The sequence below is a fragment of the Lissotriton helveticus genome, chromosome 5_1 (assembly GCF_964261635.1).
Source record: "Lissotriton helveticus chromosome 5_1, aLisHel1.1, whole genome shotgun sequence".
NCBI lineage: Eukaryota > Metazoa > Chordata > Amphibia > Caudata > Salamandridae > Lissotriton > Lissotriton helveticus.
In genome coordinates, this window is record NC_136065.1 from 989,942,350 (window position 1) to 990,086,528 (window position 144,179).

Below are 144,179 nucleotides of genomic sequence, written 5' to 3' on the forward strand. Positions count from 1 at the left end.
TCTGCTGCCTCTTTCTGAATTTCTCTTGTCTCTTTCTGCACCGCTGATACTTCTTTCTGCACTTCGCTTACCTCTTTTTGCACTCCTCTTCCCTCTTTCTGCACCCCTGTTGCTTCTTTCTGTATTTCTCTTCCTTCTTTCTGCACCTCTCTTGCCTCTTTATACACACCCAGGTTACTTTTAAACTGATCTCAGGCTCAGTAGTGCACACATGCAAGTGCAGAAAAGGGCTGCTGGCCTCTAAACTGACATGCCCTATTATATGCTAGGGACCTAGAGGTAGTTTTAATACACTTGCCCTATCATGTACTAGGGCCTTACAGGGGAGCTTATGCCAATCACAGGGGTACCCTAAACCATGGTGCTGTCATGAGCCCAGGGTCAGTCAGACTCAGTTACCACCAGTACCAGTCAGCAAAAAGTTGGGGTGTACCCTGGGCACAGGATGACTTTGCAACCAGGCCTCTTTCTGCACCTCTGTTGGCAAGAAAGTAGCATTTAACAAACCTTTGAAATTAACGGAAAAAAACATAGGTTACCGGGATGTTATAGTTAGAAATAAGCATTTAAAAAACCTTTGAAATTCATTGAAAAAAACATAGGTTTCAGGGACATTATAGTTAGAATTTAGCATTTAAAAAAACATAGATAGTCACTGAAAAAAAACGGTTTCAGGGACGTTATAGTTGAAATTAGCATTTAAAAAAACGTAGAAGTTCACTGAAAAAAGCACAGGTTTCAGGGACATTATTGTTAGTTGGACATTTCACACGTACAAAACCAGAGATATTCAGCCATTATAGTTAGTTCAGCTAACTATAACTCGGGCACCTGCTGATGACGTCTCATATTACATCACTCATGACATGGTCAGTGACATCACTGATGACATCTCAAATGACATCACTGATGACATCATCCATGTGATAAATTGATGCATCTTCTCACACCCTAATATAACCTTTGATACACCCACTCCAAATTACAGACTGCCATTCTCAAAACAATAGACACTCCAACAGCAATACCTTCATACACACTCACTGATTCTTAGGTTTACACACACATCCACTCACTCACCTGTACAGTCACTCATACTTATAGTCACTCAGTGCAGAACCACCATATGCACTCATACACCTATTTAAAAACTCACACACCACCCCTCATCCATAGAGGTACTCACACACATAGTCAGTCATGCAAATAATTAATCACACCCCCATTTACTTACCTATACAGTTATACACACACCAGCTCAATCACTTATACAAATACTAGCACATTCTAACACTCCCATACAATCACTGATACAAGCACAGACTCATCCATACAGCCACTCTCAGAATCACACCTCTCACTTATAGCCAATTATATACTCCAACACACATATATGCTGCCTTTCACATATGTAGTTACTCACACATGTACCACTGAGATATACATGTACTCACTAACACACCCAAACACACTCACCCACCCACACAGTCCATCACAGATGCACTCTTCAAACCATGCACCCAGTGAATCACCCACTCACATATCTATGCACAGAGTCACACACACCCCACCCACATAAATACTCAGGTACCCATACAGATACTCAGACAACTAATCAATAACACATATAGACACTCATGTAGCTATTCACAAACCCATGTAGCCAGTTACACACCAAAAGACAGACGGATACAGACATTCACCCATGCATTCAATTTATCACATGGATGATGTCATCAGTGATGTCATTTGAGATGTCATCAGTGATGTCACTGACCATGTCATGAGTGATGTAATATGTGACGTCATCAGCAGTGCATTGCAGGAGCGCAAGTTATAGTTAGCAGAACTAATTATAATGGAGGAATTTCTATAGTTTTGTGCGAGAGAAACGTCCAGCTAACTATAACACCCCTGAAACCTATGTTTTTTCAGTGAATTTATATATATATACATATATTATATATATATATATATATATATATATATATACAAAGAGAGAGAGATACATATATATATATATATACACATATATATATTCAAATGTATGTATATATGTGTGTATATATAAATGTATGTATTCCTGTTCTCCGCAGAGATTTGCTCTTGCACTCCGGATAGGATATATACAACGATTTACTCCCAATGCGTGGTTAGATTTTCTTTAATTCATTACAGCTCAGCCAGCAACAACTCAATGCGTTTCGGTCTCTACTGAGACCTTGCTCACGAGACTGACATGGAACCACAAGTTTTTTTCGTGCAATATAAAAAAACTTTACAAGCATAGTGTGACATCACATCCTGTGTATGTGAGCTAGGCATTCTGGTACGTGTAGTTTTGTGCACCAATCAACTAAAGTTACCTTCTATTGTTGAAATTGTGTAGTAGTTTGTTTCATGTATTTGAATTCATAGCTGTATTTCGCTTATTCACAAAAGAAATTTCTTTATCAATACTAACCCTCCGGTGGGTTATTGAGTTTCCTCTACACACCTTATTTGTGTCATGTACCCCATTGTTTTCCTGATATATCCCCCTCCAGTGGGTTTTCTATCTGAGTTATATTTAATCCCAATAATATTTTCTGGTAATTATTTCTGGCGTATCACCCTCCAGTGGGCGTTCCATAGACATGATCACCAACACAATATATTACCTAATACAACTACATTACAATTGGAGTGTCTCCCTATGTTGTCCCCCCGGCAGGGGGGGGCGAGAGAAGATGGACCATGGACCGGACACTCCTCTTAGATCAAGAAATCATTACCGAATTAAGTTCTATAACGGAAAATTACTTTAAGGAAAATGGTGAAGGGGAAGTCTCTAAAATGATAGTTTGGTACGCTTATAAAGCTGTTCTTAAAGGTACTTTAGCAGGCATAGCGATAGGCAAAAATAAATTGAAGAAGCTTAGAATATCATGACTAGAAGCTGACATACTAGAGAGGCAATCCGGATTAGAAACTTCATCCTCTGAAGAAGACCAGAATAGCTTAAAAAACAAAATAATGAACCTGAAAGAGGAACTCGTCTCAGATTTAGGGGAAAAGATAAGGAAGAAATGGCAAGCTAGTACCCTGTCAAACTGAATTTGGCGAGAGCCGCGGTAAATTGTTAGCCTGGAAGCTTAAATCTGACTTAAATAGGAACAAGTTAACTGCTATTCATAAGGAAAACAGTGGACAAATAATAGAAGACATGGCAGGCATTGAAGAAGTTTTTTAATACTTTTTTCAGGCCTTTTACAAGAAAGATCTATCGCCCTCTTCCATAGCAATAGACACATATTTAGATAACTCATGTGTCATGAAGTTAGACGCAGAGTCATGTAAAACCTTAAATGCAGACATAACCTTAAAGGAGGTCCTGGAGGTCATTACAAATCTTAAAAGAAGTAAAGCAGCAGGGCCTGATGCCATACCTAGTGAGTTCTATGTCGTTTTGAAAGATTGTCTTGCACCAAGACTAACTGATCTTTTTAACGCCATCTTTGTGGAGGGTCTTCCAATTCCTAAATCTTGGAATGAGGCGACGATCAGCTTGATAATAAAACCTGGCAAAGATCCTTTTCATTGCGAGTCATATAGACCCATCTCGCTTCTCAATACAGATTATAAAATATTCACTCAGGTCTTAGCAAAAAGATTAGGCTCTTTATCTGACAAGCTTATCCATAAGGACCAAAAGGGATTTATTAAAGGGAGGCAGCTGCATGATCTCACACACCGACTGATCGAAGCCATTGACATAAAAAACATGAGAAGGTACCCCTAGCAATTTTTACTTTGACGCGGCAAAGGCATTTGACAGTGTTAATTGGGCATATCTACAAAAAGTCATTCTACATAAGAACCTAGTCCAGAACTTGTCACGGGTAATAGCCAACATCTACTTAGCACCAACCGGGGAAAATACTTATTAACGGAGCACCTCAAACAGTTTCCAAATTAAAAGAGGTAATAGGCAGGGGTGCCCCCTTTCCCCGCACCTTTTTAATTTATACATAGAGCCACTAGCTAATGCGATCCGGACATCGGAAGAGATAATTCCTTTCAGCTTTAATAGCTGGGATTTAAAGGTGGCATTATATGTGGACGACTTGATGATTTATTCAAGTAATTTAAAGGAGTCATTAAATAGTATAACCAACATACTGATAGCTTTTGGGGAAATTTCTGGTTATCAAATAAACCATCATAAAACTGAAGTAATGCACTGGAACATGCCAACTACGCGAATTGATTTCAAAAGAAAAATCAAATATCTTGGGATCCAAGTCTTGAAAGGTATTGACGACATAGCCCAGACAAACTTGGAAATAAAAGCTAAAGAGATAAGGAAATTATTGAAGTCCTGGAGTTGCTTACCTCTTACCTTCATGGGGAGGGCCAATGTAATAGAATTGGTCATCCTGACGTAATTTACGTTTGTTTTTAACACAATCCCTTTGGAGTTTGATTCACGATGTTTGAAAAAGTACAGGGCGATAATAAATTGTTTAACTTGGGTATCCAAAAGTGTCAGGATAGCATGGAAGAAACTGAGCCAGAAGAAGAACCAGGGTGGGATAGCTAGTCCAGACCTCATGTCCTACTACAAAGCTTTCCAGTTCAAGAATATAAGACCTATTTTCCGAGACTATGAATATTACCTTCCCTACTGGAAAGCAGTGACAAAATACAGAAAACTGTTTATACAAGTACGGCCATCAAAAGTTTTTCAAACAAATTAGATTAAAGATGCCAAGATCAGCTTTCAAATTATGGTCAGACACAAGGAAACAATGGCAGTATCCATATTATAGTCCCCAAGCACCGATCTGGAACTCCCCAGGAATACCCGAATGTCTGAAAGACTCATTAGCACTTCCATTGAAAAGGGCCGAAATCACCAAGTGGGGAGAGTTGCTGGAATTTGGTGAATTAAAATCATGGGACAAACTAGTGGAGATGACAAAGGACGAAATATCTAGGTTCAAATTTTATCAGCTGGCTAGCTGGGCTAAAGATCAAGTGCCATGGCCAGACTACGTTGGGTCCTAGATTACGAACTTCATAAGGAACCAGGGAAGAAAGAAGTTTCAAAGTGGTATTGGCACTTGGTGGAGAAGAAGGAAGCCGAAAATGTCAACCCAGATCTTAAATGGAAGAAATTCTTTCCAGCTCAAGACAAGCATGGCAAGTATCCTGCACTTTGTTATGGTATATTATAATTTCTACACCTCTTAGGAAAAATCATTTGTTTACTTTGCACAGATCTTATTGGACCCCTGAAAAGTTATCAAAAATGAATTCCCCGGTGATCAAGAAATGTCCATAATGGGACGAGAGGAAAGCAAATGACATCCACATGTTTCACTAATGTCACCTCTTAGACATATATTGGAGTGAAATTGGTAAGATAATTGATGAAAGTTTAAACGCGTCTATCAAGGTAAGCACCTTTATTGTTATTTTTGGCATATTAGATACCAATGAACCCAACAATATTTTAACAAACTTAGAGGGGAAGGTAAGTGTACAAAGTATTGGGGTCTGTGGCACACTTACAGATGGTAGGATAGGAAGGGATGTCCAATGATTTAAACCAACGCGATTATGAACCCCATGAGTTGGCGACTTATAAACTCATGTAAAGAGGGTAATTTGTTGGTATTCAAGGCATGGCTTCCACCTCTCAAGGGCTCATAGTGAGAGGTGACCCTGTTGCTTTCATAACAAGATCACATAAATGAGGACAAAAATAAATAAATAAATAAATAAGCACAGAAAGATATATATTAAATATTCAAGCATGCAGTTCCCTAGTGACAGAAGCACTGAAATTAAGTTATATACAGCTGGACAAGCCTGAAACAGGCTATCCCCTTACAGACTGGCTGCGATAATTACGATTTGGTAAAGAAGGGGACCACTACAATGAACAATAGGACTTGCTAGGTATAGGGAAAAATTACAATGGGGTAAAGGTGACGGCTGAATGCAAGTTAAATAGTCATATAAAGCATACCAGACTATACATTTCTGTATCTTATTCGTCAAGAATAAGATTAAAATACAATTAAATAGGCATATACACATGACAGAGACCGTTTATGTGTTTTTATATGACAAAATATGTTTTTATTTTTTTATATTTTTGTCATTCAGGATATTTCATTGATGAAAATTCTCCTTTTTTTCAAGATTGTTTTTAGGTATATCAGTTATATAATTTGTGTACATATGTTTATATCATTATTCTCAATTCTGTAAAAATCGAATGCATTATTTATTTATTTATTTATTTATTTTTACAATGTGTTAAGCGCGAACGAATACACGTAGGCGTCTCGGCGCTAAATAAATCCCTAATTTTCCCAAGAGGCTCATAATGAATGATTGTCATAGATTACTGATCAAAAAGCCAGGTCTTCAATCCTTTGTGAAACTGCAGAAGTGAAGGGGAAATCCTTATGTACTGCGGCAAGGTGTTCCATAATTTAGGTGACGCGACTAAAAAGCGACGATCACCCCACGAAACTGTTTTAGCTCGAGGGACCACTAGTTGGTTAAGAGTGGCCAATCGAAGCTGTCTAGCCGGTTTATAAGGTATCAACTGATCCTTAAAATAATATGGTCCTTGGTCATGCAGTGTCTTATATACTACGCAAAGTGATTTAAATTTGATCCGATTGCAGATCGTCAGCCAATGGTATTTCTTGATGGTATCTGATATAGGCGAAAACTTGGGTGTTCCCGAAAGCAGGCGTGCTGCTGCATTCTTTACTGTCTGAAGCTTATTCGTTACCCTGACCTGGGCATTTAAAATTAGTCCATTACAATAATCAAGGAACAATAACACTAAGGAGCTAACCAGTGTTTTAGCGGCAGTATCAGGCAGAAACGGGATGATTTTTCTGATCAACCTTAATTTGTGATGGGCTGTTGCCGCTACCTTATTCGCATGTGCCACAAAGTTGAGGTCCGCATCAAAAGTTACTCCCAGGTTCCTAACCTTGAGAGCTGGCCTGGGGGGGGGCTCCCATGGCTGATCGCCACCAGGTTGCTGACCAGTCTGGTCGAAGGGGTCCAAAGATAAGCACCTCCGTCTTTTCGGAGTTGAGCTTAAGGCAATTGGATGCCATCCACTCTCCGATTGCAAGCATTCCGCGTTGGAAACGCTCTGCCACCTCAAGCCCATCGTCTTTAATGGCCAAAACCAATTGTGTGTCATCAGCGTAAGAGGTTATGCTCACCCCATATGCTTTGATGACATTAGCAAGGTCCGACACATAGATATTAAATAGTGTCGGACTTAGGGATGAGCCTTGAGGAACCCCACACGTTAGTGACAACTTGGCAGATTGATATGGGCCCAGGGTGACAGCCTGTGATCTATCGGCCTGGAAGGATGCAATCAGGTTTCTCGTTGAATGGTGAATGCCTATCTTTTCGACACGGTCGACCAAGATCTTATGGTCGACCGTGTCGAAGGCCGCCGATAGGTCCAACAGTACAAGTACTGCTGTCCCTCCTTGGTCTCGAATTGCCCTGATGTCATCTGCAGCCTTGATTAAGGCGGTTTCGGTGCCATGATATCTTCGAAAACCAAATTATGATTCATCCAGTAGAAGATGTTTCTCTACGTACTCGACCAACTGTTGATTCATGGCCTTTTCGATCACCTTGGCTAAGAATGGCAGGCTTGCGATAGGCCTATAGTTCTGTAGTGTAGTTCCTATTATCCCAATAGGCTCTGCGCATTGGAATAATATCTTCAATAGTATAGACCTAGGGCAGAGGTTAACTAGGTCTTCTACTGACGATATTAGACTTAAAGTTTTTGGTTTTGCCAGCTAGCTCAGAGTTCACTAGAAACTTTCTCGAATAGGCAAGGAGGAGTTTAACCTCCCTGGATAAACAAGAAGGGATTTAGTTTCTGACAACCATAGAACATGACAACTTTGCTCTCCCCTAATCAAGAGTGTATCTCTAGAGTCGTGTGAAAACAAAAGACAACTTATTTTACTCAGTCAGTACGTGCATTCTTAGTTTCACCAGATTGTAGAGAAAAGGAAGAGACGGGCGTGTTCAATAAAAGATGGTATTTATTGATCAGTCTCTTTTCTCGTACAAGAGAAATGAATCGATATTATTGCGATACTTATGGTTAAGTAAAGTGCATACAATAAAAGCAGGAGTATAAAATAATACTGCAGAAGCATTGATATGGTTTCTAAGCCATATGATATTTAAAACTGATAAAATAGATACATACATATATACATTTGACTAATCGTACTCAACTGGTGCTTCTAACCACGCCTACCCCAGTGTACCTGACCTAAGCCTAATATGTGGGCGGGAGTAAATAAGTAGCAGTTTAAGTTAAGTTTGTTTTGCCAAGGGACTGACTCAAGAATTCTCTGCAAGGGGTTGTTCAGTTCTGTACCTGAGATCTAGAATGATTGAGGGCTGGTATCTCTCGTCTCTGGTCTTGATATTCCAGCTGCCTGCGAGGGCTACTTGGAAGCGCCGGAGCTGGATTTCTCGGCAGGAGAAAAGCAGCGTCTCGTTCTCAGCGCGTCAGGAAGGCGGGGCAGCGCGTGTGGGCTTCGCTCTCTGCTGGGCTCCTCAGCGCGTCTCGCTGCTCCGATCTCGTCACCACCGCGTGTGTTTGCTTAAAGCAATGTCGGTAATATTTATACCTGTAAGGTGCCGAGATTGACGTAAGGATGGACATGGATACGTCAATAAGGATGTCATACGAACGGGCTTGTTCGCACATTCTTTTGCTGAAGTTCTCGGTGAAATCAAAACAATGGCCGCAGGGATTTTCCCAGGTTGTCATAGGTTTGATTTGTTTTGAGAACTCCGTATGCCTTATCAGGGGCTGGAGGAATAGTGCTTGTCTAATTTAGATGGCATGCGTTATGACCTAATCAGATAACACGTTTCTGTGCCGTGGTGTGGCTTAATCAGATAACGGTTTTTGCACCGTGGGTTGGTTGCTAGTTAATTATTAACCAGAACAGGGTCAGGAATAGGGGGATCGATACAGAACCTATAGGAATACATCACACCCACTCCACGCAGACTATGTCCATATTTACAAGATCTAGGCATAGTAAATATACTAGTAGAGCATGTGTATACCGTACCACCCCAAAATACATCCATATGCATTTTGAAAACATGAAATATATGAAAAGATATATATATGCATTATATGCACTCAAGCAGTATAAAAATGCTAAATAAATCACGCATATTCATACATCATTATTAATAAAATATGAAAATTACACATGAAATGGCTCTTAAGACAGAAGAAAAAAAATGCGAGACCATTTCATCACAAAATAAAATATATTTGAACATGCCAGAGGGCAGCTAAAGTCTCTAAAGTTCCTAAAATAGAAATTTAGTTCCCTAAGAATAGTTTCTACTTTAAGCAGAAGATAAGTGTCCCGAAAAACTGCAAAATATTTTTGAGGCCGCTGAAAAAATTATGTTCCGCTGTCCGTAAACTGGAAAAAATTGTTCATGATACTTTATTATCAAAGTTGAAGGCCAAATTCAGGGTGTTGGGAATGCCGTGTGCTAGCCTGCTCAAAAGTTATTATTTCTGCTCTGGTGAGAACATCATATCATTTAGACTCTCGAAAAAACTGTCAACAGCTTCCTGCGAAAGTTCCATTAACTCGGAAAAAGATGTTACCATGCATTCATGAGCATGATTGCCTTCATTGATGTTTTGATCAGCATAGCTGACAGAAGGTTGTACCTGATCGATGCTGCTTTCATCTTGAACCTCACTACCCCTCAATCGTAGTGGTGAAGTCTCCACGAATGCCGTCATCAGGATTGGTAGCCGCAGGGGACAGCACAATGCATGAGCCGTGACCGGACCCAACAAAGTCTCTGCATCCATTGGCGCATCCGATTGTAGCGTCAGACAGGTGTCCAACACGCATTCTTCTCCGCATAGCAAGCACCTTAATACAGGTAAAACACAGCTTTGCCACATTGGTCTAAATGAAAGAAACCAAGTCATGTTTAGGTCTCTAAGCCGGGACATTCCTAGGATTTTAGATATCCGGTCCCGGTATCCAATGGCTAGGATTGTTTCTTCCCTTGTCGCAGGTGTTTTGTCTGTGACATGGTTTGCCATAGCGAAATAACAGAATCAAAAATAGGATTCCTGCCACTAGTCCCAAAAGGAGAGAAGTCCACCAAAGATGGAATGGACAAAGTCCGGAAAAATACCCAGAATGGCTTTAAATGGTGTTAAAGCCCCCGAAAACACTGTCTTAAATACATTTGAGACTCCACTGGTATCAGAAATATTTAAGATTTCGTTCAGGATTTCTGCGAAATGTATGGGGGAATTAGTTGATAACAATGAATGAATCTCTGCCGTTGTCCTTGCAACTTGGAGATCATACATTTCTTTTGATGACGTGAGCCTGGTCGGCGTCTGAAGGAGCACTGTTTTCATTCTGCTTAAAGTATCAACTCGAATGGAAGCAATTTTCAAATTCGGCCATAACTTTGCCTCCCTGTCTGGCATTGCGCTGGGGAACAATACTCGTTCACAGCACATAACCTTTGCAGTCGTAGTTATGTGATAAGCTATTCCGGGCACCAAGCTACAACATCTGCGGTCTACGATTATAATGTAACTCCCGTTCGATAGTCTCCTAAAGAATGGTTCTATTTGTGTCGCAGGTGTGCCTAGCTGGTGACATGAAAGGTTATTTGAGGACCCTTCACAGGCTCCGTGTAAACTAATACCATTACACAGAAGTGTACCGCTTAGTGACATGGCACAATTATCGCCACTAAGAAACACTTTCCGGCCTTTATTACTGACACAAGCATGTGAATAGGGCAAGTTCCATGTTGACTTAATGTACCCTTTACCCAATTTTTCGTACATGCCAGCCTGTATATATTTTTGGCAATATTGAAACCTGAAAGTAGATATTGGAATATTAATTATTCCATGTATTATCCATTCACTGACAGGTCGTTCTGACATTGTCAATGGTAATCTCTCGAGTTTCTCAATGCTCAGGATTGTATAATCAGCACCCTTCTGTGCCATACTGATTTGTTTATCAGTAAGGTTAAAGATATTGAACAGTGACGTTGTGTTGATTAAACGCCAAGGCACATAGCCTGAAGGCAGATTTTGTAACGTCCAGCCAAGTTGTACAATAGAACGCAATTGAGACTGACCGTGTTGTAACAACAGTAAGTCTTGCGATATTATGTCGATTGCTGAAGACACAATGCTGTCCAAAGAGTATATTCTGGAGGACAGAGTCATTAACCCATTGTCCACTACAGAAAGTGATTTTTCCAAATTAATACGGTCAATTTCCCGTATTCTCTCTGATGTTTCAATTTGAGTTATTTTCCAGGCTTCGTTATAAGCTGCATATACAGAGGCTGCTATGAAGCGTTTTTGACGCTGTTTGCGCGGTCCCATAATGAAGTCACGCAAGTCAGCACCATCAGTAAGTAAAGTCAGGTGTTGCTTAATTTCTGCCAGTGTGGATGTTTGTAGCCATTGAAGGCAGAGCTTGCCCACACTGTATGTGGTAATTATCCCTGGGTGTTGTCTTTGGGAATATCTAGGGTCTGGCCTGGTCAATGTGAACCCTTGGATTTTGTTCAGGAATCTGTCTTGACAGTTATTTGTATCTGTGGGCCAGATCAACCACTTTTCCAATCAGGATGTGTTCTGTTTTGGCTTAATATATGGTTTACGTCTATCTCAACATCTATAGAGCTATTACTGTTCATTGATGGCTTTGGAATAGACGGTTTGTTTAAGTCTTTGATTTTGGCTAGGCTAAGACAGGTAGTTTGTTGAACAGTGTCATTCAAAAATATAATTTGTTCTGGGATCATGCAGGCTCTAAACAATGATTCTATACCTTGTACTTGCCATTCCTTTGTACCCCAAACACTTTTTACTTCAACATTTTTGTCCCAGTATTCAAAACCAAATGTACTCATTTGCTCAAAAAATGAGTCTGAATATATCAATTTAGTGTTTGTAAGCATGGTCTTTGTACCTGTCTTATTTGATAATTTGAAATAAAATGTTTCTGCATTGCTTGTGTTGAACCCTGAAAAATATGAATATTTGTCATAAAAAGTTCTTGAGCTACCTTTTGGAGGGGTTGCACAGTGTTCCCATTGATTATAATTCAAAACATTTCTAGGTTGTGCAGATTTATGCAGATAATGATTACTATAGTGATTATAGCAGAACATTTTATCATAATTAGATGAACCCTGCAAATAATCATGTTTTGTAAATTTAGCAGACATCACTAGGTCAGACATCATATTATTAATGCTTTCAACGTCCCAATCATCAGCAACTGAGCTTGGTTTTACAAAGTCACTCAATGAGATCTTGATTTGATGTGGATATTTCAGGATTTCAACCGGACCATAGATTTCATAATCAGTCTTGTCCCATGCTACCCCACCGGGTATAGGATTGGCTGTGAAGTTGACTGAAGAAAGTTCTCTTTTCTCGACGTGTGAAGACGTGTGTGGTTTGAGGACCAGGTTGATTTTCTGGCTTGCTGTGTCCATTTTAGCATATTTTCCCTCAATGAAGTGTCCCAAACATAGTACCATGATGAGCCAAAGTATGAGGATAAGTGCACCTAAGGCCACCCAGAATTCTATCCACGGAGAAATCAGATAGGTTTCTTTCAGATGTTGAAAAAGTTCCTTAGCTTTATCTTTAAAGGTTTTTGTTGATGTTTGTTCCTTTGATTCACTCAGGTCTTCAGATGAATCACTGAAGTTGATGAAGTAACCGGATGACGTTCTGTCTATTGTTCCTATTGTTTCAGGATTGCTGTTTGCTTTATTAGTGTGTTTTGTTGCAGCAGCATAGTCATTTGTTACTTCATTGTAGATTGGTGTGTCTCTGCTAAATGTTTTTATTTGGGTTTTTAGAGGTTTAAGTTCCATAGCATTGTTGCATAGTCCTTGTTGTTGTTCTGTTGGCATTTCAAATGTGAGTAGCCTCTTAGATTGAACCTCTGTGTTTGTAGGAAACCTTGGTGTTCTGCTACTTATCGGGAGTCCACTTGGCCTACTGTTTGTTATCGGCCACATGACTGTGGTTTTATCAGGTCGATTGATACAACCCTGTTCTCCTTTTTACCAGCAAGGGGCGGTAGTACTACTGATCTTGTCCCGTTGATAGACAAGACAGGAACTGCTTTTCTGTAAGAAGGCCCAAATTCCTTCTTTACCGCGATCTTTTCTCTGACTAGATCCCCGACTTTTGGAATCCAGACAGGTCTTGCTGGGACAGGTGGTTTTTCTTCAGTGGTCGTTGGCTGTTGTTTCAACTTTATGTTGCTCAGGTCTTTCCTTGTTTCGTTTAAGTCCTGTAAAATAGCCAAACGATCTTTGATATCAAAGCTTTTTTCTTTAACCACTGAAGTCTGACTGTCAAGATCTAAGATCATCATTCTAGTTCCAAACAATAATTCGTACGGACTGAATCCCCTCAGAGAATTTCTTGGCAGGTTATTTAGACTACGTTGGACACTTATTAGATGTTTGACCCACCCAGCTCCCGAACCTAATACCTTCGCTGTTATAGATTGCTTTATGCCTTTGGTTTTTTCTTTACACCATCCCGTTCCCTCAGGTAGGAAGTGAGAAGAGTCCCGCTATGCTATGCTCATTTGGCCATGTTTTTTCATACGCTTTAGGGCAAGAAGAAAAAACATTCAGCCAGACGTAGCATGCCTCTAGCGTATATGCCATTATAGACTCGCAAATCTTTTTATAACAGTCCAGACGTCAGCCGAGTGCTGGAGTCTTACTTCATAAGTGGAAATTAGTCTTTTTATGTTAATATAACGCTTTTTTCGTGATAGGTATATAATTATTGTTGTTGTTTTTCTGGAGCGATGTGCCATGGTAATAGTCCTCCTCGCTCGCCACTGCGATCTCTATTGCAGTCTGGGCAGTTTTTTACAAAAATCTGATGATGCAGGCTCATGCCTGGCCACCAGTACACTGATTGTAATTCTTCCAGAGAATCTTTTTGTTTAAGGTGTCTGAGACCTTCACCCATATGTGCGTCTGCTATTAACAAGCCTCTCCTGTCCGTGTTTGGAATAACTCTATCCCCCACTCCAGGGATTCAAGCAAAAGGGACTGAGTTTGCATCGATTATGTATGTATAATTGAGTGGATAGTTGATCGGTAGTGCTGAGCAGTCGCTTTTTGATGACGTTTTCACCGCCAGCATAGTTTCACCGTCAATGTGTTTTACTGCACGCTTTTCCTTGACTACGGAAGCCGATTCAGTTGCTGCCGTTGTGGCTTTCTCAGCCAATGAATTCCCTGCAACGTGAACGCCATCACGTTGATGACTCAGTGTATGTATCACGTGAGTCTTTGGTAGTTCTTTTTGCAAATGAACTACTTGTTCCCAAAGCACTTTTTGCTTTATTGTTGCACCTGTGTCATCTTTGTAACCGTTTTGAATCCATTTCTGTAAATCGTTATTGTATGATTTGACGCAGTAATACGAATCGCACACAATAAGTGTCGGGAATTCGCGATCGGCATTATCTAGCGCCATTTTTAACGCTATTATTTCAGTTTGTTGTTCTGAATTATTTTCTACAGAGTGTGTTTTTGTAAGTAGAGGTCTTAATTTACCTCCGTGCCACACTTCTTTTACGATTTCGCATGTGGCCTTGTAAGCCAGCTCTCCCCAAACTGAGGGTTGAGCATGCCCGTCTGTATGTATTACACAGGCGTACTGTCGTAAAGGCAGAATGTCGATTGGCAGAGGGTATGTCATTTCATATTCTAGATATCTTAATTCCTTTAATTCTGGATCAAAGTAGTATTTTACTCTGTCCGTTGTAATTGAATTCACCCATTGTATCCATTCTGGATTCAACGCTGTTGTTGGTAAATTACATGGGGTTGTTAATGCCTCAAAGGCTGACTCCGCTGTTCTGACTGTGATACGTCTACCGTCAGCGTTGTCTTTTTCTTTTGCTATAGCCGTTTGAACTGCATGAACAATGTTGTCTTTAATACTGAACTTCTTTTCAGCTTCTGTGTACAAGTGTGATTTGTATGCAATTGGTACCTTTTCTCCCTCATTAGAGGTCAGGTATGTGAATCCGCATCTTCCTGGGATGACTCGAATCACAAGATTGCGTGTGTTGTCACGTGTTTCTAATTTTGTTTTAATTAACATGTCTGTTTGTAAAGATCTCAAAATTTCTGTGTGTTTTTGAGTCCAATTGATTCTTTTAAAATCTGGTTTTATTAGATCATAAAGGGGTTTAACCCTTTCTGCGTAATTTGCAATGTATGTTCTTCCGAAGTTTAGGAAGCCTAGAATTGATTGTAAATTTTTTAGTGTTCTAGGAGCTTGGAGTACAGCACATTTCTCTAGGAAATTGTCAGCCAGGCTTTTGCCTTCACTTGATAATTCATATCCTAAAAACAGGACTGTTAGATGGGCAATTCTTGATTTTTTAAAGTTGAATTTGTAACCCTCTGCTGCGAACCCAAGTATTATGGTGTTCACTCTCTTCAAGTGAGTATCCAAGTCATCATCTGTTAGGTAAATGTCGTCGACATATGATAATGCCTCGTCATCGTATGTTTGTAGTAATTCTGTTACTCTTTTTGAGAATAATCCTGGGCTGTTCTTGTGCCCCTGGGGTAAACGGCAGAAACTTTTTTTGCGAGCCATTTACCGAGAACGCAGTCAAATATCTGCTCTCTGGTGCTATATTTTGACAAAAGAATCCATTAGAGATGTCTAATGTTGTTTTGTATTTTTTGCGCACTATGTTATTCATAACGGTGTTGGATCTAGCCCTGATCTCTTGACTGGGTGAGAGTACTCTGCTTAATTCAGAGACTCTGTCCATCACCACCCCTTGTTGTAAATAATTTTGTCCACCCTAAGCGTGGAAGGGTATACTCAGATGTGAGTCCCTTGCTCATTGCACCATCAGGATTCAAGCAAGCCGGGCCGAAGACGGCTGTAATGCCAGAAACCGGTCCCCGGAAGCTTGTTTCCTTCCCAGTGTAAGAATTGGCTTTTGTAGTCTGGTCTGCCCTGTTCCCATGATGCACTGGGCCAGGGACAGACTAATTTGCATACAGCCAGGTTCTGAAACTGGGATGGTGCAATGAGCTAAAAAACGGTGTTGGATCTAGCCCTGATCTCTTGACTGGGTGAGAGTATTCTGCTTAATTCAGAGACTCTGTCCATCACCACCCCTTGTTGTAAATAATTTTGTCCACCCTAAGCGTGGAAGGGTACACTCAGATGTGAGTCCCTTGCTCATTGCACCATCAGGATTCAAGCAAGCCGGGCCGAAGACGGCTGTAATGCCAGAAACCGGTCCCCGGAAGCTTGTTTCCTTCCCAGTGTAAGAATTGGCTTTTGTAGTCTGGTCTGCCCTGTTCCAATGATGCACTGGGCCAGGGACAGACTAATTTGCATACAGCCAGGTTCTGAAACTGGGATGGTGCAATGAGCTAAAAAACGGTGTTGGATCTAGCCCTGATCTCTTGACTGGGTGAGAGTACTCTGCTTATTTCAGAGACTCTGTCCAACACCACCCCTTGTTGTAAATAATTCATTAGTGCAGCACTATGCGAATTTTGCACTGCAAAGGTTTTGCAACATGAGTTAAGGTGTCTGTAATCCAAAACTAGACGATATGAGTTGTCTGGTTTGGAGACAGGAAACAAAGGATTGTTCTTTTGTGAGGTGCAAGTTTCAATCACCCCCTGGTATTCAAGTTGATCTAGGATCTCTTTTACCTGTTTTTTAGCTTCTTGCTTAATTGGGTACTGCCTCTGTGCAGTAGGTTGTGATTTTAACTGGATTTTTTAACTGGATTTTGTGAGGAGGAGAGTCCTCATCCCATCCCACATGATTTTTATATAAAGCAGGAGCTTGAGCTACTGCCCACTTTCTAGCAAGTGTATATTTTTTATGAATTGGAATATGATTTGAGAAGGCAGGCATAATTATTTCTTCGCCATGAGGACACTCCCTGACAAACTCTGGTGGCCAGTCTTTCTCAGCTAGAAGGATGTCATAGCACTGGGAGAGATTATCCCAAAATAGTCCCCTTATTTTTCTAGTCTTATCCCCTTCTATACGTAATGTAATTTCATATATTTTATGAGGTTTGCTAACTCTGGTATCTGCAGTTTCCACCTGAATGTATTCATTCGTGTCCACTGTCTCCAGATGATTCATAAGGACTTTGCGAGCTATGCTCACTTCTGCTGCGCTGTCTAGCATTGTCTGAGCCCATTCTCCGTTTTTCAGCTGTGTTCTCAGTATTCTTGGCATCTTTGATTACTTTAATACTGGCTACCTTCTTTTTTGGAAATTGTAACTTTTTATTTGGATGAGCAGGTTCCTTGTCTTTGGACTTGACGTGCTCTTCCCTGTATTCTGATCGTCCTCTTCTTTCCGATTTCTGCGAGGAAGTCTGAAAAGATTGAGAGGGACGTGTATCATTATCTTGATATCTATCAGGTTTCTTCAGATTATCCCTATTTCTAAGGTTGTATTTTTTCCCAGAGGGCTCACTTTGGGGAGACCTGCGTCCTTGGTTCGGAGATCTTTCTCTCCGCCGAGGAGACCTTCCTCTGGACTGGAATCTTTTTTCTTTAGGATTGGATTGTTTGTTTCCATCCAAGCTCTTTTTTTGAGTGTTTAAATTATTTTTAATAAATGCCTTTTCAGGACTTTCAATTAGTTGAGGTTTTACCGGTATTCCACCCAGACTATCCCTTCCTAGTTCTTCATAGGATTTCTCTATGATTCTGGCAATTTCAGTTGGTTGGTCTGCTATGTCTGTCTCTTTTAACCTTTGGCGGATCGCCACGTTTGCTGCTTCTCCCTTTATGTTGGCTAATAATATAGCCGAGACCTGCTTGAAGTCTTTCAGTAATTTCATACCAAGAGTTAAAGCGGGTTCTGGACCATATTCATCTTGAATCTGTTTTAGCACATCTGGTATTACTGACATGGATGGTACACCATGTGTTTTTGTGTATATGGAAGCAAAGACTGTACCCCAAGTGTCACAGTCCTCCACGTGTGGTGCGATTCCCATTGGAAGACAGATAGTCAGAATCCTGTGTTTTTCTACCGGGGAGGTGTCTGGAAACACCGCCTCTATTTGAGTGATTTTTTGTGCTAGCCAGAAGGGTATTTGTTCCCGTTTTGCGGGTACTTTACCCAGACAGGACTGTATGTTCTGTGGTGTAATTTTATTTGTGTTACCCTGATGAGGGTTCAGCTGTGGAATTTTACTTGCTGGTTGGACTGTTGAAGTCCGCATTACATATTAGACTAATTGTCTATGTATTTTGATTAGTTGTTTTAGCTGTATTAAAAGCTCTGCTGCAGGCATTTCTTCAATGTCTGGATGTGGTGTATATCCGGCTAGGACCGGCCACGTTGCTCCTGGTCTACCTAGTGGACCGAGCCTGGTGATGTGAATATTATGTTTTAGGACGCCATTAAACAAGAGCAGGTGCTCTTGGAATTTGAGTCGTACTTCCACCTCCTCGAAAGGAGTGTAGGTATCCGGTGGTTCCTCTATTTTATAATAGTGGAACTCTTTTGTTACAGCGTTTGCTGCTGGAAAGTTTATCCATGAATAGAATACCTCTGTCTGTCGATATTCGTGTGCCTCAATTACGAATATGACTGTACCACCTCTCGATGTCAGTCCATTTTCTATAAGTTTTAAGGTTATAGATTTCCTTATGTTGACCGGGATGAGTATTGCATTTGGGTCATTTTCCAGCAGAGTATTGTCTGCTACTAGGAGTTCAGCTGCTATTCTAGCTGTCTCCCTTTCTTCATCACTGTCTATCATTTTACCGACAGGAAGGTTATTCAGTTTGTTTGCAGATCAGGTTTCTATGGAAACAAAGATTAGATGCACAATATTTTGGAACAGTGTATCCTTCAACGTTGACTAAACCAAGAACCATACATAGGAGTCTCCTCCTGCGAGGTTTGGCGGATATGACCTTTCACCCACTCCAGACGTCTTTGGAGTATTATGGGAAAAAAGGGGTTCTGTGTGAAAAAGCACGACTGAGTTACTCTAATGTCTTGCGTTAGTTTTATCGCCTATCCAAACGTTTGGGCGCCATGTAGTGTAGTTCCTATTATCCCAATAGGCTCTGCGCATTGGAATAATATCTTCAATAGTATAGACCTAGGGCAGAGGTTAACTAGGTCTTCTACTGACGATCTTAGACTTAAAGTTTTTGGTTTTGCCAGCTAGCTCAGAGTTCACTAGAAACTTTCTCGAATAGACAAGGAGGAGTTTAACCTCCCTGGATAAACAAGAAGGGATTTAGTTTCTGACAACCATAGAACATGACAACTTTGCTCTCCCCTAATCAAGAGTGTATCTCTAGAGTCGTGTGAAAACAAAAGACAACTTATTTTTCTCAGTCAGTACGTGCATTCTTAGTTTCACCAGATTGTAGAGAAAAGGAAGAGACGGGCGTGTTCAATAAAAGATGGTATTTATTGATCAGTCTCTTTTCTCGCACAAGAGAAATAAATCGATATTATTGCGATACTTATGGTTAAGTAAAGTGCATACAATAAAAGCAGGAGTATAAAATAATACTGCAGAAGCATTGATATGGTTTCTAAGCCATATGATATTTAAAACTGATAAAATAGATACATACATATATACATTTGACTAATCGTACTCAACTGGTGCTTCTAACCACGCCTACCCCAGTGTACCTGACCTAAGCCTAATACGTGGGCGGGAGTAGATAAGTAGCAGTTTAAGTTAAGTTTGTTTTGCCAAGGGACTGACTCAAGAATTCTCTGCAAGGGGTTGTTCAGTTCTGTACCTGAGATCTAGAATGATTGAGGGCTGGTATCTCTCGTCTCTGGTCTTGATATTCCAGCTGCCTGCGAGGGCTGCTTGGAAGCGCCGGAGCTGGATTTCTCGGCAGGAGAAAAGCAGCGTCTCGTTCTCAGCGCGTCAGGAAGACGGGGCAGCGCGTGTGGGCTTCGCTCTCTGCTGGGCTCCTCAGCGCATCTCGCTGCTCCGATCTCGTCACCACCGCGTGTGTTTGCTTAAAGCAATGTCGGTAATATTTATACCTGTAAGGTGCCGAGATTGACGTAAGGATGGACATGGATACGTCAATAAGGATGTCATACGAACGGGCTTGTTCGCACATTCTTTTGCTGAAGTTCTCGGTGAAATCAAAACAATGGCCGCAGGGATTTTCCCAGGTTGTCATAGGTTTGATTTGTTTTGAGAACTCCGTATGCCTTATCAGGGGCTGGAGGAATAGTGCTTGTCTAATTTAGATGGCATGCGTTATGACCTAATCAGATAACACGTTTCTGTGCCGTGGTGTGGCTTAATCAGATAACGGTTTTTGCACCGTGGGTTGGTTGCTAGATAATTATTAACCAGAACAGGGTCAGGAATAGGGGGATCGATACAGAACCTATAGGAATACATCACAGTTCTTTAATTCAGCCTTATCAAGACTTGATTTCTTCAACAAGGGTTTCACCAGCGTATTCTTTAAGGAATCTGGGAAAATTCCAGAGCCCAATATAGAGTTACAAACTAAGGTAATAACCGGGATGAGTGTGTCCATCACCGGTGGGAGGACTGAGAATGGGCAGGGATCTAATGTTGATCCGGTTTTGATAGAAGAGACGATAACTTTAGTTTGATCTACAGTAAGCGCCTTGAAGCTGGTTAAGGCCTTGTCCAAAGACAGATCAGAAGGAGCTGATATTGTAGGATGCGGAGAAAAAGCCTGATAAATATCGTTAACTTTAGAAAAAAAGAAATTGGCCAATGCATCACAAAGTAATTGTGAGGGTGGCGGGGTAAGATCAGGGGCATTACCTGACAATGTTCTAGTGATATCATATAATTGTCTGCTTGAATTTTTGGCTTTTTCTATTTGGTCCGAAAAGAACGTTTTTTTTGTTTCTGTAATCATAGCTTTATAAACAGTCAGTGACTCTTTATATTTGGCCTTACCCTCAGGAGCATAGTTTTTTCGCCACTGCCTTTCCCTGTTTCTATTCAGTTGTTTTTGCCTCCTTAGTTCCTCTGTATACCATGGGGCTGAAGGTGTGGTTCTGTTCCTAGATAGAGTTTTAGTTGGTACTAACATATTAGTGGCATGGCCTAGCCAGTCATGAAATTGTTGGGTAGCAGTATTAGGATCTGAGGACAGCGAAGGACAAGTACTGTCCAGTAGCTTTGTTAGTTCAGTCTGGTTTATATTTTTCCAAACTTTAATCGATTCTAGGATCAGAGTAGTAACCTTTTTCTTCGAGATTTCGCTTATTGTCAATCTGCTGAATATAGCATAGTGGTCAGTCAAGGGCATAGGTAAGATGTTTAATATCTGTAAGCCCTCCACATTTGAAAAAATACCATCTAAAATGTGTCCGGCTTGGTGGGTAGGGGAGGTAATCATTCGTCTAAGCCCCAGCGTGTCCAGGTCCGTGATAAGAGCCCGTGTGTCCTTATCATCTTCTTGATCCAAATGGAAGTTCATGTCACCCAAAACAGAAAAAGATTCCTCCGTAACTAACAATTCCATTATTGTGCTTAGATTGTCTAAAAACGCGGTCCTTGTGCCAGGAGGTCGGTATAAGAGTATTCCCTTAAAATTATAAAGGGCAGTAAACTTAATGCTAAACTGCAAGGCTTCGCATGCAGTAGCTGGAATGGATGAAGTTCTAATGGAAAACCGTTCTCAGGCTATGATTGCCAGTCCCCCTCCTCTTTTCCGTACCCTGTCCTGTCGATAAGCTTTATAACCCTGAGGTGCGGCAATTACTAAATCCGGGTCTGATGCGTCATCCATCCATGTCTCAGTAATAAACAGGACATCTAAGTTGTTATCGATTATAAGGTCCGCTATTTCATGTCTGTGTTTGCATACTGATCGCGCATTTATGAGAGCCATTAGAATGTTATATATGCAGATATCAAGAGCTATCATTTCGCATGTCACTTCACAGACATGGGTATCCTACTTCATTCGGGGGGCCCAACCCGTAGGCAGGCGGTGATACCATCAATTTTTCAGCTATTGGTGGGAAGCGAAGCTGTAGGGCTCCTATTAAGGAGAACTCAGAGGAGTTACTACAAGGAAATTGGATTTAAAACGCTTGAAGACGTATGGTATATATGGAAAAATGTTAAAAAAATCCTAGATATACCCACTATCCATCAGAGAACACCGCTCTGGAACTCAACACTCTTTCCAAACCTTAGCAGGGATGGTGCGTGGCGCCATTGGGAGAGTCGGGGCATTGTGGAGTTGGGACAAATAATGATTAGATATCACTGTAGAACACTTGAAGAACTTACGCAACACTATTCCCTACAAGGTTATCAAGAGTTTAAATACCTACAGATTGTTAATAGGATTAAATAAATTAGGCCACGTATCACTCTGCTTGGGATATTTGAATTAATTGAGTACCTAAAATCGGGGGGCCATAGAATTAAGGACATATATAAAATATTCAATGATGCATCGATGGATGATATGGGAAAAATGGAAACCGCCTGGTCCAAAAAATTGGGGGATCCCGAAGTAGACCTTGACAAGGCATTAGCTATGGATAAGAGGTTTCTGCGCTCTTCGAATCTCAGGGCCCAACACTATAAAACTCTATTCAATTTATACTATACTCCTGATAAATTATTCTCTTGGGGGAAAGCGGCAGATAGCAACTGCCCCAGATGTGGAAATGGTCCAGCTGACCTTATACATATGTTCCATGGGTGTGAAAAACTAAAGAGTATCAAAATTGAAATAGTGCGGTTTTTAGAGGGGTTACTCGACGTTAAAATTAATCTATCCCCTACACTGATAATAATGGGATGTGATGTAAAATTAAATATGCGTATTGAGGCTGAAGCTTTAGTTTTTCATTTCTGTGGCAGTCCTTAGGATCTTAATTAGTGCAGCATGGAAAGACACAGAAGCTCCTACATTTCAAATGTGGATGTGCAGAATGCTGGGTATACATAACATTGAGGAAGCACTATATGATTTAAAGGGAGCTAAGGTAAGGGATATGGGTAAGCTACTTTGGGCCCCAGTAGCAATTTAGAGGACAGCAAAACTGCAAACGAATGATTGACTGGCATTGTAGCTATCTAACCTGTCTATGGCTCATTGTTTACTGTTTACCATTCATTGTTTATTATTCTTTCTGTCCTTTTACTTGATCGTATAATTCTTCGTATTTATTTTTGTATTTTTGTATTTATGTATGCATTTATGAATATGTATTTACTGGTATGAACTCTCAATAAAATAAATAAAAAAAATAAAAAAAAGAATGTTATATATGCCTATGAAAGGACAAGTATATACAAGCATATATATGACAAAGATTAATCAAAATGACACTATACATGAAATTAAAATACACGAAAAAGTGATAGGTTATAGAGCAGTTCAAAGGCTGGTGGTAGATGAAAACGCGTCTGCCTAAAAAAGGTTGTTGTACTTGGTAGGGTCTAGAGATGTATCTACTGTTTCTCGAATCAAATTGGTTAGGGGCATTTTCATCATCTGAATATGATGTATCAGAAAAGTTTGTTATTTTCCTATTATATTTTCTATGATCAGGTTGTTTCTGTCTGGCCCCTTCTTAGTATGTATAGTAATTTTCCGATAAATATGGGTTCGTATTTTCTATGTTGGAGTACTGAATATCTTTCTTCAATGTGTCCATTTTTTATGGCGAAACTCTGTATAAGAGTTCATCTCGAGGTCCATCTCTTCTAGTGCTAGAAGTAAGCAGGAAAAAGAAAGCATATTTGTTTTCCTGAGGCCCCAGGCCACAATAATCACAGTGGGTCCCAGGGGATGGGGTCCCTGTGGAATTAAATAGCTCAGGAAGGGGGCACACCCCCCCCATCAAAATAAGTAGTTCAAAAAATATATATTTTGAGCCAACCCCCTGATCAGGTGGCAGCTAATCAGATGTTATCCATTCTGCCACCTGCTGTAGTAATGCAGCAATAGATATTTATATATTGGATCCATAATTACTCAAAAATTACTGTACAGATTTAGACCAAATCATAAAAACACACTTTCTGGATATCGATCTAGCTTCCTGTCAATTATGGAGTAATTCTGTTGAGCCGTTTTTTGTTGTAGCCTTGCATAAAGTTCCAAAGGAATTTCTTTTGGCAAAACATATTTTGGAATTTCGCCACTGTGCCCCAATTCAAATGCAGGTGGGCCCCAATTCTAATGCAGGTCCTGAATGCGGCTGCACAGGAGGGATAGTTACTCTCATGGACCCCTGCCGTGATTGTTCCCATTTTTAAGAATGGGGACAAAGCAAACCCCCAATGTTATCGGCCAATTTCTTTATCGGATGCACCGCTCAAGGTTTTGGGGATGGTGATTTTAAATAGTTTGTGCTACTGGGCAGAAGAAAATAACATTTTGAGCGACATCCAATATGGCTTTAGAGAGAGAAGTTCGACTTAAGACCAGTGTTTGAACCGCTATCTAATTATTAAAAAATGCAGAGTAGCCCAATCTGAACCGGATCAGTAACCGATGCCCGAACCGAAGTGGTCAGTTCCGTAACATTGGAACAACACTATCCAGGTGTGGGAACACAACTACAGTTGACGTGGATCTGCAGCTGAACAGGAAGAGGAGAGAGACCAGGAATTACCTGATTCCCTGGCTAGCCGGCATCTGATTAATAAATCTGCCAGTAAAAAAGAGATATTCCATGGACTGAATTGGACACTCATACATAAAGCAAGACTCGACCTGTCATACAGAATAGTAAAACAAACTGTTTTCCCACTTGGAGGTGAAATTGTGGACCCAACCGACTGAGCTATTTCATATTATATTGTATTTTATTCTTTCTTCCAAAATATTTGGGATGCACATGTGATTACTCACACTGTTAGCACTCCAAGGAGGGAGGTAATAATCCCTTATCTCTTTGTCCTGAGGAAGGTTAGATTTATCTAGCCATTTCCACCGAAACACGTCAACGCTTAGCATCTCTGAATCCGACCATGAGGAATCACTGGAATTCATTGAATAGTGCATTCACCAGGACATTAACTCGATGAAAACAGTTGGATCAGGTTATGCAACAGTACTCTTGAAACTGTGCAATAGGGTCTCCCGGTTGAGACCCATGGTCCCCCGCCCCCACTTCAATTCTACATTTGGATGTAAAAGGTTTTTAATATTGTAAACACTGTTTTTTATTCTGATGCATGGTTTTCTAACATTGTACACATTGTTTTTTATACTGTATATTCCATGATGCATATGAAGTTTAGATTATCAAATGTTTTTTAATGATGCAAACAATGGTGGTTTTATGATGTGATTTTCTTCTTGTGTAATTAAAGCGTCTGATGTTAAATTTCTAATTTGGTGGCACATCAGTTTATGGTGGGAGGTCTCATTCTATATGTACATTTGATGTGTGGTGAATTGTTATTCTGAGTGAGTTTGTGAACGAGTGTGTCTTTAACTTTTAATCTAAAGGGAAAACTTTTTGCCTCTCCAGTTTGAATTTCTGCATCTAGCATTTCTTGATGTCCGCATTTGATCGGGTGAACCGAGGGAAACTCTGGGCTTTGCACAGTGAGATGGGGAATGATCTTAGTATTGTGGCCCTTTTAGCTGATCTCAACTCAAAGACCTCAGGGTTGTTGTGTTTTTCTCAAGGTGCAGCGTGTACTCACTCAATCTTGATTAGCTGTGGGGTACGCCAGAGGTGCATACTTGCCCATTTTTTTTCAGCTTGTATGTGAATGGGCAAGAGTATACACTTTTATCAGTTTTGGCTGACAGCCCCAAGGTGGGTGACAGATTTCTCCCTGCTTTATTATACACAGATGACGCGATCCTTATGGCTCGGCCCGCACTCTGGTTGGAATTGCTGCTGGCCAGGTATGTGTCTTTCAGGGGGCACCTTGACTTGTCGGTCAAGTTTTCAAAGTCATACGTAATGATAGTGGGCTCCAAATCGACAAGAAGCAAGACTTTTAAGGTATTACATTTACCCTGAGCAAAGTCAAGGCATTCCCTTATTTCGGTGTTTTATTTGACGCCAATAATTGTTGGCAGTGCAGTATCTAGAGTGCATGGAACTAACTTGGTAACTGCGAGTTAGCTCAGGACATTGCTACTTAGAGACTTAAAGCAGCAACCTCTGCTGTGTGATTTAGAACTGTTTAGACTACACGTCATGGATTAACTTGTGGAGTTGCAGAATTGGTGGATGTCATGTAATAGTACAATTTAATCACAAATTGGCCAGCATATCCGTTATATGACTGGTCGTAGTTGTAGAACGGGAAAATGGCACGACCTCTGGGTCAGCAACATGAGGTTCTGGGCCAGAGTTCGCTTGCTTCTGAAGCTAGACTCATAAAGGGGTGATGTATACCTTGTTTCATCCCCTCGATAAACTTGCGCAGAACCTCGCGATACAGCCTCAAGCGGATCACTAAATATCTTCCACACTTTACTAAATGCACTATTTGCATCATGTAACCAGGCAAAGGTGCAAACGATTTCTCATTTTTGTTTCACAATATCCCACATGCTAGGTATATAAAACTCCGAAGCAATCAAATGTACAATAGCCAGAGTTGAAACGTCATCAACATGGCTTCAGTTTTCGAACTACGTTATGGACTTCAAGGCACACCGGAAGCGGCGTCTGCGTCAGCGACCTTCGGAATGCGCAATGCTAATAACGGTAGGCGCTGCCTCTCTGGGGGATCCTGAAATAAACACGTTAAGGCACAAGACGTACTGAATTAGCTCTCCCATTGTTATTCCCTGCGCTGCTCGGTGTTTAGAAGAGCACATCAGAGATCTAATGTAATGGATGTCAGAGATATCTTATTTATAGTGTCAATAATAATGACCTCAAGTGCTCCGCCGCCATTTAATTAATTAGATTCCCTGAGATACAGCACCATCGTTCTCTGATCTCTGAAGTGTCTGAGTGCTCGTTCTGGTGGTACTTCGCTAAATCAATACGCGTACTCTGTCCACAGAGTACTTTCCGGTGAGCTGAACCTGTGCATCTTTACATAGTCAGTGACATATCTCTCCGTGAACCACCACACTCAGATAATGTCAGTACATCGCGGCAATTATCTGGTTCTATTTATTTAAGAGCTTCATTTAGGTTGGCTCTTTGAGGGAGAATGGATCTGCAAAGAAGGAAGTGAAGCACATTAAACACAGAATTAATACCCTCTGCCCTTCTTCGGAAAATACTGTACAATGAAATCTTCAGACTAATTAGACAGGGCCATAGCCTAATAAACTGCTTCACATAAATCTGGATGTATAATTGCCTTTCTCTCTCACACGGAATTGCATAGTTAGTGGATGAAGCACATCAGTGGACACTGTCTTTGTGTGTGTACAACAGTTAAGAAGCTAATTCCTTGATGTCTTTGAACCCTGTTCTCTTAACTTCTCACAAGCAGGATTGTTAGAAGGCGCAGGTCACTCCTTTTCTCCGTTTGATGTTGTTCAGATGGCCTTTTCATTAATTTTCGAATAAATAATTGGGTTGTATTAGCACGTTTGAATCAGGTGGAATGCCTTTGAGTATACGAGGTTTCATTTTTGACTTAAAATCAGCGCAGGGCTGAAGCGCACATGTAATGTGCAAATGTGAAAATGCTGCGCCGTACATTTAAAAAACAGTTTTAGTTATTTAGGCCCAGTTTTACTAACGCTTTGTGCCAGATGTGTGTCATTTTTGTTACATAAACCAGGTGCAGTGTGTTCTGGTGCATTTACTATCAAATTCAAACCAGGGTTTTCATTGGAAAGTATCCCAAAGTAACGCACCATTACTTTGCTTCAGGGGGACACTCCATTGGCGGTAAATGGGTGTTTTCATGCAACCACCCTGGGTATTCACGCAAATCCGTATCTAACAACATTCAAAGACACCACATTTTCAGCACAACATCATGCCTTCTAAAGAAAAGTGCAACAAGGAGAGTTGTTCTCATTTTCCCTTACTTTGTCCAACTTTTCATCTGTGCTGCATCGTTCAGTACACAGAAAAAGTGGAAAAGGTAATAAAGGATAATCTTTGTACTGGAAGGATTCACTTTCAGTCCAAAACCTATGATTCAGAGAACGCATACACCCTGCACTTTGGAGCAATGAGTGTGCCTTGGCGCATGGCAGCTGAAAGTGCACCAGCGCTATGAAATGAAAAACAATTTGTATTGCGCGACTAAAACCCGAAGGCATCAAGGCGCCTACCAAAACAGATCAGAAAAAAAAAATAAGGCAAAGCACAACTACAAATATGTCCGCACAAACACAAAAAGACGAGTTTTCAGGGCATTTCTAAATAACTGAAGGGTGGGAAGAGACCTTAGTTCCAGTGGGAGGGCGTTCCACCACTGAGGTGCCAGGATGGAAAAGGCTTTACCACCCCATTTGGTTCTCCGAATGCGAGGGACTGATAAAAGGAGTCTGTTAGAGGAACGAAGGTTCCTAGAGGGACCATAAAGGGACAAAATGGATCCAATTCCAGTAGGGCTACTTTTTGCTAAGGCCCTGTAGGTCATACACATGGTCTTAAAAAGTATACGGTACTCTATGGGAAGCCAGTGAAGCAGTTTTCTGGCAGAGGTAGCCGAAGTGCGCCAGGGTAGATCCAGAACAAACCTGGCCGCTGCGTTCTGGACCACCTGCAAGCACTGCGGCAGACCTTTATTCAGTCCCGCATACAGCGCATTGCAGTAGTCCAGCCGAGAGCCGATGAGGGCAACAGCAAGTTGTTTCCTTGCCTGCTGTGAAAGATAATGCCTAATCTTCCTCAGTATGTGAATGATACCCCAACAGGTAGATACAGTTCTGTTAACCTGTTAACACATACTGAGGGTGGAATCGATCACGACCCCAAGATTTTTGGCAGAAGGGGCAGGAACAGGACAAGCTCCCAATGAGTCCGGCCACCAATCGGCTGACCATACCTCCTCCTTTCCTCCAAACACCATCACCTCCGTCTTCTCCCCATTCAGTTTCAATGAATTATAGATCATCCATTGACCGACTGCCTCCATACAAGATCTAAAATTGGAGGCAGTCGAAGTAACTGACTGGGAGAGAGAGACGAGGATCTGCGTGTCATCCGCATAGGAGACTACCTCCATCCCAAAAGATCTAATCAGTCTGGCAAGTGGGGTCACATATATGTTAAACAGGGTCGGGCTTAACGCCGACCCCTGAGGGACCCCACATTGCACAGACAGGGATGGAGATAGGAATTTACCCAGCTTCACTCTTTGCTCTCGTTGATCGAGGAAAGAGGTGAGTAGCCCCAAAGCCGCCCCCTGGAACCCGATCTCCCTCAGGCGAGATGTTAAAACTGAGGGAGAAAGGGTGTCGAAGGCAGCCGTAAGGTCTAAAAGGATCAGGAGGGAGGTCTGTCCCCCATCAACTCGCGTGCGGATATTATCCAGCACTATGGTGAGGGCCGACTCGGTGCTATGTTCCCTCCTGAAGCCATGCTGGGAGTGGTCCAGACAGCCCGAGCTTTCCACGAAGGCAGCGAGATGTTTATTCAAGTGTGTTTCTAACATCTTCGCAGGAGCCGGGAGCAGTGAGATGGGGCGGAAGTTCTTTAATACCCCAGGGTCAAGAGAGGATTTCTTGAGTAAAGGTTTTACTACAGCATTTTTCCATTGAGGAGGAAAAATACCCTCCCTCATGGCCCTGTTCATGATGTCAACAAGGGGGGGGCAGGAGGGATTCTCTACACTGCTTAAGGATCTTGAGCGGGCAAGCATCTAGAGGGGAGCCGGATTTGGTTTTGTTAAGGAGAATCTCTAAATCCTGTAAGGAGAGAGGAGGGAAGGATTCCAAACATCCCGGCGAGAATTTCTCCATAAGAACAGGATCCAAATCCACAGGGACTGGGGGCTCACTGGTAAGAGATCTCTGCAACTCCAAGGCGGAATAAATATCAGAGATTTTTGTCTGGAAAAAGGAGGCTATACCATTACAGAGCTCCTGTGAGGCAATGACAGGATCCGGGGTCTGGAGGGTTATAAGGGAATCCACTATCCTAAAAAGCTCTTTTGGAGAGGAGAGTGAGGTGGTGAGGGCCGTGAAATATTCTTGTTTAACCCTTATTACTTCCATCTTATATTTCCTTATCAAGATCTTGTGGGCTTCCTTGTCCCTCAGATCCCAGCTAGTGTGCCATAGACGCTCCCGTCTCCTAACTTCCTGTCTAAGGAGTCTTAGATGCTCTGAGAACCACGGGGCTGATGGCCTTTTCCTAGCTGAATAACGCAACCGAATGGGAGCCAGTTCTTCCAGTGCCTCGGTAATGGTCTTTTCGTACTGTAGGACCGCCAACTGGACGCTGTCCTCCTGGGATATGGACAGACTAGATGTCCAGGGGACGAAGGAAATTTTCGTGATATTCTTAAAATTCCTGCGTAATTCCATTTTACTCGAAATTTTTTCAGTCCTTTCAAAGGTCGGACAGGACACATCGAATGGAACGGCCAAGTGATCTGACCATGGGAGGAAAAAGGGGTCTTTTACCGTCAGCCTCTCATCATTAGAAAAGATCCCGTCTAGCGTATGACCCGCTCGATGGGTGGCCCCTCTCACCAATTGAGTAAGTCCACATGCTGACATAACATCCAGCAAGGAGAGAGTATCATTGGCCTCCAGCAACTCCAGATGATAATTGAAATCTCCCAGAACAGTTAGGTTTTCGCGACCAAAATAAGGTTCCAGGACATGGAGCAACTGTTGTCCAAAATCCGCTCTAGGGCCTGGTGGACGATAGACCAGGATCCCATTGAATGAGGTCTTGTGGACGCCTGTTAGAGAGAAATACAAGACTTGGAAAATGTCCTTGGGATCAGAGACTGGTATAGTGTGGCAGTGGAAGCTGTCCTTATAAAGAATCGCTAACCCTCCTCCTACACGGCCCATTCTATCCTGCCGGGCCAGGCAGTACCCTTCAGGGACTGGTTCAACAAGGTCTGGACCAGAGGAGTCCTTTGCTCACGTTTCCATAACAAAGACCCACGAAGGGTCCCAGCGCTAGGGGAGTGAAAAAGGCACCATATCTTAAAAAGTATGTGGCATTGTGCCTCTCTTCCTGTGAGGCAAAGAAGCAAAGCAACGTTTACTGCTGTGTTGCCTTGATTTAACTATTAGTAAATCGGGGAGTAGATATAGTGTTAATCTAACCCGTCAGTAAGAGTTTAGCGCTTTACATAGAACACCTTTATCGTAGCCAGATGATGTCAAACAGGAGACACAGTGCAGGAACAGTGTTGTGTCTGGGGACTGGTTTACAACAGCTGAGTGACTTATCCTTGGGACAATAATAAACAGCAAATTATGTATATATATGTCATACTATGGCTATGCACATATTTATATTTAGAGGCTTCAAAACGTAAAATGATTTGCTCCGAGGCCTTAGCCTGAACGTGTGCCCTCTCACAGTGCAGAGCATTTTTCTGAACTTGTTGTCGAAATGGCTTACATTTAACTCGAAGTTTCCGAGCTAGTGTATGAGCGGCAGGCAGCACAGCTCGAAAACAAGTGATCACTGGTTACCTCTCTCTGGGCCTCATTTATGAGGCCGTGCGTCACTTTTACGTCGCCGGTGCGTCACTTTTTGTGACGCACCAGCAGCGTAAATAATGTGCCTTGTTGCACCATATTTACAAAGTGACGCATCTAGGTAGATGCGTCACTTTGTAAACCCCTGCGCCACATTATACCTGCGCCAGGTATAATGGGCCTCATTTATGAGGCCTTGCGTGAGTTTTGCGCTTCCGATGCGTCACTTTTTGTGACGCATCGGCGGCGTAAAACATGCCTCCTGATGCGCACTATTTACAAAGTGACGCATCTAAGCAGATGCGCACTTTGTAAACCCCTGCGCTACATTATACCTGCGTCAGGTATAATGTATGCAGAGGGGGTGTTCACCCGCAAAAAGCCTCGTAATAGTGACGCAGTGAAATCTATGAGATTTCACTGCGTCACTTTTAGGACGCTTTTGCCTCAAAATCTTGCGCCTGCCTCACAGCAGGCATAAGTCTGACGCAAGCCCTTTCACATGGGGCTTTCCCCATGTGAAAGGAAGCATTGCTGGAGTTGCGTCACTTTTGTGACACACTCCAGCAATGCGTCACTTTTGCGCCTACAGATACGTCAGAAATACTGACGTATCTGTACCTCCTTGCGACATGATGCATCATATTATAAATATGACGCATCAATCATGTCGCAGGGAGAGCGCAGTGAAAAGTGACGCATCGCTGTTTTCACGCAGCGATGCGTCACTTTTCATAAATGAGGCCCAATGTATGCAAGGGGGGCGTATTGACGCAAGGAAGGATCGTAGAAGTGACGCAGTGAAATCTATGAGATTTCACTGCGTCACTTTTAGGACGCCGTTGCGTCAAAATCTTGCGCCTGCCTCCCAGCAGGCGTAAGACTGATGCATGCCCTTTTACATGGGGCTTGCCCCATGTGAAAGGGAGCATTGCTGGAGTTGCGTCACTTTTGTGACACACTCCAGCAATGCGTCACTTTTGCGCTTACAGATACGTCAGAAATACTGACGTATCTGTAACTCCTTGCGACATGATGCGTCATACATTAAATATGACGCATCATTGGTGTCGCAAGGAGTGCGCAGTGAAAAGTGACGCATCGCTGTTTTCACGCAGCGATGCGTCACTTTTCATAAATGAGGCCCTCTGTGTCCAAGCTGTGCTGTCTACAGTTCATGCACTAATTCGGAGAAATTCCGAATCAATTGTATGCACTTTACACTGTTCAAAACCATACACGAGGAGTACAGCTGGCGCAGTGTCATGATAGCCTTTTCTAGCACAGAGGCGATTACCTGTTTTTTATGCCCTCATAAGGTAAAGGGATTTCATTTAACCCAATATTTCTCCGAGTTAGTGCTTCATTGTCAGAGAACAGAAAAAGAAAGAGTCAAACCTTGCTCACTGTTCCTGAGTGGCACTGTCTGAAAATAAACCACTAACTCAAAGAACTATTGGGATACAAAATGCACTTTATGCTTTGCAGGCACATAAAACAGGTGCTCGACTCTGTGCTGCACCATGAAATGCCCACCATTATCCGGCCCCTGTGCAGTGGTTTGGCTGGTGTGTCATGGGCCCTACTGCAAGGAAGGAAATGTTCCCCCTGGCCGTTTTTTATACTGTGAAATCATCAGGTTCAGTAGCCCTGCAGGACACCGGACCCCAGTGCAACTGTACCTGCTGCACCAATGGAAGCTACGCCCTCCCCTGCACCCTGAGTGAGAGTACACTTTCATGATAAGGCCTAAAAATGACAATAATGTCCATATGTCCCAGACAGCATTTTTCTTCTTCTTTGCAAGTAATGCACATATTATGTGGTTCAAATAGTAGCACAGAGTTCATGTGAGGAAAAGCTGCTTATATACCAGAATTATGTATGAAAGCAAACTAGGAATACACAGATGAGGGCCACTGATCTTATGTTTAGGTGGTGAGGTTTTTTATGGGGAATTCGTTTCAGGCATGCGGTGCTACTGGCAGAACTGGGGCTATGGTGGAGGTTCAGTAACTTGGCAGTAGTCATCAACCTCACCTCCACTAAAGGGAAATGGGTCAATGATTTCCTGTGTTGTGCTGGTGGGTTCACATCATTAATCATACTAAGAAGTAGGTCAATGGAAAGGAAATATCACATTCCTGCTTAGAGCCCGGTGCTCTCCCCCAGAGTCTAGTTGTGTTCAATGCAGCATGTGTTAAGTGAATCGTAGCCTTTACTTGCAGACACTGGAAACATAAAGATTCATTGATACAGAAGTGATTGCACAGGAACGTGTAATTATAATAATAGAAGCCCATATGGTGACGCCTTTTCAAAATCCTTACACAACACTATTAATGTTGGCAAACAGACACCAAGCGTGAAGTGCGGCAGCACTTTGCACCTATTCGTGTCTATGAATCATATCTGTGACGTGCTCGTTGCAGATCGCAAAACGTGACTCGAAATTGGAAATTATGGAATCCATTTTGAAATGCAAGCCATGTACGCCATTCCAGGATACTGGTGTTCTTATCAGGGGCATGAGACAGGTCCGTGGAGCAGGGGCGTCGAAATGCTACCATGGGCTATAGGCCAAGGCAGGAAACCGCCCTCAACTGTTGGTTAGGCAGTTCAGTATCATAATTAACAGCTTTCAGTGGGCCCCTCAGGCCTCTGGGCCTTGGTGCCACTGAAATATTAATAGCGACGCCCTTGACATGTACTGGCTCCCACTTTTCAGAGGGCCCCCATTCAATATAATCTTTGAGAAAAATGGTAAGATGTGAGAAGTCTTGGGGGTCTCTCATCACCTTCTGAATGCGACCCCACCATTTAGGGTTACACCACTGATTCCTATAGCTGGGTGCATTACACATTTGACAATTGTTATTGTGCTACTAGCAGAGTCTGCAAAACCACTGTTACTTAAACGATTTCACATTTCTGTACTATTTGAAATAAATCGCACACATTGTATTGGCCCCTTCATTTACGAATTTCAGCTAGCATAAAGCTACAGGTATTTATTTCTCAAACTGATTGCATTTGATGTTGCCAGTTGCTTTGTTCCCAAATAATGATTTGCATTACTTTGAAAACCAGTTGTGCCATTTTCCTTGATTCAAACAGAAGTTCACCCATAAAAGACTTGCAAGACAGGTGGTCTTTAAGTACAGTAGGATTTTGTGGTAATGTATCGTTGATCAGAGGAGCATTCTATCAGTTCTGGCCCTGTTCTCTTTCACTAAATAATTAGCTAATCATTTGAGACAGCTGTATGTAATAATTGAAAGAGACCACCACGTCCTTCGTTTATACTCCATGCACAGATAGACTCAAAAGTAACACCCAGGGCTCATTTTAACTTAGTCAGAGCAGACCCGGGTTAAGTGGGAGAAAGAGGAGCAAGGTGTGCCTCACAAAACAGCCACGACTAAATATCTCTCCATAGAGTAAAAAGGAAACTCCTAGATATTATTAGTGCCATTTAGTAAACAGCATGGTGGATAAAGTGACCTCTCATCAACTTGGACCCATCCAACCAAGGTAAGAAATAGTACAAATAGGAAGGGGCAACTTTAAGTCACAGTCAAACACGTATTTATGTTGCCAAAAGTGATACAATACCAACCCATACTTTTTGTGGGAAATAATATACGTAAGACTATTTGACGACAACCAGAAATAAACAAAAATGATAATGCTCTCAGATGCATCATATACGATTTCTTAGTCTCTGGTGGATAAATTGTAAGTGAAAAGTATATTCTACATGGTTGTAAAGGTCTGTATGATTGTAACATTGATAATTCCAAACATAACACCGGGATTTCATAATGCATGCAAAAACTTTTCTCCATAAGCATCTTTAGACTCGGGGACGTGAACTGTTGTACACCTACACACATCTGTGAAATGAAGATTACTTTCATCCTGAAAATGGAACCTCTTCAAATTGCTGGTACAACACGTTTCCGCCTTCTGGTTGTTGTGGCTTTCAGATATGATGTAAATGTTGTTTAGTTGTGACTATCAACAGGTTCACTGACTTACTGTCCACACATGCCTGAAGAACTCTCCTCCAGGATTCAGTGTGTTTAATTTTTCAGCCTCCTTATTGCTATACTACTTTACATTAGATTATAATGGTTTCCATTTCTACACTATTATGTTATGTCATGTAGTTCCTATAAACCTATATAGGATCCAGAACAAAGGTTAGCCCTCAAGAAGAGAAGTCCCAGGCAGGTAAGTATTTCATAGCTTTATTGAGCCAACTTGCCAGCAGAGTGCAATATGAACACAGGCATCAGTTTAAAAAAAACGCCAGATACGTTTCGGGAACTCCGGTTCCCTTTCTCAATGTCTGTGCAACTGCTTAACTTCAGACGGCATTCCCCGCACATAAATCAATTCCAGGGCCATGCCCTTGTGGGCGTGGCCAAAAGGCCTTCTGGTACCTGTAGTGCGGTGGCAGTGTTCTCGAGTGAGTCCGTCTTTGGTGGCAGGAATAAAAAATATAAAACCCATGTGGGGCGACACCATGTCCAGTACACACACTGCCCTGCTTTCCAGTTCACGCACATGGAAGTGCCTCCTTGCGCTGGCATCATCTCAACGCCAGCAATGGTCCGCTTCCATGCGGCGGGCTTCTCTTCGTGGCTGGGCTCAGCCGCACAACATCCACAACAAAGGTTAGCCCTCAAGAAGAGAAGCCCCAGGCAGGTAAGAATTTCATCACTTTATTGAGCCAACTTGCCAGCAGAGTGCAATATAGGATCTGCACGTTTAGACCACATACAAGCGAGATTAGTGTCCAGACTGATTCCAGACACCCCCACCGGGTATGTTAGCCTGTATACCCTCTAGCTCACAGTGCCACTATAAACCCCTCTTACCAAGGAGAGAATAGTTCTTGGCAACTATCAAACATGAGAACTCTGTCCCATTAGGGATCATGGAAACAGTACAGTACATTTTTCACTCAGTCACTCGTGCTTACTTTTTCTCAGAGAGAGACACAGAGTAAATGGTGGGGACGTTTTTCAATAAATATTTATTGAACCAGCGTCATTCTAATATAAAATAGGTGTGCTGAAACAACCATCAGACAGAAACAGATTTAAATGATTGTAAGCACCAATAGAGTAAGAGGATGGTAAATTTCTACCATAGTGCTAAAACAGTGAATACAAGCAAGTGTAAAAATCCATTTCAGTAATAAGGTGTGCTCCTACGATGCCTCCCTAACTAGATCTACCTGAGTTTACCTAGCATTTATGTAGGTGTATAGCCAAGAATCCCCTCGGATAAAGCCAATCCCGTTACCTGTATTGAGAGACTGTGGGACTCCGTCTTGGTCTCGAGATGGACACCCCTCGAGGGATGTGAGACCACTGTGAGCTGGAGTGTCTGCATGCAGGAACCTCAGTGTCTTGCATCAATCTGTCAGCATGGAAGTCCTTTTTCTCCTTTCCCTGCCTCAGCAAAGATATGGCATTTATATACCCAAAGCGGTACCCTCAGGTGATATACCTTGCTGTGAAACTACCCGTATACATAGTTATTATGCAGGACATGGTAGACCTGCTGAGATTCCAAGAATTCTCATGCATCATGAATAAGGCTAGTTTTCGGAGAAAGCCCCATGTCATCAAGGCATTACCGTAACTGAGTAAATGGTCAGTACTAAGAACCGTTATGTAAAGTAATGTAATGGCAGGGGAAATGTAGGTGAAAGGTTTATTCAATTCCTGAGCCTATATATGGGTACCTGTATGAAACATAACAGTTCTCTTAGGATGCTGACACTGCGGACAACAGAATATTCCCCTTTTCATTGTTGCAGAGTGTATCCTTTTAGCCATGGCTATCAACGCATGCAGCAAATATAGGTATTGTATGAATTTCTCAGTTAACTACCCCTTTCAATCATGAAAGGCATCATATTGTCATGAGTTGGCATGGATGCACACAGTGTTTTTTAAAAATATCTCCAGGAAAGATTTAAAAAGCATTGGTCATTGTCCTGTACTAGCATGTATTACTATAATTATGTTTTATGATCTTGAATATTCACTTCACTGAGAAGATCAGCCATCATATGTCATGAAGGCATCTACTTGTTTGACTGACAACTACACTCACACTCTCAAATAGGTAAAAAAGCTTAATATTTCTCAAAGGCATTCATTCTAGTGAAATGTTTTCAGGGTTTCCTGATGTGGGTCCTTGATATCATAGTATCTAGGCAATATTGTGAATCCTTACAATAACACTAGGTTGTGAGCAGTTATAAAAGTCAGCATCAGGTATTTATAAGTCTACGGTTCAATATCTGCACACAACTTGGAAGTGGAAAAAGAGCATAAGATTTAATTGTTTGTATACATGCTTTCTATCTGATCACATTCCTCCATAACACATGTCTGTTGGAATTGACCCTTTTTGCAAGGTCATCCCTGAACTGTTTGCCTTTCTCCTAGCCTTTTTTTCTGACATGGTGTTGGTGGTTTTAGGACTCTAAGCACTTTAGCACTGCTGTCCAGTGTAAAGTGCGTATGCTCTCTGTGGTAAACATGGTAAGATTGGTCTACACCTGTTTGGCGTATTTAATTTACTTGTCAGTCCCTTGTAAAGTGGTATCTCAGATACCCAGGGCCAGTAAATCAAATGCTACTAGTGGGCTTGCAGGGCTGATTGAGCCACCCACCAAAGTAGCCTTTCAAACCTGTCTCAGGCCTCTGCCATTGCAGGGCCTGTGCCACAGTCTTCTGCTGCTGTGACGTGACACCTAAGGTGTGTGCCACGTCTGTGACCCCCCTTTTACTGCATGTCAGTCACCCATAAGGTAGGTCCTAGCTAGCCCTATGGGCAGGGTGTATTGTAGGTAAAAGGTAGGACATGGACCTGAAGTGTGTGAAATGTCCTGGTAGTGACAAACAACCATTTGGTTTCTCTCGGCTGTGAGGCTACCCTCTCATAGGAATGCATTGGGGATTCCCTGATAAGTGTTTCAGTGGTAATTCCTGATATGAGTTTGGTATGTTTGAAACAGTAATAATAAATGCTGCGCAATGGTGCGTGCAGATTTATTATCACTATTTTAGAAATGCCACTTTTAGAAGTTGGCATTTCTGTGTGCTATGTGTCTGCCTGCTTGATGTGTTTTTCATGTCTGGCTCTGGAGTGACAGGGGTTGGTGAGGTGTGTGGCTCCAGGGAGGGCAGGGTGAGTCAGCGTTAGGCTGAATAGGAGATCTGCATTTGGAGTAGTGGGAGAAGTAGTCCCCTGACCCTGAATAGGTGTGTGCCTGCCTAGGTGAATGCTGACTCCACCCCCGTGGTGTGCCTGGGAACCGAGACCCCACCTGACAAAGGGGAAGAGGAGCACGGTAAACAGAGTGCTCCAATACCCCCAGAACCAGTTGAGACAGGTTCCGCCCCAAGCCCTGTGCCAAGGCAGAACAAAGAAGAAGTGCTCTATAAATATAGGGGCTGTGACCCCATGTATGGTGTGCTTCCTTGTGATTTGGGATTTGAGGCTGCTGGGCCCCAGGAGGAACCGCCACGAGGGACTGCCTCCCTGCTGGAAGACCCAGTGAGCTGGCTTGCCAGGGCCCAGCCTTTGCCCTGAACCTTTGGACTGAACGCCTGTGAGCGCTACATCTCTCTCCCAGGACTGGGAGAATGCTGGTGCTTTGCAGCGCAGTGCTGAGGTGCGACATATTCAGTGTGAATCCCGACGTGGGCATTACTCATAAACAGCCGATATCCGTCCACCACAGTAATAAAATATCTCTCCCTCTCATGACAACCACCTCCCACCTAACCCACCATACAGTCAATGTTTACGGTCCTCATCTTGTTCTGGTTCTGTGGTACCCGCCTATGTGGTAATAGGCATGAGTGATATGGGACTTACTCACCCAGTGAGTTGGACATGGAGAGTTGCCTGTCAGTTGTGGTGGTCTTTTTTCGTAAGCCCCTTTGTCTTCCATTCGCAATGCAGATTCCTCAGCCATGGCCTACTTTATGAGTTCTGCTTTCCATCGTTATCTGTTATGTTACAGACCTACTGGGGACCGCCAGTGCATAGCGGTCATTCTTTTGGCAAAAACCAGCCCCAAGTCAATGATTTTAGAGCCTACTCTGTGGGCTGGCAATCTGGGGTAGAGGCCCAGTAAGCAGTTTCCCAGCCTTCCGAGCCCTGGGTAATGTGTTATGTGTTCTAGTTCTTGAGTCACCCTGCACCTGTAGGCAGAGATATTCGGATACTCCCACACCATGGATATGAAACCTGCATCTATTTGAGAGCATCAGGGCAAGACTTGTCTGTGATGCCCATTATTACATTTAGTTTGTGTGCTGTAAGATATGTGGTATTAAGGTAGTTGAGGTGAAAACCTAGTATTCCTAGACACCTAACGTGTGCTGTAGAATGGTTGTCCACTCCTGGCAATCCGTTCCCCACCTACTATGTCTTCCCACTGCACCCTGACCCTGTACATGGGTGCCATTGACATTAAGAGGGTAATCTTATAAAGCCAGGACTCCAATTTTCTGCTTATCTTGAACGTGAGGAGCTTCTGTAAAGTATCATGCAACGGGGTTCCTTCTGACATCCCTGCATGTGATGTTCAAGCCTGTAAAAACCCCATGTGTTAAGAACCGGGATACCCACAGGCCCGCCTCACTCATCACATCTGTGAAGCTTTTCAGTACGCATTCATGTTACAGTCCCCTATGGTGAGGAACCCAACTTCCGTCCACAATGCCATTCACCAGGGAGAGACGTCCCCGCACTCAAGACGTGAGGAGTCTTATGGCGGGAGTGCAGGGGAATACAAGGGGGTTGTCAGTTTTTTGCACCACCAACCTCCAGCAATACAGCACAACTGTGAGCATCTTCACACAGTCCACTGCATTAATCTTGCTGCCCTGTATTAGATGTATTAAGGTCTCCTCATTTGGGGTATACCCTAGATAACCCAGCTCGTCCCTTCTCCTCCCTGACCTGCGAGCCATCTATTGCAGTTGTTGCGCCATGTATTAAAGTTCCTGGTGTGGTACAATTATCCACCCGACCTTTATTGGCCGCTGAGCCCACTACCCCACATCAATTCCCTCGGGAAAGTATTCAGTGTCTTAAACCAGGACTGAGGGATTCAAATCACTGAGCCTCACCAGTGTCACAGCTCTCACTCATCGTACGCGGAAGTCTTAGCAGTGCCCGGTTCTCACCCACCACAATATGTGGGGTGCACGCTCCAGTTCCAAAAGCTCCACAGGGAGGGAGAATTTCCACTGGTGCACCAGACACCCCTTTGTTGGATCAAGTAATGGCACTGGCCCACGAGGCATACACTGTCCCTATATGCCAGCAGCTGTGTCCAGCGACAGCCTCACTCGGCAGTGGTGTTGCTCCGGAAATCTCACCGCACAGGCTGATCTCCATCCTCTGGCAGCCTCACTCACAGGTCTGTAGCCTGCATCTTTAGTGATATGGTGCAGCAACGTTCATTCAGTGCTCCCCGCTCGCTTAGGGATCCAAGGCATTACCCCTGCTCACTTTCCCCGGCTGTTGTGTGTTCTGGGTTTTGGGGGGAGTTATTTGAGGCCCTCCTAGTTTCTTTGGGTCCACAAGAAAAATTACGATACAGGTGGGACAGGATGACACTCAGAGCTGAGCTGCCATCTTTAGTTGGTAGTTGTCCACATCCCTGCCTACTTCATGCTTGACAGCATTATAGAACAGGATAGGGAAGATGGTTCAAGGCTTATTCTATGTATACATGGAAGTTGATTTGTAAAACTGTTACCCAGTTATTATCTAAGAACTACACTTTAATGCTGTTGTGATGGCTGTAAAACATCTTCTGTCAGCACATGTGAGCCTCAATTATACATGCTTTGTTAATTTTGTATTCTTAAGTATGTTTAGACTACTCAAATCTACACAATCTCCTTATTCCATGTAGTAATCTGCAGAGCAATTTCTAAAATGTGTGCCAGTATTCTCAAAAGTATTTGCAGTCACTAAGCCTCCAAGTACAACATAACAGGCTTTAAGACTTCTAAATCCAAAGCCACACTAGACATATTTTCCATTACAAGCCTCAAATGTATTTGTGACTCACACTGTACATATTGCAACTCTGCACTTGATCAGGACAGAGAATCTTGAAAAGGGGAGTCAGCCCTCCTTATCAATCAAATTAATATAAAGAGTACTTCGCAACCACACATGAACTTTTCAAAAGAGGTTGCATGGCATTTGTAAAGTGCAAGTTGTCCATGAGAGGCTGCTTCCGCTATGTGACTGTGGATGTGGTCATTAGGGGGACAATAGTGCAGTCCAGAGTATGGTTATTGCTCCCCCAATGCCCTTTGTTATCATGTCTGCTGTTTTTACCCCTTACTTATAAATGTAACAATAGGGATACTTCCTAGTAGGTAGGTTTACTAAGAATAGGCATGGACACCCATTTTTGTTTTAATGAACATCATAGGAAAGTATTATTCATAATGACACAAAAAACAGGTACGATTGTCATTGAAGTTTTGTAACTTGCCATATTTAAACATCCAAAGATGACAAAAAAAAGTTAAAGTAAAAGAAAATTGTCAAAGTTAAATATTTGCCATTAAGAGCTGACACTGGCCAGGTGCTACACTGGGCTGGGAAAGAATCTGTTCAGAAAGCATTGCAACGAGGGGAATCACAGGCCAAATCCCTGTATATGAACAACATCAGACACAAAGGAATATCACGGCTCTATTGTTACATTTTAAGTCTTAGCTCTCCTAAGAAACATGCATCCATGGCACAGCGAGAGAAGAAATTTAATATGGACATTCCCGAGGACACCTGGAAGGCTATATGGTAGAGGGCTTCTAAATTCACAATATGCCTATGCTGTAATCAGATTGATTATACAATATTGACACGTTACCTCACTCCTGTGAACCTTCACAAGATGTTTGGTGGTTTTGAGATGTTCTGAAAGGGTTGTGGTGATACGAGCACTTTTCTACAGACACAGTGGGCATGCCCATGGGTCCTGGGGTTCTGGGATATGTTCCGTACCAAATGTCTCCTTGCCCCATGACTTACTGCTGATTGTCTTGGGAGACACAGGGGGAATACAGACTCAACCCCATGATCACTTCCCTTGGGAAGCTATTCTTCCACTTTCACTTGGCTGCATGCTTCAGAGTGGCAACATCAAGCACACTCTCTCAATATGTAGTGGGGGAATATATGGAGACTCCATACCATGGAAAAACATACAAAAATATTCTGAGACCGAGTCACAAAATCTGATAATGTCTGGCCCCCGTCACTACATATTTAAAAAGAGTGCAAAGAACATGTGGAACATACCTGCCAATTTCCAGGACTTTACAAGCTTCAGGAGTTGTTTGTGAGATGTCCTCCTCCAAGGTGGAATGACAAACACCCCCACCAGTGCACTTAAACTAATTATCCTCAAAGTAATCAGTAGCTCATAAACTGAACAAAGAGAGATATGACTCATGGGCATGAGCTTCAGTCAAATAACGTTATGGCTACTTGTATTGTGATATACTTCATTAACCTGTATCATTGTACGTTAAATTATGATTATCATACTGTACTGAGCTGTCAAATTGTGTTTCTTTTTTCCCAATAAAATTCTAAAATAGAGTTGTAAATAACAAATAACAAAAAAGGGCTGGCACTATTGTAGGATGTTGGGTGTGTAAGCAAATTGTGAATGGCAGTTGAACAGACCAATGGATGAAGAGGGAAGACCCAAAGTCCTTCTATGTGTATATATATATATATAGAGCAGAAACATTGGGATTGACTGCTGCCCATCTTCGTGCTGTCTCACCAATAAATGCAAAATTGAAACGCTAATCTGCTACGTGTTGGTGCACTTCTTTAATAGTTAAAGGAGGTTGTGTTGGTAATAATTTTACCAGAAGCCCTGCGCTGGATTGCACTGACCGCCCTTCAAGGTTCAAGCTTGTGTCGTGGGGCACTGTGGCTGGATATATATATATGCAGTAATAGACCGGGAGGTTTTATTGAATGAGATTAAAAGTCTGAATGAACAACTGGATGCGGTGACTGACTCTGATACCCAGGCATTAATTACAACAACTCGCAAGGAGATAAGCGAACGGCTACATAAGCATGAGGAGCGCATTAAAACCAGAAAAATCCACAAGTTTGCTAGAGACCTGAACGACTACACAACAGGTCAGATATATACCTTCTCGCGCAAATTTGATAAAGCCAGACAGTCCAAACTGACCAAACAAACGGTCATGGGCGGAGATGCAGCAAGAATGAACCTGGATGAGGCACAGAGCGAGAACTCCGATGCAATTTCGCTGGCCAGTATATCGAGTACATCGCTCTCTGATCTGAGCGGGGCAGAAGGAGGTCAAGCCGGCAGAGTCCTAAATCTTGCGGAAGAAATTGATTTTTTAGTGGAGGACCGGTTGCAAACCCTGCTTCCGAGAGCACGAAAGAATCACAACGCAAGAGGCGTAATGCCAAACGTCACGCAAGACGACAAAAACGAAAAGCCTCAACAGCAAAAACAACAAAAAAAGAAGAGGCAATGGTACAACAAAAGGAATTAGGCAAGGACTGTACCATTACGAATCTCACCAATGTAGTCCTATCAGCTGCTGAAGAACAACTTTTAGCACTAGGATTAAATTTTTGTCCCGAGAGTTCGTTCAACTACACTAGCACCAGAGCGGATGTTTTTAAGTTCATTCGCAAACTGAAACTCAAAAAATTCTTTGCCACGAAACCGGTGTTAGAGAGAAAGGAAAAGACTTCCAAAAATACCAAACAGCCAGTTAATTCTGCCGGCAGTGCAACAGCGCCAGCAGCACGAGATGCAAGACTGCTGCTTACCCTTTGTGATCTGGGTAACCCGGATAACTCTACCGCGAATGATGACGCCACTCCATCTACGCAATGTGAACTACAAAACGTGGACATTCAACAGAAAGGAGCTGGCGAAAGTCCATTCAAACCGGTAAGCACATTTTTGCCTGTAATGCCGAAAGATGCGGTAGACATATATCATGAATGTGTAATAGAAGACCTTAAAAAATTAAATCGCAAAACACAGGCACATTCACATAGGGACAATGCTATGGTGCGTGAATATAATGTACTAATGAAAAAACTGAATCAGAACCAAGATGTGGTGATCAACAAATCAGACAAAGGTGGCAATATTGTGTTGTGGAATAAAACTGACTATGTGGTGGAAGCCATGAGACAACTAAATGATACCACCTGTTATGAGAGATCAAATGGGATGACATACAAACGAGCGAAAGATGGCGTAAAGAAGCTTCTAATGTCATACAAAAGGAACAATTTGATTTCACAAGTTGAATTTGATTTCTTACATGTTGAACATCCGGTTATACCGATCTTATATCTGATTCCAAAAATACACAAGCAGAAAGTCCCAACGCCTGGTCGACCGATCATTGCAGCCATCAAAAGTGTAGGGGAAAACATTTCAAGTTATATTGACTTTTTCCTACAAGACAGTGTGCAAAGTTTGCCGAGTTACATAAAGGACACTGGCGATTTTTTGAAAAAATTGTCTACTATTATGTGGCAAGAGAACTGGTGTTTAATTACTCTAGATATAGAGTCTTTATATACATCTATAGATCACACTAAGGGTTTAGAGGCTGTCAAACATTTCTTGGATCTACGAACCTGTGAATACTATGCCCACAACAAAATGTTGTGTGAATTGATACATTGGTGTTTGCATAATAACTATTTTATGTTTGCTAAGAATATATGGAGACAAGTCCGTGGTGTGGCGATGGGATCATGCTTCTCCCCCAGCTACGCGTGTCTTCACGTGGGCTGGTGGGAGGAGCGTGGTCTAGTGGCCACACCAGGTTTCAGGCATGTGAGATACTGGAAGCGGTTTATAGATGATGTCTTTTGTATTTGGGAGGGTGATGAGGTGAGTGCGCAGATATTTGTTGATGCACTTAATACCAACAGTGAGAATCTTTTTTTCACCTCTCAAATCAGTAAAGTACATGCGGACTTTCTTGATGTACATATAAATATTGAAGACAACAGTATAAACACATCGCTTTTTCGTAAACCGACTGCCGGTAACAGCATACTCCATGCTGGTAGCAGCCATCCACAGCATGTCATCAATAATGTTCCATATGGAGAACTGGTGCGGGTGAAACGAATAAGTAGTACCCCTGAACTATTTGAACAAGAGGCTAAGAATACAATTGGCAGACTTAAAGCCCGAGGGTACAACGATAAGATTCTGAACAGCGCACTGAGACGCTGCCGTGAAAAACCCAGGGAGTCACTGTTCAGGTCTGAAACATCGTTAGTGACTTCAGAGAATAATACTCCCCGCCTGATCCTGACTTATAGTAAGCAGGAAAAGCAGATCAGGTCAATTGTAAGAAGACATTGGCCTGTTTTGATGACAGATGGCTTCTACAGTGAGATATTGCAGGGTTCTCCTACTATTACATACAAGAAATCGTTCAGCATGCATAACAGTCTGGTCAAAACTAGTCCTGAGTCAAATAGTGGCAGTACTTGGCTCAGATATAAAGGATTCTATAAGTGTTCCTCATGCAGGGCGTGCAAGTTTGGTGTAAACACCACTCACTATAGCACACCCTTTTGCCCCACCAGAAAGATTATCCGTGGCAATTACAACTGCCACAGTGAGTTTGCAATATATGTTCTGACCTGTACCTGCAGGCTGAGGTATGTTGGCAGCACTAAGTTGCAGGTGCATGTCAGAATATTGCAACACTTACGGGCAATAGTTAATAATGACAACACCTACCCGGTAGCACGCCACTTCAAATCAACCCACAACAATGATTTATCTCAGTTGACGTATTTTGTCATAGATGTGGTGGCTCCTTCAGTACGAGGAGGTGATAGAGAGGGACTTCTCAGAAAAAGAGAAACTGAGTTTATAGTAGAACTGGACAGTAAATATCCAAACGGATTGAACACGACTGAAGATTTACACCATATGTTATAACAATTTTTCACATTAGCTCATTAAGGGCAGATGCTCATGTAATATCTTGAGTCATCAGGAATTATATTTTTATGTGAATCTGTGTATTTCATTTATGTCTCAGTCTCTTAGGGCTCTCAGAAAACATATACATCGTGTATGATAATTATGAATACTATTTTGCATCAAACGGCACCGTGGGGGGATTGGGTGTGACATTACATCGACTATGAAAATGAATCTGATAACGAGCTAAGTGATTGTCGAAACTCTCTCCCAAAAATCATGTAAAACAAAAAATTACTGTATATAATATATTCACTTTTTTAGTTATTTGCAATCACAAAGGGTGCCTAGTGGTACTTTGTTGGTTTATCTAATTATTTTAACATCACTTAGTATTTTGTTGTCACTAAGGGTATGAAGATGGGCATTGGGGGATATGTTATTGTAAGGAAACCTTGAACCTTTGATCTTATGTGTATACACTTTCATGACTTGTTCTATTTACGGTTGTGAACATTTAGGCATTCATGTCAGGGATGGTGGACTGTCCATATTATAATGATATTGTATATAATTGTACAGTGATGTAATTATGTAAATATAGAAGAACACGTATATATTTTTATACAGATATATATATATTTTGTTATGTGTATATACATTGTTTGAGTAAGCACTATTATGATTAATTTCGAGATTTGGTTATAATAGGACATCCTCAAATTTCGGCATATATTAGCTTTAGTGAGGAATGCTTCAAAAGATCAAGGGGGTTTTTTGCATTCATGCAGATATATTATTTTCCCAGCCTTTTTAAATTAAGTGCAGTGATGGTGGGTGCCGAATTAAATAGCATAGAGAAATGTGTTTTCTATGTCTATGCACCATGTGATTCACTCAGGGGGTGGAGCACTGCAAAGTAAAAAAACGTATTTAAATGAATGCTGACCAGGTGCATGGTGTGTGATCAAGAGCACGAGTTGCTCGAAACGCGTCGCCTGAGAGGTGAATAAAATCTCCCTTACTGCAGCCTTGGGTCCGTGTCTTCTTTATGCAAAGGATTGAAGATTTGGTGTTCATATATATATATATATATATATATATATATATATATATATATATATATATATATATATATATATATATATATATATATATATATATATATATATATATATATATATATATATATATATATAATGTTCAAGATTCCTCCGTCCCCTCGTTCCACATTCGGATTCGGCAAAGGGTCACAGCACCTCGCTCAAAGGTACTCCATAAAGTGCTTTTAATTAACCATTGTTCAAAAACAAACGGTAGAGGACGGTCTATATGTTTCAGCTCCCAGACTTCTACTGGACCATAGAGTCCCACGGCCTAGAATGTCTCATTTAAAGTGCTCAGTGTGATTGCCCACATTTCTTTCTATTAGAAGAAAGACTAGGCGTTCGTCAAACCTGACAAAAATTTCATATTATTTACAAATTACCTCAATATGGCAGAAACAATTTCATAAGATCGTAAGTATACAAATTGAGCAAGTGATTAAAGATAAGAGTGAAGGAACATGCATTTGATCATGGTTTTAAACATTGCACAAGTTGTCAATTACAGGTTGCCTTGTTTTACCATTCCTGTGCGGAGGACTTAGTCACTGTGGTGCACAGAATGCTGGCTTAGTACATAGATTAGTTATCCACATATGAGTTAGAAATCGCATTTTCAAAAAGAATAATTTTGAAATATCCGAGTATGTGATATATAATGTAAAGAACATGTTCAATAAAAGAACCATGGATTAAATTGTAAACCATAAAAAAGATTTGTCTCTTAAAAGATAAATTTTGCTAAGGAGTTTATCCTATACCGTAGTTAAAGAGAGAAATCAGTTTCCTTTTTTGAAAAAAGTGACTATTGCATATGTTAAAAAGTTCTCTTTTGTGGACAATGAATTGTAAAGTACATTCTGCTAGTTAGTTACTATTCCATCAGGGTTCCTAATATTTATTACTCGTATTTTCATTGTTAAAAAGAAAATAAGACTTCTGTGACTGATTTTCGAGCCAATCTTGGCTGTGGTACAATGTTCAGTCTTTTCTCTTTTAATCTCTTTCTTTTTCGTGATGTGATGGTATGGCTGCCAGATTTCAATGTCTCTGGAATTTAGCTTAGTCAATCTTCTCTTGAATGTAACAACCCGAATTCATTATTATAGAGTCCTGTTTTCTTCATCCTTCTCTTGGTTATATATTTGTAAGTATGTATCTATATGTGTATGTATGTATATAAGTTTGTCTATATATATATAGATATATATATGTATGTATGTGTGTGTGTGTGTGTATATGTACATGTATACACACACACACACTGCAGGGCTGATTCAAAAGGAAAACTTACACTTTTGTGTATGTATACAATTGATTGCTATACACAGAGGTATATTTGCGAATGCAGAGTCTCTGCACTTAATAAAAGGTAATGCTAGTAAATTACCCTTGTAAATAGCAAACAATTGTAAACGTACACAAAAGTGTAACTTTACCCCTGTGAATCTGTCTCTGGGTAGTTATAAGTTAGGACCACGTTTCTGTAGGAAAAGCATTATTTGGTTTGCAAAAAACTTTGGCACCACTTGATAAATCCTAACAACACTCAACAAAATAAATGTCCTTCAACCTCAGCTCGTTCCAGGAAAGTTTCAGGTTGATCCATCAAGCAGGGGCTGAGAAAAATGGGGCCCCCCAAAATACGTTTTTCCAATTCATAGGATCTTTAGACACACCTACAGCCCAAACTACTCAACAGATTTACACCACATGTGGCAGAAAGCTAGGTCTTGGTCCAGAAAGAGTACTTTTTTGATATGGTGCAAGTCCATAAGTAGTTTTTGAGCAATTAATGCTAAAAAATGTTGTATACATCAGGCGGGGGAGGATCCACACGGCTTCAGTATTTTTGAAGCCCAGTGATTGGTCATGCCTCCACTTCCTGGCCACCAACCAGGATGTGGTGGCAGCCATTTTAGGACTTGAGAATCAGTTCAGAGTCCCACAAAACAGTAAAGAAAGAAGTACGGAAGTAAGATAGGGATTTTGGACCTCCTAGGCCTGGTGGTGGGGTCCAAGAGGGACCACATTTGGGGCCTAAATTCTTTAAAAAAATATATTTTGCTGCACATTTGCAGAGGATTCATGAATCCACAGAAAAATGTAAAACGAAAAGTGCGGGCTCCTGTGCTGCATTGGAAAAACACTCCTGGGTGGGTAAGGGCTAATGGGTTGCTCGAAACATAATAATTGGGGAGGGGGGCAAGGGCTCCCTCTTGCTGAGCCTTAATAAGTCCCAGGGCCCCATCCCCAGTGCTGTATGTCATTAAAAATAGAAGAGGGCAGCACAGCCCCGCTAGCCAAGCCATAGCCAATATAAGCCTTAAAAGGCCACGAGGAGTCTGTCCCCTGGGACCGAACTCAACTTTAAATGGTGGAGAACCATGCAAACCCCCTTCCCTGAGCCTCTAAAGGTCCCTTGAACTCCATCCACTGGGACTGGCTCAATTACTGGGCCCACGTTTGCTCACCCACAGGACAAAGTCATTCTCCTGCCCACATCAGCACGGGCAAAGAAACATATATATATATATATATATATATATTCAGTAAAAAAAAGTTACAGGGTTGTTATAGTTAAGTTCAGATTTTGCACAAACAAAACCATGTGAATTCTGCAGTTATAGTTATGTCACGTAACTGTAACTTGTACCCCCGCCATGCACAGTTTTCTCATCAATTCACTTCAAATGTCTCAGTGCTATGATCAATGATGTCATAGGGGATGTCATGAGGGATGTGATATGTGAGGTAATAAGCAGTGCATGGCGAGGGTGCAATTTATAGTTACCTTATGGAACGACTTATAGTTACCTAAGATAACTATCACTGCTGAATTTTTCAGTCAAGTTCTTCGTTTTGTATGCTATTTTCGATCTATAAAGTCCATGTGACCTTTGTTTTTTTTTAGTGAATGTCCAAGTCTTTTTTTTTACTCATGCAGTGAATGTCTAGGGTTTGTTTTTATCTCATTTGCCCAGATTAACAAAAGGCAATATTTTGGGCTCAGGGGGTCTCCCTTTGATTAGCACTCACTGGAGTTTTCTTTGTTTTTTTTTAATCTGGAAAGGGTTACTCTAGACCTCACTCATCATCCCCTATCGTAGGAGACTTCGTTATACTTTTCCATGAGAAGTACCTCCACATGAGTGTTTAAGCAGAGTGGTATAAAGGCCTAATCATCTGACAATACACATATACAAACGTATTCTTCCTTATTTTTTTCCCAATTCTCATATGGAAGCTGAAGATCATTTCTCTTGTGTTTTGAAGCCAGATCCAATCTATTAATATATGTTATTGCCCTCAACCAATCTATTTTATTTGGAGGGGTAGCTTTAATCCAGTTATTACATATTTCCCTCCAGGCAAGCAAAATTAGAAAAAAGATCAATTTATTAACGTTATTTAAGAGAGATATATGAATCCCAAAAAAACTTAAGACTTGCTTACCTGTAGCCTCTGTCCAAGTACATCATATATTCTACTAGTCACACCCATCCAAAAGCTTTGGATCTCAGTGCATTCCAAAAACATTGGTATGTAGGATTCTAGGACCCTAGTGTAATTTTCCCAATTCATGCCCATATATAGGTATAATTCACCCAATCCTTATATAGGCATAGGAATCATTACCTTATTTAGTCTTAGCCTATGCAGCCCAAATACAGCGTGGCTACTTCCACTAAACTCCGAGAATCCACAACGATTTCTTGGAAAAACCCACCTTCAGCAGTCAGGGACTTCCCCCTCCTTGAAAATTAATTTATCCAAGAACTCCTGGAGTTTTCAAGGAACTGAGGCACTAGTGACGATATTATGTCCAATCTTACGTCAAACTCGGCACCTTCAAAGTATAAATATGCCTACATTTGACCAGTCAAACACACAGTGGTTTAGGAGCAGATCGACTAACTACTTGCCCGACGCTCTGCTGCTGCAAGTGCCGAAGGAAGCCGACCCTCCAACTGACGCACTGAGAAAATGCTGTCTTTTCTCTTGCCGAGAAATCCATCTCTGGTGTTTCCAGGCTGCCCTTGCGGGTTACTGGGAGATCGAGTCCTGAGAGAGAGATACAAGACCTCTATCATTCTAAAACCAAGGTACAGAGCTGATTAGACCCTTAGAGAATTCTTGGAACAGATTCTTGGCAAAAAATTACTAGACTTAAGCTACACCACTCTTACTCCTCCCTCGTATTAGACTTAGGTTAGGTACACCGGAGTAGGCTTATTTTAGAAGCACCAGTTGATTACTTTTAGCCACTATTTTATCACTGTATGTATTTTATGCATTTTATGTATTCTATGTTTATAGCTTAGAAACCATTTCATGCTTTTACAGTACTATTTTATAATACTATTCGTATTATATGCATTGTACTTCTTAACTAGCATTTGAATTGTAGCAGTGCATTTCTTATGCTTAAGAAATAAGACTGTTCAATAAATACTTTTATTGAAAACGCCCGTCTCTCTAATTCTGAGCAATCTGGTGAAACGAAGTATGCACCTCTGACTGAGTGAAATAGCCGTCTATTCTTTCCCCGACTCTAGAGATACGTTTCATTCTAGGGAAACAAAGTTGTCATGTTATATGGTTGTTAGAGACCTTGTACTTTCGAGAAAGTTTCTAGTGACCTCTGAGCTAGCTGGCACTCACAATTAAGTCTAATATATTCGGCAGAGACCTAGTCGACTTAAGTCCTATGTCTAAGCTGCAGGATATATTATTCCAATGCGCAGAGCCTTTTGGGAATATTGGAACTACACTACATGGCGTCCAACGTTTGGTAAGGTGATAATTTAATGCTAGATACTAGAGTAACTCAGTTGTGCTTTTCACACAGACCCCTTTTCTCCTGTAAAAACTCCAAAAGACATCTGGAGTGGGTGAAAGGATAACATCCCCCAAAACTGAGTAGGACGAAAAATCCTATGTATTAGTTTTTGGTTTGTACAACCTTGAAGGATACAGTGTTCCAAAATATTGTGCACCTAATCTTTGTTTCCTTGAAACTTGTTCTGCAAACTCTTCAATCAGTAAAAATAATGGTTACTGACAAAACATTAGCTGCAGCAGCAGCTCAAGCGGTTTTAGATGACGCTGCTATCCTAGAAAATGACACAGATGCTATACTGCTCCCGGTAAATGTAACCAAAATTATAACTTACAGACTCATAAATAATGGAGTATCATCAAAAGGCAGCAGGGTAATCTTTGTCATAGAGGCACATGAGTATCGGCAGACAGAGGTATTCTATTCATGGATTCAGTTTCCAGCAGCTAATGCGGGAACACATGAGTTCCACTACTACAAAGCAGAGGAACCTCCAGCGTAATACGTTCCTTTCGAGGACATTGAAATTCCATTAACATACCGAGAGCATCAGCTCTGGTGTAAAGGCACCCTACAACGTCAAAATCACATTACCAGGCTCAGTCTACTAGGTAGGCCAGGAGCAACATGGCCGGTACTAGCCAGCTATACACCACATCCAGACATCAAAACGATGCCAGATGCAGAATTGTTAGCTCAGCTAAAACAAATATTTAAAATACATAGACAATTGGTTCAATATGTCATGCGGACATTAGCAGTCCAACCAGCTGTTTGAATTCCACAGCACACCCCTCACCAAGGAAACACAAACAAAATCACACCACAGACTTACAGTCAGTCATTGGTAAACTACCAGCAAAACGAGAATAAATTCCGTTCTGGTTAGCACAAAAAATTACTCAAATAGAGGCAGTATTTCCTGATAGAACGCCTCATGAGAAACACAGGATTCTGACAATCTGTTTACCTATGGGGATTGCACCACACGTAGAGGATTGTGACACTTGGGGCACAGTCTTTGCTTCAATCTACACTAAAACACATGGGGCCAGATGTAGGTCACCAAATACCGGTTGGTAACGGCCGATTTTGGCCATTACCGACCGGTATTTGTAGTTTCATATGTAGGGGGCCTAAAAATTACCGATTCTGTAAATTTACCGAATCTGTAAATTTACCGATTCTGTAAATTACCGAATCGGTAAATTTACAGAATCGGTAATGTGGGATGTAGGTGGCACTGAAAACTGTGCCACAGGCCCTTAAGAATCGGTATTTACCGATTCGGTAATTGCCATTGGTTCCTATAGGCCTCAAGGCCCATAGGAATCAATGGCAATTACCGAATCGGTAAATACCGATTCGGTAATTACCGAATCATATAGATTCGGTAAAAATTGCCGAATTTTTTCCTACATCTGATTTACAGAATCTAGAATACCGAATCGGTAAAATTCGGTATTCTAGAGTCGGTAAATCAGATTTAACTACATCGGGCCCATGGTGTTCCGTCCACGGCGGTAATACCAGCCGTTCTAAGACAGATTCGAAATGAATACGGTCCAGAACCGGCTTTAAATCTAGGTATGAAATTACTGAAAGATTTCAAGCAGGTCTCGGCTATACTATTAGCCAACATTAAAGGTGAAGCAGCATCAGTGGCAAACCGCCAGAAACTAAAATAAACATATATTACTGAGCAACCATATGAGCTTGCCAGAAATATTGAAAAATCCTATGAAGAACTAGGTAGAGATAGTTTGGGTGGGAAACCACTAAAACCACAACTAACAGAGAATCCTGAAAAAACTTTTATTAAAAATAATCTCACTACTCCTAAAAAGAAGTGGGAGAACACTAAACAAACGCTTCCTAGAGAGAAGCATTCCCAGTCCAGAGGAAGATCTCCCCAAAGAGGAGGTAGGTCTCCCCAATGGGAGCCCTCTAAAAAGAGGTACAACCTCAGAAACAGGGATACTTTAAGAAAACCTGATAGATATCAAGATAATGATACACATTCCTCTCGTACCTTTCAAACTTCACCGCAGAAATCAGAAAGAAGAGGACGGTCAGAACAGAAAGAAGAACGCGTGAAGTCAAAAGACGAACAGCACGTTCCAGAAAAGTAAGAAAACTCAATTTACCAAGAAGAAGGTAGCAAGTGTAAAGATCAGACATGCCGAGGATTCTGAGGACACAACTCAAGAACGGGGAATGGGCTCTGCCAATGCTAGACAGCGCAGCAGAAGTAACCATAGTTCGCAAGATCCTGAAGGATCATCTGGAGACAGTGGATTTGAATGAATGCATTCAAGTTGAAACTGCTGACACCAGAGTTAGTGTACCCCACAAGTTATATGAAGTAACACTCCGGATGGAGGGGGACATAACTAGAAAAATAAAATCTCTCTTTTGGGACAAGCTTTCCAAGGGTAATGACATAATTTTAGCTGAAAGAGACTGGCCACCTGCAGTTGTTAGAGTGTGCCCACATGGCGAAGAGATAATTATGCCAGCCTTCTCAAATCACATTCCAATTCATAAAAAATATACATATGCCAGGAAATGGGCAGTAGCTCAGGCTCCAGCATTATATAAAAATCACGTAGGATAGGATGAGGATTCTCCTCACCACAAAATCCAGAAAAAACATCAACCTACTGCTCAGAGGCAGTATCCAGTCAAGCAAAACGAGTCAGGGAGATCTTAGATCAACTTGAATATCAAGGGGTGATTGAAACATGCCCCTTATCTATGAACAATCATTTGTTTCCTGTCTCCAAGCCAGACAATTCATATCATCTAGTTTTGGATTACAGACATCTAAACTAGTTGCAAAACTTTTGCAGTACAAAATTCACATAGTTCAGCATTGATGAATAACATCGTGCACAAAATATGTAAAACCACATTAGACATTTCAAATGGGTTTTTCTGTCAAAACATTGCACCGGAAAGTAGGTACTTGACCGCTTTCTCAATCTTGGGGACACAAGGACAATTTTGCCGTCTCCCCCAGGGATTCAAGAATAGTCCAGGGTTATTTTCAGCCAGAGTAACAGAAATACTACAAATGTACGATCATGAGGCATTATCTTATGTCGATGACATATATCTTACAGACGATGATTTGGACGTGCACTTGAAAAGAGTGAACACCATAATACTTGGGTTCCCTTCTGAAGGGTACAAATTCAATTTTAAGAAATCACAAATTGCCCACCTCAACGTCCTATTCTTAGGATACGAGTTGTCAAGTGAAGGCAAAAGCCTGGCAGCAAACTTTCTTGAGAAATGTGCGCTGCTCCAACCTCCAAAGACGCTGAAAAACACAGTCAATTCTAGGTTTCCTAAATTTTGGAAGAACTTATGTTCTAAATTACGCAGAAGGGTTAAACCTCTCTACGAACTAATCAACAATGCGCGCAATCTCGTGATCCGTGTCATCCCAGGGAAATGCGGATTCACATACCTGACCTTTAATGAAGGTGAAAAGGTACCAATTGCATACAAATCACACTTGTACACACAAGCTGAAGTGAAATTCACGTCAACAGAAAAAATTCTGACAGCGGTTCAAACTGCAGTAGCAAAAGAGAGAGCTCTCGCGCAGGGTAAATGCATAATGATCGTTACACCTGTACCTGCCTTAGAGGCAGTGACGAAAGCGAGCATTCCAAATGCAAAAGCTGTACATCCAAGATGGATACAATGGGTTAATTCTCTTGCTGCAACAGACATTCAATAGGTTTTTGACCCCTACTTAAAGAAACAAGATTTCCTACAATATGAATACGAATGTCCTCTGCCGACCAAAATTCTACCTCTAGAACATTACGGCTGTATAATCTATACAGACGGATCAGCACAACCCGCAATTGGGGGTAAACAATCCAATAGTTCTGCGTGCGCGATCATTAAAGGTTGTTGGCGCGAAGGTAAATTCAGACCTATGGTCACTAAAACGCAATTACTAGGAGACTGTACAGCTCAGCGAGCTGAACTACAGTCTTCCAAGATGGCGCTTGGAAATACCGATCGCGAATTCCCCACACTCATAGTGTGCGATTCGTATTACTGCGTCCAGTCTTACAATGAATATCTGCAGAACTGAGTTCAAAACGGTTTCAAAGACGCAAAAGGTGGCACAATTAAGCATAAAACACTTTGGGAACAAGTAGTTCTTTTGCAGAAAGAACTACAAAAGACTCACATGATTCATACGCTGAGTCATCAACTTGATGGCATTCACGTTGCAGGGAATTCATTGGCTGATGAAGCCGCAAAGGCAGCTGTACAAACGGCTTCCGTAGCTGCGATTACTCGGTCAAAAACAAAAATAGACAGCGACATAATGCAAGCTGTCACTGCTTTAGTTAAAGACAGTGGTAAGACACTCCCGAAAGGCTTTCCAATAAAGTACTCATATATAACTGATGCGAATAATGTTCCTTTTGCTCGAATCCCTGGAGTGGGGGATAGGGCAATTCCAAACATGGAACATAGGTTAGGACTGATCTTAGCAGCACATGAAGGACTGGCATCTGCACACGCAGGCATTTCCACCACAGTATCATTATTAAAACAGAGATACTGGTGGCCGCGCATGAGGAAACAAACTAGAAACTATGTTCTAGAATGTGAAATCTGCCAGAAAATAAAAGTGTCAACAGTGAAACGTCCTGCACAAACGCTCCTCCTGATTTCAGATAAACCGCTAGCGTGTGTTTATCTGGACCACTGTGGTCCCTTACAAATGGATGGTAACTATGAATATATCATGGTCGCAGTGGATTCCTGTACAAGATTTATTTGGATGTGGCCCCAGCGCTCCGCTGACGCCAGAACTGTTATAACGGATTTGCGAGTCTTTATCGGCACATACGCAATTGGCACTCTACATTCTGACCAGGGTCCTGCGTTTAGCTCTCGAGCTTACAAGGAGGCCATGGCTAGCTTTGGAATTGCATTGCGGTATTCTAGTCTCTTCCATCCTGAGGGTAATGCGGTAGTGGAAAGAGAAAAACGTGACATAAAGCAATCCATAACAGCTAAGGTATTAGGTTCGGGTAACGGGTGAGTCAAACATCTAATAAGTGTCCAACGTAGTCTTAACAATCTGCCAAGAAATTCTCTGGGGGGAGTCACTCCGTATGAACTAATGTTTGGTACTAGAATGATAATCGAAGACCTCGCTTGTCAGACTTCAGTGGTGGAACAAAAACCCTTTGATGTCAAAGATCGTTTGACTGTTTTACAGGACTTAAATGAAACAAGAAGAAGTCTGAGTAATACAATACAGAAGCAAACGCCCACTGAAGAAAAACCACCTGTCCCAGCAAGGCCTGTCTGGATTCCAAAAATTGGGGATCTGGTCAGGGAGAAAATTGCGGTAAAGAAGGAATTTGGGCCTTCTTACAGAAAAGCAGTACCTGTCTTGGCCATCCACGGAACAAGATCAGTTTTACTACCGCCCCATGCTGGTAAAAGGGAGAACAGGGTTGTATCCATCGACCTGGTCAAACCACAACATGTGGCCGATAATAAGTAGTAGGCCCAGTGGACTCCCGAGAAGTAGAAGACAACCAAATCTTGTTACAATGCAAGAGGTTCAAACTGAAAGACTTATCACTTTTGATAAACCTGCTGTAAGAAAAGAAGGACTATGCAACAAAGCCATGGAACTTGTACCTCTGGAAACCCAAATAACAGTTCGTCAAGACACGCCTGTCTGCAATGATGTGACATCTGACTATACAAACATGGCGAAACAAGAAACAGCTCCAGTGATTTCAAGTAATCCTAATGCAATCCCAACAATTGACAGAATTGCTTCTGGCTACTTTATCAACTTCGATAACTTTTCTGAGGATCCCAGTGAACCAGAGGATAAGCCAGCAAAGAAAAACGTCAAGGAAAAAGTAACAGAACTCCTTCATCTACTGGAAAAAATATATCTGGTTTCACCATGGGTTGATTTTTGGATTGGATTAGGTATATATTTCCTCCTGCTCTGGCTCGTACTAGTGTTAAGCTTGGGAAGGATGATTGATGGAAAATATAGTACTATGGACACAGCAAGTAAGAAAATCAACTTGGTCCTGAAACCTTACAAATCATCTCATCGTGAAAGAAGAGGCCTGTCAGCAGTGAAATTCACAGCCGTTCCTATACCTGGGGGTATAGTATGGTACAGAACTGATTATGACATCTATGGTCCGGTGGAATTATTGAAGGTTTCACATCAGTTTAAGGTTTCTTTGAGTGACTTTGTCGCACCCAGTAAATTTTCTGATGATTGGGACTTTGAGACTGTTAACAACATGATGAAAGATGTAGAAATGTCACCTACATTTTCAGCACATTACTACTTAGAAGGGTCATCAGATTATGAACAAATGTATTGTTTTAATAATTATGGTCACCATTATTTGCATAAATCTGCTAGCCCTAGAAATGTGTTTCATTACAATCAACGGGAACATTGTCCTTCTCCGCCGAAAGGCAGCTATAAAACATTTCAAGAAAAGTTTTCGTACTTCTCAGGGTTTAATGTTACCAATCCAGAAACGTTTTATTTTAAAAATCTAAATAAAACAGGAATGAAAACAATGTTGACCAATACTAAACAAATTTATTCTGCAAACTTTTATGCTCAATTGTCTGCATTAGGTTTTAACTTTTGGAAAGACAACATTGAGACGAAAACCGCCTGGGCACTAAAGATTGGCAGGTACAAGGTATAGAAGCCTTATTTAGAGCCTGCATCATCCCAGAACAAATTATGTTTTTAAATGACACTGTTGAACAGACGTCTTGTCTTGGCCTGGCTAAGATTAAAGATTTATACACACCGTCTATAACTAAACCCACAAGTGACATTAATAGCACTTCAAATGAGGAGTTAGACATACCCTATATCATTAAACAGAATAGAAGTAATCCTGATTGGAAAAAAATGGTTAATCAGGCAAACAGACACTGATAACTGTCAAGATGGATGCCTGAACAAGACACAAGGGTTCACGGTGAATAGGCCAGATCCAAGATATTCCCAGAGACAACATCCAGGGATAGTAACCGCATACAGTGTAGGGAAGTTGTGCCTTGAGTGGCTTCAGAAATCTACACTTCCAGAAATTAAACAACACTTATCTTTACTTAAAGAAACAAATGCTTTGCGCGATTTCTTAATGGGGCCTCGGAAACCACGGCAAAAACGTTTCATGTACTCCGGAATATACGCGGCATACAACGAAATATGGAAAGTGACGCAAATGGAAACTGCAGAAAGAATACGAGAAATTGATTGTATTCATTTAGAAAAAAGCCTCTGTGTAGTGGATAATGGGTTAACGACTCTGTCCTCCAGAATTTATTATTTGGACAGCATCGTGTCATCTGCCATTGACATCATAGAACAAGACTTGTTAATGTTACAACATGGCCAGTCTCAATTACATTCTATCATGCTGCTAGGCTGGACGTTGCAAAATCTGCGTTCAGGCTATGTGTCATGGCATCTAATCAATACCACGTCATTGTTTGCCGTATTTAACCTTACAGATAAACAAATCTCTTTGGCACAAAGAGGAGCAGACTATACGGTGCTGAGCATTGAAAAACTCGTAAGATTACAATTAACAGTTTCTGAGAAACCTGTCATTAAATGGATAATTCATGGCACCATTACGATACCAGTGACGTCTTTCCTATTTCAGTATTGTCTGGAGCACATACCAGTGGGCCTGTATGAAAGGTTGGGTAAAAAATACATTAAGTCGTCCTAGGTTTTACCATACACACACAAATGTTGGAATGGGGGACATGAATTATTCCTTAGTGGTAAAAATTGTAAAAACTCACTGAGTGGTACACTTTTGTGCCAGGGTATTAATTTGCACGGAGCCTGCGATGGTACTGCAAATAACCTCTCTTGCCAACTGCACGGTTAACCCTCCACAGCGATAGTACCGATTTTCAGGCAGCTATCCAATGGCAGTTACGTTATGCTCAATGATCACAGCTGTTGTGGCATGTTGCAAGGAAAAAGTTATCTCGTCACTATGTCATCCACGGTCACTTGTTGTATGCAAGTATTGTATCCAAAACGTGAGACAGAATGGGAGGCGGCTTTATGGCCTTCACTGAATATCTCTTCTGTACGAATTGAAACTTTAAGCAGAATGAAAGCCATTCTTTTACAAAAAAATGTGTGCCACTGACCTCACCTAGAGAAACGTATGATCTGCAAGTAGCAAGGTCTTCTGCAGAGATACATGCATTATTATCAACAAACTGACCAGTACATTTTGCAGAAATGTTAAGTCAAATCTTAAACATGTCTGATACCAACTGCATCGCACATGTATTTACAACGATTTTTTCGGGACTGTTAACACCATTTGAAGCAGTCCTCGTCATTTTTCCTGTACTCTGTGTTCGGCTGCCTGCCTCTCATCTTGGGACTAGTAGCAGGAATTCTATTTTTATTCCTTCCGCTCCGATATGGCAAGTCCACCCACCAGCAACACTCAGACTGCCATGAGGTATCGTGAGAGAATTTAGCAGATTCTTGGGTTGGCTCGTTTAAGAGATCTGAACACAACCTGGTTTCTATCGTTCAGACCAATCTGGCAAGATTGCATCTTACCTGTTCTTCAATGCCTGCTTTGCGGACAGGAATGCGTGTTGGACATTTGTCTTACACTTCCATCAGTACTGCCATCAGATGTTGACGCTTTGCTAGGTCCAGTAACGGCTCATGCATCGTGTTGCCCCCAACGGCTGCTAATCTGATGACGGCATTCATTGAGGTCTCACCGGCAAGTCTAACTGAGGGTGAGATACGAGAAACTACAGGCATACAGGTGCCATCTACTACGGACATTGCTAATGCATCAAACGCTGACGGCGATGATCCACACTTCTGCACTTTTGATCAGCTAACTGAAGTGGTTCCACTTTCACCTACAATGGTGAATAGTTTCTTTGCCAGCCTAGACGATCTGATGTTTTCTCCTGACTCTGAGGATAACTCTTGATAAATTCACACCGCGTTTCCTGAACTCTGCAATTTGGCCTTCACTTTGCAAAACATACCCTTCTACCGATTGAACTTTTTTCCTAAAATAGAACTTTTGGCACAGCATTATCTGCTTTAAGTAGATCTATTCTTAGAGAACAAGATTTCGTGTTTGGACTTCCTAAAATGACAATATTTGGCTTCAACCTCGAAAACAAACACAGTTAAAAACGTATACTATGGGACAGATTTCAGGTATCAATTGATGAATGAGCTTTCGTTTTATTTAATGAGAGAATATATGCTCATAATTTATGCTTGATTTCAGATGCCACCTATAACTTTTACATTCAGTATATACTCATTTCATGTGAACAAGCCCATTCAAATGCATTTTTTTTATTTTGGGGTGGGATTGTGAACACTTTGCTTTAGATATGTTCAGTGCTTAGGTATAATTTAACGTAATATTCGTGGAGCGGTTGTTATGTAGGAATCTAGGACCCTAGTGTAATTTTCCCGATTCATGCCCATATATAGGTATAATTCACCCAATCCTTATATAGGCATAGGAATCATTACCCTATTTAGTCGTAGCCTATGCAGCCCAAATACGACATGGCTACTTCCACTAAACTCGGAGAATCCATAAGGATTTCTTGGAAAAACCCGCCTTCAGCAGTCAGGGACTTCCCCCTGCTTGAATATTCATTTATCCAAGAACTCCTGGAGTTTTCCAGGAACTGAGGCACTAGTGACAATATAATGTCCAATCTTACGTCAAACTCTGCACCTTCGAAGTATAAATATGCCTACATTTGCCCAGTCAAACACACAGTGGTTTAGGAGCAGATTGTCTAACTACTTGCCGGACGCCCTGCTGCTGCAAGTGCCGAAGGAAGCCGACCCTCCAACTGACGCACTGAGAAGACGCTGTCTTTTCTCTTGCCGAGAAATCCAGCTCCGGTGTTTCCAGGCTGCCCTTGCGTGTTGCTGGGAGATCGAGTCCTGAGAGAGAGATAAAAGACCTCTATCATTCTAAAACCAAGGTACGGAGCTGATTAGACCCTTAGAGAATTCTTGGAACAGATTCTAGGCAGAAAATGATTAGACTTCAGCTACACCACACTTACTCCTCCCTCGTACTAGACTTAGGTTAGGTACACATCGGTAGGCGTATTTTAGAAGCACCAGTTGAGTACATTTAGATACTATTATATCACTGTATGTATTTTATGCATTTTATGTATTCTATGTTTATGGCTTAGAAACCATATCATGCTTTTACAGTACTATTTTATAATACTATTCGTATTATATGCATTGTACTTCCTAACTAGCATTTCAATTGTAGCAGTTCATTTCTTATGCTTAAGAAATAAGACTGTTCAATAAATACTTTTATTGGAAACGCACGTCTCTCTATTTCTGAGCAACTCTGGTGAAACGATGCATGCACCTCTGACTGAGTGAAATAGCCGTCTATTGTTTCCGCGACTCTAGAGATACTTTTCATTCTAGGGAAACAAAGTTGTCATGTTATATGGTTGTCAGAGACTAATCCCTTCTTGTACTTTCGAGAAAGTTTCTAGTGACCTCTGAGCTAGCTGGCACTCACAATTAAGTCTAATATATTCGTCAGAGACCTAGTCGAATCAAGTCCTACGTCTAAGCTGCAGGGTATATTATTCCAATGCGCAGAGCCTATTGGGAATATAGGAACTACACAACAACATATGTATATCGTTTAGTTTTTCCTTTCCACACTTTGGGCACATTGGTATATTGCCCCTTCCCATTTTAGATAACTTATATGACATCCAATAAACCCTATGGAGACAAAAAAGTTGATTCTGACTTAAATTTGCAGAATGTACTGTGGAGTATAGTATGTAGCAAGATAATTGCAATAATTCTCTAGGCTTTTTTAACGTAAGGTAATATTAAATTGCCATGCGCTCATTTACCTGCTGTCCTCCTGCCAACCCCCGCATGCAGCCAACCCCACATAACACTCAGACTTCAGCAGGGCCTGGCCTGTGGCCAATCCTTGTGGCTAATACCCCTGAATACAGCCAACCCCACGCCATGCACAGCCTTTGGCCGTGCGCAGTGCGGTGTTCGCCTCAGGGAAGCATGCAAGTATGTAAGTGACTGTGCAGCTGTATGAGTGGGTATCTGAGTGTGTGTATTGAAAGTTTGAGTGGGTGTGTGTTAGACCTGGCATACTTGGCATGGTTGCCCCTGATTTTGTTCCATCTGGTTTCTTCTTTGATGTCTTTATTAATGCTGACTTTAGTATTCTGGGCACTTTACCACTGCTAACTAGTGCTAAAGTGCATGTGCTCTTTTCCTAAAATATGGTAAAATTTGGCTTATCCACAATTGGCATATTTTAATTTACTTTAAGTCCCTAGTAAAATGCAGTACATGTGCCCATGGCCTGTAAATAAAATGTTACTAGTGGGCCTGCAGCCCCTTCTTTGGTTTGCCGGGCAACTGATTTCCTTCATTTGCATGTCTTGAAAGTTCAATTAACACAGAGGTTATTCTGTTCGATGTGCTCCACCCCATGGACCTCGGTGTGCCTCGCCCATTTTCTGGGCACTTTTGGTCGGTTGATCTGTCCATTTGACAATGAGCTCTCTGTCTCCAGGTTGCCGTTTTCCTGCTGGTACCATTTTGGGTGATACCTTCCACATCGCTCGTATGGTCCATTACCACGGTGTACTGCCCCTGTTGCATTCCTTGCAAACATGCTTGATTGATGCATGATAGTTATTAGGCTTGATGTTGCCTCTAATTTATTCTGGCCATTTAATGTGCCCTGGCAATGTTCTGTGCATTTTATGTTTATGTTTGAGACGCCCGAGGGATCATGAGCGCATTGTCACCTTCGTGCAATGCTCCTGTTGCAATAGGTCACCCACTTTGAGTATATGTCTCTCTGGTGACCTACTCTGGGTACAGTATTAATGTAACCTCTCAGTTTAGAGCTATCTAGGGCATTCCCCTGGTAGCCACCGACAATCTTGCTGAATCTTCCCATCCTGTTCGGGTTGGTTCCATTTAATCTGCTGAGACTGGTACATTTGATTTTTAATCTCTATTGGCCAATTAGAATAATTCAGATTCTCTCCTATATATGATATCAATGTATCCCTACTTCTATGGTGACTATTATTCAGTATAGGGACTTTCATTTTCCTATGAGTTGATATGGTCTCAGCTTTTCTATATTCCTGTTGCTCCATCTAAACAAACTTTTTGAACCTAGATAAGACTAACGCCTCAACCGTTATTATGCTGGTTGGAGACGCATATGCACCTTAAGCATTTGTGCTAATGACAGTTGGGGCACTGTGCCTGACATCTGCCTATCTCCTTAAACATAGTTTCGCAACATAGCTACCCGTTGTATAAGGCACCACTATGAACTATGTCACACTTTTTTTCAGGGGCGCACTGCAGTGTGTTCGCTGATTAACCTTTCTTTGACCTCAGGTACTGTTCCTGCCAAGTGGAAGCAGGCGGTGGTTTCTCCGATCCTGAAAAAACCATCTTTGGATCCTTTAAAACCGGAAAACTACCGCCCCATCTCATTGCTTCCCTGGCCGGCCAAAGTCATGGAGGCTCACGTCAACCTGGCCCTCTCTGAGCATATGGCCCGGGCCAATGTCCTCGATCCCATGCAGAATGGGTTCCGTGCTGGTCACAGCACGGAGACTGCCCTTCTGGCTATGGTAGAACATCTGCGGAGTGTGTTGGATGCAGGTAAAACGGCAGCGCTTATTTTACTAGATCTTAGCGCTGCCTTTGACACGGTGTCCCACCGCATCCTTCTGCACCGCCTGGAGGACATTGGCATCTGTGGCTCTGCTCTGCAGTGGTTCCGTTCCTTCCTTAGCGATCGCTCCTTCTGCATTGCCACCCCTCCTTTTCAGTCCAAATACCATCAGTTGGACCTGGGAGTTCCTCAGGGCTCCTCGCTGAGTCCCACGCTTTTCAACCTATACGTGCGGCCGCTGGCTGATGTCGCTAGGCAGTGGGGCCTAACCATGGTCTCATATGCCGACGACACGCAGCTAGCGGTTACGATCAGCGGGGATGTCGAACAGGATGCCCCCAGGTTCCGAAATGGGCTGAGAGAGGTGGCCAGCTGGATGAATAACAACTGTCTCCAGCTTAACGCGAAGAAAACTGAGGTGATGATCGTTGGGAGGGGAGCGGATCGCTGGGGGGACAGCTGGTGGCCTCTTGAGCTAGGACCGGCCCCTACACCAGTGATGGAACTTAGAAACCTGGGAGTGTGGTTAGATCACACCCTCTGTTTCACGACCCACACTAAGAGAGTGGCGGCATGCTGTTTTGGTGTCCTGCGTGGGCTAAGGCCGGTGCTCAAATTTTTTGATGCTCCGACAAGACAGTTGGTCATTCAAGCGACGATCATCTCCCGGCTGGACTATGCCAGCTCGCTCCTGCTGGGAGTAAACCAATCTGAGATTGTTCGCCTACAGCGCGTACAGAACGCGGCTGCGAGAGCAGTGGTGGGTCTGCCAAGGTTTTGTCCCACTTCTAATACTTTGCGGTCCCTACATTGGCTACCGATCAAGAGCCGAATTCATTTTAAGGCTCTTTATCTTGCTTTTAAAATTTTAAAAGGATCGGCAACTGAGATTCTTAATAATCTCGTATCCGTCTATGTCCCGACTCGCTCCCTCAGATCTCTCGGGCAATCCCTTGCGGTTGTTCCGCGTTTCAGGCTTAGCCGGGTGGGCAGTCGTTCTTTCCGGGTGAGAGCTGCGACCCTCTGGAACGCTCTCCCTTTAGAACTCCGCCTGTTAGAGGATCTATTAGTATTTCGTAGGGCCGTGAAAACGTATCTGTTTTAATTCTCCTTATATTCACTTTTCTGTTCCCTTTAGCGTTGTGTTATGTTCACCATTCCCTGCGCCAGGACGCTCCTTAGCTGGAGCATCTGTGCGCAAAATAAATGATATTAACATAACATAACATAACTTAACACTGGCTATATTTGCCCATTCTCTGGTGACACTATTTGGGATTCCCATGCCTTTCAAACATAATGGCATAGATTGATTAATCATGACTAACTATGACAATTTGGCTGGCTCACTATGAGTTGTATACCTATTCATAAATTGCTCGGTATGTTGTTTTTTGTTCCCCTACAGGTACCACCGGTGAATCCATCATCTTTCTACCCCAGGATCACTGGTCTAGCATCATATACAATTTACAGGAACACTTACCATTGTTGTCATCTCTTTTCACTACTTTTAGAGATCACTTTTACAGCAGTAGCTCACTCATGATCCTTAAGAAAGCCACAACACTTCCGAGGTCATAGGCTGAAACATGTCGATCTAAGTTGAGTATGACTTGATCTAATTGTTTCTGTTGTATCTCTTGTTTACCTCGCTGTTTTTAACCCTATCACAAGGCAGCCAGAATAAAAGTATGTGGTAAACCTTGTATTTATTTATTTAAAAAGATTTCTATAGCGCGAAAATGACCACCAAAGGTATCAGAGTGCTTTACAGTTTATAAATCAATAAGGATACAAGGGGTAAAAACAGAACAAGCAAACGAAAAACAGAGTTAACAGTCTTGTGGGGCTGGGCGCCCTAGGGAGCCTTGCAAGCTAGGAATTGAAGGCAAAAGTTTCTTCATCCGTATTGTTTGCATTCTTGAAAGCTTGTAGTTAGTTTTTAAGCACCCTCATTAGCACTGCACCTCTCACAAGACTCTGCTAGCTCACATTGGTTCTTAGTGAAAACCCCTCTGAAAACAAAACATCCCTGAGCTCCTCCCTCGCAGCAAGGGGGTACTAGCCCGCACCATTACTATGTTTCATGGTGTGAGGAGTATTCCCTATGTAGAAGCATGCCACCTCTGGTGGGTGAGGGAAACCGTCCTTTAAATGGACACCATGTTCCTAGCCAGCCTCACATACCTTTCTTTCTTTATTGACAGACATGGGGGACCTTGTGTATGTTGTGATTGTAATTGGGGAGTTCGCCCTCACTGGTCATTAAAATCTCCTCTGGCCCCCCTTTTCTGTGTGTATATTGATGTAAGGTTTCCTGATCATGCATTTGTCTGCCGAATACGTACGATCACGCCTATCAATCAGTGACCTCGGGCTAAGGGTCTCAGAACCTGCCTGACTACGTATTTGAGAGTCGGGTCGATTTGGAGTTCACAATGTGCAATCTTAATAAAGACACAATTTTGTTTTCATGAATTAATGTATTGTTTTTCATATTAGCGTACAAGTCTTGTACAAATGTGCTGCATTTAAAACAATACTTGTATAAATACATATTGTTAAAACAAATAATACACAATATAAAATGTAGGCTTGTCATAGCATTAACTGTCAAGACTTAAAATATATTTTTCTCTGTTAAATACTTTATCACTGGATAATCCATTTTTGCCTATGTGTTTACTTTGTTTGAGATTTTAACTATTTTGGGACCCATACATTTGTATGTGTTTTGGGTACCAAGGTACAGTACATGATATGTGAAAAGTGTGCTCAAAAGTGCCTAAAGTGCAGATGGATGAACAGGTTTCCTCTTTGATCATCCATAAGGTGTCACCGTGCCTAGTGCAATGTTTGTTTTAACCATGTACCATGAGCCCATGGAACTACTGTAAAAACAGAATTTCATAAACGGGACGAAGGGACAGATTAATAATACTTGTATATTTACATTTACATGATTCTGTTCTCAGTATGGAGTATTATTCTCATAGCCATGTGTATAGACCTTCGGTTGTATTTAAACCGTGCAGACTCTTGCTATCTAGCTCTAAGGTATATTTTGTCTCAAGTCTCCTGAGTATTGCATCTCTGTTTATTCCCTATCTTACCGGGGGGACACTATCAATTACGTAATACTTCAACTGATTCAAGTTGTTGTTAGGTATCTCATTGAAGTGGCGGGCCACCGGATACGAACTATCATTATTGGTAATTGCCCGTAAAGGCTTCAATATTCTCTTGTGGACTTGGAGACGAGTACTACCAACATATCTCAGTCCACACGTATATTCTAGTACATAGACTGCAAATTCAGATTTGCATGTTAACAACTTACTGATGGAACTGGGCTTATCACTGAACGGTATGTGAAATGTGGTCTTACTCTCTCCATATTTACATGCTTTCCATGTCGCACACTTCACAAAAACTTTGCATTTGGTTTGCCAATTAGTGTTTGTGGAGACTTCTGGACTACTGCTAACTAAGTGATCACTTGTACTGCACGCTCTTCTGAATGTAATAATAGGAGAAGTTGGCATTTTGTCCCCTATAACTGGGCCACTCAACACAAGGTGCCAATTCTTTTTGATTATTTTCCTAAGAATATTCCTTTGTTTGTTGTATGTAAGAATGAGCCTGGGGCTGTTGGTCGTGTTGTCCTTCATGATAGACTGTTTTGTCTTACTACGTGTGGGTTTGAACAGCAAATCACTTCTAGACAATGATTTAGTACGTGCAATGGCTTGATCTATAATCTTATGTCCATAGCCTCTTGCCAGGAATCTCATTTTGCATTCTTGTTGTGCTGCGTTTAGATCATCATCATTGCTACACACCCTACGAATACGCAACATCTCACAATGTGGTATACTTAACACTGTGTGTTTTGGGTGAAAGCTGCTAGAATGCAGGATTGTGTTCCCCGCTGTGGGTTTGCGATGTAATCATGTGCGAATGCTCTTATTCAGTACATATACCTCCACATCTAAAAAACATATACTGTTTGTACTTATGTCAGATGTGAATTGTAAGTTCAAATCATTGTTGTTAAGTTCTTTGATAAAGTTCTCAGCATTTGTTTTGTCACCACGCCATATTATGAACAGGTCATCGATAAAGCGGACCCACTTAACCACATTTTCTGTCCAATATTTCCTGTGTTTGATTTTCAATACCTTCTCCTCCCACCACACCATATGGAGACAGGCATAGCTGGGTGAAAAACTCGCACCCATAGCTACGCCTCTCTCCTGGTGGTATACCTGCTGTTGGAACATGAAGAAGTTATTGTTTAAACAGAAATTGGTAAGATCGATCAATCGATCATATTTATGAAGTAACTCGTTGCTGCTCCAAACACTCCTCCTGGAAAAACAAGTGAAGACCCATTTGATAGTTAAAATATCTGTTTATTGCCACCACATTAGTCCACCATGACACGTTTCGGACGGTTCACGGCCTTGATCACATGACACAGCCTAGACAGTGTTACCGCTTTTTCAAGTGCTAATGCATACAGCCTCACAATGGACATAGAAGACATATTACATCATGATGTTCCTTTCATTGCGTAAATGCAGATAATAACATTGTAATAAAAAATCATTGTTAACAACACTAATTACAGATGGAGCACCTTAATATGTAATAATAGAAATTATAATATTACTGGCATAAATGCCTAAATTCCCTCAGCACTTTCCAGTCTAATTGTGTGGTTGAAGTTCCTTAATGCCTATCCCTAATATCCAAAATTGTGTATAACCCGGTTGTGTGTGAATTCCGTCATTCATTTCATGGTATATAACTAACAATTATATTTCTGCTCTAATGCTTTAGTAGATAATTGATGCAAACTATATATATATATGAGTATAAAATACATACTCGCCACTCTGGATTGTATTGTATCTTTCCCTTTCAACCTTTGATAATGGGAAATATCTGGTGCAAAATATGCTGGATGATAATAAGTGACGGAGTGCTAAAGATGAACAATTAAAACTAAGAAGTGCCTATTGTGGTTAAAAAAGTAATGGTGCTAAATATCCTCATGTATCAGCTGCCTTATATCTCGAACATAATGTAACAAAACACTGACCGTGAACCAGGAATTGTTTACTGTACTATATTGTACTAAATTTGAATCTACATTACCCTTCTCAGTGATGAAATATTGCTATAGATAAATACTAATGGTCATAACATGAGTTTAGGTAAAAAGGTGAAAACTAGCAGATAGTGCAAAGGTACAAGGGATTTGTCATAAGTATATCATAAATATCACGTTTCACAGTTGATCCCCATAAAGATTCATAAATAATTGATGGCTTTTTAAAATACATGTCTATATAAATATGATCCATAAAATAAACTGTACATAGTAATAAATACATATGTATACTTGACTAAAATCCTGAAACCCATAAAATCATTCACAGTACTATAATTGCACTAAGTTGATTATACAAGTAAACATATAGGCTAGATGTTGAGATGTGTAATGCCAGGTATGTTTTAAAATCATTTCTGGTATCTTATTGTATCTTGACCTCTGTTAGATACCACCACTGTGTAGACATCATCCCAACCAGATGTCATAAATTGTTTCCTATATCACAGGAGAATGTTAACTGCTAGTGTGTCATAGATATGTGTACAGGTCTTCACTGGTGTTGAGGCCCCCTGGCTGTTTGGAATCAAATTGCAAAATATAACTAGTTTCCAGGCAATTCAGTTTGGCTTCACGGTCACCTCCTCTTTTCTGGGGTGGTATGGCCTCTATGACAAAATATTTAAGATGCTTAAGATTGCTATTGTTGCACATTTCATTTTAAAATGTCTTGCCACTGGATAGTTAGCATCATTATTGCAAATTGCCCGCATATGCTGCAGTGTTCTTTTATGTACTGCCAGCTTCGTGCTACCAATGTACTTAAGATTACAACTGCATTCTAGTATATAAACAGAATATTCTGTTTTGCAGGTTAAATGCTGTTTGATATCCTTCGCTTTGCTGTTAAAAGCAGTTTTGTACGAAGTTGTGTGTATTCCATACAGGCATCCCTTTCTAGCCGTGAGACACATGTCTTTGCCCTGATCCTCTGGGCTGCTCTTGACCAGCATGTCGCCTATACTTATAGTTTTTCTGAATGTAATTGCTGGGTTGAATGGCAAAGACTTGCCAATAACAGTGTCATCCCGAACTATGGGCCAATTGCGTCTGACTATTGCCCTGAGTTGTCTTTCCTGCCTGGAAAAGGGTAAAAGAAGTCTGGTAGGTTGTTGGGCCTCATCATGTACATTGCTTGTCTCACTACTGATTCCTACCTTGTATTGCAGTAAGTCATCTCTTGCCTGCTCTTTAGACCTACTTATCGCTGCATCCACTATCTCTGACCTGTATCCTCTGCCCAGAAAGTGGAAAGGGGCGACCGCTCGGTCCCCCCGAACGTATGGATGGGGGCCCGAACCTCCCGGGAAGCCATTTTGGGTGGGGTGGGCGTGGCCCGGCTGGTATGCCCAAAGCGGCGTAGCCGGAGCGCGCCTTCCCCCGCCCGAGAGGGGTTGTCCTAGACACCTCGAAGGAAGACCACGCCCAGTAGGCGTATCAGGGACGGGTACACGCCCTCCCGCAGAAGGATAAAGGAGCGGGAACCCAGAAGATCGTCCTCTTGTTCCTCGGATCGGAAGGCTGCACCCACTCGTTGCTCGTGAGCCCTCGACGGAACAAGCAGCAATTTTGAACGTGGTAATCCTGTTTTTATCTTTCAGTTTCGACACAGATTTCAGGACCTCGTGGATCGACCAAAGGCGGAGGACTCGAAACCATGCCTAGCAAGCAAGCAGGAAAGGGTTCCGAGATGGAGAAGATGTTACGCCTGTTGTCGAACCGGATGGCGTGTATGGACCGAAAGCTCGGTCAAGTCCAATCGCTCGGTAGAGGTTTGGCGGAGGTAAAGAAGCAATTGGCTACAATGAACGACCCAGGTCAGCCGAAAAAGGTAATAGGCCCGGCCTTGCCGGGGGTGGTTCCCGGGTTAAGAGGGAAGCGGGTCAAAGAAAGGGCAGTGTCGGGGGGGTTCCCGGCACCAGTGGTGCCGCCCATCGCTCCCCTAGTACCGGCTGGTAACCCGGTTCAGGAACCAGTTTTAGGCCAGCCTATCCCAGTGGTGATCACCTCGACCGAGGATGATGAAATGCCCCCAGAATTGGCCGCTCAGTTGACCGCATGGCTTAAAACAAAGGTGGGGGGCACAGCGACCCCGGGAGATCCGGCCGAAGAGGCCAGAGTGTTAATGAAGCAGTTGCGGCAATCGAGAGATGTCGCGAAAGCGAGTGTTCCTCTTGTTCCCCCACAGGTGGCGCCAGGAGTACCAGCATCTGGTCAAGAGAAGGTGGCGGCAACAATAGCCGATCCGGGTAAGCTCGCATTGCCAATGGTGGGGGAGGGCTCGATACCCTCTAGGCGGGAAAAGGTTGCACAGCACGTTCTCTTGGCCACGAAAGAGTTAATATGGGGAGACAAGTATGTCAACATGTTTTAATTGTTAACGGACCATCGTGAGATGGAGTATGCTAAAACGCAGAAAGATTTGTGGCACCCTAGTGTATGGCGCGCCAAGATGGCCGAGTTCAGGGTGGAAGAGACAGTGACGAACTGGGTTAAGGCCTTCTCTATATTTACCGCAGTTATGGGGGAACGTAAACCTGATGTTATGACTGAGTTGGTTTGCTATCAGAATCGCATTATGGATTTTTATTCAATGTATGAGGGGGAAGAATGGAAAGGCTATGACATGAAGTTCCGTAAAGCAAAGGAATATGATGCTTCTCTGTCTTGAGATTGTTTGGACTCGGTGTCATGGCACAAGCAACTCCTGCCAGGGGCGACAGGTACGTCCTCGCCAGGCGGGAGCGGGTCCGGAGTTGTCCGCCAAAAGCCCGGGGTGCCCTTTCGAGCAGGCACAGGTGGGGGCTATCAGCCTAGAGTTGGCGGGAAGGGCGGACAAGGAGGGGTCTGTTGGGGCTTCAATCGAGGCAATTGTAACAGACCACAGGGGACATGCAAGTTTAAGCATGTGTGTGCCGGCTGTGGGAATTCCTCACACCCGGAAAGTGCATGTAGATCAAAGAATGGCGGGACGGGTGGAAAAGGAGGACCTAAGCAGGAGTGAGGTGGACCTTTGTAACCGATTGCCTACACCAGTTGATCTAATGGTTATGATTCCGTGGTTAAACAAATACCCTGATCATGTGTCCGCTGGGGTGTTGAAGAAGGGATTCTTACATGGCTTCCACATCCCGGTGGGGGAAGTTCGGGGGAATTCCTTTTGTAGAAACCAGTTATCGGTACAGCACAACCCAAGCGTGGCAGAAAAGAAAATAGCAAAAGAAGTCAGTTTCGGACGAGTGGCTGGCCCCTTTTCCTGCCCGCCGTTGGCCGATTTCATATGTTCCCCGTTAGGGGTTGTCCCGAAGAAAGATCCGGTGGAGTTTAGACTCATACATAACCTTTCTGCTCCCAGAGGATCCTCGGTGAATGATGCCATAGACCCAGAAGTTTGTTCGGTACGATACCCATCGTTCGACGATGCCGTGGCCATGTTGAACCACCTAGGCCCTGGGGCGCCGATGGCAAAATGTGATATCGAATCAGCATTCCGGTTGCTTCCGGTGCACCCGCAGGATCAGCGCCTGCTAGGTTTTGCATTTCAGGGAAATTATTACATGGACAAATGCATGCCCATGGGTTGTTCCATTTCATGTGCATATTTTGAGATGTTTAGCTGTTTTTTAGAATGGGCATTTACAGAGGCCACAGGGCATAGACATGTTATGCATTATCTGGATGATTTTCTGTTTTTGGGGGTAGCCGATGATATGAATTGCGCACAGGCGCTGTATGATTTCAGCATCCTCATGAATGAATTCGGTGTCCCATTGGCACCAGGTAAGACGGTTGGACCATCTACTTCACTGGAGTTTCTGGGTATTGAGCTCGATTCTGTGGAGGGGTGTTTCCGACTACCAGTAGACAAAGTGACCAAGTTCCGGGCTTCCTTGAGGCAATGCCTGGGTGGGGAGAAAGTGACCCTGCACCAGTTACAACGAACAGTGGGTCAGCTTAATTTTGCCTTACGGGTGATTCCTATGGCCCGCCCGTTTTCGCGCTCTATCGCGCAGGCTATGGGTGGTCTCAAAGAGGCTCACCACCGTACGAGACTGTCTGGAGAGGTTCGCCAGGATATGCGTATTTGGTTGGCATTTCTGGCGGACTTCAACGGTCGAGTCGTCTGGAGCTCCCCGCCAGAGTCTTCGGAGGAATTGGGTCTATAGACCGACTCGGCAGGGAGCGTGGGTTTTGGCGCCATCTTGGGTGATCGATGGTCGGCACAAACATGGCCAACATGGTGGCACTCCGATGGCCTCACAGGTAACATTGGGTTCCTGGAGTTATTCCCCATCTGGGTTGCTCTGATGACATGGGCCGATGACTTCAGGGGCCGCTCAGTGGTGTTTTGGTCCGACAATATGACTGTCGTAGATTGCATTAACCGACAGGCAGCACGCTGCAAAATGATGTTGAGATTGTTGAAAGAGATTGTGCTGCTGTGCATGAGATTGAATGTACTGTTCAGGGCGAAACATGTGCCAGGTGTACTGAATCATGCGGCTGATGCACTCTCTCGTTCACGTATGCAGGCATTCAGGGGTTATCTGCCCACAGCAGACTTAGAGGCAGCACCATTCCCAGAAGCAATGTGGCTAATCGGTGCCTCGGATTACAAGACCTCGTGGCAGCGAGTCTAGCCCCCAGGACAAGGAAAGCATACGAAGGAGCGTTTCGTTCTTATTGCACATATTTGGGTCCTGTGGGGAGTCTGCATTGGGGGCAGGAGGAATCCTTCCTGGGGTACCTGGTTGCACTACACAGGGAGGGCCGATCAGTGGCAACGGCCGGTAGGCATAGGGCGGCCATTTCATTCATGGCCCAGGTACACGGCATAAAAGACCCTACAGGTTCTTTTTTGGTGAGGAAAGCCCTTCGCGGCTGGCAGCGCCTTGAGGGTTGCAAGAGAGATACGAGGCACCCGATTGGCTTAGACAGACTGTCTCTGCTTTTAGCAAAGCTGGACGAGACGTGTTCCTCCCTTACGAAGCAGTTCTGTTCCGGGCAGCGTTCACATTGGCATTCCATGGGGCCATGAGGGTGAGCGAGCTTGTCGCAAGGAACAAGAGAGATATGGAGGGAGGTTTGTGCAGGGATCACATCCAGATAAGGGGTGATTCGATGGTAATCATGATATCCAGGTCCAAGACCGACCAGGGGGCTATGGGAGATAGTGTGGTCGTACAGCGCAAGCGAGGGTCCCCCGTCTGCCCGTTGAAGTGTGTGGAAGACTATTTGGCGCTGAGAGCGGCCGCTTGGGGGGGGAGCTTGCTCCGACACAAGGATGGCACCCCACTGACGTGATTTCAGTTTCAGAGGTTGCTGGCACTGGCAATCGCTGACGCGGGCATGGACCCGTGCGATTTTGGGACCCACTCCTTTAGGATAGGGGCTGCTACTGAGGCTACAGCCAGGGGTCAGAGTGCCGAGGAAGTGAAACAATTGGGCCGTTGGTCCTCGAATTGCTTTAAGAGGTATGTGCGATTGCACATGTTGTAAGTGATCAATTGACATGCACTCACGTTTTCTGTCTTTTGTTTACTTTGCAGTTTCGCGGGCCTGCCATGCAGGGCGGAATTGGAGGTCGACCCTACATCAAGAGACCAGCGGTCAGAGATCACCGACTGGGGAGAGGATGGTATGGGTCGTGGGCCACTCATACGTGAGGCGCGCCGGTGACGTATTCAAGGAAGGTGACGCGATTCACGCACCTGGGGAATACGGGTTCAGAGTGGCTTTCCATGGGAAAGGTGGGCTCGTTTTTGACAAATTTGAGTCATTTTTCGAGGGACTTTTAGGGCGGCATAGGTCACCGCCATCTATAATCATAGTACACCTGGGTGGCAACGATTTGGTGACACTGGGTAGACGAGTGTTACTTGAACGAATCTTGTCGGCTGTTAGCTGGTTGGCTAAAAGAGTCCCGGGGTGCACGATTGCCTGGTCCCACATGATTCCTAGAAGGAGGTGGCAAGGGTGCCTTTCGGTGTCAGCTCTGAACTATTCAGTTAAACGGGTCAATAATAAGATTAATAGACTGTTCCGTTCTGTACAGTTGCATGTCATTCCTCATGGGTGTATCCGGGGTGACCATATGTATCTGTACGATGGGGTTCACCTGTCCAGGGAGGGGAATGATTTACTAATAGGAGATTTGGTTGCATGGCTGAGAGGTTTGAGGAAGTATGACCTATAGGAGGAGTTGGGGGGACCGGATAGTCGGTCAACTATCCGGTCTGTGGCGGTAAGGTCATGATCGGTGAGCAGGAATTTAAAGGTCCCTAGAGTGGGGCGTCACCCACAATGGATGGGAGCGCCCGGGGGAAGACGGCCATTGGCCCCTTCCACGGGGAGGCGGCACCAACTAAGGATGGGGCGCCTAGGGGGAGATGGCCATGGGCCCCTCCCAGGGGGGGAGGCGGTTAAATGCCCCTCCTGACTAATTTCCCGGGGGCCGGATATCCGCGACGGCGGATAGAGAGTATGGGGTGGGGGGGAGAGTCCACGCTGTCCTTCCTACAGAGACCTCATACGGGAACTCGGACGACCCTTAAGATGGCGTCGAGTAGAAAGGGGGCCCCCACCACGACAAGGGAAGTTACAGTTGGCAATGAGGGTAGAGCCCTCTGCGCATGCGCCGCTCACACGGTGAGGGCGGGAGTTTGTAGTAGGGATCTGACACCGGTTAAGACCTTGCCGTTGGCCCTTAATGCTAGGATGTACAATTTGAATTAGAGTGTATGCATTTTCAGGATGTTAGCCAAAAGTACATGACTGCATCGAAATGTAATAAATGTCAAATTGTACATAATGCATAATGATGAAACTTTTAATTTAATGTTTTAAATTTTGTTTCATATTTTAATAAATACGGCCGGGAGGGTGACTCCCTCCCGTCTTCCAAAAGTTCAACGATTGTCCGACTTCCCATCCTTGGGGATGTGTGTTGGGAGGGGGTGGCGGGCATCCCGGCCATATGGAAAGGGGCGACCGCTCGGTCCCCCCGAACGTATGGATGGGGGCCCGAACCTCCCGGGAAGCCATTTTGGGCGGGGTGGGCGTGGCCCGGCTGGTATGCCCAAAGCGGCGTAGCCGGAGCGCGCCTTCCCCCGCCCGAGAGGGGTTGTCCTAGACACCTCGAAGGAAGACCACGCCCAGTAGGCGTATCAGGGACGGGTACACGCCCTCCCGCAGAAGGATAAAGGAGCGGGAACCCAGAAGATCGTCCTCTTGTTCCTCAGATCGGAAGGCTGCACCCACTCGTTGCTCGCGAGCCCTCGACGGAACAAGCAGCAATTTTGACCCACCCACCAGCCCCTGATAGCAAATGTTTGGAGAAAATAAAGTTTTCTGAGTGATGAAAGTATAGGCCTTTCCTTTTCCTAGGTAGAGTGAATAAAGGAATGTTGAGAATGTAAATATGGTTGCATTGGAGAAATTTCTTCTTGCAGGAATGATCAGTAATAGCAGTAAGATGATGTGGAATTTTTTCTTTTTAGTAGGTAAACAACTGTCGTATTTATTTGTCGGGCGGTAAGGACATGATCGGTGAGCAGGAATTTAAAGGTCCCTAGAGTGGGGCGCTACCCACAATGGATGGGAGCGCCCGGGGGAAGACGGCCATTGGCCCCTTCCACGGGGAGGCGGCACCCACTAAGGATGGGGCGCCTAGGGGGAGATGGCCATGGGCCCCTCCCAGGGGGGGAGGCGGTTAAATGCCCCTCCTGACTAATTTCCCGGGGGCCGGATATCCGCGACGGCGGATAGAGAGTATGGGGTGGGGGGGAGAGTCCACGCTGTCCTTCCTACAGAGACCTCATACGGGAACTCGGACGACCCTTAAGATGGCGTTGAGTAGAAAGGGGGCCCCCACCACGTCAAGGGAAGTTACAGTTGGCAAAGAGGGTAGAGCCCTCTGCGCATGCACCGCTCACACGGTGAGGGCGGGAGTTTGTAGTAGGGATCTGACACCGGTTAAGACCTTGCCGTTGGCCCTTAATACTAGGATGTACAATTTGAATTAGAGTGTATGCATTTTCAGGATGTTAGCCAAAAGTACATGACTGCATCGAAATGTAATAAATGTCAAATTGTCCATAATGCATAATGATGAAACTTTTAATTTAATGTTTTAAATTTTGTTTCATATTTTAATAAATACGGCCGGGAGGGTGACTCCCTCCCGTCTTCCAAAAGTTCAACGATTGTCCGACTTCCCATCCTTGGGGATGTGTGTTGGGAGGGGGTGGCGGGCATCCCGGCCATATGAGCCCGGCTTTCTGTTTTCTTTCTGCTAGCATCCTCTTCATTGCTACATATGCATCTAATGCATAGCATTTCCCCATATTGGATGCTTTTAATAAGAACGAGAGGATGTGCACTTGAAGAATGCAATACTGTGTTGCCAGCTGTTGGTTTTCTGAACAGGGTAGTCGACAAGCAGTTATTAACCACTTGAATTTGTATATTTAAAAATGTCACTGTGTCTTTACTTATGGTTGAGGTGAAATGTAAATTGATTTCATTCTTGTTATTCTGAGCAATAAAATCCATGGCACTCTGTTCATACCCATTCCACACTATAAACAAATCATCTATAAATCACAGCCAGGTGATGACATTGGTTCTGTATGTTAGCTCATATTGTTCCATAAGGACCAGCTCCTCCCACCAACCCATAAATAAACAGGCATAGCTGGAGGAGAAGCTGGACACACACCCTGTATTTGTTGATTCAGTTGGCTATTGAACAGGAACAGATTATTCTCTAAGCAAAATAGCAACATATTGAGAAGACTTTTAGTATGTTTAATATGTTGTGCATACCTAATAGGCCTGTTTGACAGGAAATATTCAATAGCCCGTTTACCATCCTTGTTTCTAATACATGTGTATAAGGATGATACATCCAAAGCTATAACTAAATATTCTGGCTTCCATTGCATGTTTTTGATCTTCCTTAAAAAATCACCTGTATCCTGTACATAGGATTTAAATTTATTTACAAACCCTTGCAGAAAATAGTCAATGTATCTAGATACATTCTCTAGGGGGCAATCACAGGCTGCAATAATGGGTCTCCTAGGTTGTTTATGAAAGATTTTATGTACTTTTGGGATAAAATAGATCACCAGAATTTTTGGATGTTCCTGATTGAGATACTTGAACTTATAATTATATATATATACTAGACTCCAATGAATATGTAGACTCAATCCAAAAAAGAATGGATTTAGGTGGCGTGTACAGAAAGTGTATATAGCTTTACCCTTATATTCCCATCCTTGGATATTCCAAGAGTCCAAGAAGAAAGGAAAAAAAAAGGCCAAGTAGGAAGAAAACAAAAATGTCATGCAATGCCGCAAGGTGTCTCCATGCGAATACTGATAATAGGCTTTAGGTGTCACCGAGCTGATATCCTCTAGGTGTAAAAGACCCCACTTAAAGCATTGTATCCCATTGTGGGCATAGTTTCAGTAGCCTTAAAAGGCGGTCAAGTACAGCTCTCATGCAGGGCAAGGCCTGTATCTGGTTCCTGGCGTACCGTTAGCTGGTGAAGGCAGAAACTCCCTTAATTTAATGAGAAGAGAGAGTATTCGGAGACTCTAAAACTGCTCAGTGCACTAGCATATGTGCTGATGGAGAATAGACATGTACCAAATGGATTAGCATTTTGTCAAAAAAACATCTAATTTAGGTATATATAAAATCAGTCAAACTAAGGAATAGATGATATGTAAATAAAGCGGCAACCCCATCGGGCTGCGTGGAAGATAGAACCTCTCAAAGCTCCAACGCTGTTTCAAGCGAAGCACGTGAATATTAAATCTGAGTTCATCTTAATGTTTCCAGGTAGGCTATGGAATCAATTGCCATATAAAGAAACAACCAAATAGAAATGAACATGTTCAGTTAATACCAACTGGAGAATGTATAGTAATCTAGATAGAGAATATTCCTATAGTTCAGCGGAGACCCACACATCAGGATTGGCTTTAAGGTAAAGATCCCTGCCAAAGAATGGACTAAAAGAAGACTCTGTCAGAAGATGAAAATGAACAGAACAACAGGGTTGTAGCCTAAAAACAACTCACCCGGGCAAGTCAGACCGTATGTTTGCCAACCGATAATGGGAAAACCCACACGTGTTCAGCCAAAGAGTATAGCCACATCACGACCCATGGCCAACTCCTTACCTGCCTGTATATTAAAAAAATGGAGCGAAGATGTGCTCCTGCAGTATTGGATTGTGGTGGCCGCCGCAATCAAGGTAGAAACTGCAGATCATAGTCAGCAGCGGATATTCGAGATACAGATGTCCCTGCATTCCGGTGAAGGGAGGTTAAAGGCCATGCCCATGAACCCTCTCCTATATATGATGGAACGACACTACGGGCCATATTGAAAGGAGAAAACGATAATACTGCATAGACATTCAGACCAAAGACTGATGAAGAACAAAACAAAATCAAGAATAATGCTCAAAGTGATACTGAAAGAATATGGTAAAGAAATATATAGATTATGGAAGTATATAAAGACCCAAATAACAGAAATAAGAAAAATTAACATGAGAAATATATCAAATGTCAGATGAGATGAAAACGATATACTTCAAAAGCGATAGGATGTCTTACCTATATGACCCCCACAGATTTTGGGGCACAAATATATAACAAGAAATTAACCCATGTTTGGAACAAGTTTAAGTGGTCAGTGTTGGGGGGACGGGTGAAAAGAACCCATACACTAAACACCCAGGGAGCAGCCAAATGAATAGAAGTAAGCCCAGCCAGGGACCCACATGGAAAGAGAGTAAAATCACGTTGGACCAATATGGGCATGGCTAGTCCGCGTTCTAAGTCTGGATTTCATAGATGATCAGACGTATAGGGAGCCAGAGAAGAGGTTATGAAGGTAAACAAAATATAATTAAAGATATAGAATGCAGATTCTGTGTAGACATACAAAAAAGGAACTCACAAAGAGGAATACTCCTCGGAAAGAGTAATATTGCTCAGAAATATGCAGATGGATCCAGACTGCTGGGGGCAGAGATAGTCCCCATCTTCAAGAAGGGCTGTTCTCTGCTCCCATCCAACTACAGGCCGATCAGCCTGATAGATGTTCCCCAGAAGATCTATTCGCGACTCCTATTGGACCAACTGATGGACTGGATGGAGGAAAATGAAATTCTAAGTCCTCTCCAGGCTGGCTTTAGGAAAAATACGTCCACAATGGACGAAATCTTCCGCCTAGTTCTCCTCTTCTGGAAAACAGGGACCATCGAGGGCGGGAGATTGTATATGGTCTTTGTGGACCTAAAGTCAGCATTCGATCTGGTGCCGCGAGGAAAGCTCTGGGAGGTCCTGAAGGAGTTGGGAGTGCCAATCAATCTACTCCAGGCTATAATTAGACTGCACCAGGGTAACTACGCCCAGGTACGCTGTGGGCGGGGTGGCGCACTGACAAATAGGTTTCCTGTTTCCCGGGGTGTTAGGCAGGGCTGCGTTCTTGCCCCTACTCTTTTCTGCCTATATGTGAACAGCGTCATCTCACACTTAGCTAATGTTGGGGACAATGACGCCCCAGTCTTGGCAGGCAGGAGGGTGCCAGCAATCATGTTTGCTGATGACACCCTCCTGCTTTCCAAAACACCCATGGGAATCCAGAGAATCCTTGATGGCTTCGACCTATTCTGCAGGCAGCATGGCCTCGAGATAAACGCAGGGAAGACCAAATATATGATTTTAACCCTTCCTCTACAACCAGACCTAATCCATCACTAAATTCTACGGTCTTAGAGAGGGTTAAAACATTTCAGTATTTGGGTGTAACCCTCCAAGAGAACCTCTTATGGGGCCCTCAGATCGCTAGCTCGCGATTAAGGCTCTCTCAACTCTCCGGGGCTATCCTAAAGGTTACTAACACCTCAACATATAAACCCATAGCCCCTGCAGTTGAGATGTACAAAGTGCAAGTGAAACCTGCTGCACTTTATGGTAGCGAGCTATGGGGGCACCAAGCGGCAACTGAGTTGGTAAGTGCCGAAAATAGTTTTTTGAGGCGTCTTTTGGCCCTCCCCACTGCAACTCCCCTGTTCCCCTTACGTCTTGACCTGGGCTTACCTTCTATTAGGGAGGACCTCAAATCCAAACCTATAAGATTCTGGCATAGACTCTGGACAACAAAGGAGCTTAGTCACTATAGGCAAGATCTTGTTCACGTTATGAACTTAAACCACAACGACAAGATCCCCTGGCTAGCCTTTGTTAAAAAAGAATTGTATAGGCTTGGCTTTAATGAGCTGTGGGTGACCCCAGAAATTGGTTGTAACAAGGTCTCCAGGAAAAGACTAGTGGAAGTTTACAAGGAACAAAATCTTGCATCCCACATGACTGCACCCAACACTGGCACCCTAACTAACTGTTTTATCCAATCCAAAAACATTTATAAATTTGAAACTTTTTTGGATTTTATCTATCCGATTATGGCAAGGAAGCTGTTCATACAGTGGCGCTTTGGCTCTCTACCTATTAAATCCTTCACTAGCAAATGGACCAACGGAGGGGATAAATTATGCCCTGGATGCAATCTGTGTGATGAGGAGGAAATCCATGTCCTGTTTTTTTGTCCCACCTATAAATCCCCAAGGAAATATTGGTTGGTGCCTCTATGCAGGAACATGGCTATTAGGAACTGCTTGACATCCTACAGAATATTGAAATCTGACCCCTCCCCCCACATTGTTTTTGCAGTTTCAAAATTTCTCCTTGCCATGTGGCATATTAGGTCCAAGCTGCTTAAGGTTAAACCAATGTAGAATGAATGTCCATGCCTTAGCCCCACTGCAACTTATGGCTTCTGCTGGTCAATGCTTTTTATTATACTGTTATTTTATCATTGAAATGAGCGATGTTGTTCCCTGTTTATGTATTTTAACTATGTGCTCCTTTTATTTATGGCTGTATATATCTGCATGTTTCTTTTATGGCCTCAACGGCCGAAATAAAGATTATTGGATTGGATTGGATTGGTTATGAAGGTAAACAAAATATAATTAAAGATATAGAATGCAGATTCTGTGTAGACATACAAAAAAGGAACTCACAAAGAGGAATACTCCTCGGAAAGAGTAATATTGCTCAGAAATATGCAGATGGATCCAGACCAGAAACCTAACCAGGACCAGAAATATGACACAAGCAATAATCCGAGGGGTAAGAACAATCTCCTGGGGAAAACCATAATTTAATCAAGTCTCAAATGGCATTTTCCCATGAGTATATTCATTAGGGCCCTTTTTGTGGGTGTTAAGCAAAGAAATCCAAAACACCTCATGTTTTTTCGGAACAGCAACATTGACTTTGCTTTTCTGTGGAATAATTTTCTCAATGATCGTCCAATGGAGATAATTTTCTGAGTGTTTCATTTCCATCCAATGTTGAACCAAGGGTGCATCAGATCTACCAATGCGTAAGTTGGATTTGTGTTCTCCTATTCAGATTCTACACTCACGTCCCATTTTGCCTATGTATCCCAGCTCACACGGGCAAAGGATAAGATAAATAGTATTCGATGAATGGCAGTTTGTCATACCTTTAGATAGTTATTTAACCCATCTTGATAGTTCAATGCTCTCTATTTGGTGCCTGATGATTTGTAGATACAATCACATCCTAAGTGAGCTTAATCTAGATCTACTGATGTCTATTTTCTATGTAATATTACCGCATTTAATTTTTGATTTACCTCCTCAAGTTCTTTTAATTGTTCCTCTATATATGTGTTTGTGATTCTGCAAATACTAGAGGATGACAAACAATTATGCAAACTTAAGCAATGTGTTATAGGCTGTCCCAAAATTAATTATTATGGCTATACCCCCCAGTTCCCTAAGAGATATGTGCAAACAGTGAAAAAACATTAAAATGAAGTAATCGCTGCAGGTTATATGAAAGCTCTTACTAAAACATATAGGACCTTATTACAAAGTCAGGTGGATGTTGCAGAATGGGGACCGACCGACCTCAGGTCAGCAGTCTCGACCGTAGCATTACGATGCAACCGCACATAGTGCAGTCGCATACTCCCATTTCTCTATGGGAGCTTGTGCTGTGGCCGTAAACCGGCCATAGCTCAAGTTCGCATAAAGAAATGGGAGAATCTGTTTATCCCTGCACCACTTGGCAGGCATGTCAGCCGGAGGCCGCAGCGTGAAGACAGCCCTGCTGGGGGGCCCCAAAGTCGCTTTCCGCTTTACCTGCGGATGATTTACCCTTCCTCTACCACTCTTCCACCTAGTAGAGCAAGGGTAGATCATCCAGCGAGTGAGCCGCTACGGTACAAAAGGGTGTGGTGATGGACGGAGCATCTGAACCAATCAAACACTCACACCCAGGCAAAAGATCTGGGTTTGATCCATCACCGTTCTGTAGCCCACTCTGCCACCCCAGTTCAGACATGACTATATGCAAATCAGTCTGACCCTGTGCCCCATGGGAACAGTCTGGCCCGAACTGCCAAGCGATGCCTTCCCTGTACCGGAAACAAGCTTTCGAGGACCGGTTTCTGGCATTCCAGTCGTCTTCAGCCCGGCTTGCTTGAATCCAGTGGCAAAGTGAGCAAGGGACTCACGTCTGTGCATACCCTGCCACACTTATGGCGGCCAAAGCAGTACAAAAGGGGATGGTGATGGACGGAGCATCTGAATCAATCAAACACTCACACCCAGTCAAAAGATCTGGGTTTGATCCATCACCGTTCTTTAGCCCATTCTGCCGTCCCAGTTCAGACATGGCTATATGCAAATCAGTCTGACCCTGTGCCTCATGGGAACAGTCCAGCCCGAACTGCCAAGCCATTCCTTCCCTGGACCGGAAACAAGCTTCCGTGGACCGGTTTCTGGCATTCCAGCCGTCTTCAGCCCGGCTTGCTTGAATCCAGTGGCAAAGTGAGCAAGGGTCTCACGTCTGAGCATACCCTGCCACACTTATGGCGGCCAAAGCAGTACAAAAGGGGGTGGTGATGGACGGACCATCTGAACCAATCAAACACTCACACCCAGTCAAAAGATCTGGGTTTGATCCATCACCGTTCTTTAGCCCACTCTGCCACCCCAGTTCAGACATGGCTATATGCAAATCAGTCTGACCCTGTGCCTCATGGGAACAGTCCAGCCCGAACTGCCAAGCCATGCCTTCCCTGGACCGGAAACAAGCTTCCGAGGACCGGTTTCTGGCATTCCAGCCGTCTTCAGCCCGGCTTGCTTGAATCCAGTGGCAAAGTGAGCAAGGGACTCACGTCTGAGCATACCCTGCCACACTTATGGCGGCCAAAGCGGTACAAAAGGGGGTGATGATGGACAGAGCATCCGAACCAATCAAACACTCACACCCAGTCAAAAGATCTGGGTTTGATCCATCACCGTTCTTTAGCCCACTCTGCCACCCCAGTTCAGACATGGCTATTTGCAAATCAGTCTGACTCTGTGCCTCATGGGAACAGTCCAGCCCGAACTGCCAAGCCATGCCTTCCCTGGACCGGAAACAAGCTTCCGAGGACTGGTTTCTGGCATTCCAGCCGTCTTCAGCACAGCTTGCTTGAATCCAGTGGCAAAGTGAGCAAGGGACTCACGTCTGAGCATACCCTGCCACACTTATGGCGGCCAAAGTGGTACAAAAGGGGGTGGTGATGGACGGAGCATCTGAACCAATCAAACACTCACACCCAGTCAAAAGATCTGGGTTTGATCCATCACCGATCTTTAGCCCACTCTGCCACCCCAGTTCAGACATGGCTATATGCAAATCAGTCTTACCCTGTGCCTCATGGGAACAGTCCAGCCCGAACTGCCAAGCGATGCCTTCCCTGGACCGGAAACAAGCTTCCGAGGACCGGTTTCTGGCATTCCAGCCGTCTTCAGCCCGGCTTGCTTGAATCCAGTGGCAAAGTGAGCAAGGGACTCACGTCTGAGCATACCCTGCCACACTTATGGCGGCCAAAGCGGTACAAAAGGGGGTGATGATGGACAGAGCATCCGAACCAATCAAACACTCACACCCAGTCAAAAGATCTGGGTTTGATCCATCACTGTTCTTTAGCCCACTCTGCCACCCCAGTTCAGACATGGCTATTTGCAAATCAGTCTGACTCTGTGCCTCATGGGAACAGTCCAGCCCGAACTGCCAAGCCATGCCTTCCCTGGACCGGAAACAAGCTTCCGAGGACTGGTTTCTGGCATTCCAGCCGTCTTCAGCACGGCTTGCTTGAATCCAGTGGCAAAGTGAGCAAGGGACTCACGTCTGAGCATACCCTGCCACACTTATGGCGGCCAAAGTGGTTCAAAAGGGGGTGGTGATGGACGGAGCATCTGAACCAATCAAACACTCACACCCAGTCAAAAGATCTGGGTTTGATCCATCATTGTTCTTTAGCCCACTCTGCCACCCCAGTTCAGACATGGCTATATGCAAATCAGTCTGACCCTGTGCCAACAGTCCAGCCCGAACGGCCAAGCCATGCCTTCCCTGGACCGGAAACAAGCTTCCAAAGGCCGGTTTCTGGCATTCCAGCCGTCTTCAGCCCGGCTTGCTTGAATCCAGTGGCAAAGTGAGCAAGGGACTCACGTCTGAGCATACCCTGCCACACTTATGGCGGCCAAAGCGGTACAAAAGGGGGTGGTGATGGACGGAGCATCTGAACCAATCAAACACTCACACCCAGTCAAAAGATCTGGGTTTCATCCATCACCGATCTTTAGCCCACTCTGCCACCCCAGTTCAGACATGGCTATATGCAAATCAGTCTTACCCTGTGCCTCATGGGAACAGTCCAGCCCGAACTGCCAAACTATGCCTTCCCTGGACCGGAAACAAGCTTCCGAGGACCGGTTTCTGGCATTCCAGCCGTCTTCAGCCCGGCTTGCTTGAATCCAGTGGCAAAGTGAGCAAGGGACTCACATCTGAGCATACCCTGCCACACTTATGGCGGCCAAAGCGGTACAAAAGGGGGTGGTGATGGACGGAGCATCTGAACCAATCAAACACTCACACCCAGTCAAAAGATCTGGGTTTGATCCATCACCGATCTTTAGCCCATTCTGCCACCCCAGTTCAGACATGGCTATATGCAAATCAGTCTTACCCTGTGCCTCATGGGAACAGTCCAGCCCGAACTGCCAAGCCATGCCTTCCCTGGACCGGAAACAAGCTTCCGAGGACCGGTTTCTGGCATTACAGCCGTCTTCAGCCCGGCTTGCTTGAATCCAGTGGCAACGTGAGCAAGGGACTCACGTCTGAGCATACCCTGCCACACTTATGGCGGCCAAAGCGGTACAAAAGGGGGTGGTGATGGACAGAGCATCTGAAACAATCAAACCCTTACACCCAGTCAAAAGATCTGGGTTTGATCCATCACCGTTCTTTAGCCCACTCTGCCACCCCAGTTCAGACATGGCTATATGCAAATCAGACTGACCCTGTGCCTCATTGGAACAGTCCAGCCCGAAGTGCCAAGCCATGCCTTCCCTGGACCGGAAACAAGCTTCCGAGGACCGGTTTCTGGCATTCCAGCCGTCTTCATCCCAGCTTGCTTGAATCCAGTGGCAATGTGAGCAAGGGACTCACGTCTGAGCATACCCTGCCACACTTATGGCGGCCAAAGCGGTACAAAAGGGGGTGGTGATGGACTGAGCATCTGAACCAATCAAACACTCACACCCAGTCAAAAGATCTGGGTTTGATCCATCACCGTTCTTTAGCCCACTCTGACACCCCAGTTCAGACATGGCTATATGCAAATCAGTCTGACCCTGTGCCTCATGGGAACAGTCCAGCCCGAACTGCCAAGCCATGCCTTCCCTGGACTGGAAACAAGCTTCCGAGGACCGGTTTTTGGCATTCCAGCTGTCTTCAGCCCGGCTTGCTTGAATCCAGTGGCAAAGTGAGCAAGGGACTCACGTCTGAGCATACCCTGCCACACTTATGGCAGTCAAAGCGGTACAAAAGGGAGTGGTGATGGACCGAGCATCTGAACAAATCAAACACTCACACCCAGTCAAAAGATCTGGGTTTGATCCATCACCGTTCTTTAGCCCACTCTGCCACCCCAGTTCAGACATGGCTATATGCAAATCAGTCTGACCCTGTGCGTCATGGGAACAGTCCAGCCCGAACTGTCAAGCCATGCCTTCACTGGACCGGAAACAAGCTTCCGAGGACCGGTTTCCTGCATTCCAGCCGTCTTCAGCCCGGCTTGCTTGAATCCAGTGGCAAAGTAAGCAAGGAACTCACGTCTGAGCATACCCTGCCACACTTATGGCGGCCGAAGCGGTACAAAAGGGGGTGGTGATGGACGGAGCATCTGAACTAATCAAACACTCACACCCAGTCAAAAGATCTGGGTTTGATCCATCACCATTCTTTATCCCACTCTGCCACCCCAGTTCAGACATGGCTATATGCAAATTGGTCAGACCCTGTGCCTCATGGGTACAGTCCAGCCCGAACAGCCAAGCCATGCCTTCTCTGGACCGGAAACAAGCTTCCGAGGACCGGTTTCTGGCATTCCAGCCGTCTTCAGCCCGACTTGCTTGAATCTAGTGTCAAAGTGAGCAAGGGACTCACGTATGAGTATACCCTGCCACACTTATGGCGGCCAAAGCGGTACAAAAGGGGGTGGTGATGGACGGAGCATCTGAACCAATCAAACACTCACACCCAGTCAAAAGATCTGAGTTTGATCCATCACAGTTCTTTAGCCCACTCTGCCACCCCAGTTCAGACATGGCTATATGCAAATCAGTCTGACCCTGTGCCTCATGGGAACAGTCCAGCCTGAACTGCCAAGCCATGACTTCCCTGGACCGGAAACAAGCTTCCGAGGACCGGTTTCTGGCATTCCAGCCGTCTTCAGCCCGGCTTGCTTGAATCCAGTGGCAAAGTGAGCAAGGGACTCACGTCTGAGCATACCCTGCCACACTTATGGCGGCCAAAGCGGTACAAAAGGGGGTGGTGATGGACGGAGCATCTGCACCAATCAAACACTCACACCCAGTCAAAAGATCTGAGTTTGATCCATCACAGTTCTTTAGCCCACTCTGCCACCCCAGTTCAGACATGGCTATATGCAAATCAGTCTGACCATGTGCCTCATGGGAACCTTCCAGCCCGAACTGCCAAGCCATGCCTTCCCTGGACCGGAAACAAGCTTCCGAGGACCGGTTTCTGGCATTCCAGCCGCCTTCAGCCCGGCTTGCTTGAATCCAGTGGCAAAGTGAGCAAGGGACTCGCGTCTCAGCAGTATCCACCGTAGCATTACAATGCAACCGCACATAGTGCAGTCGCATACTCCCATTTCTCTATGGGAGCTTGTACTGTGGCCGTAAACCGGCCATAGCTCAAGTTCGCATAGAGAAATGGGAGAATCTGTTTATCCCTGCACCGCTTGGCAGGCATGTCAGCCGGAGGCCGCAGGTTGAAGGTAGCCCTGCTGGGGGGCCCCAAAGTCGCTTTCCGCTTTACCTGCGGATGATTTACCCTTCCTCTACCACTCTTCCACCTAGTTGAGCAAGGGTAGAACATCCAGCGAGTGAGCCACTACAGCACCAATGCTACAATTTACTGTTCCCTCTGCCAACAATACATGTCGTTGGTTACCCACCCCATCTGGGTCAGGACTACCCTACTTCACATTTAGGTTGCTCTAGTGCTTGGTTCACCCCTTATACTAACTAGGACGCCAACCACTGTGTAAATAGAAATTGGATTTATGGTCCTGATGAATTGCTAATTGAACACTTTTATGACTACCTCCGCATGAAACATGTTGACCTTTCTGTATTAGCAATCACAACATCAATATGTCGGTGGTAGGCTAATCCTGATTCTAAACTGACAAGTAGACTCACATATTAAAACTTTCTTACAGTACTACTTAGTCTTCTTTTAATTTTCGCTACACCACTCACACACTTCATACACTTGTCTACATTCCAGGGCCCTACACTTGCAGTTCACATTACAGCTTGGGAACAAAAAGATCTTCGACAAATAGCCCTTTGAAGGAAGCACCACAGTGCATGCACTATAATGAAGCATGATACCCATTTGGGTGCGTGAGGGCCCTAGTTCCAAAGAGATGAGACTCTGGCTCCTACCTTTGGACATATATAGTTATACCGACCAATCCTTCTAATTTTCTTGTCCTCAGGAACTACATACTCTTTTTGATAGGATTAGTGGCATGGTTGACAAAAGCAAGAGATCTTGAAGTTCACAAGATGAATCATGGCAAGACTGTCCTAGCATTCTATCCTTCTCAGTTTGATTAACTGAGTACCATTATTTTGGAAATAGTAATATGTGTTATTTACAGTGCTTAGAAGTGACACAGAGGTGGGAGGAAGTACAGTATAAAGGCAGGATATTCTTATTGCATTTGTCACATAGTCCTATCTCAAGTTTGGTTGACCATAACAATACAGCATGAAATAGCACAATACATCTGTTATTGAAGAGCACTTCTGTTCACCTGATCTTATTACAGGAGCTAAATGTGTCTTCACATAAACTTCACGATGAGAAAGTTCATGTAGTGTATTCATTTAATGTAATGGCCAGCATTTAAACTGTAAGTTTCTCAAAACCAAACTCTCTACAAGTCTCTTAGTTGTAACAAATATTAAATTCCAGGAGATTGAAAAAGGCCTTGGCTATGGTGGGGATTCCTTCAGCTCACTCCACCTTTTACACTGCTGTCTAGTCATGTAACTTCCCTAGTGAATCACAGTTTAGGTTTCAGTCAGCTTCATGACTGCTGAAAAAAAGATGAAATTCATGGACAATTGCAGTGTCTCATTATTTATTTATGGCTTATCTCAAGGCATCTCAGGACATTGCTTGTGCCTATTGATGATCAAGTAGTTACATGGTGTGGGATATTCATTATCATTAACTTCACTGGATTCCTCAACACATAGCTGGAAAAATTGGAGCTATTTATGCACCCTCAAATGTTTTAAATTGTTTTACGGCTAAGTATAAGCTGAGTCCATTTAAAAAAAAATGTATTTATCATTTTTTAAGTGAGATGCATACCGTGTTGTTGGCATGTTATTTAATATAAACATAGATCCAGCACATACATGTGGCATTTGGGATGGTTGGTTCTCAACAGGCACTTACGTAGTATTCTATGTGAGGTCAGAATTATTATTACATTGTAGCAGCTCTTACACCCAGCATGGGTATACCTGGATTACACCTCACTAATATTTATTTGTGTATTGCAAAGATTTAGCTAAACAAAGCAAGTCACTCAGTGTCCATAGGGATCACCTGAACTGCCTAATTGGATTCCCGTGCTGCTGGCTGGGCGTGCGACCGCACTGAGGGATTCTGCTTCTACTCCTAACCCCTGAAGGACTCTCTGACCTCGCCGGACCCGCTTCGCGGGTCCCGCAGCGCCTAGAAACCCAGGCTGCTGTTTGCTGCAGTGAGACTGTCGGCGGAGGAGCGGGCAGGAAGAGAGCCGGCGGGGCTGCGAGCATAGGCAGGGACTCCAGTCTCCAGGAGCCCCTGCGCGCCCATTCCATACACCTGGGCTGCTCTCCCCGCTGGCCACACCCCCCGCTCTGTCCTTTGAAAACCTCCTTGCTCCATCAGACCCGTGGATCACCTGAACTGCCTAATTGGATTCCCGTGCTGCTGGCTGGGCGTGCGACCGCACTGAGGGATTCTGCTTCTACTCCTAACCCCTGAAGGACTCTCTGACCTCGCCGGACCCGCTTCGCGGGTCCCGCAGCGCCTAGAAACCCAGGCTGCTGTTTGCTGCAGTGAGACTGTCGGCGGAGGAGCGGGCAGGAAGAGAGCCGGCGGGGCTGCGAGCATAGGCAGGGACTCCAGTCTCCAGGAGCCCCTGCGCGCCCATTCCATACACCTGGGCTGCTCTCCCCGCTGGCCACACCCCCCTGTCCACCAACCAATGACAGACACTGATAGTGAATAAGATAGAACACGCCTCCCGCGTCGCGGGAGCACGCGGGAGGACGCCGGGAGAAGCCCGGGACAAGGGCGGGACCGTCTTTGGCCGTCAGAGGCCGAAGGAGGCTGGGCCGGGCCCACTCTCTTGATCCCACTTACTGGACTTTTCAGGTAATGCCTTCGCCCCCATCACGGGAAACTCCCTCAAGGGATGGCGCTTCCTGCTCTGGGACTTTGGATAACTATTTTAAAGCTACTAAAGGAGAGGTGGACAAGGAAAGCTCGCTTGAGAAACGTAGGGTGGAGCGCAGGCGCTCCATAGAATCTATGAAAACCAGGCTCTCGACCGATATCTTCCCTTACCCCATCACTCAAGAGGAAGGTACGCCACCTAGCAGTTTAATTAATTCGACACTCGAGGACTTTCCCGTCTTATTAAGGGAAATTCCTTCGACCCCAGGGCTAGCGGGTGGAAAAAACACAGAGTCAGCCCCTCAAGAGTTTTCCCACACTATTGTTAATCTGTTAACCCAAACCCCACCTATGCAATTGGCTAATAAGAGCAAGTCCAAATTAAATGTAGTGGTGGAGTTACATAGGCCCCCACCTAGTAAACGTGCTCGGAAATCAATGGGGGGGTGGGGGAAATCTAAAATATCACATCTTGACTTTGGCAAGAAACGCACTAATTCCGTCCTACCGGGGAAACCTACGGAGATAGTGCCTACCATTCCTCCTCCTAAGCCCCCAAACCCCAGTATAACTGCCAATACTAAAGAACCAGAGGTTATTGCGTCAAACCTAAACCTTCCACTCTCTGCCAAGGGGAGCATCGAATTCCTACTCCGCTCCCTTTTGCAGCCTATTACCGACAGCTTAAAAAAAGTCGAGATTAGGCTCACCCTCCTAGAAACTTCTCTTACCACTCTGAACACTCTAGTAAGTAAGCAGACACAGCTAGAGGGAACCCACTCCTCTGTTGGGGATCCATCCAAAGCAGAAGCTGCAACTAATGCCAATAAAGCCCCCCCCAGAAACCCGCAACCTGCCCCCCCTCTGCAACCTCTTATGGCCATCCAACTTCAGGCACGACATAATAACCAAAGCAATAGACCTATCCACCCACTGGATCTAGCCCCCCATAGCTCTCAAACAGAGTCCTCTGGAACACATCAAGATCAGGTTAATGCCCCTCCACCCACGCCCGTTGGCCCAATTCCAAGACCACGGAGGCCAGACCTCCCGCCCGAAGCTAATAGATTAATGGTGGTCTTAGCTGGTGCCCCCCATTTAAGATCTGGGGAAAATGAGGACTATCAGTCCCTTAAGAAAAAGGTAATCAAATGGCTTAACTGGAATCGACCCCTGCCATCCCACTTTAATAACGAAATCATTATGGTGAGAAGGGTCCCATGGCTAGGGAAGACCAGGAAAACCATAGTGGGGGACTGCATCATGGTAACCTTTAAGGATCCGGGTACGGTCCGACACATCTGTGGAGGCATGAATCGTTCCCTCGATTCCACCATACAGACCCTCCCAGTATCTTTTTTCTTTCCACCTATTCCCAGGCACCAGGTTCCAATACACGATGACTGGACAAGGGTGGAATACAGACGCAAACACAAAGGCTTTGTACAACGCCCGTACTTCCAACCGCCGGACACACCTTTTTGCGATTTTAATCGCTTTAACTGTCTGAACGATTTGGATGGGGTCGATTGACTTACTGTCTGTAAGACAGTGCCTCGGGTCTCGGGCCCCCGTGGCCTCCTGGAACTACCCATTGTGTCCCCCTGTCCAAATTCTGGCCCACTGAATGACCCGGCTGCTTCAGACCACGGCAGAACCGAATCTTCTCACCTAGCTACTGATGGGGTAGCTGTTGTTGAGGGGACAACTATGGTTCCTTTTCCTGTGGGCAACGGTGTGCCGAAATCCCCGGTGCCACATGCAGCTTTTGCTGCCCTCGCTACAGGCCCCGATACTGAAGTGGAGCCTGGACTCATCTCTTCCAACCCTCATGGTATGGCATCTGCCACCTCAGAACATTTGAAGATAATCTCCTGGAACATCGCGGGATTATCTAACAAATTGGAAGACCCGGCCTGGGCAAAGTACATAGAGACTGGTGACATATGTATGTTCCAGGAAACCTGGGCCAGAGAGGACTATGGACACCAAGGTTACTCATCATTTTACATCTCTGCAAGGTGGGAAGGCAAAGGCCGCCCATCAGGGGGCCTCACGACGTGGGTTGCTGCTCACCTGGGCTGTGTGGCTACACGGCTCCCATCTAATTCTGATGATATCCTTGGGGTCTTATTAACATGGCCAAACAAAGCTAACCTCCTGCTGGTTAACATCTATTCCAGGCCGATGGGAAGGGCAAAAGAATCACCGACTTTTAATGAACTCTCGAACTTTTTATCTGGCCTGTCGGATGATTCATATTATGTGGTGGCTGGGGACTTTAACTCTCACTATGAGCCACTCCCCGGCATCCAGGAAGGGTTCTTATCAGAGGAAGAAGACAGGTGGGCAGTACCATGGGTTGACGTGCCATCTCCGAAAGCTTGGACCCCACTGGCACTGCAAATTACTGCCCTGACGTTAAGGTTCGGACTCAGAGCATGTAATGGGCGAATCAAGTCCGACAGACCAGGCAAAATCACTTACAACCGCCGGGGAAGAGAGTCTCATTTGGACTATGTCTTGGTCCAATTAGCGAGGTGGCCAACAATACAGGATTTCAGGGTAATAGACAGGATGGATAGTGATCATAATGCCCTCGAGTTAGACCTTGTCCACCCAGCACCTCAGGCCCCAGTGTCCTATGAGGAAGAGAATCGCCCCACGCTCCTCCTAGATAACAGTAGGAAAAGAATCAGGTGGGAGCAAATGGTCACAAACAAGGACAAACTCCCACTGTTTTATGCAGAGATTACTCCTATCCTGGAAACTGTTGGGGATCTTGACAGTGTGGCAAATAAAATAGATATAAGGAGCAAACTGTTTGATGCCCACGAGGAGCTCATAAAAGTTGCGGCACCCCACTTCACTCGTAACTTACGAAAGCCAAGGGCGAGGTGCCAAGGTAAAACACAATGGTACAATGCAGCCTGTAGACGGGCCAAAACAGAACTCCTTGGAGTAATTAAGGAGGGTACAGGAGGGGAACGCCTTAAGCAATGCAGGCAAGCGTACAAGAAGCTTCTCGCTCAGGCCAAAATAGAATGGGAGGAAGACCAGTGGGAAGAGCTCACAAAGGCCTTAGCAATACAAGATCAACGCCTGTTTTGGAGGATTGTGAATGGGGGATCAGGGAGTCTACGTTCGGCAGTGGAGCCTAACATAGCTCCTGGAGTGTGGCAGGACCATTTCCAGTCCCTATATAGTGCTGAGTCCTGAGAACTTCCTGCGTTAATTGAACCTGAGAGGCTGGGCCCTCAGGCGGACCTAATAACATTGAGTGAGGTCACTGCTGCTATTTCAGGCCTGGCTTCGGGGAAGGCGCCTGGACTGGATGGGCTACCTGGAGATCTGTTCAAGCAGGAGCCCACCGTTTGGGCGCCTTACCTCGTCGCTCTTTTCAACGGTATTCTCGGTGGGATGGAAATCCCTAGTACTTGGCTGGGGGCGGAGGTGGTCCCGATCTTTAAAAAGGGATCCCCCCTCCTCCCAGCCAACTACAGACCCATTAGCCTGATAGATGTAGCACAGAAGTTGTTCGGCAGGGTTCTCCTGAATAGGCTTCAGGAATGGATAGAAGAGGTGGGCGCCCTGAGTCCCTATCAGGCAGGATTTAGGAAAGGGGTATCGACTGTGGATCAGGTCTTCAGATTGAATCTGGTCTATTGGAGGACAGTGAGGTTCGAGGGCGGTAGTCTGTACACGATTTTCGTGGACCTACGGGCCGCCTTCGACCTCGTGCCCAGGGGAAAACTTTGGATCATCTTGGCAGGGATGGGCGTACCACCAGATATTTTATTGACCTTGCAGAGGCTGCACCATAATAATTATGCCCAGGTGAGGTGTGGAAGGTTGGGGGAACTGACTGATAGATTCCCCGTTGGCAGAGGGGTAAGACAGGGCTGTGTGCTGGCGCCGACCCTGTTTTGCCTCTTCGTCAACGGGGTAATCGCCCATCTTAATACTATCGATAATACAGATGCCCCCAAATTAAATGGCAACAGTGTGCCCGCAATAATGTTTGCGGACGACACACTGTTGATTTCTAAAACACCCATGGGCATCCAAAGGATACTCGATGCCTTTGTGGCCTTCTGTCAGGATAGAGGACTGGAAATCAACGCCACAAAAACCAAATATATGGTATTGAATCCGAGCCCCAAACAGCGCCCGAATCCCCAATTGGGAGCAGTGCGGCTGGAAAGAGTATCCACGTTTGAATATCTCGGCGTGACGCTCAACGAAAATATGACCTGGGTGACCCATCAGAGCAGGGCTAACCTTAAATTAGTTCAAATTACCGGGGGTATATCCCGGATGATGACCGGTTCGATACCGCCCACTGGGGGCCTTAATCCAGATATATAAGGCCCAGGCCAGGGGGGCGATTTTGTACGGGGCTGAACTGTGGGGTCACATCCCATGTCGGAACCTGTCTTCTACGGAAAATAGGTTTATAAGACAAATAACCGCACTTCCCCCTAGCACCCCACTCCTTCCTCTGAGGCTCGATCTAGGGATACGGCCACTTGCCGACGAGATAAGTTTAAGACCCATTGCCTTCTGGCGTAGGCTATGGAGTGGCGATGATCTCGCCGACTATAGGGCGGAATTGGCCGAACTATTAAAGCACCCCAAGGCGCTCAGTATCCCCTGGGTCCAAAACATCCAGTCAACTTGCACTGATCTGGGGCTCCCTGAATTGTGGACTGAACCAGCAAATGCAGCACCAGGAATCTCTAAAAGATCCCTGGCGATTCTGTACCACGAACATAAAAGGACAAGGGCCTTAGCTACCCAGATAGAGGGGTCCCTTTCTTCCATATTCCTGCAAACCAAGGATCTCTACAGATTTGAGAAGGCTTTCGATCCCATATATCCGATACTTACCAGAAAGTTATTTCTCCAGTGGAGATACGGCACATTGCCTTTCCGGTCCTTTTCAAGCACTTGGTCACAAGTTCCTTCCACCAAGTACTGTCCTCTTTGCGCTGATAAAGAGGAAAATGATCTGCATGTGGTCTTCTTCTGCCCAGCCTACAAGGCAGCCAGAAAGTATTGGCTGCTTCCCTTGATTAAGAATCTGGGTGGCAGGGAATACTCACCTATGTACAGGATTTTAAAATCCGATGTTTCTGGCCCTACCGTCTTTGCACTTTCCAAATTTTTTACGAATGTTTGGCATACGCGTAACTGTCTTTTAAAAAATGCTGGGTAGACTCTAGAACCGCTTCAATTTTTAAAAATAACTGTTTTTATTGTGGGTGTTGATCTTAAAATCATGTATTGATGTTTTACTAAAATTGACAGAATCCATGTGATTTTATTGTATGTATATCTTTTATGACCTAATGGTCGAAATAAAGATTGGAAATGAAATGAAAAAGGCCTTGGCTATGGTGGGGATTCCTTCAGCTCACTCCACCTTTTACACTGCTGTCTAGTCATGTAACTTCCCTAGTGAATCACAGTTTAGGTTTCAGTCAGCTTCATGACTGCTGAAAAAAAGATGAAATTCATGGACAATTGCAGTGTCTCCTTATTTATTTATGGCTTATCTCAAGGCATCTCAGGACATTGCTCGTGCCTATTGATGATCAAGTAGTTACATGGTGTGGGATATTCATTATCATTAACTTCACTGGATTCCTCAACACATAGCTGGAAAAATTGGAGCTATTTATGCACCCTCAAATGTTTTAAATTGTTTTACGGCTAAGTATAAGCTGAGTCCATTTAAAAAAAAATGTATTTATCATTTTTTAAGTGAGATGCATACCGTGTTGTTGGCATGTTATTTAATATAAACATAGATCCAGCACATACATGTGGCATTTGGGATGGTTGGTTCTCAACAGGCACTTACGTAGTATTCTATGTGAGGTCAGAATTATTATTACATTGTAGCAGCTCTTACACCCAGCATGGGTATACCTGGATTACACCTCACTAATATTTATTTGTGTATTGCAAAGATTTAGCTAAACAAAGCAAGTCACTCAGTGTCCATAGTTCTCTGGTCCCAGTTTGCAGAATATATGCGCCCCACTATCCCTCTGCTACACTCCCCCTTGCATACAAGACCCTCTGAGTGTTGGCTGTCGGTGTCAGTGTCAGCTCCTGCTTTGCTATGTAGGTAAGCTTTAAATTGTCCCCATATGTCGCGGGGTCTACTATGGATCGGCATCAAGGCATTAAACATGTCTGCATGTGTGTTGCAATAGGTCGTATCCATGTACCCTTCCGAAATTGTAGGTATCTGGCCCCTCATCCAGTGCATTGCTACTCGCCGCTTTGCCAGCAGCATGCCCTTTGCCAGCAGCATGCCCATTGCCACCAGTTTTCTTTGTTGCTTTGCTACCCAGAGTCTAGTCCCAATTGAGCCAGTGTTGGGGAGTCTGGTATTGTCTGACCCACCATTCCCTGAAGTACTGTCAACACTTTTAACCAGAATGTGCGTATCTCAGGGCTGAACCATGCAAGGTCACCAAACTCAGCATTCCCAGCATTACATCTGTCACATTTGTCACCCTCACGTAGTCCATATCTACAAAGCCAGGCTAGAGTATAATATACTCTGTTAAGCTATTTAAAATGCACTAGTCGATGCCTGCCATTTTGCGATATGGTTTTAACCACAGAACAGCAGTATGTCCATTGTTTATCAGTTATTGTTATTCCCAAGTCATCTTGCCATTCCAGCTTTGCCTTCCTGCTGGCAGAGTCGTCGCTCTGTCACATTAATTTCTACAATATTGAGATCCCATGGGCTGGGGAAATTGCGTTCAATAGGTATGTCGGGGGGATTGTTTCTGGGGGCTCTGTCTTATCCGTGCTCAGATGCTCACGCAGCAATTGATATGCTCTGTGGCAATTATATCTAACGCTTAGTGATATCTCAGATATTAAGTCTAGAACCTCTCCCCAGGGTCTCAGGGTTCCATCCTTAAAGAAGTCTCCCATATTCTGTATTTTTGACTGCTTTAGTGCACGCTTTACAGCTCCATCTGCACTCAGTGGAAACCAGGTACACCATTCTGTGAGAAGTTTTGGAGAGTACAGCAGCGAAGCCTGATTTCTGTTCTCTGTTTTGTGGATTAGGTAGCTGGCAACGCTTATAGGGTCAATTACTCGGAATTTGTGTCACACCTTGGTTAGCAGGTAGTGTGGGAGCATTACTGGGGCAGCAGCTTGCTTTTTCAAATATAGATGTGGTAGATCTCACGGCCCATGAAACCATTAATACGTGTGCATGATCTGCGCGGCTCTGTAATATGCTTCTAGATCTGGAGCATCCAGCCCCCAGAGTGTAGGGGAGGATCAACGTGTTCCATCCTACGCATGGTTGTTTCCCTACCCAAGCCAGGCGGATCATAAGCGTGCGTAGTATGCTAAATACTGTGTTTGGAGGCAGAATCGGTATGTTAACAAACAAATGAGAAATCTAGGGAGAAAAATAATTTTCATAAGCGCTATTCGGCACAGAAGTGAAAGGGGCAGTTGTATCCAGTGTTCTATTGCTTCTGTCAGTCTTGTCCTGCTTTCCCATAATTCTCCTTAGTATCATGTCAGGGTCCAAGTGTATTTGTATCCCTAGGTATTGCACTGGTTCGCTAGTCCACACTAAGAGGAATTGAGTTTGAATTGGTATAGTACAGACTGTGAACCTGAAATATCAGTGACTTCGCCCAGTAAACTCTCAGTCATGAGTGGCCGCCAAATCAAAATACTTCCTGCAGCATTGGCTTTAGGTTCTGTTCGGGATTCCTGATGTATAGTAAAGTGTCATCTGCATATGCTGAAATAATTATTTAGGGAGTTGGATGCCTTGATGCGAATGATTTTGGCATAAAGCGCATGCCAGGGGTTCCGCCACTGCCGCATACAGGAGAGGGGAGAGCGGACATCCTTGACGGGTTCCGCGTTTGATCACTGTAGGGGCAGAAAGTATCCAGTTCAAATATAGTCGTGCATGGGATTCCAATAGAGGACTTATATTAATTTAATGTAGCCTTCTCCTACACCCACCCAACATAGCACTGCTAGCATGGAAGGCCATTCTACAGAATTTAATGCCTTTTCGGCATCTAAAAAAATCGCTGCAGCTTGAAACGCTGGGTCAATTAAAATGACAACACCAAACAGAGTTCTAAGATTACTGGACAGGTTTCGTCCAGGAATAAACCCAGATTGTTCAGACCCGATAATTCTTGGAAGTAGAGGGGCCAATCTAGTTGCTAGAATCTTAACGAATAGTTTTGTGCCCGTGTTTAATAGTGACAGGGGTCAATGGGAAGAGCACTGTTCCGCAGGTTTACCTGTCTTATGCATTGCTATTAGCATCGCTTATAGCATGGTTAAAGGCATGGTACCATCACGCGTCATCTCTTCGAAGAGATTCAGTAGATGAGGGGCAACTTGTCCTGATATGCCTTACAGAAGGCCACAGTAAGGCCTTCTTGCTAGGCATCATTTACATTGCCACCAATATTTCTGTGGGGCGGAGAGGAACTATTAGCTTTGATATGGGCTAAGTAGTCTGAGTGTTCTTCCTCTGCCAAAGTGGGGCGAGTTGTGTACAGTTCAGAATAATATTCACCGAACCTGTCAACCACTTGTATTGCGCCATTAATGGACTGGCCTCTACCTCCCTGCACTTCGAGCACTTCATTTTCAGTTCTACTTGGCCGGTTCAGGGCTGCTTTCGTGGCACCAGGTCTTCCTCCCTGCCCTTATATTCTGGCAGTAGTGTACTTTTCCAAGTGGGTAATCTCAGTTTGGGCTAGCTCATTGTACTCTTCTAGTGAGGGTTTAACCTGAGCCTGTAGTTCTGGAGTTGGCTCCTGCGTCTTTTTTGATTCTAATATTTTCAGCTCCCCCTCTAATTTCTGCAGTCACCCTCGAATTGAGCGCAGCACTCCAATGTGTTTCGAAATTGTGATACCTCAAATATACGCCTTAAAGGCTTCCCAAAGCATGGATATTTTAGTAACACTACCTGTGTTAATATAGAAGTATTTGACAATTGCTTGCGTAAGGACGTCTCGAAATACTGGATCTAGTAGTGAGTATTGTGGGAACTGCCATGGCAATGCTTTGGGCTGCATATCTATAACATGCTGGGTAAGCTGCACTAGGGAGTGGTCTGAGTAGGTTCTGGGGAGGTATTCACAAGCCTCTAGGTATGGCAGGAGGAAGCGGGATATTACCCAATAATCAATGCGCATGTGAGTATCATCCACAGTAGAATAGTGTGTGTACTCTGCCTTGGGGATTAATTTGTCGCAAGGCATCCAGTAATACGCTAGTATCCGCTATGGCAGTGATGGCGCGTACCAACGCTGCAGATCTATGTGTTGGGCCTTTAGGTGTGTCCAATTCAGGTGTTGAAATGCAGTTAAAGTCTCCTCTGATATATGTGGTAAATGGCTATATGCTATCTTTTTGTTGTGCAATGCATGGTAGAATTGCGGGTGGTCATATTTTGGGCCATATAGGCCTAATAATGGAAAGGGGCGACCACTCGGTCCCCCCGAACGTATGGATGGGTGCCCGAACCTCCCGGGAAACCATTTTGGGCGGGGTGGGCGTTGCCCGGCTGGTATGCCCAAAGCGGCGTGGCCGGGGTGCGCCTTCCCCCGCCCGAGAGGGGTTGTCCTAGACACCTCGATGGAAGACCACGCCCAGTAGGCGTATCGGGGACGGGTACACGCCCTCCCGCAGATGGATAAAGGAGCGGGAATCCAGAAGATCGTCCTCTTGTTCCTCGGATCGGAAGGCTGCACCCACTCGTTGCTCGTGAGCCCTCGACGGAACAAGCAGCAATTTTGAACGTTGTAATCCTGTTTTTTCTCTTTCAGTTTCGACACAGATTTCAGGACCTCGTGGATCGACCAAAGGCGGAGGACTCGAAACCATGCCTAGAAAGCAAGCAGGAAAGGGTTCCGAGACGGAGAAGATGTTACGCCTATTGTCGAACCGGATTGCTTGTATGGACCGAAAGCTTGGTCAAGTCCAATCGCTCGGTAGAGGTTTGGCGGAGGTGAAGAAGCAATTGGCCGCACTGAACGACCCAGGTCAGCCGAAAAAGGTAATAGGCCCGGCCTTGCCGGGAGTTGCCCCCAAGGTTGGAGGGAAGAGGGTCAAAGAGAGGGCGGTTTCGGGGGGGTCCCAGTTCCAGAGGTACCTCTCATCGCCCCCCTTGTACCGGTCGATAACCCGGTTCAGACCCCTGATGTAGGCCAGCCGATCCCGGTGGTGATCACCTCTGTCGAGGACGATGAAATACCCCCAGAATTGGCCGCACAATTGACGGCATGGCTCAAAACAAAGGTGGGGGGCACAGCGACCCCGGGAGATCCGGCTGAAGAAGCCAGAGTGTTAATGAAGCAGTTGCGGCAATCGAGAGATGGCGCGAAGGCGAGTGTTCCTCTTGTTCCCCCACAGGTGGCGCCGGGAGTGCCAGCAGCTGGTCAAGTGAAGACGGCGGCAACAACAGCCGATCCGGGTAAGCTCGCATTGCCGATGGTGGGGGAGGGCTCGATACCCTCAAGGCGGGAAAAGGTTGCACAGCACATTCCCTTGGCCACGAAAGAGTTAATATGGGGAGACAAGTATGTCAACATGTTTTCATTGTTAACGGACCATCGTGAGATGGAGTATGCTAAAACGCAGAAAGATTTGTGGCACCCTAGTGTCTGGCGCGCCAAGATGGCCGAGTTCAGGGTGGAAGAGACAGTGACGAACTGGGTTAAGGCCTTATCTATATTTACCGCAGTTATGGGGGAATGTAAACCTGTGGTTATGACTGAGTTGGTTTGCTATCAGAATCGCATTATGGATTTTTATTCAATGTATGAGGGGGAAGAATGGAAAGGCTATGACATGAAGTTCCGTAAAGCAAAAGAATATGATGCTTCTTTGTCTTGGGATTGTTTGGACTCGGTGTCATGGCACAAACAACTCCTGCCAGGGGCGACAGGTACGTCCTCGCCAGGCGGGAGCGGGTCCGGAGTGGTCCGCCAAAAGCCCGGGGTGCCCTTTCGAGCAGGCACAGGTGGGGGCTATCAGCCCAGAGTTGGCGGGAATGGCAGAAAAGGAGGGGTCTGTTGGGGCTTCAATCGAGGCAATTGTAACAGACCACAGGGGACATGCAAGTTTAAGCATGTGTGTGCCGGCTGTGGGAATTCCTCACACCCGGAAAGTGCATGTAGATCAAAAAATGGCGGGACGGGAGGAAAAGGTGGACCTAAGCAGGAGTGAGGTGGACCTTTGTGACCGATTGCCTACACCCGTTGATCTCATGGTTATGATTCCGTGGTTAAACAAATATCCTGATCATGTATCCGCTGGGGTGTTGAGGAAGGGATTCTTACATGGCTTCCACATCCCGGCGGGGGAGGTTCGGGGGAACTCCTTTTGTAGAAACCAATTATCGATACGGCACAACCCAGGCGTGGCAGAAAAGAAAATAGCAAAAGAGGTCGGGATGGGGCGAGTGGCTGGCCCCTTTTCTTGCCCGCCGGTGGCCGAGTTCATCTGTTCCCCGTTAGGGGTTGTCCCGAAGAAAGATCTGGGGGAGTTTAGACTCATACATAACCTTTCTGCTCCTAGGGGTTCATCGGTAAATGATGCCATTGACCCAGAAGTTTGTTCAGTACGATACGCATCGTTCGACGATGCCGTGGCCATGTTGAACCACCTAGGCCCTGGGGCGCTGATGGCGAAATGTGATATCGAATCAGCGTTCCGGTTGCTTCCGGTGCACCCGCAGGATCAGCGCCTGCTAGGTTTTGCATTTCAGGGACGTTATTACATGGATAAATGCATGCCCATGGGTTGTTCCATTTCATGTGCATATTTTGAGATGTTTAGCTGTTTTTTGGAATGGGCATTTACTGAGGCTACAGGGCATAGACATGTTATGCATTATCTGGATGACTTTTTGTTTTTGGGGGCAGCCGGGGATACGATGTGCGCACAGGCGCTGTATAATTTCTGCATCCTCATGAATGAATTTGGTGTCCCACTGGCACCAGGTAAGACGGTCGGACCATCTACTTCACTGGAGTTTCTGGGAATTGAGCTCGATTCTGTGGAGGGGTGTTTTTCCGACTACCAGTAGACAAAGTGATCAAGTTCCAGGCTTCCTTGATGCAATGCCTTGGGAGGGAGAAAGTGACCCTGCACCAGTTACAACAAACAGTGGGTCAGCTTAATTTTGCCTTGAGGGTGATTCCTATGGCCCGCCCGTTTTCGCGCTCTATCGCGCAAGCTATGGGTGGTCTCAAAGAGGCTCACCACCGTACGAGACTGTCTGGAGAGGTTCGCCAGGATATGCGTATTTGGTTGGCATTTCTGGCGGACTTCAACGGTCGAGTCGTCTGGACCTCCCCGCCAGAGTCTTCGGAGGAATTAGGTCTATGGACCGACTCGGCAGGGAGCGTGGGTTTTGGCGCCATCTTAGGTGATCGATGGTCAGCGCAAACATGGCCGACATGGTGGCACTCCAACGGTCTCACGGGTAACATTGGGTTCCTGGAGTTATTCCCAATTTGGGTTGCTCTGATGACATGGGCTGACGACTTCAGGGGTCGCTCAGTGGTGTTTTGGTCCGACAATATGACGGTTGTTGATTGCATTAACCAACAGGCAGCACGCTGCAAAATGATCCTGAGGTTGTTGAAAGAGATTGTGCTGCTGTGCATGAGACTGGATGTACTGTTCAGGGCAAGACATGTGCCAGGTGTACTGAACCATGCGGCTGATGCACTCTCTCGTTCACATATGCAGGCATTCAGGGGTTATCTGCCCACAGCAGACCCAGAGGCAGCTCCATTCCCAGAAGCAATGTGGTTAATCGGTGCCTCGGATTACAAGACCTCGTGGCAGCGAGTCTAGCCCTCAGGACAAGGAAAGCATACGAAGGAGCGTTTAGTTCCTATTGCACATATTTGGGTCCGACAGGGAGTCAGAATTGGGGTCAGGAGGAATCCGTCCTGGGGTACCTGGTAGCACTACACAGGGAGGGCCGATCAGTTGCAACGGCCGGTAGGCATAGGGCGGCCATTTCCTTCATGGCCCAGATACACGGCATAAAAGACCCTACAGGTTCTTTTTTGGAGAAGAAAGCCCTTCGCGGCTGGCAGCGCCTTGAGGGTTGCAAGAAAGATACGAGGCACCCGATTGGCTTAGACAGACTGTCTCTGCTTTTAGCAAAGCTGGACGAGACGTGTTCCTCCCATTACGAAACAGTTCTGTTCCGGGCAGCGTTCACATTGGCATTCCATGGGGCCATGAGGGTGAGCGAGCTTGTCGCGAAGAACAAGAGAGATATGGAGGGAGGTTTGTGCAGGGATCACATCCAGATAAGGGGTGATTCGATGGTAATCATGATAGCCAGGTCCAAGACTGACCAGGGGGCTATGGGAGATAGTGTGGTCGTACAGCGCAAGCGTGGGTCCCCCGTCTGCCCGTTGAAATGTGTGGAAGACTATTTGGCGCTAAGAGCGGCCACTTGGGGGGGGAGCTTGCTCCGACACAAGGATGGCACCCCACTGACGAGATTTCAGTTTCAGAGGGTGCTGGCACTGGCAATCGCTGACGCGGGCATGGACACGTGCGATTTTGGGACCCACTCCTTTAGGATAGGGGCTGCTCCCGAGGCTACAGCCAGGGGTCAGAGTGCTGAGGAAGTGAAACAATTGGGCCGTTGGTCCTCGAATTGCTTCAAGAGGTATGTGCGCTTCCACATGTTGTAAGTAATCAATTGACCTGCACTCACGTTTTCTGTCTTTTGTTTACTTTGCAGTTTCGCGGGCCTGCCATGCAGGGCGGAATTGGAGGTCGACCCTGCATCAAGAGACCAGCGGTCAGAGATCACCGACTGGAGAGAGGATGGCATGGGTCGTGGGCCACTCATACGTGAGGCGCGCCGGTGACGTATTCAAGGAAGGTGACGCGATTCACGCACCTGGGGAATACGGGTTCAGAGTGGCTTTCCATGGGAAAGGAGGGCTCGTTTTTGACAAATTTGAGTCATTTTTCGAGGGACTTTTAGGGCGGCATAGGTCACCTCCATCTGTAGTCATAGTACACCTGGGAGGCAACGATTTGGTGACACTGGGTAGACGAGTGTTACTTGAACGAATCTTGTCGGCTGTTAGCTGGTTGGCTAAAAGAGTCCCGGGGTGCACGATTGCCTGGTCCCACATGATTCCTAGAAGGAGGTGGCAGGGGGGCCTTTCGGTGTCAGCTCTGAACCATTCAGTTAAACGGGTCAATAATAAGATTGGTAGACTGTTCCGTTCTGCACAGTTGCATGTCATTCCACATGGGTGTATCCGGGGTGACCAGATGTATCTGAACGATGGGGTTCACCTGTCCAGGGAGGGGAATGATTTACTCATAGGAGACTTGGTTGCATGGCTGAGAGGTTTGAGGAAGCATTACCTATAGGAGGAGTTGGGGGGACCGGATGGTCGGTCAACCATCCGGTCTGTGGCGGTAAGGTCATGATCGGTGAGCAGTAATTTAAAGGTCCCTAGAGTGGGGCGCCACCCACAATGGATGGGAGCGCCCGGGGGAAGACGGCCATTGGCCCCTTCCACGGGGAGGCGGCACCCACTAAGGATGGTGCGCCTAGGGGGAGATGGCCATGGGCCCCTCCCAGGGGGGGAGGCGGTTATATGCCCCTCCTTACTAATTTCCCGGGGGCCGGATATCCGCGACGGCGGATAGAGAGTGTGGGGTTGGGGGGAGAGTCCACGCTGTCCTTCCTACAGAGACCTCATACGGGAACTCGGACGACCCTTAAGATGGCGTCGAGTAGAAAGGGGGCCCCCACCACGACAAGGGAAGTTACAGTTGGCAATGAGGGTAGAGCCCTCTGCGCATGCGCCGCTCACACAGTGAGGGCGGGAGTTTGGTAGTAGGGATCTGACACCGGTTAAGACCTTGCCGTTGGCCCTTAATGCTAGGATGTACAATTTGAATTAGAGTGTATGCATTTTCATGATGTTAGCCATAAGTACAGGACTGCATCGAAATGTAATAAATGACAAATTGTACATAATGCATAATGATGAAACTTTTATTTAATGTTTTAAATTTTGTTTCATATTTTAATAAATACGGCCGGGAGGGTGACTCCCTCCCGTCTTCCAAAAGTTCAACTATTGTCCGACTTCCCATCCTTGGGGATATGTGTTGGGAGGGGGTGGCGGCATCCCGGCCATATGGAAAGGGGCGACCACACGGTCCCCCCGAACGTATGGATGGGTGCCCGAACCTCCCGGGAAACCATTTTGGGCGAGGTGGGCGTTGCCCGGCTGGTATGCCCAAAGCGGCGTGGCCGGGGCGCGCCTTCCCCCGCCCGAGAGGGGTTGTTCTAGACACCTCGATGGAAGACCACGCCCAGTAGGCGTATCGGGGACGGGTACACGCCCTCCCGCAGATGGATAAAGGAGCGGGAATCCAGAAGATCGTCCTCTTGTTCCTCGGATCGGAAGGCTGCACCCACTCGTTGCTCGTGAACCCTCGACGGAACAAGCAGCAATTTTGACCCACCCACCAGCCCCTGATAGCAAAAGTTTGGAGGAAAATAAAGGTTTTCTGAGTGATGAAAGTATAGGCCTTTTTTCCTTGGTAGAGTGTATGAAGGAACTTTGAGAATAAAGATTTGGTTTGCATTGGAGAAATTTCTTCTTGCAGGAAAGTCCAGTGATAACAGTAAGATGATGTGAAATTTTTTCTTTTTAGTAGGTAAACAACTGTCGTATTTATTTGTCGGCGGTAAGGTCATGATCGGTGAGCAGTAATTTAAAGGTCCCTAGAGTGGGGCGCCACCCACAATGGATGGGAGCGCCCGGGGGAAGACGGCCATTGGCCCCTTCCACGGGGAGGCGGCATCCACTAAGGATGGTGCGCCTAGGGGGAGATGGCCATGGGCCCCTCCCAGGGGGGGAGGCGGTTATATGCCCCTCCTTACTAATTTCCCGGGGGCCGGATATCCGCGACGGCGGATAGAGAGTGTGGGGTTGGGGGGAGAGTCCACGCTGTCCTTCCTACAGAGACCTCATACGGGAACTCGGACGACCCTTAAGATGGCGTCGAGTAGAAAGGGGGCCCCCACCACGACAAGGGAAGTTACAGTTGGCAATGAGGGTAGAGCCCTCTGCGCATGCGCCGCTCACACAGTGAGGGCGGGAGTTTGGTAGTAGGGATCTGACACCGGTTAAGACCTTGCCGTTGGCCCTTAATGCTAGGATGTACAATTTGAATTAGAGTGTATGCATTTTCAGGATGTTAGCCAAAAGTACAGGACTGCATCGAAATGTAATAAATGACAAATTATACATAATGCATAATGATGAAACTTTTATTTAATGTTTTAAATTTTGTTTCATATTTTAATAAATACGGCCGGGAGGGTGACTCCCTCCCGTCTTCCAAAAGTTCAACTATTGTCCGACTTCCCATCCTTGGGGATATGTGTTGGGAGGGGGTGGCGGCATCCCGGCCATATAAGGCCTTGAAAGGGCTCTGTCTGCAATGTGCAATCACAAATCTGCAGTCTTTATCAGTGTGCACCTTCATAAATGTGATGCCAGAGTTGTGTTGAACCCACATCAACAATCTGTGTGCATGCAATGTGACCCCAGCTGCCAAACACTCTACCCTCATTCTACGTCGCGTTAGGAGGCTGGGCTGGGGTGCTAGATGCGTTTCCTGCAATATGGCCATGTCTATCTTATGTCTTTGGAGATATGCATTTGCGTATTTTATGGTGGTCATTTAATCCCCTTACATTCTACATGAGGAGTCTTAAGAGAGTACCTTGTTTGAACGCTGAGCTGATAGTGTTGTGTACGTCACCCATTGATCCCACACTGTGTCTGTTTGTCAATGCTCATCATGCGTCCTTCACGTTGATTATGCCAACAACTACAATGCAACCACTTAAAAACCCTAAACCCATCTCCCTCTCCCACCCATGCTGTGTCCCTAAACATGAGACTTAGCTTACCAACATTCCTGCATACTAACCCCCCTGTGAACCCTGAAATGGAAAGGAAAGAAAGAGATTGAAAAGAAAAAAAGAAAACGAGGGAAATGGTAGGTCCTAAACAGTTTGAGCTAACAGTCAGTGTGGTTGACACACAGTGGCGAAGAGTACTGTGTGGCCTCTATTCACGTACATATATGTGTACATATCCCTGCTACATTACATTTATCGCTGCTACATCGTATCTACATGTAAGCATCAGTGTCCAGCCGATAATATCTAGTCAATTGTTGTCGCCCTTCCCGACAACCAGAGGCACATTTCCAGAGTCTGCTAATATATACTTGTTCTGATGCAGCAGTGCGGGTCATCAAGCAGCAGCAGTTCTGAGGAGGAAGCACCACGTCATGCATAATTTACAGGCATGTAGTAGCTTCAGCATCTCAGGAACAGACCAGCGTATGCTGCATATAGTTAGCTTACCAATTCTGATCCAGTTATTCAGTTTTGACTAAGTTCAACTTGGGTGACTGATCTCACAAGCCGTTTTTACTCATCCTGCTGGTCAGGACGCAGGATACATCATTGCGTTTCCTTTTCACTCCCACCTTCTTGATCACCTGCTGGAGGCTTTTTAGGTCCATGAAGATCCTGGGCTTCCCTTCCATCATTACAAGCATTATCGCCGGGTATAACATAGCGTACTCCACATTGAACTCACCTAGTTTCTGTTTTGACATTGTGCTTCTTGCGCCTGCGGGTTGAAATCCGGATACAGAGAGACGGCGGAACCCTCAGAGTTGAGCATCTTAAGTTCCCTGGCACGGCATAGAGAGGCATCCCTATCCCAGTAGTTGAGCAGTCTCACTATGATCGGGCGAGGTGGGGTGCCTGGCACCAGTCTTGGAGCAAGTGAGCGATGTGGGCGCTCCACCATGAACAGGAGCCCAACCAACAGGTATTCAATGAAGAGTTTCATGGTGCCAGTGATATTAGATTCCGCCAAATCCACAATACGTATGTTGTTCTTTCTGGAGCGTGCTCCGAAGTCCTTTTGTGTATGCTTCCTGGGTCTGCGCCTGCAGGTATTCTGTCTCTGAAATGCACCTCTCAACCATGTCCAGTCTTTCAGAGTGCTTGTCTATTCTTTCGGACCTGCGGTCCATACAGTAAGAGAGAGAATCAATCTTACCATCGATAGTGGTGAGGCTTTGTGGCATTGTTATTAGTAGCTGTTTTAGGTCACTTTCTTGTTCGCTTTCCATTGCACCCTATTCCTTTTCCAGAGCAGGGCATCTTCTAGGCGCCTTCTTGTTGATTTTCGGTGATCACAGCTCAGTTTAGGCTGGCTTCTGTAAGGATAGCCCATCTTGCTAGATTCTTAGCTGTTGCTGCGACACAACGCTACTCCACAGGACCCAGTGCTAAATTCATGTAACCAAGGGCCAATCACTAATAGCACGGGTCTACATGTTTCTCTGTGTGTCTACGTCTTTCCTGTCTGACACTGAGGGAATCAGCTGGCCGACCAGGCCGTGTCGACAGCTCGCCAACTCCACCACCTTCCTTCTTCTCCGGAAGTAAGCAAAAGGCAAATCACATCGTCCAGGGATTTTAATTCTCCATCTGGCAGCATTTTACGACTGTGTCAATGATATAAAGGATTTCAAGAGGACATTTAAGAGGCTGGCACCGAGTGCTCTCTTAAGGTGCGGCTATCTTTGGATCAGGCAAACTCCGACCCTAGAGGAGTCCATTTTTAGCTTGACGGAAATAGCTGATCACGTCCACTCCCAGCTAGCTGCTTTCTACTAAACTTCAGCAGTTAATACCCATCTGCTCTTACTGGGGTCAGAATTAAGCTAGTGTCCTCTTGAGCTAGAGATGGTAACTCTCCTAGCCAATTGTGTATATTCCAGCTTTTGAGATGTAATTAGTGGTAGTAATGTTTTTAAGCCGATTCTCACTCAAGCAGCCTCTATAGGTAATTGAAAATTACATTTCATCATTCAAACACATTTTGACATTTAAACAGGAAGTAACGTTGAATCATTTTTCTAGGCTTTCCCCGAGCAGAGACAAATTACATTTTCAATCCTAACTCAGCCTGCTCAAGGACGATCTAGCAAAGCCTAAACAGTGAATTAGCTGTGAAAGCGCGCAGACTCCAATGTGAAATGGGCCCTATTTTCATATTTTGGCTCCCTGCCCTGTGCACCTACAAGGCCCAGTTTAGAGGAGACATGAATATATAAATATAGGATTTTCCAATATGGCAATGGTGCTTTTCCCTGCCATGTGTAACTGCAGTACATTTAAACAGTAGTCCACAGAGCACAGTATTGCTCCTGGTTGACAAATACGTTTATCATATATGTGGGTGGTATAAATACACTCTGAAATCCACATATGACTTTTAACGTACGTAGGTGCACTTTCATAACCATCTACAATGGGCTTACAGGACAATTAACTTGACTAATGAGGTGAAACCAATTTCACCGATATGTGTTTATGGTAGGCGCACACACACTGTAGCTCTGAATAGCAATCCTAATAACAGCAAAAATAGGTTCCAGTGAGAAGATGAAAAATCTTGAGCGACCATGTGTAGAAGGGGAATTTGCAATAGTAGGTAATATTCGCTCACCGGTACTTTGTTAATGTTTTGTTAATGTTTTTACACTATTGTTACAATTTTGTGCTTAGATCTAGGAATTCCAGTAGAATTGGATGCAAGAACTTGCATTCTGCCCTTAAACAACAGATACGTGTGTTATGAACATAGAGGTGTCCCATGCACTACTTGGAATTGAGCTTAATACATGCTGAGCATTCCATTCACTTTAGAGCATGAACACTGCACACTGCTTTGTGTGCAATACGGATGCATTCCAAATATGTTCTCTATTTTCTCTGTTGTAGTTTCATTATGTAAGCTCAAACTGTCCCAATGCTATTAATGTGTAAAGTGCGTGCTGGTATCAAAATGTTTAAAGACCGTTACCTTTTATTCCAAAATGAACAGAATAAAAAAGCAAACATGCATTCTTTAGCTTTGTTTCATTGCATGATGCCATTGCAATGTGTCCCACCAAGAAAAACATTGTTTGAAATACGGATATGAAAAAGTACTGCATTTTAAACTGATTAATATTTATTAAAACGTAAAGCGTTGTACTTCGTTTTTTTTTTAAATGAGCTACACGCTGTGATTTTCTGCTATTTAATTAAAAAGAAACTAATATCAAATCAATGTTGGCATTTAAAATTCGCGCTAAACTTGCCCCAGATGAAGGGAGCTTAAATATTTGCTATTCCTGACTTTAACAGCATTATAAAGTACATTAGAGATTGAGAGGATAAAATGCTGCCATGTTAGGTTATAACCTAACTGCTATTTGCAGTTGTAAGGACCGCTAATGGAGCCGAGACAAGATTTATTATGGGATAGACATGCTACTTAACATTAGCCCTGTCATTCCATTAATAATGACCGCTTATGAGCCATCTCCCTGGCATCTTTGTTGTCCTGAAAAGTTAAAACTCACAGCACAATTCTTTATGATGTGCTACATTGCCCCCTCTGGGTATTCCTGACCATTATCCCATTTGGTTATATTCAAAACTGCTGCCTCCTGAGAGAGCATTAGGGATGACCTTTCACCCTCCAATATTCTCGGTTCAAATGCCGTAATAACACGGAGTGAATATTTACAAGCATACTTATAATATAATGGAGCACTGCTGTGAACATTAGCACATATTTTCTGCTCAATCAGGCTTTGATGTAAGGCTTGGCTGGGACCCTGGAGACAAAGCAGTCCCCGATAAGCAGTGCTCGAGAAACACCACTGAACCTAAACAGCTTACACAACATAAACTGACTAGATGCAGATTAGCAGGAGAACATATATATTTGAAATGCTGCGAGTCCCAGTGGCCTGTTCTTGCGCAGCCTAATGTTTAAACGAGTCTTTCTACAAGAGAGGTAAAGGGAAAGGAGGGGCACAACATGACTAAGTACCTGTAATATTACAAGTGCAGTTAAATGGATCAAAAAATGGGTGATCTTAGCCATTAAATGGAATTAAAAGGCAATAAACCATCCTGACAACAGCCAGACATTTCTTGCCTTTTCCGTCTTCTTGTGGAATGGATTTATAGGTAATTTTGCATCACTCTGTTGACTTCTTGCACTTCCAATCTTCTGCCTCCCTCTTAATCTCTGTCAGTGACATGCTCAAATAGACATTCATTCTTCATAACTTTTTAAAGGTTTCTGCGACTAATCTTATAAGGAGGCCGCGGAAGCCCTGACAACAACCATTTATAGGGTTTCAGTGAAATCTTTTATTCCACATCTGATTGGGCTGTTAACGTTTTTCTGCACCACGCACATTTTTTAGTGTTTTTTCATAGCAAGGCCTCTTTGCCCTTCACAACATAATTTGTTAAGTGTATCGCCACAATAAATTAATCAGCAGATGGCAACAGCTATAGCAGGGGCTAGAGTCGGTATATGAAATGGATTTATCAGCTTCGAACCTCCAAGTGGGTTTTTAAACCGATGTGTGTGTCTGAACATTTAGAGAGACAACGAAGAATCAAATACATTGTAAGGTCTTTCTAAAGCAGTTGCACCCTCGCTAGTGTTCCGCAGTCAATCATATTTTGCACATTGGTTTTTATTTTTTTAACAATACATATGTTGACATGCTCATTCTATAGTTACATGAATAATTATTTATTCACGTTGTTAAAGCGCTTTGAAGTTCACTTGACATAGCATGATGCATTTTTTTTACAGTTAATATGTTTATGTCCGAAGAAACCAAAAGGTTATTGTATGCACCCATGGAAGACAGACTGTCAAATTATTCTCGTACGGTGATGACATCAGAAGTATACATGCAACTACATGCGGACTGAGTTTAAGTAAAAACAAATCCGTTCCAGCAGTGCCAGGCAGCAGGTGCAGCACGAGGGGACTTGTCACTTACAAACGAGCTGCATTTGAAGTCAGTGTGGCAAAGCACTGTCATAAACCTGGCTCCATTTTAATGTTACCACAAGCAAGATGTTTACGTGACAACATTCTTGATTTTAGAGTATGTATATATATATATATATTCACTGAAAAAACCATAGGTTATAGACCATATATAGTTAGGAATTAGCATTTACAAAACCTTGAAAATTCACTGAAAAAACCATAGGTTATAGACCATATATAGTTAGGAATTAGCATTTAAAAAACCTTATTTTACTCACACAAAACCATTGAAATTCCATATATAGTTAGTTGCACTAACTATATATCGCGCACCCGCAATCCACTGCTGATGATGTCACATATTACATCATTCATGACATGGTCAGTGACATCACTGATGACATCACTGATGACATCTCAAATGACATCACTGATGACATCACTGATGACATCATCCAGTGACTGTGTGTTTCTGTAAAGTTTAAATATGTTTTACATATTGAAGAATGAGTAGATGTATAACTGTCTGGACGAAGGATTTAGTAGGTGCATGACTGAATGTATGAGTGAGTGATTAAATGGGTCTCACTGAGTGCATGGGTTAGTGACTAAACTGTCTTAATTTGTGCATCATTATGTCTGTTGTTCTGTAAACTGCTGCATGTGTTGATCAGTAGCTATATGATTAACTATATGGGTTATTGATTGATTGTCCAAGTATTTGTATGGGAGACTGAGTGTGTGTGTGGCTGGCTGGGAGGTGTGTGACTCTGTGCAGATCAATGTGTACTTGTATCAATGATTGTATAAGAAAGTAAGTATGTGTTAGTATATGTTTGAAAATGTAAGGTGCTCTATGTTTAACTGTATAGACAAGAAAATGGAAGTGTGATTGATTCTTTACAGGACTGACTAGGTGTGTGAGTAACTCCATGGATGAGTGGCAGAGTGTGAGTGTCTGTATAGGTGTATGAGTGCATATGATAGTGTTGTAAAGATGAGTGATTGTATGTATGAATGATTGTATGGGTGAATGAGTGAATGTGTGTGTAGACGTAGGAATCAGTGAGTGCGTATGTAGTAACTAGTATTGGTGTGTCAATGGTTTCAAAAATTATACTCTGTATTTAACACTGCGTGAAACAGAGGTTATATTAAAATGTGAGGAGATGCATTGTATTGTCACATGAATGATATCATCAGTGATGTGGTCATTGATGTCAAATGAGATGTCATCAGTGATGTCATCAGTGATGTCATTTGAGATGTCATCAGTGATGTCATCAGTGATGTCACTGACCATGTCATGAATGATGTAATATGTGACATCATCAGCAGTGGATTGCGGGTGCGCGATATATAGTTAGTGCAACTAACTATATATGGAATTTCAATGGTTTTGTGTGAGTAAAATAAGGTTTTTTAAATGCTAATTCCTAACTATATATGGTCTATAACCTATGGTTTTTTCAGTGAATTTTCAAGGTTTTGTAAATGCTAATTCCTAACTATATATGGTCTATAACCTATGGTTTTTTCAGTGAATTTCAATGGTTTTTTAATAGCAAATATCATAAGCTGTCGAATGTCAAGTACGTGGTAAGTGAAAACATTTTCGTGTTTATGCACACTGATCTGCTTTGAATGGTGCCCCCCCCCTCATTTCTATTAGGAGTACTCTCTCTTTGCAGATAGTGAAAGGTAGTTAACGCAGGCCTTTGCCCCCGTTGTAATCCGTCGTGCCTGCTTCTCTCTCCATTTGATTGATTGTTATCCAAGTATTTACTATTTTAGAATTAGTTCTCTTTGGTTCATTCTCTATTTACAAACAAACACAGAGTCGCAATACTCTGTTTAGTCTTTGCAGATAACGAAAAATCGTGTAAAAAAAAAGAAAAAGAATCGAGTAAAATCAGTAGGCCACTAATGGGATCTCTTTTTGACCTCGCTAAAATAGAAACATTAGGAACAACCCCTCATAACAAATACAAAACTAGTGAGATGAACTGAACTCCACACAATGATGGCTGCAAAACAGCTCGGCTCCGCCACCCACCCCGCCCAAAATAACGATAAAGAGCGGCTGCCATGATTGGTTGCGGAATGGCCACAACGGAGCTACGAAATGGTGGTGCTCTCATGCTAACCCCAGCTTCAGTCTGAAACATCCAGAAACACTGTAGACTACCAATTCGATCAGTTCCGGTAGCGCCCCAATGTAACCCGGTAGACAAGAACTAGCCCTCCCCTCTTTGACTGATGGTTCTTGTTGCCTGTCCCTTCTGTTGTCATTTAACAGAACTATTTAGCCTGCTGAAAGGGGTTGTGTTTCGACCGCTGGTTGGTGGAGACATTTTGACTATATTCTGGACCTGCGTTGTCGCGTAATGCGTCATATGACGCGCCGCGTTAGCGCATCCGGAAGTCATCCGGGGCGCGCAGCGCGTAACGTAAGCATAACAAGTCATGTGACTTGTTAATAAAACTTTTCATTGGTTCATTTTACTTTTCTTATTCTAATGATGAAAGCCTTGGTCATATCACCTAAAAATTACGCTTTTAATTACTTCCGAACATTATTTTTTCTTAAATATATGTTATAATGTTCCAGGCTAATGTACTTTCCCGGAAATTTTACAACTGTCCTGCAAGTAAAATATATTCTTTTTTCGAGAAAAAGAGCGTTTCTTCGTCCCATGACGGAGCCGTTGAGCAAAAGAGGGTCGACCTGCTGTCTTAGTCGCCGATACGCCTGAATATGAGATTCTTATCGATCACTTTATGTTGCAGGAATAGAAAACACAACAGCCCTTGACCATTTATCTTTACTGCGTTCCTTCGTATTATACCTTTTACCCTTCATGTAATTGGTCTGCTTTATTTCACTTGCCTTTTAATGATTCTAAAACAGTGACTATTATTAAAAACTTTACCAATGTATATACTACTACCATGTTTTCTTTTAAAAACCTTTATTGTGAAAATTTCATTATACAAATACGAGCCTATAACCACGTGGGCCTGCCACGCAGCAAACTGTAATCGTATATGATGAATAGACATTTACACTGTAGAGGAACGTAACGGGCGGGCCATTAGGTTGCAAGAACTAAGGTGTGTAACAGTTACGGAATCGGTGGACGTACATTTTATAATTAAAATACGACAGGGCCAGTTACAATAAAATTATCTAGATATACATTTGCGGGCAAGTACCATGGGTGACGTTAATTCGAATTTTCAACAGTACAGTAATCAATAACACATCAGAACTTAATATCAATAGGGATGTCGAAATATTCAATCAATTCTCGTCCCCGCCCGCCATGTGCTTCAAAACTGCATACGTATCTCGTGATTTCAAGGTTCTGCAACCAGTACACAACAAGGAGTTACGAGTCCCATTTATTCCGGCGCCATTTTGGGCGAGGACGGGCAGGTCCAGGATATAGTCAAAATGTCTCTACCAACCATCGACTATGATGATGTTCATATGCTGTATTTATTAGAGTAACACTCATCTGTCCACATGAAATTAATTTACCACAATCTAAACATGTCATTTTAATCTTTCCAAAGTTCTTCTAAATATTTGGGACCGTTTCCCTTGCCTCTGAAGCTCTCAGTGCCACTTCTTTGATGAATGTACTAGCAGGTCAGGGGTTCTCCTCCAAATCTCTCTTTTATGCAGCACTATAATTAATTGGTGCCACCTCTCCATATGACGATGCATGGTATAGTTACCACAACTATATTTTTTTCCGGTTCCTCTGGAGAGTTCATCGTGGCAGATGAAGCGTGTAACGTACCGGGCATTTACCTTTTTTTGCATGTACAGGAAAGGAAAAAAAAATCGAGCGTCCGAGTTCTAAGGTGTCCCAGGGCCATTTTAGTGGACCAGGCCCAAATCCAAAGAACAGGCCGCCATTTTGAGAGTCCTCTTGCAGCCGCCTGTCGCTATAGCATCAAGAGCAGCCGAAACTCAGCTGAATGGCAACTGAAACGGTAAATGGGCGCCCCACTACATTTCAGCATTGTAGGATGACCACACCAGTACAGCAACTTGCTAGACATCACCTCGGTGCCATCCGGATCTCTGCGCCCCACTGCGGATGAAGTGCCTCTCAACTATGAAACCACCACGGTGACATCCGGATCTTGGCGCGTTGTGCTGCCTTCGGCCTATTCGCACATCGGTCCGCTACTGACGCCATCTCACAGGCTAATGGGGTGACCCACGCCGAGTTTCAGCATTGTAGGATGACCACACCAACTTGCTAGACATCACCTCGGTGGTATCTTCCATACAGAAAATATTGTTACGCTGCCTTTGGCCCCATTCGCACATCAGTCCGCAACTTAGACATCACCTCGATGCCATCCGGATCTTGGCATCTCAGCGCCTTGTGGTGTCAGTCAGAAAATATTGTTGCGCTGCCTTTGGCCCCATTCGCACATCAGTCCGCTACTGACACCATCTCACAGGCCAATAGGGCGCCCCACGCCGACTTTTACCATTGTACGATGGCCACACCAGTGGCACAACTTGCTAGACATCACCTCGGTGCCATCCGAATCTTGGCATCTCAACGCCTAGTGGTATCTTCCATACAGAAAATCTTGTTACGCTACCTTTGGCCCCATTCGCACATCGGTCCGCAACTTAGACATCACCTCGGTGCCATCCGGATCTTGGCATCTCAGCGCCTTGTGGTGTATTCTCTTCAGAAAATATTGTTGAGCTGCCTTTGGCCCCATTCGCACATCGGTCCGCAACTTACACATCACCTCGGTGCCATCCGGATCTTGGCATCTCAGCGCCTTGTGGTGTCTTCTACTCCGAAAATATAGTAGAAAATATTGTTGCGCTGCCTTTGGCCCCATTCACACATCAGTCCGCTACTGACACCATCTCACAGGCCAACAGGGCGCCCCACGCCGACTTTTACCATTGTACGATGGCCACACCAGTGCCACAACTTGCTAGACACCACCTCGGTGCCATCCGGATCTTGGCATCTCAGCGCCTTGTGGTGTCTTCAAATCAGAAAATATTGTTGCGCTGCCTTTGGCCCCATTCGCACATCGGTCCGCTACTGACGCCATCTCACAGGCCAACGGGGCGCCCCACGCCGACTTTCAGCATTGTAGGATGGCCACACCAGTGCGGCAACTTACTAGACACCACCTCGGTGCCATCCGGATCTTGGCGCGTTGTGCTGCCTTCGGCCTATTCGCACATCGGTCCGCTACTGACGCAAACTCACAGGCCAACGGGGCGCCCCACGCCGACTTTCAGCATTGTAGGATGGCCACACCAGTGCGGCAACTTACTAGACACCACCTCGGTGCCATCCAGATCTTGGCGCGTTGTGCTGCCTTCGGCCTATTCGCACATCGGTCCGCTACTGACGCAAACTCACAGGCCAACGGGGCGCCCCACGCCGACTTTCAGCATTGTTGGATGGCCACACCAGTGCGGCAACTTACTAGACACCACCTCGGTGCCATCCGGATCTTGACGCGTAGTGAAGCTGCAGCAGCTGCAAATAAGCTTCAGACAGTGTTACAACCGCTGCTCAGAACTCTCAACTATGACACCACCTCGGTGCCATCCGGATCTTGGCGCGTTGTGCTGCCTTCGGCCTATTCGCACATCGGTCCGCTACTGACGCAAACTCACAAGCCAACGGGGCGCCCCACGCCGACTTTCAGCATTGTAGGATGGCCACACCAGTGCTGCAACTTGCTGGACACCACCTCGGTGCCATCCGGATCTTGGCGCGTTGTGTTGCCTTCGGCCTATTCGCACATCGGTCCGCTACTGACGCCGCCTCACGTGCCAACGTATTTTCTCCTAATTTTACACCCTATGCCGCATAACAGGTCATGTGACTTGTTTATAAAACTTTTCATTGGTTCATTTTACTTTTGGTTTCCTAATGATGGAAGGCTTGATCATGTGACCTAAAAACAACACTTTTCATAGGATGAAAACTTTTTTTTTTCCCCAAACGATGAAAGCCCCACCTTGTTTCTGGATGTTTCAGACTGAAGTTGGCGTCAGCATGAAAGCACCACCATCTCGTAGCTCAGTCGTGGTCATTCCGCGAGCAATCATGGCAGCCGCTCCCCACCAGAAGCCTGCAGGAGTCGGAGCCCCCAAAACTTTTGATGAATTCTCAAGGCGGAGGGGACGCTTTCGAGAATGAGGTCCAAGACCTAGCAGACAAGCGTCCGATTTCCAAGGTGTCCCAGGGCCATTTCAGTGGACCAGGCCCAAAAAGGAAACAGCCTGCCGCCATTTTGAGAGTCCTGTGACAGCCGCCTATCGCTGCACCGCAAGAGTGGGCGCAACTCAGCTGAATTGCGGCTTTTGACACAGTGGACCAAAAACGGACAGAATGGCAACTGAAACGGTAAAGGGGCGCCCCACTACAACAGACGAGACTCTGACCTGGAGAGGCCCGTTCACGCCGCCTCCCCCGGGGCGCTCCACGCCGTTATTCGGAGCAGCATTGTAGGATACCAAAACCAGTGCGGCAACTTACTGGACATCACTTTGGTGCCATCGTTCTGCTGCCTTGGAACTATTCGCGCAACAGTTTGCTACTGATGACTCACCCCCCGCGATGCCCCATGCCGTTATTTGCTGGGTGGCAACTTACTAGACATCACTTTCGTGTCATCTAGATTTCGGCGCGTTCTGCTGCCTTGGAACTATTCGCACAACAGTTTGCTACTGATGACCCACCCCCCGCGACGCCCCACGCCGGAAATCTGGACGTTGTGCTGCGTTGGGACTATTCGCACAGCCGACCGCTACTTCGTTGTTTTTCCCTAAAAATGTTTATATGTTATTACTATTTTTGTTTTCTTGTATATATTTATAAATTATTAAAGTTTTATAATCTTACTACTTTGTCGGAGTGCTATATATTTTTAATGTGACACATAATTGTAAAAACTTTGATGTACAAAGAGTCATCCCTGGAATCTTCCGCTTCAGGCTCGGTCCCCTCCCCAATCACAATACAGGATGGTTTTCAGATAATAGCAACGCTTCTGCTGTGACGGATCTCATCGAGTGTGGGCCTTGATCTACTATAACTCCTTTGAAGAGGGGTGATTCTTTACAGCTGTGGCCATAAACTACATCTGCAGGGCTAGCTGATACCCTAGGACCAGCCTGGACAATCGGACACAGAGGAAAAGGAGTGTCAGAGGGTGCGGTAGTGAATAGGGCGAAAGGGAGGTGTCGGGCGGGCACAGGGTGTGATTCTCAGGGAACAGCAGCGCAGATGGGGGAGGTTTATTACCCATGCATAAGACAGAGAGCGGGGGTGACCACTGCCTGGGGGAGATGCTTGCGAGGGTGGGGAGCCATGCTAAGGATCGACAGCGTGCACAGAGTGGGTCTGGTCAAGGCATCTAAAATGGCTGCCGTGCACGACAAAAGTGTGGCATTTGAAAAAAGACAAGATGGCGCAGACAATGTTTTTCAACACTTCCTGATTTCCTTCGAATCGAACGTTAACAGACGTTGGGGCATATTACCAAAGTTAAGCGATATTTATCCCTAACGATGCTTAGCAACGATTTTTTTACCGTCAGAAATTATCGCAGATAAACCTTGCTATTATCAAGGTTTATCGGAAATACGATAAAAAACGACCGCAATGCATTAATATCGCTGAAAACTCAGCGATATTCATGCATTACCGAGCTAATGCTCTTAGCCATGTTATCCACCTCCCATTGGATAACATGGCTAAGAACTGCTCAGGGCAGGTGGTAGCTTTTAGAGATATTCGCCCTTATCTCGAATATTTCCAAAAGTTGATAATAGGAGATAGCGATGTTAGCGACTGTTTCCAGTCGCTAACATCTTGGCATGCCCACTTTGCATGTCATTAGTGATAAATATCACTCACATGCAAAGTGGGGCCCAAGATGGTCGCTATCTTCTACTAGCCGTCGCTAACTGGTGTTAGCAACAGCTAGGTAATACACATATAATTTTATCTCCGCGAAGCGGAGCGCTGTTACAGATATATATCTTGTTTCTGAACGTTAATTTCTCAAAATGCACTGAAGCACATATATTGAGACCTAGCAAAGGCACATCGGGCTACCAGTCCCTACAATTTTGCCAAGTTTCGTGCAAATCCATTCAGCTGTTCGATCCTACCGAGAGACAAGATGGCGGCCTCTACGGACTGTTTGGAATGTTTACAGACACCGGAGAGCCAATCAGCTTCGCTTCGCAAAGCTCCGTAACGCGAAAAGTACGCGAAGCGGTGCGCTGTTACAGATATATACCTTTTTTTGAACGTTAATTTCTCAAAATCCACTGGAGCACATATATTGAGATCTAGCAAAGGCACATCGGGCTACCAGTCCCTACAATTTTGCCAAGTTTCGTGCAAATCCATTCAGCTGTTCGATTATTATTATTTTTATTTTTTTTTGCCCCGCGGGGCCCTTTTAAAACCTCCACATCAAACCTAGGGGGTGAGCGACAATGTACTATGCCCCCTTATGGTCATTTGCCCCTTCGCTTTGGCCTCCTCTTGTCTCTCGATCCTACCGAGAGACAAGATGGCAGCCGCTACGGACTGTTTGGAATGTTGACAGACGCCGGAGAACCAATCAGCTTCGCTTCACAAAGCTCCGTTGCGCGAAAAGTCCGCGAACCAGAGCGCTGCCCGGTCCGCTGTTACAGATATATATCTTTTTTTAAACGTTAATTTCTCAAAATCCACTGGAACACATATATTGAGACCTACAAAAGGCACATCGGGCTACCAGTCCCTACAATTTTGCCAAGTTTCGTGCAAATCCATTCAGCCGTTCGGGCTAAAAGTGAGGCCAACCGCCCTATGGAAATTAACATGGGAAAAACGCGTTTTGGGACCCCCCTTTTTTCTCAGCCCCCCCTTGACGAACCCCCCCCAAATTTTCAAGGGCTGCTCAGAAACAAAATGTGCCATTTTCCTGAAAATTTCAGCCAATTCCGTCTACAAACGCCAAAGTTATTAGACATAGAATTTTCAAAAAACCCATAGAGAAAAAATCCTAACTATATATACCTACTGGCGACCGCCAGTAGGTAATATATATTTTTTTTGCTGTAAGATGCTCCCTTTTCCCGGACCATGAACGATGCGCACACCAGAGGGAATATTTTCTTAATTTATTTCCGCAACAATAAGCCCGACATATATATATAACCTACTGGCGGTCACCAGTAGGTAGTTATAGTTAGGACCTATTTTCCATAGGAAATCCGCAACATTCCATTTGCAATAACTTTGGCGCCGGTTGATGAATTTTCGCAAATTTTCTCGTAAGGCACTCCGGTCCGCTCCTATCTTGAAAGTTTCGGGGTGATTCGTCAAGCGGGGGCCGAGAAAAAAGGGGGTCCCAAAACGTGTTTTACCCATGCAATTTCCCTTAGGGAACTTTAGACACGGCTACAGCCCGAACTGCTGAATGGAATTACACCAAATTTGGCAAAGAGGTAGTTCTTGGTTCAGAAAGAACCCTTTTGTGTTAAATGGTGTAAGTCCGTTCAATAGTTGCTGAGAAACTTAAAAGTAAAAACACATCTATATATAGGGCCGTGGATCCTCCCGAGCATGAGCTTTATGCTTCACAATAATAAAGCAAAGGTAGTGGTGGTTTAGACTGTCGCACTTCCAGTTCTAGAGTTTTGGTTATTTTAGTGTAAATATTTATATTTGTACAAATTATTTTCTTTGTAATGACGGTGCCCCTCGGTGTGACATGGACATCCCACTACCACATATGTCGACTTCGATGGAAATGCCAAGAGGGATCAGTTGTAAGAAGCTATTGAAAAGATCTGTTGTACCCTGGCACTCAAATGCTTATTTGTCATAGAAGCAAGTGCTACTAAGGGAGTTGATTCCCTGTCCTGACCTGTTGAAGGAATCACAACTACTAATTGTTCATATGAACAGCACCAATGTTTGACAGTATGAAGAGAACATCATATACATGAGATTCCTTAGATGTTTTAATCTTATTTCACAAAAGTATTGTCTGTACAGTGTTTTTTTAACAGTACATGGTACAAAAGATTGTTTTTTGGAAGTTCTTCTGTATTTGGATCCCAAAAAAATGAAACCGGCAGCCGACACGTGTTTCGTTACAGAACGTATCTTCTTTAATTCTTATATGTCACGTAGTTGGGAAACATCAAAACTAATGTGAAATTTCTTAAAAGCGAATGAACTGTGGAACCTTAAATAAGAGGATAAGTTGCCTCCCAATTCTGTAAGTAAGGTTGCTATTCCCCCAAAAGTCACAAGAGAGAAATTCTTTTCTCGAAAATTTGTCTCATCTGTGTGGAATTTTATTTGTCCACAGTCAGTAAATGGATGGTCGGAGCGATCAGTGGATAAACTTATGTATTGAAACTGTGAAAGCGACGGCGTATGGAGTGTGTGTCTCCAAAGATATAATTCCAAACAGTTCTATGTGCATGTACGAGCGCACATTGCTGTGTGTGTAGTCTCAGTATAGATATCCTTCGGTGTAGTGGTACGAGCTCTGATAGGCCCCTGAACCAATTCAATAAAAGAGAACTGTAGCAGAGACAGTGAAGGCTATACTGTCGCCCGAAAAAGCCACCGCACAATACGTGAATCCAGTATAACTTCAAGGGAAGTATAATATATACTTCCCTTGAATCACCTGGATTCACATATTATGCGGTGGCTTTTTCGGGTGACAGTATAGCCTTCACTGCCTCTGCTACAGTTCTCTTTTATTGAATTGGTTCAGGGGCCTATCAGAGCACGTACCACTACACCGAAGGATATCTATACTGAGACTACACACACAGCAATGAGCGCTCGTACATGCACATAGAACTGTTTGGAATTATATATTTGGAGACACACACTCCATACGCCGTTGCTTTCACAATTTCAATACATAAGTTTATCCACTGATCGCTCCGACCATCCATTTACTGGCTGTGGACGAATAAAATTCCACACAGATGAGCCAAATTTTCGAGAAAATATATACTTCCCTTGAATCACCTGGATTCACGTATTGTGCGGTGGTGTTTTTGTTGCTAATTAACTCAGGAGGGCCAGGGCCAGAGGGCAATATGTTTAATGTAATGGGGGCCCAGAGGAATGATATGAAAAATCCCTTTACTCTCCCCTGCACTGGCACACAATTAGCTGCCATGCGCCAATGCAGGCACCCTGCGTCATTGGGATGATTGTTTTTGAGCAGAAATGGACACCTTTCAGCACAAAAACATTCACAAGAGTGGATTTCCTCTTCCTTTGTGTGCTACAGAATGCAGCACACATATGGAGAATGCAGCACACATAGAAAGAGGAAAAAACCGAGGAGAAATAAAAACATTTCTCCTTGTTGCACCTCCCTAAGCTTCCCCTGGGGAGGCATAGCATTCTGATGCATTTCCAGGTTGTGATTTCTTGTGAATCTGCAAATGCAGCAGAAGCCATGGGTGTTGCGTGCTAACACCCACTACAACACCCATGGCACGCCCCTTTCATGCAAAGTGTTGTGTGTAAAGGGGCCATATTTAGAAGGACATGAAAATCCATGCAGAGCGACTTTATGTGACCTTCTAGATATGACGCAGCAGTTGGCCTGAGAGTACATCACAAAAGTTATGTACCTGCAGTGCAAGGGGCTTGAGCCCCTTAGTTGAAAGGTATATTCCTTAAATACCTCAAAAGAAAGAACACCCTGTTACTATACTAACAGTGAGATCTCTTGCAAAGGATGTTTTAAGTTGCTCACCTCCAGAGGGCCTTGTATATAGTGCTAACTATAGAGGTTGACAGGTCCAGAACTCTTCATTTGCACGGTGAACTCCTGGGCTACAGATAAACTCTTGTTAATGGCAGACGATCATTCATAGTCCCTCTTGCTTGGTGGATGTGTGGAAAAATGAGGGTATGCCATCATCTGATGATATCATGTCCTATCATTGTAAACATGGACCCTCCAGTGTTACAAATCTATGGACTTGCAACTGTTACAGTCTTCACTATCAAACAGGAAATATTGTTATACCTCAATATCACATCCAAAATACTCAGGGCAAAATATTACAACATACACACCACAGGAACCTAAAGTTATATTTATATTCACTGAAAAAAACAAAGGTTACAGGGATGTTATAGTTAGGAAATGGAATAAAAAACCTTAGAAAGTCACTGAAAAAAAACAAAGGATACAGAGACGTTATAGTTAAGCTAAGGTTTCACTGGTACAAAACCAGTGAAATTCAACAGTTAGAGTTAGCTGAGCTAACTATAACTTTTTTTTGTAAAATAATTTTTATTGCAGAGGTAATTCGGGTCAAATCATACATACACCAGCATGGCCCAGGGTTGTAATCCACTTTCGTATCTCCACCCACTATTTACACTGCCTTACAACCCACATCCCGGAGGCTGGGTGGCGTATAGACATGTATCATGGTGTCCAACCTCTAGTCACATATGTCACAGTGATTCAACCCCCTCCGCTTTTGTGTGTATCGCTCCCACTGCATCCATGGTGGTGTAGTAGTTCCCTTCGTAGTAATGAGTAATTTAACTGTTTGCTCCCACCCCCCTCCCCGTGTCCCTGGTGTCTGAGCTAACGTGTCATGTTCGTGATCGCAGTCGAGTTGGAATAAGTAGGATCATGGAAACAGTGCTTAGGTGTGTGTGTCCGGTGTTCGTGCGGTGTCCGACCCTGTCTCTGCTGGGTGCTCCCCGTGCAGCATTTCGTCTTCATCGTCTCCTGTGCCTTCGCTGTCCCTTAGCGCTTGGACTAGGGTCTCCCACGCTAACGCCGCTTCCTGCGCCTTTTCATCCGCCGTGCGCCAGGCTAGTTGGTACCTAAGTGTGCTCTCTGCCGCCGCCCATTTCATAAATTCGTGTAACCATTTTTGATGTGTTGGTGCTGCCTTAGATTTCCAACCCCTGGTGAGCTCCCTTTTTGCAATCAGTAGACCCATGTCTATAAATTTGCTCAATATTTTGGTTCTGCGTGTGTGTGGAAACCAGTGTAGGAGGGTGACCGCGCTATCGTAGTGCAGGGTTCTATCCGTGACCTCATTCAAGGTGTCCCCAATTCCCATCCAATACTCCTGTAATCGCGGACAGTCCCTGAGCATATGCAGCAGGTCCGCACCTATTAGCGCGCATCTGGGGCATGCCGCGTCCTGCGCGCCAAAGTACTGTATTATTTTACTCGGGGTGAGGTAGGCCCTATGCAGGATGTAAAGGTGTATTAGTTGGAAACGGGCATTTCTAGTGCTTTTCCTGGCTCGCTGAATTAGTTGGGACCACGTCGCATTCGGAATTTCTTTTTGCAGGTCTGTCTCCCAGTGCGTCTTGAGGCGCGTTAGCGGTGGAATGTTTTCCGTGCTCATTCGGGAGTAAAGACAGGTCACCGCCTTGAACGTGCCTGCTGTCATCATCGTGTATTGACACGCCAACGACAATTTAGGTTCAAGCAGTCCTTCCCCCCAATGTTTCTGAATTGCTCTCACCACAGCTGCATGCAATAAATAGTCTCCTCGAGGGAGGTCATATTGTGCCTGCAGAGCTTGGAAGTCAATCAGCACCCCATCGGTGTATAAGTCTCCGATCATTTGAAGGCCCGCCTCCTCCCACAATTGGAGGTTCGACCAATCTCCTCCGTGCGGGAGGGCTGTCAACATCCCTAATGGGATCTCAGGTGCGTAGGGGTGGCCTGGACCTGCACGCCGTTGCATGCGGTTCCAGCATAGCCGCAGTGTCCTTTCCTCCTGGGTCAACCCTCTCAAGAATAATTTCTGTTGTAGGGCCACGTATGCCAGCACGTGGCGGGGGGTGCCCGTGTCCCTCTCGTGTTCAGGTCCCCGATATACCCTTGCCACCTCCTGCGTGAAGAATTGAAGTTGCGCCGCCAGATAATAGAGCTCGAAGTCTGGGACTGCAAGCCCTCCCTGGTCTTTAGGGCGCATGAGAGTCGCCAATGCTATTCGCCGCCTGCCTCCCCCCCATAGGAATGACACCACGTCGGATTTTAAGCGCCTGAAGACTTCTCCCGGTATCCATACCGGAAGGGTCCTAAAAAGGTACAACAAGCGTGGAAGTGCGATCATTTTGAGGAGGGACACCCGTCCCGTCATGGACACGGGAAGGGTAGCCCAAAAGGACATGTTGCCTTTCAACGCTCGAATACAGCGACCAATGTTCCCGTCCAACAAGTTGGTGGGGTCGTGATAGATGTAAACCCCAAGATAGTGCAGGCAATCTGGTTCCCAGCGCATGTTAATGTTTGCCGGTGGCCGCCTCTCTTCTTTCCGGAGTGGGAAAAGGCAAGTCTTCGCCCAGTTCACCTTCAAGCCCGATAGTGCCCCGAATCTCATTAGCAGGCCCTCCGCGCCCCTAACCGCTTCTCCGGTGTTATCCAGGAATAGCAAGAGATCATCCGCGTATAGCGATATATGGTGGTGTACCCCTCTTGCTTCGAGGCCGCGGTATGCCTCCCCTCTCCTAGCTAGCATCGCAAACGGCTCCATAGCCAGAGCGAACAGCAGAGGCGACAGTGCACAGCCCTGCCTCGTTCCTCTGCTCACCTCGTATCGGTCCGATATTAACGCTCCCACTCTTACTCTCGCTCCTGCCCGCGCATACAGAACCTTGGTCCATTTTATATAGCCGTCCCCGAGGCCAAAACTCCGCATCACTGCATAAAGGTAGTCCCATTCCAGGCTGTCGAACGCTTTTTCTATGTCAACTGACAACACTACCGGGCTCTCCGCTGCTTGTGGCGGGTCTGTTGTGGGACGTGTTCCTGGTGGGGATAAAGCCCGACTGGTCCTCGTGGATCAAACCCCGCATATGAGCTATCAGTCTCCCTGCCAGAAACGTACTCAGGATTTTGTAATCTGTCGTCAGCATCGATAACGGTCGGTATGATGCTGGATCTGTGCCATCCCTACGCGGTTTTAGCAACGGAATCATGATCGCCTCGCGCATCGACTGGGGTAACTCTCCCTTCTCTTTGGCTTCATTATACACCGTTATACGTTTTGGGGCTAGTATCTCCATATACTTCATATAGAACTCAATGGGTAGCCCATCCATCCCCGGCGTTTTGTTTCGCGCCATTTTCATTATGGCTCCTCTAATTTCGGCAAGGTCGATCGGGCCACCAATTGCTGTGGCGTGGTCCGGGTCAAGTTGGGGTAGTCGTGACTCTATCAATAGGGCTTCCGTCGTTTCAGGTTGGGCCTCCGTTCCCCTATTATATAAAGCGCCATAGTAGTTTGTGAAGCATTGCACTATACCTGGTTGGGTGTTGTGCACTTCCCCGCTCATATCTGTTAGGGACAGTATTGGGGAGGAACCTTTATGGGGGTTGGCCAGCCAGGCGAGGAGTGTCCCCGTCTTGTCCCCTTCAGCAAGAGTCTTAGTTAAATAAGATTTATAATCGAAGCTACGTAGGCTCTCCATTGCAACCGCAACCGCTTCTCGCGCTGCTCCAACCCTGCCCTGCAACTCGGGACGGCCAGGCCGTGATTTCTCTGCTTCCCGCAACGTTCGTTCTGCCCTGTCTAAGTCCTCCACCAGTGTTTGACGAGCGCCTGCAAACTGCAAACTTCCCAATACAGTGTCCCCTCACTACTACTTTGAATGCGTCCCATTCGACTGCTCTGGAGGCGGCGGTCTCCTCGTTTTCTACAAAGTATTGGGTGACCCTAAGTTCCAGGTCCGCCCTGAATGGCGGGTCATCCAGCATGTCCGGACGGAGCCGCCACGTTGGAATTGGCGTACTTCCGTTCATCCAGGCTAGGGTGAGTAGCAGGGGATTATGATCTGAGACCGTGCGTGTTAGATATTCCGCCCGGGCTACCAAGGGTAATACTTGTTGGGAGCATAGGAACGCATCTATACGGACATGGAGGTCATGCATGCAGGAATAAAAGGAACAAAAGGAATAGTCCCGTACCCCAGGGTGCTGTGCGCGCCATACATCAGTGAGGTCCCTTGCCATTGTAGTCTGTGTTTCGCCAGTCTGTGCACCGGGGATGCGTGCAGCGGTGGGTGCGACCTATCCAATGTGGTGTCCTCAATAGAATTGAAGTCCCCCCCATCAACACCGGGCCCGCAAAGTAGGTTGCTAAGTGTTTGGATAGTTTAGTGAAGTAGGGTGCCTGCTCAGTGTTCGGTGCATAAATGCTGCAGAGCGCTACATGACGACCCCTCAGTAACCCCTCGACAGCTACAAATCGGCCCTCCAGATCCATTGTCTGCCTAGTGACCTTAAAGGGGATCCCCGCCCGGATCCAAAGTAGCACCCCCCTAGCAAATGCAGAATATGCGGTGTAGAACAGGTGACCCCTCCACCTCCTTTGTAACGCAACCCCTTCCTTTTTAGTTAGATGGGTTTCCTGCAGGAAGGCAATGTGGGCCCCCCTGCGGACCAGGTAAGAATGAACCTTGTGCCTTTTAGTCATTGAGTTCAAACCCCGCACGTTCCAGGACACACATTTTAACGAACCCACACTATCCATCATCACGATTTCGTTTGCTAAGGACTCTGTCCCACAGTCGCCAGACACCAGTAACGCCCACCCCATCCCCCATCCCCAGCTGCTCTGCCTCAGTTCCCCATCGCCCTCCAATCCTACTCCGCCCCATCCCCTCCCCTTGCCCCCCACCCTGTCCTGAGTTACCCCAACATCTCTAGACATCCACCCCCCCTAGAACAGGACCCAACCACAAAGAGTCGCCCCCGTCCAAACAATAGAGCAAAATGCTCTCAAAACTGTCTACTCCGCAGTCTGTACTGCGGCGGCCTTAGGGGCCTCTGGGCACGTGAACTAGCTACTTCAGCAAGATTCGCCTCCCTTGTCCCTTTCCACCCCACAATAGCCATCCAAACTCACAATTGACCACTCTCACATCGACCTGCTCCAGTGTTCGGGTTCGCCAGTCCATCCAGGCTGTCGCCACAGCCCCCCCCAGACATGATCTTCAGCTGCCAAATACTTCCTCCGCTGTTTGAGGCGTCACAGTCGGGCCCATCGTGCTGTCCACCTCCGATAATTCAGTCTCCGACCCGTCTGTTTGTCCTATGAGAGCGATTCCCCTTGCCGCTGCGGGGTCACCACCCCAGAGACTTCTTTCACCGCTTGCAATGCTGCCTTCCGCTCCACTGCCGTCTGTGAATCCGTCGGTCGTTTCCTGTGCTGGTCACGCCTCCGAAGCCTCTTGGATCGTCAAACTGATCTCTGTTGGAAATCCTCCGCAGTTCTGTGGTGGGCCCCATCCGTTCCAGCCTTATAAGAGTCCCACCAAGTCCAGGCATCAGCCGATGATGTGAAGAACAGTGCTTTCCCATCCAACGAGATTCGAAGCCTTGCTGGGAACAACAGCGAGTATTGCAGGCCCTCAGCACGCAGTTCTTTTTTAATGGAGAGGAAAGAGGCTCGTTGCTTTTGAGTTTCGAAAGTATAGTCCGGGAACAGCGTCACTTTGCTATTTTCAACCTGGAAGGGTCCCGCTTCTCTCGCTCGTTGTAGGAGCCAGTCTCTGTCCCTGTAGTGGAGTACTTTAATCACCACTGGTCGCGGGGGGAGACCCGGCTTCGGGGGTCGAGCAGGCACACGATGTGCTCGCTCCAACGTGAAGAACGGGGACAGACCCTCCGGCGCCACGACTGTCCGCAGCCAGTTGTCCACGTAGCCCAGCATGTCTGCTCCTTCACTTTTCTCCGGAAGGCCCACCAGGCGTATGTTGTTCCTCCGGCTTCGGTTTTCCGCATCCTCCGCCCTCCTCTCTAGCGTCTGGATGCGCTCCAGGGCGTCCGTTAGTTTACTTTCTAAAGCTTTTTGCCCCGGCACAACATCTTTCAGAGTGACTTCAGTTTCTGTGACCCTGTCGGCCAGCTTTCCATGATCAGCCCGCAAGAGCCCCAGGCTCGTCGACACCTGAGCAATGTCGTCTTGTAGAGCGGTCCTCGTGGCCGCTATGGCCTCCAGGATTTTGTCTTGCATCGTCAGCAAGTCTGATTGGGGTTGTTGCAAGTTGTCCGGGGTCTCCGCAGCCGTTCCTGCCTCACCTTTTGGCCCTTTTGGTTTCCCCATACTTCCTCCCGGCAACCGCTGGGCCGGACAAGGTCGGTCATGGATGATAGGAGTTGCAGCAGGATGACCGGTCGCCGCTTCTAGGCCAAGCCGGTACTCGCGAGGTTGTAGGCCGCGGGTGAGCGGTCAGGAGTCGCCCGTCTGTAGCAGCAGTCGTGCCCCAGGGGTCCCGTCGCCGCACTCAGGTGTCCCCCCCCCCACTACGTCGGGGGAAGGGTGGGAGCCCCCGGTCGGCCTCTACCGCGGTGTGGCCCCACAGCGGTCCGCCTATGTCCGTCGGTCAGGACCGGTTCCCGCACTGCACCGCTGCGTCGACCCACCTCGTTCCTCCACTGACCATGGGTCGCCAAGAGACCGGACTGCGTGTTGGGCGTCCGTGCTCACGTTCCCGCACTCCCACCAATGCTGGTCCGCCAGTGGGGGGCTGAGCCGCCGAGTCGTTGATGGGGCAGCCAGTCTCAGCCGCCAGACACTAGCCAGACCACATATCCGCCCAGCCACAGATCGCTGGCCAGTCGTCGTCTTCTCCCGTGTGGGCGGATTCAGAACCTACTACCTGGGTCTGAACTGCTCTCAGCTTCAAGGCTCGTATGCCCTGTCCTTCCTCTTCGTAGGCGCACCCCCACGCCGGTCAGCGCTGCGCTCTGTGTGCCTCAGGGTGTGCGCAGGGTGCTGGTCATTCCCGCAGAGGCCCCCAGGAGTAGGGCAATGGAGTGAGGCTGTAGGACGGGTGGGCCGAGGTGTCGAGTCAGAGGCGCCCCCCTCAGTTCTGGTCACAGGGAGAGGCGGGCCGGTCTCCCGGCCGGACTCGCGCTCAGCACTGCGCCGTCGGGCTCACTCTCTTAGGGTCTCCCGCCCTCCACTGCCGGTGTGGTCACTGTACCTCCGGCGGTCCGCTGTAGCGCGCCACCCGCGGCTCGGGCTCAGCCACTCTCCCGAGATCCACTCAGGGGTCCGCCCGTCTGCCTCCTGCGCGCGCGGAAGGATGCCCCCACGTCCGAGGGGAGGAGGCCCAGAAGCCGGGACGTCGATTTTCAGGCTCCCTAGGGTCCCGGTCCGCGCTCCGCCTCACAGCGCCGCTGTCGCCTCACCCCAGTTCACGGACACCAGGTCGCCTCAGGAGGTCAGTCCGCTCCCACCGATGGTGTCGGAGTCTGATCGCCGAGCTCCGGGTCCCCTCACCGACAGGTGCGAGGCTCGCCGCATCCTCACTCCGCCATTTTGTCGCCGGTCGTCCCCGGGCTCGGAGGTTTCCCAGCGCCGAGTGCGGGCGGTCTTCAGGCCCGTTACAAATCCTGGGCAGGCTTCGATGAGTAGCGCAGAATCAACCCGACTTCCACGGGGATTCTGCGCTTAATTACGGATATTTTGGCGGATTACTGGGGTAAAGGACGGGAGCCTCGTTAGGCTGCGTCCGCCTGCATCGGCTGCTAGCCACGCCCCCCCCCTGAGCTAACTATAACTTGCGTCCCACAATGCACTGCTTATGACCTCACATTTTACATCACTCATGACATGGTCAGTGACATCACTGATGACATCTCAAATGGCATCACTGATGGTATCACAGATGATATCATCCATTGACTGTGAGTGTTTTAAAAAAGTTATATGAGTGTTAAATATATATACCGAGGTGTAATGGTGAATCAGTGGGTGTATGAATGCCTGTATGGATGATTAGGTGGCTGCATGGCTGACTGTATAAGAGTGTGATTAGGTATCTCTGTAAATGTATTGGTGAGTGACTGGTTGTATGAATGTCTGTATAAGTCAGTCACTTCGTGCTGAAGTGACTGTGTGTGTGGGTTAGTGGGTAAATGAGTGGCTGTGTGGGTGAATGATAGGTTGTCTGAGTAACTGTATGGGTGTCTGATTGTCTGTGCGGGTGGGTGTCTGCCTGTGTGGATGAGTGAGTTGGTGAGTCAGTGGCTGTATAGTTTAGTGATGACATGTGTGAGGGGTTATGTGTATGGCTGTATGGATGAGTGAGTGGATGTGTCAGTAACTGTATAGGTGAGTGTGTATGTGTTTGTATCTGTATGAGTATGTAAGTGTGTGTGTGTGTGTGTGTACGGGTGAATAAGTGGCTGTGTGATTGACTGTATTGCTGAGAGAGTAGGTGAGTGAATAGCTCTGTGGGTGACTGACTCACTGTGTGTGTGGCTGTATGGATATATAAGTGGCTATGTCAGTGGCCGTATTAGTGCGTGAATGGGTGTATATGTGGCTGAATAGGTGAGTGATTGAATGTGTGTATAAGTTGATGAATTTGTGAATGGGTGTGCAAGTACTGTATCGGTCTGTGAATCAGTGTTTGTGAATTGTTGCGTGGGAGTTGATGTATGAAAGATTCTATGGGGTTGTGATCTGGGGCATTAGTAATTTTCTGGATGATGCCATCAGTGATGTCATTAGTGATATCATTTGAGATGAGTGAGTGGTTGTGTGAGTGGCTTTGTGAGTGAGTGATTGCATGTGTGAGTGGCTCTATGGATGAGTGAGTGGTTGTGGCAGTATTTGTATGTGTCTGTGAATAAGTATGTGAGTGGTTGTGTGGGTGTATGAGGGTGCATAGCGGTGTGAGTGGTTCTAAGGATTATGTCATCAGTGATGTCATGTGAGATATCAGTGATGTCACTGAACTTGGCATGAGTGATGTGACATGTGAGGTCATCAGCAAAGTATTGTGGGCACATGAGCTATAGTTATCTCAGCTAATTATAACTGCTGAATTTCAGTGGTTTTGTACAAATGAAACCTGACCTGAACTATAACATCTTTGCAACCTTTGCTTTTTTCAGTGAATTCCAAAGTTTAAAAAAAATTCTCTTCCCTAGCTATAACATCCCTGTAACCTTTGTTTTGTCAGTGAAATTCTATGGCGTTTTAAGTAGTAAAGGCGTTTGCAGAAAGGTGGTGAAAAGGTGGTGGGCCCCATATCAGCTCTTAGGAATCCTGCAGTGTAGGACTTACAGGAGATACCAGGCAGGCTTCTTGGCCCCAAGGTCTTTAGGAATAAAGTGGACTTCATTCCCTAATCAGTAGTGCACAAGGAAGTGCGTTTACAGAGTGGTGGAGAAAAGGGGCATGGCCTCCGAAGACCTCTTAGCAATTCCACCTTGGGGGACTTACTGAAGGTAACAGGAGGGGTAATTACCACTCCTGTTGCCTCCAGTATCAGGCCCCCAGCATTCCTTTACAATATTTAGCCCCACAATATCTCTGGGACATGGCCCTCCCAGGGATCAATTTCAAATGAAGTGTGGGAGCCCGTGCTTAATTTTTTTAAAACATTTTGGCGGGAGTCACAGATCCAGTGCGACTGCTACCGAAAATGTACAAATAATGCTTTTTTGACCCGTGGGGGGGGGTCCCATTGGGACTCCCACCCCCAATAGGCCTAGTGGATCAGGGTGTTCCTACCCTCCCCCTTTTCTTATTTTAAATCTTTTTCTGTGACTTGGTTCTACTGCGTCACAAGATGCCTGCCAACACTTTTTGATTTGAAGTGTTGGCAACTAATCAGACCTCAGCACAGGATCGGGAGGGGTTACGGTACCACTATGTGTCCCTATATATACAAATGGAAATGTATTTACATTTCTCCACAACTACTGAATGGATTTACAGCAACCCATAAAAAGGCACATCCCGGGCAGTAGCCATGTCTAAAGGTGCTAGGGGAATTAAAATGGGGAAAACACGGTTTTAAGCACCTCCTGGTTCTTGGCCCTGCCTGATGGATCACCCCAAAACTTTAAAGATAGCAGCTAAAGTGAGTGTTGTATTAATTTTGAACATTTCAAGAAGATTCATCAAATGGTGGCAAATTTATTAGCAAAACAAAAAATACTTTTCCTATGGAAACCAGGTCGTAATTATAACTACCTACTGCCGATTACCAGTAGGTAATATATATATATATATATATATATCTTCAAGGAACAAATATATGGAGTTAGGCACAGAAAATCTACACATGTTGATATTTTTGTATTTGGATGCTGAAATAACAATGTGTGTAAAATGCCTAAATGGGTAACATCAGATAATTGACAATAACAATGACACAGAAAATGCCCTAGCTCCCTGAACAGCAGAGTGAGAAGTCCACCTCATAAACCTTTCACAGTAAGCAACCGTTGCTAGAGAAATCATCCCTGCCTTATATATAATACACAGTTCTGGACTCCACTCTGTAGTTACAGTTAGGACTATCTTTCAATAGGAAATAGATTTTTTTGGTTGGCCAATAACTTTGATTCCATTTGGTGAATCTTCTAGAAACCTAACACAAATAAAATTTTCATCTACCGTAGCTTATTCCTGGAATGTTTTGTGGTGGTCCATCAGGTAGGGGATGCGAAAAAAAGGGTTCCTTAACCCCTTCCACGTTGATGACGAGCTGGGCTCGTCATGAGGTAGCCTCCTCGCACGCTCATGACGAGCCCAGCTCGTCATGTAAAGTGCGGTTTTAAAAATCTCAGCGTGCGAGCGGAATTCCGCCCGCATGCATGGGGTTAAAGACATTTCCCAAAGCAATTTTTCACAGGAAAATCTAGAACTGGTATAGAAAAAATGACTGAACTGAATGACACAAAATTTGACCATATGCTCTGTAGCCAATTTGAATTTTGTAGGGATGGCCATGTGCAGCCCCTCCTCCTGACCCATTTGAAGGCCTTGGGGACCCCAACACAGGGGCCCGTGAACCGATATCCTAAGACACTGTCTTGTTCCCTGCCCCGGAGAGTGCAGTTAGGGAATACAAATGTAATTACCGGTCCACAGTCTCTGGGGCAGGGAACATAGCTTTGCTTTCAACTGGCGGGAGCAGAAAAAAAAGCTGGTCCCAATCGGTGGGAACAAAGGAAAAGAACTGGTCCTCATTGGCACCCATGATTGGGGCTTGCTGGGGAACTGGCAGGGGCTGTGTGGGCCTTGGGGCTTCCCCCATGGCCTCCAACATTAAAACAAATAGTGGGCGCCGGATGGTATGGATTACCCAAAGAGGAAAAATAAATAGCAGACTTCAATTGCACCCAGCATTGGTGCTTGCTGGGAAGCAGGTATGAGCCATATGGGCCTTAGTGCTCCCTCCACAGCCCTCAACTATACAAAAACTATTCCACAAAAATAATAAAAAATAATAAATGAGTGGTCCTGTTTCTGTTCAAGAGCGCCTCATAACTTCAAGGGCATATTTATATATTTTTTTTATTGTTTTGTGGTGCACCGGCCTAGCCAGGGGCACCACCAACATGCTACATAGTTGTAGTGGGTGGCAGCACGGAGCAGAGCAGCCCCCCAGAATTTGTTTTTAAAAACAGTGGGGGGGACTGTCCAAAAAGGCGCCTGTGCTGAGGCTGAGTTACGGAACTCTGGCGCACCAGAGTGTCTTTTAGTGGCCCTGTGGGGAGTATCTGCCCCAACTCACAGGACAGCCGGCCAAAGGTCAGTGGAGTGGGTCCACATAATCAGCGAACCCGGCGGAGGGTGCAGGGGCCGCCATTGAGCAGAGTTCGCGATCACGCCCTGCCAAGGAGGAACAAAATGGTGGCAGCATAGGCGCCAGTCCTGCAGATTCTTGAGAAGGCGGCTGAAGCTGCGGGCTTGCACCACTTCCCAGGCGGGGAGCCAAGCGGGCAGTTTATCCAGGCCCAACCGGGCACATGGTGATTTTTAGTTCAGAGGACCGCGCGGAGCTGGTGGCAGTGACCGGGTGAGGCACTCAGACATCCAGGCCAGTGAGGGATGAGCAGTCCTCCCCATTGCGGTGACCCTAGTGCCCCGAGTGCCATGTGGTGATACTCCAGGGGGAGCAGAGGTACTGGGAGCGCCTGGGGGCTGCCGTGGCCTTGTTTGGTGTGTCTCCCCCAACTACTACTATGGCGGGAGGAGCAGGCTCGTGTGTATGTGGACCCCCGCGCATTGGAGACGGGGTCACCCTGGGTGGAATCTGCAACTAGACCTCCTGTTGCTGCAGGTGAAGGGGCATGGCTCCAGGGAGTGATCCTGGAGCGGCAGGCCCCTGCTTGGTAAGGTGGCGCCAAATGTGAGAGCCCTGAGACCACTACCCAAAAGCGTAGGGAGAGCTCCTGGTGGTATCAGATGGGGACCCCAGCAAAGGCATGCTTCAGCAGACAATGGCAGAGGAACGCGGCGGGTGACCGGTGATCGGAGCACCCCTCCACGGTGGGCATTGCATTTTGGCCACTAATATCTGCCTCCATCAACCAACGCATCAGGTCCTGTGGTGGTGAAATCCCGCAGCTGGGTTGCTCTTGGCTGCGGTGGGCAACGGGTGACATTGTTGGCGCTGGACCATAGAGGGCCCACCCGGGACTTGGCATAACGGCTCTACTGGTTGCACCATCGGCAGAGGTGGTTCCTGCTTCTGCACCCTCTGCGTAGAGGGACTGCACCTTCTTGTCTGGGAGACACTTGGCCCTCTCTGCCCTGGGACCGCCCGGAGTGGGACATTTTTGCAGTGCCTCCCCTGCCCCCTCATGGCCTCCTCGCAGTCAAAGAAGAACAAGGATACTATCAAGGATCTCCTGAATAAGGGCTCTATCAAGAAAATGGGGACCACAGCGGTCCCCCAAATGGCCAGTGGAGCAAACTCACCGGCACGCCAAGAGGCAGACGATGAGACCCCAATCACTAAAGGCTTCATGGAAACACTTATCTGTACACTACCCAACCAATATTGGGGCCCTCTGAACAGATATGGCCACTGACATTAAAGACCTGAGACGTGACCTGGGAGAACTAGAGCAGAGGGTGGATTTGGTGAAGCGCACCGCAGACTTCATTGACAAGGAGATGAAGGAATGCCGCAGGGAGATCTTGGAACTCAAGGATTGCAATGCAGACCTTATTGAATTTCACTAAAGTCATCCCAAGTAACTATAACTCGTTCTGTAAAGTAACTCTGTGTCACACTCTCGTCAAGTGCTGCTAATTAGTTCACATATCACTCAAGACATGTTCTCTGCCATCATATATAACATCACTGCAACATCTGAAATGAAAAAATTAATGACAGCACAGCCCATGGTGAGAGCGCTTTAGTGCTCGAGTTATAGTTACTTGAGATAAATATATCTGGTGAATTTCGGTGTTTTTGGTAGTTTAAAATATGTTTTAACCGACATTTTCATCTAACTTTAAATCCCATTATTCTTTGTTTCATTTAGTGAATTTGCAATTTTTTGGTGAAATATAAAGTAAGATATTATTACTATTATTATAGGTTTGTACCGCGCTAGAATAAACTCCCGGGGGAGTATCTCTGCGCCTGAGACCTAAAGAGCGCTTTCAACAAGTCCAAAGGAAATGATTTATGACTGAAACAAAAAGGTCTTAAGTTGTTTCCTTAAACCCAGATGTTCTGTACATTTCCTGAGTGACAAGGGTAATCCATTCCATAAGGTGGGACCGGCTACAGACAAAGCCCTACCACCCTGTCTTACTTTCTTGGCAGCTGGTACTGTTAGGAGCAGCTGGTTACTGGACCTAAGAGATCGCATCGGGGCGTAAGGTATAAATTTGTCTGTCCAATAAATTGGCCCCAATCCATTTAAGCTCTTATGGATAAGGCAGCAGATTTTAAATACCACCCTTTTCTGGACAGGGAGCCAATGCAATTTATTCAAGAGTGGTTTGGATGGTGTTCTGAAAGGGGCATTTAAAACCAACCTCGCTGCCGTATTCTGCGCAACCTGGAGTTTAGCCTTAACTCCCTCGTTGGCAGACAGCAGGAGCCCATTGCAATAGTCTAAACAACTGAGAATCAGAGCCTGCACAAAGGTTTTTCTGGTGGCATCTGGTAGCAAGGGGAAGACTTTTCTAAGAAGGCCGATCACATGAAAGCAAGTGCCCACCACTGAGTTGGCATGTTGTTTCAGGGAGAGATCTCGATCCAGGCGTACCCCCAAGTTTTTCATGACCAGTTTGGGTTCAGGTACTGGCCCAAGATCCTGCGGCCACCAATCTGGGGTCCACAGGAATTTAGCTTCTCCAAGAAGCAGGACCTCTGTCTTCCCTACATTGCATTGAAGGCAGTTTGATGACATCCAATTGGCTACTGCCTTCATGCCGTTAGAGAAGGAGACCTTCACTTCGTTCGTGAGATGCCTAAAAGGATACAATAGCTGGGTATTATCCGCGTAGGATACGGGGATGAAACCAAACTCTCTCAGGATATTAGCCAGGGGTGCCACATAGATGTTAAAAAGAGTCGGACTCAGACAAGAGCCCTGTGGCACCCCCTTGGCAATCTCCATCTCAGCAGAATGAAAAGTACCCATACTAACCGTTTGAGTCCAGTTAGATAGAAAGCTTTTTAGCCAAGCTAAGGCTGTGTTCTTCAGCCCAATGTCAGCAGATCGTTCAAGTAAGATACTGTGAGAAACAGTATCGAACGCTGCTGACAGATCTAGCAGTACCAGAACAACGGAAAAACCTCTATCTTGATATCTGTGAAGGTCATTTGTTACTGATAGTAACGCGGTCCCCGTACCATGTTTAGGCCTAAAGCCAAACTGAGAATGGTCCAAGCAGTTTGTCTGTTCAAGAAAATTAGATAGATGCCTATTTACATATTTTTCAGCTAATTTTCCCATACTATGATATTATGACTATTTCTGTCTCTCATATATATATATATATATATATATATATATATATATATATATATATATATATATATATATATATATATATATATATATATATATATATATTTATATATATATATATTCACAGAAAAAACCATAGGTTATAGACCATATATAGTTAGGAATTAGCATTTACAAAACCTTGAAAATTCACTGAAAAAACCATAGGTTATAGACCATATATAGTTAGGAATTAGCATTTAGAAAACCTTATTTTACTCCCACAAAACCATTGAAATTCCATATATAGTTAGTTGCACTAACTATATATCGCGCACCCGCAATCCACTGCTGATGATGTCACATATTACATCATTCATGACATGGTCAGTGACATCACTGATGTCATCACTGATGACATCTCAAATGACATCACTGATGACATCACTGATGACATCTCATTTGACATCAATGACCACATCACTGATGATATCATTCATGTGACAATACAATGCATCTCCTCACATTTTAATATAACCTCTGTTTCACCCAGTGTTAAATACAGAGTATAATTTTTGAAACCATTGACACACCAATACTAGTTACTACGTACGCACTCACTGATTGCTACGTCTACACACACCTTCACTCATTCACCCATACAATCATTCATACATACAATCACTCATCTTTACAACACTATCATATGCACTCATACACCTATACAGACACTCACAGTCTGCCACTCATCCATGGAGTTACTCACACACCTAGTCAGTCCTGTAAAGAATCAATGACACTTCCATTTTCTTGTCTATACAGTTAAACATAGAGCACCTTACATTTTCAAACATATACTAACACATACTTACCTTCTTATACAATCATTGATACAAGTACACATTGATCTGCACAGAGTCACACACCTCCCAGCTAGCCACACACACACTCAGTCTCCCATACAAATACTTGGGCAATCAATCAATAACCCATATAGTTACTCATATAGCTACTGATCAACACATGCAGCAGTTTACAGAACAACAGACATAATGATGCACAAATTAAGACAGTTTAGTCACTAACCCATGCACTCAGTGAGACACATTTAATCACTCACTCATACAGTCAGTCATGCACCTACTAAATCCTTCGTCCAGACACTTACACATCCACTCATTCTTTAATATGTAAGACATATTTAAACTTTACAGAAACAAAAAATCACTGGATGTTGTTATCAGTGATGTCATCAGTGATGTCATTTGAGATGTCATCAGTGATGTCATCAGTGATGTCACTGACCATGTCATGAATGATGTAATATGTGACATCATCAGCAGTGGATTGCGGGTGCGCGATATATAGTTAGTGCAACTAACTATATATGGAATTTCAATGGTTTTGTGTGAGTAAAATAAGGTTTTCTAAATGCTAATTCCTAACTATATATGGTCTATAACCTATGGTTTTTTCAGTGAATTTTCAAGGTTTTGTAAATGCTAATTCCTAACTATATATGGTCTATAACCTATGGTTTTTTCTGTGAATTTCATTGGTTTTTTAACAGCTAATATCTGTAGCTGTAAAATGTATTCTTCTTTAAATCCAAAAAGATATTTTATATGTTTATGAATAATTTTTTTTTTTATATTTTTTTTTCTACGTTCCCGCTTCGCGAATCGGGAAGCTTCCCGTTAGCTGACCTTGATGCCGCGAAATAGACCGCGAGCCGGTAAACGTTTCTTTACCGCAAGTGCCGCGTTAGAAAACAACATCGTGACGCCTCCCGTCCGCATGACGTTCCACGTTGTCGCGTGATACGTCATATGACGTGCTACGTTAGCGAACTGGTACGCGAAGCGAGTCGCAAAGCGCAGGTTTCTGGAAGCAAACCGTGAGGCCCTGCAAAGCGCTTAACGTAAACACAGCAAGTCATGTGACTTGGTAATAACACTTTTCATTGGTTCATTTCACTTTTGGTTTCCTAATGATGTAAGACTAGGTCATATAATCTAAAATGAACACTTTTGATTGGTTGAGAACTCTTGTTTTTCCCAAATGATGAAAATCCCTCCTTCTTTCCTCACTCTGACTTTCATCATTGTGAGAGAAAGACCCTTTGTGATCACTGAGCAATGGCTTCTTTAGTAGCTTCAGCTGGTGCTTCCCCACCACCTCCACCACATCCAAGGAAGAGTGGACCACCTGCTCAAGTTATAATTCAACAAGAAGAGGAAGAAGAGGAACAGGACGACGAGCACGAAGAGAGGCAGTTTTTGCCTGAGCAGCCCAAGACGTCTCACCGGAAAGAAAACTTCATTTGGCAATTTTTTTAAATTCCCAAAGGTCAGAAAAAAGTAAATGCAAGATACGTAACTTGCCTTATATGTCAAGATAGACTGTCCAGAGGAACCGAGAAAAAATACAGTTTCGGAAACTACACAATGCATCGCCATATGACTAGGTGGCATC